Source organism: Acomys minous (genome assembly GCF_964271855.1).
Source record: "Acomys minous genome assembly, chromosome: 11".
Lineage (NCBI taxonomy): Eukaryota > Metazoa > Chordata > Mammalia > Rodentia > Muridae > Acomys > Acomys minous.
This window is the reverse complement of record NC_140492.1, coordinates 86,656,001-86,800,179: the sequence shown is the minus strand read 5'-3', so window position 1 is coordinate 86,800,179 and position 144,179 is coordinate 86,656,001. Positions and strand designations below refer to the sequence as shown.

General features: G+C 37.4%; 2 protein-coding genes and 1 long non-coding RNA gene across 5 annotated transcripts; 1 reads left to right on the top strand and 2 right to left on the bottom strand.

Annotated features, from left to right (window-relative positions):
• The first annotated feature begins 27,434 nt into the window (after window positions 1-27,434).
• RASA1 (RAS p21 protein activator 1) lies at window positions 27,435-101,829 on the top strand. Of its 3 annotated transcripts, none has more exons than XM_084802673.1 (25): window positions 27,435-28,122; window positions 55,357-55,509; window positions 56,538-56,673; window positions 57,566-57,636; window positions 60,127-60,244; window positions 62,778-62,809; window positions 66,732-66,784; window positions 69,440-69,590; window positions 70,843-70,921; window positions 77,685-77,805; window positions 78,467-78,623; window positions 82,987-83,074; window positions 83,806-83,883; window positions 85,520-85,677; window positions 86,066-86,142; window positions 87,227-87,399; window positions 87,722-87,881; window positions 89,028-89,170; window positions 90,533-90,648; window positions 91,583-91,669; window positions 93,734-93,801; window positions 95,716-95,804; window positions 96,741-96,818; window positions 98,174-98,308; window positions 99,317-101,829. In XM_084802673.1, the coding sequence occupies exons 1-25, from the start codon at window positions 27,569-27,571 to the stop codon at window positions 99,356-99,358; spliced, it is 3,117 nt and encodes a 1,038-aa protein (XP_084658799.1). In that variant the 5' UTR covers window positions 27,435-27,568; the 3' UTR covers window positions 99,359-101,829. The 3 variants fall into 3 exon arrangements, with proteins under 3 accessions (XP_084658799.1, XP_084658797.1, XP_084658798.1); XM_084802671.1 differs by having other exon boundaries at window positions 99,151-101,829; XM_084802672.1 differs by having other exon boundaries at window positions 56,538-56,677; window positions 57,570-57,636; window positions 99,151-101,829.
• On the bottom strand, window positions 31,979-51,756 carry LOC311609513. Its single transcript, XR_014783415.1, has 2 exons — window positions 51,044-51,756; window positions 31,979-33,933 (listed from the first exon to the last, which is right to left on the bottom strand). It is a non-coding gene; the product is annotated as an uncharacterized lncRNA (long non-coding RNA).
• Window positions 101,830-102,389: 560 nt separating the features above from the next.
• CCNH (cyclin H) lies at window positions 102,390-122,310 on the bottom strand. The gene is made up of 9 exons (XM_084802674.1): window positions 122,069-122,310; window positions 120,804-120,926; window positions 118,219-118,292; window positions 116,954-117,164; window positions 111,263-111,426; window positions 108,863-108,933; window positions 106,064-106,175; window positions 103,589-103,649; window positions 102,390-102,558 (listed from the first exon to the last, which is right to left on the bottom strand). Exons 1-9 carry the CDS (start codon window positions 122,183-122,185, stop codon window positions 102,520-102,522), a joined length of 972 nt encoding a protein of 323 aa, XP_084658800.1. The 5' UTR covers window positions 122,186-122,310; the 3' UTR covers window positions 102,390-102,519.
• Window positions 122,311-144,179: the final 21,869 nt, after the last annotated feature.

Here is a 144,179-nt window from a genome sequence, read left to right as displayed (position 1 = left end):
GGTGATCAAGTGGTGGAGGAAGGATAAAGAGAGAGAGAGAGAGAGAGAGTACTGGGAAAGGCAACTGGAATAGGGGCGGGTTCTGGGACAAGCTAGAAACCTAGGACAGTGAAAACTCCCAGGAATCTTTGAGGGTGACCCTAGGTCCTAGCAATGGGAGAATATGGAATCCTGTGGGAAGAGGGGAAGAAGGATTGAAGGAGCCAGAGAGGTTAAGGACACCACAAGAAAGCCTGCAGAATCAAGTAACCTGGCCCCTAGAGGCCCACGGAAACTGAAATGTCACCCAGGGAGCATGCACAGTACTGACCTAGGTAGGCCCTTTGCACATATGTGAAAGCTGGGTCTTCATGTAGGATTCCTAACAGCAGGAGCAGGGGCTGTCTCTGACTCGGTTGACTGCCTTTAGGACCCGTTTCCCCTATGGGGCTGCCTTGTCTAGCCTCAGTAGAAGAGGAAGTCCTTAGTCTTTCTACAGTTTGATATGCCTAGGCTGGTTGATACCATGGGAGGCCTCCCCTCAGGAGGAATGGATGGGATGGGGTAGGTGAGGGGAGAGAGGGGAGAGGAGGGAAAGGAAGCTGCAATCTGGAGATAAAGTAAACGAACAACAAAGTTTATTTTTGAAAATTTTTTTAAATAAAAAAAGTGAAGAGTTCCTCATTTTAGGCCTTCCTCAGCTCAGGCACTGAGAGCCCAATCCACCCAGATTCATTTGTATTTACGATTCCTAAAACTTCAGCTTTTAATTCGTATTTCATACAGTCTAACAGAACACTCAACAATGTGAGCAGGCTTGGGAGGAACATAAGAAGAAAACCTGTGGCAAATCAGAATCAAGAAAGTTTTTTTAGAATATGTCTTCTGGATAATACAGTGGCCAAGGAATGCTAACATGGTTGCATATTTCTCAAATTCTTTTTTTTTTATTTTTTATTTTATGTGCATTGGTGTTTTGTTTGCATGTACATCTGTGCGAGGATGTTAGAACCTCTGGAATTGGAATTACAGACAGGTGTGAGCTGCCATGTGGGTGCTGGGAATTGAAATCCTGTCCTCTAGAAAAACAGTCAATGCTCTTAGCTGCTGAGCCATCTCTCTAGCCTTCATTTCTCAAATTCTTTTGGAGGCCGGAAAGGCCTAACCCAGAAGCACAATCAATAGGACATAGACTATTTTGGTATTTTTGCCTAAAATTATTTTTGGTACAGAGTGAGATTCTGTCTGTGAAGTGCTGTTAAGAAGTTAGGCCTTCCTTAACATCAACAATTAATAAATGGGACCTCATGAGGCTGAGAAGCTTCTGTAAGGCTGGTGACACTGTCAAGAGAACAAAGCGACAGCCTACAGACTGGGAAAAGATCATCACCGACTCTTCATCTGACAAAGGTCTAATATCCAAAATATATAAAGAACTTAAGAAATTAAACACCACCAAACCAAATAACCCAATAGAGAAATGGGGCGCAGAGCTAAACAGAGAATTCTCAACAGAGGAATATCAAATGGCTGAGAAACACTTAAAGAAATGCTCGACCTCCTTAGTCATCAGAGAAATGCAAATCAAAACGACACTGAGATTCCATCTTACACCCATCAGAATGGCTAAGATCAATAACTCAACTGACACCTCATGCTGGTGAGGGTGTGGAGAAAGAGGAACACTCCTGCATTGCTGGTGGGAATGCAAACTAGTACAACCACTTTGGAAAGCTATCTGGTGCTTTCTCAGAAAAATGGGAATAGGGCTTCCTCAAGACCCAGCTATTCCACTACTTGGAATATACCCAGAGGATGTACTACCACACAACAGGGACATATGCTCAACCATGTTCATAGCTGCCTTATTCATAATAGCCAGAACTTGGAAACAACCTACGTGTCCCTCAACAGAAGAATGGATAAAGAAACTGTGGTACATTTACACTATGGAATACTACTCAGCTATTAAAAACAAGGAATTTCCAAAATTTGTGGACAAATGGATTGAACTAGAAATTGTCATAATGAGTGAGTTCACACAGAAGCAAAAAGAGCTAAATGGTATATACTCACTTATATCGAGACACTAGCCCAAGGTGTACGTCCCCATGAAAAACTGTACCTACCAGAATAATGGGTAAGAGGGGAGGACATCCTATTGAAACTTTAGGTGTGAGAAGCCTGGGAGAAAGAGGAAATGGAAGGATCCAGTGGGTCCTGGAAAACTACAGGCGAGTCTGGGCCCTGGGGTCCTCCGCAAACTGTGGCAACAGCCAAGGAAAAAATAGGCAGTAAAAACCTTGAACCCCTACCCGGACTAGCCGATGGACATTCTCCACTGTTGAGTGGAGAAGAAGATCTAACTCTCACACAAACTCTGGTGCCCCATATTTGATCATGTCCCTTGGATGGAGATGCCTGGTGGCACTCAGAGGAAAGATAATAGGTCACCAAGGAGAGACTTGATACCGTATGAGCATATTCAGGGGGAGGAGATCCCCCTCAGACACAGACATAGGGGAGGGGAGTAGGGGGGGGAAGTGGGAGGAAGGGAGGGATGGGAGGATACATGGGATGGGCTAACAACTGAGATGTAATATGTATAAATTAATAAAAATGTATTAAAAAAAAAAAAAAAAAAAAAAAAAAAAAAAAAAGAAGTTAGGCCTTCCAGCAAATTCTTCCTACATGGAACAGTGGTGCTTGGATACTGTCCACACTTGCCTTTTATTTACACTGTCAGCTGAACATGTACTTTCAGGCTTGCAGGGGAAGACACAATTGTTGTCTCCTTTAGAAATCTCTGTGTTCATTTCTCAGGTACTTCTGAGTATCCTGTTACCAAGTAAAAGAGTCTTCTTGAGCTTACAATTAAAGTGGCCCTGAATTTTAAAGATGCCAAGCTTTATATAAATAACATTATGATTAAAGCTTTAGAAACAAATAACCATTGTTAATTAAATACATTTTGGGGGTTTTTGTTTGTTTGTTTGTTTGTTTGTTTAGTTTTATGCTTGCCCTTGGTCTGATGTAAGTGATCAGACTCTGGCAAGGGAGGAAGTCAGAGGAGGCTCCTGAGAGCTGAGGCTTCTATTGAAGACACGTTTCTACATAGTGTTCCAAGCTTATAGTGAATAGTTAGTAATGGGTGGCTCCCACACCAGCTTGACATCTGAAACTAGGGCTGTCTGTGTCTGGGGCCTTCTCTGCTCTCTGGTGTGCTCACACTACGTAGTGCCTCTCCCCAGCTAGATGGTTTCAGAGCATGGCCCTGGGTGTGGCCTGCAGCCCTGGGAGCTCCAGGAAAATACCACTGTGTCATAGCTGAAACTTGACTCTGTCAGATATCTCTTTATGCATTTCCTTTTGAAGACACTCATTACAACTAAAAACTGATAATGGTCCTGCTTAAAGCCTAGTAAACAATTTAAGGAATTTTGCAATTTATAGAATATTAACCATGTTCCTGAAATTTCTTGTAATCCACAGGGTCAAGGTGTAGCGGAACAACACCACCGAGTACTTAAACACCAAACTTTAACAGTAAAAAGAAAGTACATACACCCACTTAAATCCCTATCAGGGTTTCAGAGTCCTTGTGCCAGTTTCCAGCAGAAGATTTTGACTGGAGGGTTTAAAGCAGGCAGACACATGTCTGAGAAGTCCCACGTGACTGGGAAGGGGTCCCTATGCCTATCTACAGTGTCCATGCAGGGTCTGAGGAGTGCTGGGCTACTTAAACAGGCTGTATCTAGCTGTCCCACAGAGAGCAGGAGTTATATAAAGCTGCTATCTATGTGGACCACATTGAGGAACTGAGATGAGGTGTCAGACTGGACACTGTGTCAGGGAGATGGGCTCCCTCCTTCTCACACGAGAATGGCCAGCTTCTAATTCACATGAAGGTAAGGCAACAGAAGCTATGAGATTTCAGTGCAACGTGATAATTAAAATATAGCATTCTGGACAAAATTTGAAACACATAAAACTAAGGAAGTCTGAACTTCACTTGATAATGGCATATTGATGTTGTTCCGTTAGTAACACGTGCTAAATGAACTATAACGATGATCAAGATGCTGATGTCAGGGGGATAGGAGTAGGAAATAAGAGAACATTCTGAACTTATCTTTGCAATTTTCTAGAGATCTGAAGCCCTTCTAAAAAAGAAAGCTAATTTTTAAGACAACATGCAAATTTGAAGGACGTATTTCACGCAAGATCAAAGGAAGTAACAACTTATTTAGTGACAATTAGATCTAGCAGATGAATGAATGAGTCACAGATTACAGCAACGTTTTAGGCCTGAATGATCAGGAGACGGAAGAAGAAAGAAAAATGGAAGGAAGCTCACTGGGGAGTCAGAAAATGATGATTTTGGTATACTTAATTTAGGGCATTTTGAAATAGATGGGTGAAGAGTAAATATAAGTAGCAGCTGGAGACAAAGAATGTGATGTTTTTTGAAAGGTCACCATTAGAAATGTGGAAGTGAATTTAGTCAGCCAATATAGACAGGTGAAAGTATTATTTATAGGGCCCTCTATGGAGAAAGATAAGGGAATGCCTCCTAAAATGTGAATGAAGGCATTCTCTGTATAAAGACAGCATAAAACAGAGAATAAACATAACCAAGACATAGAAGGGAGTTTGTAAGGAAAAAAGCAGCACTATGAACCCTTTTGTGTATGATAAAACCACCAAGGAAAAGATGGATTGCTCTTCAAAAATCCATACCATGGATGAATGACCCATATAGCTATATCTGGAGAAGGATCTTCTGAGGAAGCGATTAGGGTCAGATGAGGTCCCAAGTATAGGGTGGTGGTCCAACGGTATTTCTGTTCTTATTAAAGACAGACATGACAGGCAGGCAGACAGACAGACAGACAGACAGAGAATGGATGCCAGTGAGTTTGTTCTTTTCCTCCAACCTCCATGTTTATATGATATATTGTATATCAGGACTAGAAAGTAAAGGAGAAGCTTTTCTGGGTCCAGAATTCATCATCAGTAGCTTAAGAATGAAGCTTCTAGACTGAAAAAAAAATTTTTGTTGTTCAGTCGCCCAGCCAATGATATTTTGTTATGGTAACGTTAGTTGAATACGATAGTTGGTTATCAGAGGTATAGGAAGAAATGTGAAGTCAGAATAACAGCAGACAGTAAATTAAAAAAAAATAAATATTATCACCAAGTATGCTTTAAAAGATTTTGTTTTTAAATATTCATTAAGGCAGATGTACTAAATCCTGAGCGTAAGATAATAAACAGAAAACAACTAAGTTCTCCCTCAATAGAGCTTATATTCTATAACGTGTCATAAAAAGAAATAGATGAACAGGCCAGATGGAAATCGTAACATCACTACAAAGGGAGACATAATAAAAAGGAAGCATGCCCAGGGCAGTTATGTCTTGAGCATTTTTAAGAACCCTTAGCAAAGACTGGGTTCAAACTGTTAGCTGAGAGATGAAACTGAGCTAGCTAAGCAAAATGATGAGCCAAGCGGTTTGCACATGAAGAGAACAGGAAATACAGATGGCACGGCGTCAGAAAACACTTGAGGACATGAGCAACAGCGGAGAGGCACATTCGATGTGACATAAAGTAAACAGAGAAGGTGGCTGAGAGGGCATGGTCAAAGAATGGGGAGCAGCATCATACTCTGTGTAGCAGCAATGGAAGTACAGGTTTTTTTTTTAATTTTTATGTATTTAGTTATTTATTTTTGTCTAAGGAAATAACAAGTCACTAAATTAATCTTAGCAACAATTGCTGTGCCAGACTTATGTTTTCAAATGGTGTTTACCAATTCCATTTGAAAAAAAAAAAACTTTTTTGAAAGAGGATATGAGACGAAGGAAATAAGCTATTTCTACTTCCAGATGAATTAAATACTACCTCCGTGCAACCCGGTGAAAGACAAGTGTCAGGATAAACACAGGCAAGAGTCAGGTCACACCCCTGATTCCTGTAAGAGAAATAAATGAAGAGAAAGGCATAACCGTCGTGAGACCTTAGCCTTCAGCCGGTCAGTGCGCAGCCACACTGTTGTGGTCAGTGGTGGTAGCTAGCTTCCAGGGACGTGCTCCCAGCTCCTGATTGTGGGTACCATGAGAACAGTGAGCTTCCGAAACTGGGCTGTAGAGACAACGTTTGGGGTCAGATATGCCATGGGCAGGGAAACAACGAGAGTAGAACAAACTATGGCCACAGTGGCGGAGAGTAGAACGGAAGCCTAGAGCTGAGACGCCATGGACATCCTGGAAACAGCAACATCATCACCACTGCCTTGGTGAGCAGCAATGTAGAAACACACTGGGTACGTGAGGTCTGTCTCCTGACTTGAGAAAACCAAAGATGCTTCTCAGAGGCACAGGTAGACAGGCAGTGACCCTTGTACACCCCTTCAGAGGCTCGGCCACAGAACGGCCCCTCAAATTTAAAGAAAAAAAAAAAAAAAGAATAGATCCTCCAAACACCATGGACAAAATTCTAATTGGCATATGAGGTCTTGGGCCATGAATTTCAAACAAAAAGGAAAGTACCACAGAGAAAGCCCTCCGAGCTAGAAGGACACGCTGACATAAATTGTTTGGATTATTGAGATTATCAGCTTTTCCCACATCTACTGAGGCTCCAACAAAAGACAACCAAGGTAGGAGTAAAGCCTTATTGTCTCAATTAGGAATAAATACTGACCAAGATTCTAACATATATTTCTAATTGAATGTATTTAACATATTTCGCTTTTACTTGATTTGAACAAGTGTATTCTATTCATTCGCTGGTTTTATTTTAGCCAGTGTCTCACTTGAGATGACTTTCAACCACAGGACCAATGTAGAGTTGTTGTGCCCATCACTCTAGTTGGCTTTACCACTAAGTAGAGCTAAGGAGAGAAAAAGTCAAGAAAAACACATTAGCTATACTCACATAAAATAAACAAAAAGAGGGAGGAAAAAGGAAAAATAAAAATGGAAGGATTCTATCACAAGAGATGTACAAAACACAACAAGCGCACATAAAATAAGACTGCGAGCTACCACGGCACCTCCATAAGCTCACAGATTCCTTAGTGCCAGAAAGTAAGGATAATGATATAACAAAACTATAAAGAAAGACTCCAGAGACATACTATTTAAAAGATCCAATGGTGTATAAATGACTTAAAACAATGAATGAAGCAAAGCAAATCAATTCAGAAGTAAGAAAGTTAGCAAAATGCATGAAATGGTCGGAAATTTGAGGAGGAAAAAAAAACTGGATAAGAAGTTCAGTAAGTAAATAGATATTAAAAAAAAAAAAAGAATCACATAGAAATGGTAAAAACAGGACAATTAGTCAAATAAGAATAGAGTCATCATCAACATCATCAACAGATTAGACCAAACAGAAAAACAGACTTCGAGGGTAGGATATAGTCAAGAGACCAAACCTCAGTATCCACAGGGCAGAACAAGGGCTGAACTAAACTCTATATGTATATGTAACTTACTCAATGAAATTATATAGGAAAATTTTCTACATGTAATGAATGAAAATAAACACCCAAAGATTGTTATTTAGGACCCCAAATAGTTATTACAACAAGAGGTCAAAAATACAAATCATAGAAACAATACTAAAATCTATAAAGGAAAAAGGCTGGTTCACATACAAAGGCGCAAACACCAGAAGAAAATTCCCCCAAACCTTATAAGCCAGGAAAACATCATGTGATATACTTCAAGTCCAGAAAATTAAAAAAATTCTATACCCAAAAAAGTTGTCTCCTAAAACTGACGGAGAATTATCATTTTCACAATGAGCATAAACTAAGATAACCCATCAGAACCAGGCCAAGACTGCTGAAAGTGAAAAGAACTACTAAACAGAAACAAAACAAAACACAAAAACAGAAAAATGAAAGTCTCATTCACAAGCACACAGTAAAGACTATATTTTATGAGCAGAATAAATGAACAAAGGAGACCTTGGAAGGAATCTATATGTCAAACATAATAGGCCAGAAAACCTCTACTACAAACTGGGGAGAAGAAAAGGAATTAGCAATAATCCAAAGAACCAGAACAACTGCCAGCAAAGCCTAGGACACAGCAAACCCGACTCGGTAGTAACTTTAAGTGCAAATCACCTCAACTTGTGATTTAAAACAAGCAGGGTAAGTAATGGACTAAAAAACAAAATCTGTGGTCTCCAAGAAACACACCTCACACATGGCAGTCTTTTGTTTTGATCCCAAGAGTGGGATGTGAAACAAACTTGCATGAGGATGTACAGTGTTTTTCCACTGGAAACAGACTTGTGAGAGAACAGGTGATGTTTGTCCATTAGAAGAGGAAGCACCTCTTGCAGGGGCATGGTCTTTGCCAACTGATAAACATAGCAATATAGACTTGGAGAGAATGTGTGTGTGTGTGTGTGTGTGTGTGTGAGAGAGAGAGAGAGAGAGAGAGAGAGAGAGAGAGAGAGAGAGAGAGAGAGAGAGAGAGAGAGAGAGAGAGAACAGCAAAACAAAATGTTTGGCTGCTCATCCCTCCACTTTGACACACTCCTAGAGAGAACTGCTCGAGAAAACGCTCCGGGTTCTAGCTGCTGCAGTTACAGTCACCTTTGCTGAATTGCTTGTTTGCTGTTTAACAGGTCTGATGGAATCCTGCTGACTAAACCAACGGAATCGTGCCAAGGAACTGAGTTCTGAAAAGCTCAGTTTCTCCTATTTCCATTAACCTCTTTTCTCGCCTATGTAGGGCAGGTAATTTGAAAGGAGATATAAGCATTAAAGAACCCCAAATAAAGTCGATTTGAGAAAGTTCAAAGCCTATAGGAGTCACAGGATGGAAATCAACATGCTAACAATAGAAGCTGTAAATCAGCTGATAAAGCTATTGTCACAGGTGATGAAAATAATCTCAAAGCCAAAGCTACTAGGAAGAGCTGAAGAAGGGACTTAAATGTTAATATAGGAAATAACTTATCAACAAAGATATGGCAGTTGTAAATATCTATACATCAAACATCAGGGATCTCAAGTTCACAATAAAATAGGAGGTATGAACTAAAAGGCATCAAAGTTTAGATAGGACGTTATAGGATAATAATGAGTAATTCCATTACCTCATCCTTGTTGTTAAGTAGGTTTCCCAAACTAAAAGCTAACAAAGAAACATTAACAAACATCTACAGAATATTTTGTCTAGTGAATCCAGAATATACATTTTTTTTCTCAGCAGCCCACACAGTCTTCTCTAAAATTGAGCACATTGTAGGACACAGATGAAGGCTTAAAAATAAGAAGGGATCTGAAATAATTCCGTGTATCATATCAGATCATAGTGGTATAAAACTAAATTTCAGCAGTAAGAGAAGTCATGCAAAGCACACAAATTGTTCAATAGTATACAACATATCATTTAGGATTAAAGATTTATTTATTTTTATTTTAGGTGTATGAGAATTTTGTCTATGTATGTCTGTGCACTTTGTGAATACATAGTGCCCACAGAGGCCAGAACAGGGTGTCAGATCCCCTGGAACTGGAGTTACAGATGATTGTGAACCAGCATGTGTGTGCTGGAAATTGAACCTGGATCCTCTGGAAGAGCAGTCATTGTTTTTAACTGCTGAGCAATCTCTCCAGCCCTACAAGACACATTTGGATAAGCAGAGTCACTGAAGTAGTCCAGAGGGAAATTTTTAAGTCTTAGAACTAAGTAAAAGAAATACAACAACCTACCAAAACTTCTGGGATATACCTAAGGCAGTTTTAAGAGGAAATTTCATAGTGTAAATGATTAAAATTTAAAAATCAGCACTCTCTGTGCTGGGGGGGGGGGTTGCTCGATGGACAAATCGCTTGCTTCACAAGCTTGAGGTTATGGGTTTGGATGTACATAACCCATGTAAAATTAGACCTGGTGGTGTATCTCTGTAATCCCAACACTCACTCCTGGAGCAAAATTGGAGGTGGAGATAGGAGAATCCCAGCATGCACCAGCTAGCCTGAAGTACAACATGAGAACCAAACCAAACCAAACCAACTAACCAAGCAACCAAAACAAACCCAAAACCCTGAGACCCCCATCTCATATGAAGTAGAAGGCAAAGACTGACACCCAAGGTTATTTTCTGACTTCCACATTCGTGATTACACAAATGAACACATATGCAAACACCCACAAATATTGTTCTATGCTGGGGTCATCAGTTTCATAACAGTACATGCATAAATAAATAAATTAATTAATGTTTAAAAAGAGAAATTTCAAGTAAATAGCCTAAGGCTGCACCTCAAGGTTCAAAAGCAAATAAAAAATGACCCAAGTCAAATATGGGAGATGTCAGGAAGTAATAAAAATTAAGCCAAAACTAATTAAATGTAGCCTAAAGGAACAATACATAGACTTAATCAAGTATTTGTTCCTTTGAAAAGATAAGAAAATGACAAACTGAGCCAAATGAAAAGAGAGGAGACCCAAATTAATAAAATTAGTAATGATAAAGAAAGTCTTCACTTACCAGGAAAGTGGGTCAGAGGGGAGGGCATCCTATTGGGACTTTAGGTGAGAGAAGCATGGGAGAATGGGGAAATAGAAGGATCCAGAGGGTCCTAGAAACTTACAAGAAGAACATTATGATGGGTGGTTCTGGGCCCAAGGATCCTGTTCAAACTATGGCACCAGCCAAGGACAATACATACAGTAAACTTTGAACCCCTACCCAGATCTAGCCAATGGACAGGACATTCTCCACTGTTGAGGGGAGAGTGGGGACTGATTTTCACATGAACTCTGGTGCTCCATATTTGACCAAGTCCCTTGAATGGGGAGGCCTGGTGGCACTCAGAGGAAGGATAGATAGCAGGCTACCAAGAAGAGACTTGATACCCTATGAGCATATACAGGGGGAGGAGGTCCCCCTCAGTCACAGTAATAGGGGAGGGGAGTAGGGGGAAAGCAGGAGGGAGGGAGGAATGGGAGGATACAAGGGATGGGATAACAATTGAGATGTAATATGAATAAATTAATAAAATATATTAAAAAAAGAAATGTAATAAACTGTGATGAAATCCACAGAATTATAAGAAATACTTTAAAAGATATTCCAAGAGGCTGAAGATTTTCGAAGAATCAGATATCTATGAACACACAGGATGTACCAAAATGAACTAAAGAAGTTATCAACAACAGACACTTAACAAGCAAAGAGATTGAAGCAGTAATTAAAAGTCTCCCCAAGAGGGAAATCACAAGACTGGATTCTCTAACAGATGCTGCCGAATGTTTAAGGAACAGTAACCCCATCACTTCTCACATATGTTCTACAGCACGGGACAGAACACAGTATCAGAGTCATTCTGAAAAGGCAGTATTACTATGATACCAGCAACACGGCAAAGAAACAGCAAATAAAAGGAAATTATGTGTTAATTTCTCCCAAATAATATTCAATGTTTTTCAACAAATTATTTGCAACCACACCCCAAACATATTAAGAATAAGGCTCTCTATATCTCTCAGTTCCAGAAACAGTGCATCTCACTAGTACCAGTCTTGTCCCTAAGACATGATGGTGAAGGTTGCAGTGAATGGCCCTTTCATTGACATCAACTACATAGCCTACATGTACCAGTACGACTCCACCCATGGCAAATTCAATGGTAAAGTCAAGGCTGGGAAACTTGTCACCAATGGGAACGTCATCCCTATCTTCCAGGAGTGAGATATTCCAAACATCAAATGGGGTGATGCTGGTGCAAAGTATGCTGTGGAGTCTATGGGTGTCTTCACCACCATGAAAAAGGCCAGAGCACACTTGAAGGGTAGAGCCAAGAGGGTCACTGCTGCCCCTTCTGCTGATGCTCCCATGTTTGTGATGGGTGTGAACCATAAGAAGTAATGACAAGTGAAGATTTTCAGCAATGCTTCCGGGCACCACCAACTGCTTAGCCCCACTGGCCAAATCATCCATGACCACTCCGGTATTGTGGAAGGACGCACGCCATCACTATCACCCACAGGACTGTGGATGGCCCCTCTAGGAAGTTGTGGAGCTTCCCAGAAACATTATCCCTACATTCACTGGTGTAGCCATGGCTGTGTGTTGCAAATAACTTATCAGCAAGGCCTAGGGGACAAATAACCGACACAGTGAGACTGTAGTGTATTTTAAAGCTGCAAGCTCTACGCTGGACAGAATCTAAATTACTATTAATCTGGTAAACTAAGCTAAATGGTTCTAATCCTATGGCCCTGGGAATTGGTCATCTAGAAATTGCAGAGAGCATCTGCATTAGGTTAATTACAATGGTGGTGGCCAGGGTAGGACAGGAGTTTTCTGAGGAAGTACCTGCAGTTAACAGCCAGCAGCTACATAGTTATGTCCCCTAGCAGGAAAACAATTAAAGTGTAAATTAACCCAGACTCACTATAGAAAAGTTAGATATTTTACAAAGCAAAAGCAAAAGTTACTATTTGACAATTTTAAGAATTCTCTTCCAAAGTTTGTTTCAATTTTATTGCTAGCATAATGGATATTCTACTTTTCCAGAAATTGTTTACTTAGGTACAAACATAATATCTTTGGAAATTTAAAAATATTTATAAAATACAACTCCACATAAAATTCAACTCTTACATCTCAAACTTTTCCCTATGTGAAACCTCCATTCTTCCTAGAAACCCACACTCGCATATGCATGTACAAAATGTTGTGTAAGTAGAGACATAGCATATGGATTTTGTGTTTAATTTTTATGTAAGTGAGATTACAGATTGAATATTATTCTGAGATTTTAAATATTCATTCAATTATATTTTGGACATGTTTCCATTTAGAATATGTAGATGTATGCTGGCTGATTTCAATAGTTTTCAAGAGTTGATGGCTGCTAAGAGAGGGAGAGCCAGTTTTTGTTAACTTCTTATTGATGCTTTTTAATCAACTAGACCGTCTACACTTTACAGCAAAATGCCTACATTGTTTAACTTTAGGTCTATGTTTGACTGTATTGAGTAGTCACTAGATGTGGTTACCATGATTTCCCCATTCTTAAGTGTTGCTGTAATTGTGGTTTTGTAGAACTTGCTTTTTTTTTTAAGACTTGTTTATTTTTATGTACATTGGTGTTTTGTCTGCATGTATGACCATGTGAATGTGCCAGGTCCCCTGTAACTAGAGTTAGAAATAGCTGTGAGCTGACATGTGGGTGTCGGGAAACAAACTTGGATCCTCTGGAAGAGCAGCCGGTACTCTTAACCGCTCTAGCCCCTTGACTGGTTTTTGTTTGTTTGTTTGTTTTTAATTTGACTAAATCCCTTGAGCAAGTAGTTTACACACAAGCAGACCATGGTTGTTCTATCCCATAGGATCTTACATGTTACTTAAATACAGCTCTCTAGAGCTTGCCCTTTAAGTTCGACTGTATTTGGTACAGCATTTTCAGATTTTAGTTTCTTTTTTCTAGATATCAATTCATCCTGAAGCCCAAAGCAAAAACAGCTCCCAACTGAGATCTTGAAAAAGGTTGAAGGAACTTTTTATGCTCAAGGTTTTCTTCCTTCTCATTATCACTTCATTCCTCTTCAAATTGTTGACAGAGGAACATGACTTGGTAACACTTCTGACAATGTTGTCATTGTCAATTTATCTTCTTTCCCAAATAAATTTAGATTATGATTCACAAGTCAGAGGCTGTAGCCAGAATTCGGAAACAACCTAGATGTCCCTCAGCTGAAGAATGGATAAAGAAACTGTGGTACATTTACACTATGGAATACTACTCAGCTATTAAAAACAAGGAAATCTTGACATTTGCAGGCAAATGGATGGAACTAGAAAAGATCATCCTGAGTGAGGTAACCCAGACTCAGAAAGACATGCATAGTACATACTCACTTATAAGTAAGTGGATATTAGCCACATAATACAGGATAACTGCACTACAATACACAATCCTAAAGAAGGAGGGCCTACAGAGAATGTTTTATTCTCATTCTCATTCAGAAGGGAAAATAGAGAGAAGGAACAGCATATCAAAGAAGTCCTCTGAAAGACTCCACCCAGTGGGGGATGAAACAGATGCTGAACAGCCAAACATTGGGGTGGAGCACAGGGAGTCATATGGAAGAGTTGGGGGACAGAAGGACCTGGAGAGGAGAAGACCTAAACAAGGAAGCCAATGGAGCCTTCAATCCAAATGGGGAGGAGGGTGTGCTTCAGAGACTGATGCACCAAACAAGGCCCATGTATGGTGAGGACCTAGCCCCACTGCTCAGATATAGTCTATAGGCAACACAGTCTCCCTGTAGGTACCATAATATAGGGAGTAAGGACTCTGGTGCCCACAAGTTGATCACTTTCCCCTGACGGGGAGGCCTTGCCAGGCCATAGAGGAAGAAGATGCAAGCATTCCAGATGAGACTTCATAGGCTGGGGTCAGATGACAAGAAAGAAGGGCTCCCCTTTTTTGAGGACTTGAGGAGGGATGAAGGAGGAATAAAGGAGGGAGGGAGGGAGGGTGGGACCAGAAGTAGACAAGGCAAGAGGCTACAATGGGATGTACATTGAACAAATTCATTTAAAAAAAAAAAAAAAAGAACACCATTTAAAGGTTGGCTTGTTGAAATTAGAGTGGATTCCAGAAAACAAATAATAAATAAATAAATAAATAAATAAATTGGAACAAGTTGCCTGCAGCAGATAAAGAAATTCTTTAGTTAGCTCAACAATGGCTGTAATATAACTAACTTTGTATAACAATGGCTATAATATAACTTCTTATAATCCTTATTCTTTTTTTTTTTTTTTTAAAGTTACTTAGCAAATAAAGCCCCATTATTCTCACATATAGGTGGGAAGCTGTTATCAAAGCTAAAAGGATTCTGGGTCTATTCTTTAGTTGTCACTACCCTTCCTGTTCAATATTCTACACCTGGATCTCATTAGATTTGCTATGTATGAGCAAACGTATGTATAGGTAAGGCATCTCTTACCCTTTTTGGAGTACAGCTAGTAGGATAAAATGCTTAGCTTACCCCTTTCTACCAAGAATCTTGATGACTCCTAATTTCTTTTGTTACTCACCTAAGTATGTTTCCAGGGTTCACCTCCAACTCTGTTTTATCTGGAAAAACAAAAGTCTACAGGACGGACTATATGTAGCCAGCGAGGTTCAAAGTCCTGGTGAGTCAAATTCAGAGGGTGGCCACTGGGGAAATGATAATACCCTGAGATTTCTAGTGGCCTCAGGTTATAAGGTGGTTTTATCTCCACTGAATCTTGATTCCTTCTTATCTAGGATTGTAGCAGCAGACATCAATGCAAACAGAATTGACCAGTGTCTTAGCATTAAAGCACTGGAAGCATTAAGATTAGTGATAGTGTGGGCTACTGTTGCTGAGCTACCATGACATGGAGATGTATTATTTTCTTCAGAAGTGATATGGGAACCTCCAGGCTGAGGCAATGGTGAGGGCTCGCAGATTAAAGGTCTGAGCTACAGAGAAAGAGATCTGTAACTGTTCTCATCCACAAAGAGGGAAGAAAATAATAACTGTTGTCTTTGTCAGGGTTCTCCAGAGAGACAGAACTGATGGAATGAACACACACACACACACACACACACACACACACACACACACACACACACACACACGGATTTATTAGAATGCCTTGCAGTCTGTGGTTCAGCTCTCTACCAATGGGAGATCCAAGAATACGGTGGTGTTTCAGTCCCGTGAGGCTGGATGTCCCGGTTGGTCTTCAGGATACACTGGAATCCCAGAGAAGTGGGCACGGGTTTGCCAACAAGACCGAGAGCAAGTAGGCAAAGAAAGAAAGTCTTCTTCCATGGCTTTTATAGAGGCTGCCAGTGAGAGTGCGGTCAGATTCAAGGTGGATCTACTCACCTCAAAAGATCTGAATTACAACTGGGTCTTCCCACTTCAAATGATTTAATATAGGAAAAAAAAAATTCTTACAGGTGTGCCCAACCATTTGGGCTTACTTAATTCCAGATATCGTTAAGTTGACAAGAATAGCCACCAGAGGCATGTTCTTTGGGAAGAGATCTTTGCAGGACACTAACTTTATTAAGGTAGCCTAAGCCACTATTATAATTTCACCCAAAGTACATGGAAATTTCTCTCATACATCAACAGGTTGATGTAGCTGAAAGCATCCATGCCCACCAGAAACAGCCTGGATGTGAACATCCACCAAGTGAAGGGGAAGGACCACACAGATTCATATACACCTGGTCTAACAGCAGCCAACACTACTCTGATTTTTTCATTGCCTAGATTCAGATCTATGGGTATACCTTAACTGTAAGGGATCCTAGTTACCGTTTAGAAGTTTGTTCAGAAAAATTTGTTTTAAAAATCCAAGAAAGAAACGTTAGGCTGAGTCAAAGAGTTCCATATATACGTCTCTCTATATACATATATATATGCATTTTCAGACTCTTTATTCACTAGAAAAAGATATGAATGCTATATGGTATCAGTATTGAAATATCAGATACATTCTATTCACTCCCACTTACGCTCCCAGGTAGATGACTGGTGGATGACTTCCTCAGAGCCTCTCCACTTTATTTTGGGGTTTTGTTTTTGAGACAATGTTTCTTACTGACGCTAGAACTCCTCACCTGTCTATGCTGCAGTCAGCTACATTGGTTGTACAGGGACTTCAGTGCCTCCACCTGTGTCTCCCTCTTCAGTGTCAGGGTTATACGCATGTACTACTACTGCACTTACCTTTCTACAGTTTACTGACTGAGCCATCTCCCCCGACCCCATATAGAATGCTCTTATTTTGTGACAGAGAAAGAGGGCAGACTCACACAGAACAACTGTTTGTTGTTGTTGTTGTTGTTTTATCACAGCTGTTCTCTTTGAAAAGTAAAGCAGAGCAGACCACAGTGCTTCCCACAGAGCAGACCCAGGCTTGCTTCCTTTTAATTGCCTGTCCAACTCCTCCCTCCTATCTTTCCCCAATGGCCTTACTTTTATGCTATAGGAAGGCGTCTGTAGCATCGTGTCCATCTTTTTAAAGCACCTCACGTTCGTTATTCCATGGCTGTACCTTTTGGTTTCTTTCACTTGGTACAAGAGAGACAAACCTAGGGAATTTTTTATAAAACGTCTCAAATCTATCAGAATATTCCAAAATATACTAGTGAATGGATGGGTGTGTTTGCGATTTAAAACTAATGCTGACACCAAAGCAAAAGCAACTTCTGCAGGCTGCATATATACTAAGATAATGAAGGGAAACAAATTCAGTTCTTTAAGTCAGCCGATACTGACTTCTAATCTTCAGTGATAGTGTGTTGGGTTAAAAAAAAAAAAAAAGGATGAGTCAGTACTGGAGGCATCTCCACCATTTAGTAGTAACTATATGAATTCCAGCAATCTAATTTCTCTGTGGTACGCATTTATTCATCTATAGACTGAGGATAACAAGACATGTTGTGTCCTACTTGGGTATAGTGAGATGGAAGTAAGAAGACATTTTCAACTCGCATCTTTATAAATCTCCATACAGACCATGTTTCACACAAACACTAATGATCTTAGGGTCAGAGGGACAAAGATCCAGCCCAGGGTGTTTTCTCATTTCTGACATTACCTCATGCTCTTGGCCATGGCTGCTGACCTCCAGGGCACTGTGCCAGAGATACCTTTTGTGTTTTTATTCCGTTTCTGGTTTCCTGTTAGAATTTTTTTTTTTTTTTTTGCCTCTGTTCATGCAAAATTCCATTCTTGACCAAATATACTTCAGTTAATCATGCTTTTTATATATATATAGGCAGAGCCCTGTTGTTTATACACTTATTGTATTACATTTAAAAACAATTCACAACAAAATGATTAAATGCTATTAAGATCAACAAACGTCAAGCAGTATGACAGAGACTCAACAATACATTGGGAGAAAAAAAGAAATCTGTTACGATATCTCAATTATGGAAAGTTATATTTTAGGCAAAAGTTTGCTTTTGTGAAAAAGGAACATTGTAATAAAGGAAACAACAATAATTTATAATATAATCTACAAAAAATCCATATGTAGACCTGGTGGTTTATTGTAACATAATGAGACGTTAACAGAAAACCATGCCAAGTTTCCATGCTCCTGGTGGCCCTGTTCAGCTCACTGCTGCAGTTATGGGTTTACGCAGACTTTCCCCCAGAACAGCACCATCTGCCTGATTAGTCCGTTTCCTTGGTACTCTGCCCATTCTTGCTATTTATGTTTTTGCTCTATTTCAAGGAAGGCGCTCGTTAGAGATGGCCACATCTGTTATCCCTTGAGAAGTCTATATATTAAAAATAAATAGACTAGCACCTTGGTATTTTACTAAGTACCAACAGGAAAAACCTCTCTTCAACGTCCTTTCCCTTAATTAATAACAAACCATGGCGTAATCTTTAATTTTCCTCCCTGCTACCATTCCTGAAATTCTGTGAATCTAAAATAAGATATAAACGCTCAGTGCAGGCATTTTTGCGACAGACGCATTATAAACACAAACAAAAGAAAATGCTATACCATCTGCTAAAAAAATAAAGTTAATTGAATGCTAACACAAAATAGCAAATGTAAATCAGGTGTGGTCTATTCTAATGACTCCATCTCAAAACCTGAAACAGGATGCTTGAAAAAAAAATGGAATACATGATTTTTCCCTTCAACTTTCTAGAAAGTATGCTCCATATAAGCAAGAACTTCTTTCTTTCTTTCTTTCTTTCTTTCTTTCTTTCTTTCTTTCTTTCTTTCTTTCTTTCTCTTGTGTGCTGAGACACAGCAAAATCCAGGTTTTTAATTCAGAATTATAAAATGGTTTTTCAAGATTCCAAACCCCTTATGTATTCACACCTCCTTCCACTTGCACAAATGCTAACTCATAAATTGATGGAATGGAATTCTATAGATGTAATTAATGTCTGAAATAGTTGACCTTAGAATAAGGCAATCATCAAGACAGGTCTGACATCATCACAGAAACCTTTAAAACAGAGTTTTCTCTGATAAATGTAAAAGTGACTATAAAAAGTTACTGACTACCTAAAAGGGAGGGAGAGCTGCAGTGTAAGTATGGCCCCATGCAGCAGAGAGCAGTGGATGAAAGCTGAGAGCAGCCTCCCATGCCCAGCCAACAAGGCATCAGGAATCACAGTCCTACAACTGCAGCGAGTGGATTCTGCCAACACCTAACAAGCTTGGGTGAGAGCTGGAGCCTTGGGGAGTAGAGCCAGTAGAGTCCAGCCCGCAATGACTCAGAGCCGACAATTACGTACAAACTTCTGTGAGTGTGTAAATGTATGTTCTTCACAGTGCTGTCTTACTAATGGTTTGTGATACAGCAATAAGGATGCTATATTACATCAGACATGTATTAATAGTTGTGGAATAAAGGGATGCATGAATGATACTTTAGTGTAATGTATAGTAGAGTTGAAGGGTTTTTTGTTTTGTTTTTTAAAGATTTATATATTTATTATGTATACAGGGCTCTGCCTGCATCTGCAGGCCAGAAGAGGGCATCATATCACATTAAAGATGGTTGTGAGCCACCACGTGGTTGCTGGGAATTGAACTCAGGACCTTTGGAAGAGCAGACAATGCTCTTAACCTCTGAGCCATCTCTCCAGCCCGGTTGAAGTATTTTTATAACAATAACAGATCAAGAAATTATGTAGATTAGTGGCTGAAACTACCTTCACACTATAGCAGTGTCAGCACCCTGAGGAGACTGCTCCTTCTCTGGGTTTTCTTTGTCCTTTCAGCTGACCATGTTTCACCAGCTGTTAACTCAGCCAAGTACTATCTAGGCCAGATCTTGAGGATATTATATGCGGCTGTATCCACACAGGTGATGGTTACCATACACAACATTCTTGTGGTTTTACACCTAAGCTTTAATCATTGCACATGTTGTATTCTTCACTGATACTAACTTGACATTAGTATGTTTTTAAATAGAAATATTGTTGCAATACAAAGGGAATGATATGTATAAAGATATTTCTATAGTAGTCTCTCAAAATTTGTAAATATATACCTCAAGATACAGATAATAAAATTCATGGATGACATAAAATAATGTAATATTTACATATAACCTATGCAATACTCCCCACATACTTTAAATAATCTCTAGAATACATACAATACTTAAGCATGATTATTTTAGGTAAACACTTACACTGAAATGTGCAGGGAATAAAAATTCTTTATGTTCAACACAGATGGAATTTTGAAAGAATATTTTCAACTTACAGTTGGTTAAATAAATATGGAAGCCTGACTGTATATCTCCACTTACATTATCCATTTCAAGAAAGTAAGTTTAGGGTATATTAGTCTACAACATCACCTCAAAGCTATTTTGAACATAGGTATACATATAATATATACACTTACTATAATTAAAGAGACAGTTTATTTCATTTAGAATAACTATACTGTTAAGTGTATGGTTGGATTGCAATTAATACTGGATTTCTTTCCCTACCTTCTTTTAACATGGTATATAGAATTTGGAAAAGATTTAAACATGTAAATATTTATGTGCAGTAAGTGCTCTCAGGAAATCAGTCTTATAAAGCTTCAGAAAAGCTTGATTATAACAGCCCAGAATTAAACCAGTCCTGTGTGCCCCCCTGCCACATAGGAGGTGAGGTTGGAGGTTTCTGAGAGAATGTCAAAAGTTGATGTGTAGTACCTGTTAAGCGCTTAGACATTTGAGCTGTACAGGAAGATGGCTTTGGTGTTTCTTTTTGTTACTGAGACAAGATCTTCCTACACAGCCTAGCTTAACCTGGAATTTTCAATCATTCTCTTTGTTTCCCAAGAGGATTACAGGAATTTTATGCCTGGCTGACTTCTGGTCATAGCAGTATTTCTTTATATGTCATTGCTTTTCCAGAACAGGTTGAGTGACAAGTCTTTCACAAAGAAAGCAACCAACAGTTGTATTCAACAGTGACACCTGTGAACTACAATGACCAGCCTGGCAAGATATCCCTAAGGGTAAAATGGTGGCAATCATATCTCGGAGGGAACAACAGCTAGTGGTTTTATTGGTCTAATTGGATCTATGGCCTCTCAACAGGAGGTAAAGCATGTGTGGTACTGGTAACATTGCCAACTTCCTAAGCTAGTGAAGTCACAGATCTTAGAAGAGAACCTATTACTTCCTGTACTAAACCATAACTCCTAATTGCGTGCTCATGCTCATCCTTATATGCACAGGGAGATGCAGCTCTCACACATCGTCAAGGAAGCTTTGCTTTGCAACAGATGGGGACTGTTAAAGGAAAACTCAATTGGTCAAAATGCAGAGAACACATGATAATGTGGTTCCCGGTCCCGATGGATACACTTAAACACAACGGCTACACTTAAGGATCATGGAACATTACAGAAAGGGATGGGGGAATACAGAAAAATTGTAAGAGGCAGAGGACCAGGAAACCTGCTGTGAGACTGTGTCTCCTAGAAACTTCTGAGAAGATTTACTCATAACATCTCAATGATATGACTGCCTAAAGAAAAACTGGAAAGAAAAAAAAGAAAGAAAGAAAAGAAAACACCTGGAGCCAAGCGAAGCTACAGGCTGTTGCATACCAAATTGCCTAGTGAGCTATTTAAGAAGGCAGTGGCTGCAGGCACTCCAGGTCAGCTCTGAAGGGCCTTAGAGATTGATAGAGGCTCCAAGGTGAGTTGCCGTGGCAGGGGCTACATCTGCAGAGCTTGAAGGGCCTCCGGAACAGCAGCAGCAAAAATGTAGGTCTTTTGGGAATATTCTTTTAAAAGGTAGTCTCATGAATTGGAAAACAAGATGGTGGAGCACTGCCCCATGCCTGGGTACACATGTGCATGCACACACACACACACACACACACACAAACACACTCAGTAAATGAGAAGCAAAACTAGAGACCCAGTGAAGACAGGTAAGAGAGCAGTATGGAACACTACAGCCATGTGTGAGATGCAAGAGAGACTTGGTGGAAAGAGGCAGGGTTTGAGACTACGCAGCTGTGTCTTCCATGTTACTACAACAATGAAATTTAAAGTCTTTAGAAGAACAAGTGAATTTAGAAATATTTAGAGGGATGTGCTAGAGGGCTCTTAATTTCTTTGAAGTTTGCTTATTGCATCTGAGGTCAACCTATTCTTTGATTTTTTCCAAGATATTTATGTTTCAAACCCTTTTTTATCCAGTAAATTACATATGATAATCTCTGAGAATGACCCCCATAGGCTCATAATTGAATATTTAGTTTCAAGTTGGTGGCACTGTATGAGAAGCATTAGAGGTGTGGCTGTAGCATTTTGGATACTTTGTGGGTTCCTTTTTCTCTTTTCTACCTCTCTCCACCATTATTATCCCCCTAATACTAGATAGGAGAGAAAAATAGGATAGAAGGTGAAGGGGGAGAAATTATTGTTAGACTACTTCTTGATGACTGGGGTGTTGAGTTCCGTGGAGCAAGTTTGGCCTTCATTGTCAAAATATCTAATTTCTTCTTGTTGTTTCTTTGTGCATAACCACTTAACAAACAGCAAACGACAGCATCCAGCACCAACTAGTCAACAACAGCAACAGCAATTAGCAACAAACCAGCCTCTCAGGGCCCTAGCAATGATGTCCTCTGAAAAGTTCTCAGAATTCCAAACATTATACACTAGCAGAAGCTATCTGCAGCTGGCCAAAGCACGGCCCTGTTGGAGCACTAGGCAAATCATAGTCACCTGCTGTGAAGCAGCCTCTTATTCCCCACAGCTGGGATTAAAGAAACTAAAATTACAAAATCCTCACTGTCTGAGGCCTTCTTAGAGGAGGTGCGTCACTAGGGGAAAGCTCTGAGCTGTCCAAAGACTGGCTCCATTTCCAGGATGTCTTCTCTTCATCTCCTACTTGCAGCTTCCAGCTCCGCATGCTGCCATACCTTTGCTCAGCCATTATGGACTCTAACCCTCTAAAGGTGTTGGTCCAATTAAATGCTTTCTTTCATAAGTTGTCTTGGTCAGGGTGTTTTGTCACAGATACAGAAAAAGCACTAAGACAAAAGTTAGTACCAGCAAGTGGGCTATTGCTCCGACAGATCTGACCATGTGGTGTGGTCCTTTGGAGAAGTGTGGGAGAGTTTGGGACTGTGGGCATGGAAGGCATTAGTGGGTCATCCTAGTCAGATCTTGTGAGACAATAGGTGCTGACAGGATATGGTCTGTGGAGGACCAGATTGAGGTTTTCAAGGGGAACAATATTGCCACTGGGCTGGAGACGAGTGCCAAGAATGTGGTTGCCTTTGGCCCTAATCCTAAGGATTTGAGGCTCAATTGAAAAGCACTGGGCTTATTCCTCTGTAGAGGTGTATCAAGACCCACCAGCAAACAGTGCTGAGGACTGAAGTTGAATTTGAGATTCACCAGAACCAGGAGCTCTAGGTGGGCTCACGAGCCCTTCACTGGGCTTCTCTGAAAACTCTTATTCCAAGATAGTTCAAGGTTCAAAGTAGGGACAGGGACACACTGCTAAAATACAGGATAATTCTCATTACTCTCACCAGATGTGCTCAGGGGGCAGAAAGTCTCACTATGCCTCGAGGAAACAGCTTAGCCAGTTTTGCTACCATACCTCTGTTTCACCGTCACGGATTCTTAATTCATCAAAACAAAGCTCAATTAAATGCGTTCTTTTATAAATTTCCTTGGTCATATTGTTTTCTCACAGCAAGGGAAAAGTAACTAAGACTTTCCCAGAACCTGTATCTCTTCAATGTTTTTTGTTTGTTTGTTTTTGTGTGTGTGTTTTTTGTTTTGTTTTGTTTCAAGCTATCTTCCTAATTAGGGAATGTGCTCTGAGGAATAGTGCTTTAGGACAACAAATGCGGCAGGTGGTGGTGGATGTGCTAGGGTTAGAAGTAAGTGCTTCTTCTTCAACTTAGTTGAGCTAATGAAGTCTTTTGACATTCGACAAGCATAGGAACCAACTGGCATAACCGAGATTGTGCTGAGACACAAACATAATTCGCAATTGTTAAACACAGTTTTAAGTACCTTATTTTGCCCTTCACTTAGTTGGCTCATCAACTCTTCAAATATTTGCTTAAGTGAATTCAAGTTCTCCGCTATGCTCAGTGACCGAGTTGGAATTGCCATTTTATCAACTTGATACACAGAAGTTGCAAAAATAGTTTGGAGTGAATTATATTAATATCTGAGTTGGCAATGATGAGAATACATAATTTTATGTTGTTGCAAATTTTCAGTATCTCCTCATGAATGCCTTTTCTTAGGTTTTTATTATTTGTTTATCATAGATAAATTTACTAATACTAAATGACCCAAGTAATTTTTTTTTTGTAAAATCACAGCTATAATGGATAATTTTACTGAGTGTAAAAGCTATTCTGCCTTCCAACACCTCTCTGCTTACAATGATCTGTGAATTTAATTAAGATTGTTTACTTCCCTTTGTCAACTGACAGACCATAAAATCACACCTAACATCAGTTCCTGCCGAATCCTTGTCATTTCCCTCTCCAAACAAATACTTCAGCTTTAAAATAAAAAATTATTGTTCGGTTTTTGACTCATGCAGCTTCAAGAAGCTAAGAAAAAGATGACCTAGAAGCACAACACGAAACAGAAATTAGCAGAGAAAAAAATTAGAGAAGTAGAAAAGGAAAAGAGGCCAAAGAGAAAACTAACGGAAGTAGGAACATTAAATATTTTTTGGATAAACTTAAAGGGCACAAAACATAGAAGACAATAGAGATTAAGAACATGTGGAGGAGCTAAGTTCGTGATTAGAGTAGCGAGCCTGACCTGGATTTTCAGGAAGATGGCATTGAACATATATAAAGGAAGACTGATGAACAGAGGTGGGGACAGATAGCCCGACAGGCAGTTCAAAGACCTGAATTCTGACGCTGATGGTTGTGACGAGGCTTGGGGTTGCAGGAGTAGGATTTAAGTACTACGAGCTTTTAACCTTTGGCTGTGAATGTTCACTGTGATGTTGCACTTGTGGTTCTCGCATTCAGAAGTAGGCGCAGATGAGATTTTAGTATATATTTAAAAGAAAATCTGTTTTAAGGAGGCCACTGTGAGAAGCAATATTTCATTATTATTTAGCAAACGGTGGGTCTGCTTCATTTTGTTCATATTTGCTAACTAGTTTAGACTAGTACAGACCTTATAAAACCAATACCTACATCTTACCCATCCACCTAACATGGCATCTGTTCTTTTTTTCAGCTTTTCAAGTTTCTGTATATTTCCTCCTTAATTAGCATATCACAGTGTAACATAGTTCTCAAATTTAAGTGTGTCAACAATCACTGGAAGGATTCATTTAAGCACAAACGGTTGTGCAGTTTCTGATTCATAATGTCTAGGATGAAATCTTTTTAGGAGTTACTGGACAGAGGTTTACTCTGAGTTCCAGCTCCCTTAACTAATTCACTTTCACTTTCTGAGCTGACACACTGCATATGTGGCAAGCACTACTATTTAATTAGGTTTGATTGTCGTTCTAGACAGGGTATACAGGAACACGCAGACGGATGGTGGCAATGTCCTGCCTGCACTTTGTCATTTCCTTTAATGATAACAGACCCCACCCTACCCCCCTTTCCCTGGTCTTCTACCTCAGCCTCTTGCCATCCTTTAAAAGTTAGTTTGGTTAAACTTAACAGGGAAAATATATTGATATTCCGTGGCATTCAATTTGATGCTCTCTCCAGAGAGAATTGAAAAGCCAGTACAACACGTGAATCCTGAATGGGCAAAACTCCTAACAGGGACAATCTCAAACAATCAGAATGAATTCTCTGAATGAATGCCTATATACTATTCGCTGTCTGTATTGGCAAACTATATATTCATGGGTGGCATACACCTCTATAAAAATATTTGGAAAATTGTACCCGTACAGAATGTGTAGACTTTTGCTATTATTCCACACTAACTATATAAATGACATTTAGTTTATATTAAGTATTATAAATTACCTAGAGATGATTTATTGCGTATGTGAAAATGTGCACAAATCACATAAGATAATTTTGTAATTCAACAGGGCCCTGCATCTTGTCCCCAGGGGATACCAAAAGACAGTGTGTGTTGGGGGGATGGGGGGGTGAATTTATACACACACATAAGGCAGACAAAACCTTTTCTTTGCATCAAGGGTGACATCGATCTGGGTTTAGTAATTTTGGAAAGTTCAGACATATGGTGCGTCTTTGGTACGCCCTGCAGATTTTTACATGTCAACTAGGACAAAACTATATTGATTTATGATTCTGAGACACTTTTCCGCTTCACACTTCATTACTATGTGGCAGGCAAACGTGTGTGAGAGCCATTGGGTGAAGAGAACTTAGTATATAGTAGTAGAAATCTTCCTTTTCCCGTTTCTACCTTCACTTTCATCAGTTGTGGTTTTTTTTTTTTTTTTTTTGAGTCCCAGGATTTGGGCTTAAATTAATTTTTACCGTGCGACCGCTGTACAGTGACTAGTATAATGCAGCGAAAAAGAATAAACTATGAATAGCGCTCTGGCTTTTGTTGTCAAACGCACCTGTTTGGCTAAGGCCATTTTTCTACAAGGTAGGGAATGGCTTTCCTGGCATCATTCTTTCCTTCCAGTGCCTGGGAAGTGGAGGTGACGATGTACCCTCCCTCTTGCTCTGTTAACAAACAAAGCCGGGAGAGCTAGGCCTGCACCTGACTCCTCGTCGTGGAGGGACCTGGAGCCACGCGTCCCGCACAGTTCCAGGGGAGACTGTGCCACGCCTCCGCGCGCGCCCGCCGCTTCCTGCCGGGGCTGCTTTTCCTTCTCCTCCTCCTCCTCCTCCTCCGGACGCGCTCCCGGAAAGCGCCTGCGCAGAAGCCGCCCTCTCCTCCTCCTCCTCCTCCTCCTCCTCCCCTCCCTTCCTCCCCGGGCCCGCCCTCCTTTCTCTCTCAGTCGGGTTTCGCTCCCGAGAGCTGCAGGTAGCCAGGCGCCGAGTTGGGTTCCGCGCGCCCGCCCCCTTCCTCCGCCCCTCCCACCGCTCGGGTCTCCGGCCGGCGGAGATGAGGCTGCGGCGGCCGCGGCTCCGGCAGCCCCGGCAGTGGCTGCGGTGGGGGCGGCCGGAACCCGGGCGCTGAGGCGCGGCGGCGGCGGCCGAGGGAGCGCTGCCCCAGCCGCTGCAGCGAGCTTCCCTTCCGCTTTAGCGCGGCCGGGAAGTTTGGCGCCCCGTGTGCATGTGCGCGCGTGAGTGTGGGTGTGCGCGGACAGGAGGCTCGGGGAGCGTTTCTGCAGGCGCTGGGTTTTTTTGCCCGCGTCGCTTCCCGTAAGCCAGCCGTGCCGCGGTGCTTGGGCTGTGGCCCGGGGAGGGGGCGCGGCGGCGGCGGCGGTGGCGGCAGCGGCGGGCGCTCTCCTTTTGTTGTTGTTTCCTCTGCCTGGAGAGCTGAAGGGGGACGCGCCTGGGTGGGGCGGCTCGCAGCCCGGGCCTGCTGGCCCCCGGGGCTCCCGGGCGGGCAGGGTAGCTAGAGGAGAGCGGGCTTCAACATGATGGCGGCCGAGGCCGGCAGTGAGGAAGGCGGCCCGGCGAGCTCGGGGGCCGGAGGCGGCGCGGCCGCGGGCTCCAGCGCCTACCCGGCGGCGGCGGCGGCGTGCCGGGTAAAGTTACCCACGGCCCTGCCTGTGGCAGCCGCCCCTTGTCCCGGGCTGCCGGACACCGACCTGGCTGTGGCCCTGGGTGGAGGAGCCGCGGTGGGGTCCGGGTTCCTGGGGACCGGGCCGGTGGTGGGTATCCTGGGGGGAGCCTCGCTGAGCGGCGGGGCTGCTGCTGCTGCTGCTGCTGCTGCTGCTGCTGCTGGCGGCGTGGCCGGTGCTGGTGCCGCCGGCGGACCTGCCGGAGATGTTGCCTTCACCAAAGGAACTCTGTCGTTGCCTTCTGAGACTCTTGGGCCGGGCGGCGGATTCCCTCCTCTGCCGCCTCCGCCTCAGCTGCCCCCTTTGGGCTCAGGCCTGGGGACAGTGGATGAAGGTGACTCCCTGGATGGACCAGAATACGAGGAGGAAGAGGTGGCCATACCACTGACCGCGCCTCCAACTAACCAGTAAGTCAAAACTGCTGTTGAAGGGTTGTGGACGCTGGCTCCATGAAAGAAGTGGGAAAGAAAGGGACAAAACATACCTTGCTCCTGCGGCTGTAATTTATTTGGAAAGTTTTGAAGTTTCAGGTTCCTTATGTAGGGATTTAATTTGATCGGTCATTTTTCCCATGGGCATTTACCCTGGCTTCTTCATATATTTATTGCTCTTCTGGGAAGATGATAGGTTTTTAAGTTTGGAAGCATGGGAAACTGTATCCAGTGAGAACCGGATATGGTTCTGCCCCTTCCTAATTGAGATAGTGTCCGGGATTCAGCTGAACTTGGCACTATAAAGGCATCCACTGTCTGTGTAAATTCCCGTGCTCCCTGCTGAAGCTAGGTATTTGTTTAGTGAGAGGCTTTGAGTACAGATATTTAAATGAGCATTGTGTTAACGTAAAGTCATTGGTCAGAATGTTTTGTTTTTGCTGGAGATGCAAAACTGGAAGCCTTGTGTTTCGGAAGAGACCGGATCTCTGTAGAGAAAGAAGCAGGAGAGAAAGGAAAGTTCTGTGAATTACAGGTGTGATTAAGACCCCCACGGAACACTAGTGTACTTATTAGATGCGTGTGATATCTCTATACCGAGACACTATAAATACACTATGAAGTAAAACAGATTAATTCTGCTCCTTGCATTTTCGTAGTGGCTGATACCGTTTTGTTCGGAAATTAATTTTTGAGGTTTATTGTGACATAAACAGGACAAATGGCTCCCCCCATTAAGTTAGAGTTGTCTCCTTAACATGTTCTTTTCATAAGTTAAATGGGTATGTATTTATAAATAAATGTAAGTTGATCTCTATAAGGGAGAAATGTTGAGATCAGAATTAATGGAAAAACATGTTTTATCTATCTTTCACATAGTCATAATTGACCCTTAGGATCTCAACAGTTGGTGAATAGTAGGAAAAAAAGATTTGGCATTTTCTGAACTCTTTGGAAGTTTTCTTTGGGAGGGTAAGTTTTCTTTAAGAGGGTTAAGAAATGACTTAATCAGAAACATTTTGATTTACTAATTCACTTTTGATTTTAGCTACATTTACTACTATTAAATGCCTATTGTAATTTGAAAGTGTATTTTTCAGAATGATTTGTTGTTGCCTTTGCAGATTCCAGCTTCTGTTTTGATACTTGATGGCTATGCTGTGTTTTAACACAAAGTGTAACTTCTTGTTCTAATTTTTCTCTAATTTATGTCAGTATTGCAGTCTGTCTTGGCAATGTTCTGGAAGGGTTAAAAAATTGCAGCACATGGAATATCTTTTTGCAAAAATCAGTTGTTTTTATTATAATAAAATTCAGTTTTTAATACTGAAAATGTAGTATTGAGCCACTTTTTGGTAATTTATTTAGGCATATTTTAATCTCATTTTTTAAAGGCATTTGAAGATTTAGTTATTTTTATTTTATGTGTGTATGAGTGTTTGCCTGCATGTATGTATGTGTACTGTGCCGGTGTCCAATGACAGAGGCCAAAAGAGGGCATCAGCTTCCCTGGAACTGGAGTTACAGGTGGTTGTGAGGTGCCCTGTGGGTGATGGGAACCAAACACTGCTTTTCTGCAGGAACAGCAGCGCTCATAACTTCTGAGCCATCTCCTTACTCCCAGGATATTGTTCTTAAGTGTGTGCCTTGCCTGCCGTGCTCAAGGGCTGCTTTAGAACAAGGTTTCTGAAACATAGAAAATATTGAGTCTTTTGCTCAATTTTTGTAAAGATGTTAAACATAAAATAAGAATACTGATCAAACAGTCACTGATAATAAGTCAAAGGGAAATGCATTTTCAATACTTATTTGATGTATATATAATTTATTAAAGACAAGCATATTGCACAATAGATAAAATTAAAGAGACCTATCTTAAAGAATTAAATCTTGACTGAATATATAGAGCATCTTCATGCTTGATGAGAATTTTGGTTTTATGGCTGTCAGTGCTGAGAATGTTTCTAATGGAAGAGTTAGGTTGGTAGAGATAGAAAAGGTAAACACAATTGCTTCCATAAGCATAACGTGATTAATTGCTTTCAGCTATGCATTCCAGAACATATATATTGTCTTAATAGTTTTTAAGAACATACTGCATATCAGTGTGTTTGAAAATCATGGTGCGTTGTTTGAATGTATAGATATGTGTGTGTTAGGTGTAGAACCTTGAAATCACATGTAGTGTGTTATGTTTTGGAGTAAGTTAAAGAGTTATAAGATAACAGCTTAATTATCACCTATTTGTATGTATTAACATAATTCAACAGGATGAGGCATTTTAGTGATTGTATATTTTAACGAGTTGAAAATGAGTATCACAGGCAAAAAGGAAATATAAATTGTAGTTGGCAGGTGAGGGATTGTTCAGAGAAATAAGGTAAAAATTAGTCTACAGAGATTTGTAGGTAACTTTTTCAGATTCAGAGTATAGTTGTTGAAGAGTTAAGATAATGAAAGTAAATGGAAGAATAACATTGAAATTTCTTACCATATTTTTCTTTAGTAGAAAGTTTGTAGTATTGATGGCTGATACTGTATTCATGATACAGTAGGCATTTTAATGATGGCAGGAACTCTTTCCTCAGGTGTAGAAACAGACTGAGTAACATTCACATTACAAGGTAATGGTAGATCTGAGATGGGATCCTCTTTTCATAAATTTGTAGATATGTTTAGATTAGAAAATATAACTGTTGGCTTTGCTTTGTTTTGAGGGTTAGCAAGGCAAAGGCTTAGTACCCCAAATTTCCTGTCATTTGCTAGATACTGGTACACACAGAAAGACACACACACGTTCGTCACCTCCTCCTTTCTTGCCGTGTAGCTCAGCTTCGCTGGCTTTGAACTCTTATTTCGCTTCCTTCACCTGCTGAGTGCCGAGATGACAGGTGCGTACCATCATGCCTGGCTTACAGATTTTTTTACCTAATTTTTTTTTTTTTACAATTGTATGGTGAGAATTGCTGCTATACTAGCATGTAATCTTGGGAGAGCTTGAGCAATGGAACTGAGTGATGGAGAAAGCACAGATTATTTCTTATTCTAAATACTTGGGGCAAATATTTCAAATTTCAGTTTGTCAAACTTTGGAATATGTGTATGGATTTTACAACTGAACATCGTGAATTTGAATCTCTTTAAAATTTTGGTGTTTAGATTATGGGTATTCAAGTGTAGATAATAAATACAACTTTTTGGGTTCTTTTTCTCTTCTCCACCCTTTACCACCCTTACTAACCCCCTAACACTAGATAGGAGAGAAAAAATGATAGAGAGGAAAGGGGGCAAAGTTACTGTGCGACTGCTTCTTGCTGATTAGGGGCTTCGAGTTCCTTGCGTAAGTTTGACCTATGTTGTCAAGATATCTAGTCTTTTTTTTTCTTGTTTGTTTCCTCTTTATTTTTCTTTTTGTGCACAACTACTTGACAAACAGCAACCAATAGCATCCAATGACTAATGAGCAAACAATAGCAACCCTGTGTCTCTAGGTTCTACCAATTATATGTCTTTTGAAAAGTTCCCAGAATTCCAAATGTTACACACAGAAACTGTCTGCAGCTGGTAAAACCACGCCCCTGCTAGAATTAGAGGCAAATTACAGCCAGCTGCTGCAAAGCAACCTCTTATCCACACACCTGGGATTAAAAGAAAACGTCCTCCAATAACATTTTTGTGTTTTTTTTAAAGAAATCAGCATTACGAAATTTTCACTACTCAACTTGTATTATGCTTATTTTTCTTTGTTTTATCCCCATTTATGATAGAGAACACACTCATATTCATATTCTCTCTCTCTCTCTCTCTCTCTCTCTCTCTCTCTCTCTCTCTCTCTCTCTCTCTCTCTCAAAAATGAATAATACCTCAAGGCCAGCTACCTATCATTGGTTTTCTGGACTGAATTATGTCCCTGCCAGTGTTCATCTTGAGGCCCTAATCCTGTGTGACTATATTTGTAGATAGTGCCTTTAAAGTCGTAATCATATTAAATGAGGTCATAAATATAATGGCTCACAAATCCAGCAGGGCTGCTGTCTTTTAGGAAGAGATCCTGGCAGTGTCCACATACAGATGATAGTTCATGTTAGGATTCTGTAGCCAAGGAGAGAGGGCACTTTGCTAGGACCTTGGTCTTTTAATTTCTAGCATCCAGAACAGTGAAACACTAATTATAGTTGTTCAAGCCACTTAAACTGTGGTGTTTTGCTTTTTATTTTGTTTTGTTTTGTTTCTTAATTTCTTTTTTTTTTTTTTAACCTGAATTAAACCATGGTTAATTCTACATGTTAAAAATTAATTTGGGTGATTTTTGGAGCCAATTAAATAAACATTACTTGAGAAAAGAGTTATCTTTTTATTCCTTTCTTTCACTGTAGTGGGGAAAAACCTTTGTCTTATTTTACTCTTTTTCTCTGTGAGGCAGTGACATTTCTCTTTTGGCTCTCTATGTGTTGACAAGGTAAGGCACATTCAGGGTGGTATGGCAGTAGACTATATCTGTGTTAAAAGATGGAAATATACTTACATTCATGTCTGTTAATGTATGAAAAGATCTTTCACATGATTATAATAGCTATGGGAAATTCTGTGGATCGGATATTATTACAGCAAAATGTCTGTATTATGTTTTAATATTCAGTTAAATTTTTTATTACAATATTTTTCATTTTCAAGAATTCCATTTATGCATACAGTGCACTTTGAGGCCTTCCACTCTTTCCTTTAACTACTTCTAGACCTACCTCCACTCTGTCAGGTTTATGCCTCCCCTCAACCAATTGATTTTGATTTGTGATGCCCATATACGTATAGGTCTGAGGCCATCCACTAGAGTGTGATTGACCTACCAGGGGCCACATCCTTAAAGAGAACTGACCCCTTTCTTCACCAGAAGCTGTCAACTGTCAAATTAATAGAGGTGGGTGCCTCTGTACTAGAATGTTGACTTGCTTGATCTTGTGCACACATGGACAGCTGCTGTGAATTCATGCATACAGTCGTCCTGTCCTATCCAGAAGATAACAGTTTTACCCAGGTCTCCCTCTGACCTCTGCCTCTTTCTGCCCCTGTTCTGATATGTTCCCCAAGCCTTGGGGAGGTTTACAATATAGATGTCTGGTTTATGGCTGAGCACTTCATTGACACATATTCTCTATACTTTGATCAGTTGTTATTTTCTGCATTAACTGCTATTCACTGCACAAAGACATTTCTCAAATGATGTCTGAGTGTGACTTAAACTGCATGAAGATATATTACCATGCTCAATTTTACTTTTAACAATTTCATTCTTTAGTTCATCTGTTTAAACCCAAGGAAAAGGACTTAGAATCCTCTTAACTCTAATTTTTTTTGTAGGTGTAACTCATTAGACTGGGCTCAGTATAAATAACCTTGTATAACAGAACCATATCCTTTCTCATGTACTATAAAAATACTGGCCGGGCATGGTGGCTCACACCTTTAATCTCAGCACTCTGGAGGCAGAGACAGTCAGATCTCTGTAAGTTCGAGGCCAGCCTGTTCTACAAAGAAAGTTCCACGACAGTTAGGGCTATTACACAGACAAATCTTGCCTCAAAAACCAAAAAAACCTTATCTTTGACTCTTTAAGTTTATCTTGAGGTAACTGTACATTAACATGACACTAAGAAAGAATTGCAGAGCCAGGTATGATGCTATATTCCTTTAATCCCAGCACTGACGAAGCAGCAGGTGATTTTTGAGGCCAGTCTGGTCTTATAACAGTGAGTTCTAGGATAGCCTAGGACTTTACATAGTGAGATCCTGTCTCAAAAACAGACAGACAACAACAAAAACAAACAACAACAAAACATACCCATTACCACCACCAAAAGAGCAATTACCCGTTTTTTCCCCAATATTATTTTTTTCTTTTGGTTCCATACTTTTTGAAAATTAATGTTTTTTTATTATGATAAAATTATATCACTTTAACTCCCCTTTTCTCCCTCCAGACCCTCCTATACCTCCTTGCACTCTTTCAAATTCAGAGCCTCTTTTCTGATTAATTGTTGTTATATAAATACACACACACACACGCACGCACGCACATATACATTTCTAAATACATAAATGTGAACTATTGAATTTGTGTAATGTTAGTCCTGTGTGTGCTTGCAGGACGGGTCAGTTGGTACAGGATGAACCCTTGATGTGCTCGTCCCTTGAGGAAGGCTTATTTTCTCCCTTTCACCATTCTTTAGCTGCCTGTGTTCTTTGTGTAGGGTGGAGGCCTCTTGCGCTTTCCCCTGTCCGCATTGGCGTGTCTGTTCTTGTTCAGCTCAGGTTTAGGCAGTCATGCTGGTGAGATTTTATGGGCATAGTTTCTGACATTCCTAGAAGATACAGTTTCACAGAAAGCTCCCTGATCGCTGCCTCTTAAGAGTTTTTGCCCCCATCTTTAGCAATGTTCCCTGAGAGGTCTTATAGACGTAGACATTGGGGCTAGGCTCCACAACTGTTTGGATTGGTTATGTTTTTTGGTAATGGTCTCTGTTGGAAAGAGAGGTTTCCTTGATGAGGGGTGAGAACTACGCTTATCTGTGAGTGTAAGAAAAATATTTAGAATCTTGTTGGGGATCATGTTGCAACGTGGTGACTGTAGGTTCTCTAAGATGCGTGGCTTCAGTAGCCCTGGGGAGTTGGGTGGGTTTCAAGTACAGGCACGATTTCTCTCTTGTTGAGGAGTCTTTAAATTCAGTTAGAGCTGTCACCCCCAAGGTATGCATGCTCCTACTGTGTCTTTAGGGTTACTGTGCTATACTGGCCGCTGAAGTAGTTCATAGGTGTCATAACTAGGTACAGCTGCAGCTGCTTCCCTCCTTTGGAAGCTGCATGGTGTCTTTTGGAGTCATGAAAGCTAGTGCTCAGGAGGTGTTTGAGGTCAGTTCCAGCTCAGGTGGCTCAGTGCACTTTATCTGAAGTGCAACCTGTCTTCAGCAATAGAACTCTAACCTTCCATCACTTAGGGGCAAACACATGCAAAAGCAATAGACTGTAATGTTTTGAGAGTTTGGAACAGCTGTGACCAACAACTCAGAAGAGGCTTTCTCATGTCTGCTGCTGGGGTTTTTGTTAGATGATTGTTCGTCCTTGGAGGGAACACTGTCAACCCAGATGAGACTATGTGCATTATAGGCTTTTTCTTTTTCAGATAGGTAGTTAATATTAATAGTATGATTCCTTATAATTTTTTAGATATGCCTGTTATTTTACCCTCATCTCTCCTTCTGAGTTTACCTCCCTATCCTCTATATAATCCTCCTTTTTTCCCTGCAGTTCCTCAGTCTGATCTCTTATACTTAGCTGTTCTCTCTCTTGCTCCACTGTCTCCCCACCTTCACAGTGGTCCTTTTTACTTGTTTTTTACAGTTGCTCCCAGGTACATACTCATCTCCAAAGCCTCCAGTGAGAGAGAGCTTATGACGCTGGCATTTCTGGATCTGGGTTACCTCACTCACTGTAATCTGTTCTAGTTCTATCCATTTACCTGCAAACTTCATAACTTAGCTTTTCTGTATAGCTACATAGTATTCTGTATCATATGTACCATCATATTTTCATTATCCCTGTTGGTTGTAGGACATACATGTTGTTTTCTCTAGAACAGCAATGCACATGGCTGAGTAAAGTATCTCTGAAGTGTGATGACTAGTCTTTTCAGCACAGTCCAAGGAGTTAGTTGGGTCACATGGTAGACTTGTAGATTTCTAGAGTCTAGACAGTTTTGCAATCCCACCAACAATGATCGAGGGCTCCCTTTCCCTCACATCCTTCCAGCTTTTGTTGTCAGTTGTTTTGCTGATCTTTGCCATTCCGACTGAGATAAGATGAACTTTCAAAGTTGTTTTGTTTATTTTATTTCCCTAATTGCTAGCAATGATGACCATTTTAAAACATGCTTCTTTCCCATTATTTTTTCTTCATTTGAAAATTCTATGTTAGATTCTAGGCTCAGTTTTTGAATGGATCATTTGTTTTGATTTTTTGTTTCTTGAGTTCTTTATATGTTTTTGATATTAACTCACCGTCAGATGTATAGCTGGCAAAGATACTCTCACATTGTGTGAGCTTCCTCTTCACCCAGTTGATTGTTACCTGAGCTGTGCATAAGTTTTTTTAGTTTCTCTATGGCCCACTTGTTAATTGTTGACTTCAATTCTTAGACAAACAGAGTCTTGTTCAGGAAGGCCTTTCCTATACTTATGCATGGTACTGCTTATGTTTTCTTGTAGCAGTTTCAGGTTTTTTCAGGTTTAGGTTTTTTGATGTATTTGGAGTTAGTGTTTGCAGATACAGCTTGTATTGGGTTGTTTTATGTCAACTTGACACCAGTTACAGTCATCCAAGAGGAGGGAACCTAAATTAAGAAAATGCCTCTATAAGATTAGGCTGTAGGCAAGCACGGAAGGCAATTTCTTAATTAGGGATTGGTGGGGGGAGGCCCAGGTCACTGTGGGTGGTGCTATCCCTGGGCTGGTGGTCCTGACTTTTTTTTTTTTTTTTAATAAGCAGGCTGGGTAAGCCCATGAGTAGCAAGCCAGTAAGCTGCATTCCTCCATGGCCACTACATTAGCTTCTGCTAATTTGTTGAAGATGCTTTCTCTTTTTCCAGTGTTGTGCTTTGGTGTCTTTGTCCATTGTTGGGTCTTTTATTTTGTTCCATTGGTCTACATGTCTGCTTCTGTGCCATACATATATTTGTATTACTGTGGCTTTGTAATATCTTACTATCTGGAATTGTAATTGCTCTAGCACTGTTCTTTTTGCTCAGGATTGTTCTGGCCATTTGGGGTCTTTTGTAGTTCATATAGATTTTAGGAATTTTCTCCTCTATTTATGTAAAGAATAAGATGAGGATTTTAATTGGGGTTGCATCAAATCTGTAAATACCTTTTGATATGATGGTCATAGTCACAATGTTAGTTCCACTAATCCATCCATGAACATGGGTTGTCTTTCCATTTTCTAGTGTCTTTATCTTTGAATCTTCTTCAGAGATTCAGTTTCTGTATTCAGAATTTCCTTCAGAGATTCAGTAGAGGTCCTTCACTTCCTTGGTTAGGTTTATTTCTAGATATTTTATTTTCTTTAATGTTAGAATGAATGGCAGTGCTTCCATGGCCTCCTTCTGTGTGTTGTTGTTGTATTGAAAATGTATTGATTTGTGCAAGTTGATTCTGTATCCTGCCACATTATAAATTTATTTTTAGTTTCTAGATGTTTTCTGGTAGAATTTATGGAATCTCTTTAATGTGTAGTATCATATTATCTATAAGTAGGAGTACTTTGTCTTCTTTCCCTATATTTGTATCCCTTTAATTTCCATTTGTTGCTTTATTGCTCCAGCTAGTTTTTCAGTTACAATATTGACAAGGAGTGGAGATGGTAGACATCTTAGTCTTAGTCTTAACTTCAGTGGGATTGTTTCAAGCTTTTCTCTGTTTAGGATTATATTGGCCGTGGGTTTCCCATGTGTAGCTCTTTATTATATTGAGGTATATTCTCTCTAGTTCTACATTCTTTAGACCTTTTATCTTGGACTTTGTCAAAGGCCTTTTTAAATTTTTATTTATTTTTATTTTTTTGGCATTATTTTGATCATGTGATTTTTTTTTTTGTCTTTAAATCTATGTGGCATATTTTATTTTTGGCTTGTGTATATGTTGAGCCACCTCTGTATTATAGGGATAAAAGCCAACTTGGTCATGCTGTGTATGGCTGCATTCTGTTTGCAAGTATTTTATTGAACATTTTTTAGCCTTAGGGATATTGGCCTGCAGATTTTTTTCCTTTTTGTTTTGTTGCGTCTTTACATGACTTTGGTATTAGAGTGACAGTGGTTTCATAGGAGGAGTTTGGAAGTGTACCTGCTTCTTTTTCCTTACTTTTTTGAATAGCTGAAGAAGAAAGGAGGATTGGTTGTAGATATTCTTGAAAGTGTGGTGAATGACGACGACTACAACTATGACCAGGGTTTTGCTTTTGTTTTGTTTTTAATTACTATTTTCATCTCATTGTTAAGAGTCTCTTTAGGTTGTTGACCTCTTGGTTTAATTTGGTGGTTTCATTGAATGTGGAATTCTTACTGAATTTCCAGCTTAATGAAATACAAGTACAGGGTTTTAAAGTATCCCTTTAAATATTCTGAATTTCTTAGGTGTCTTGTGTAATGCTTCCCTGTTAACTTAAAATTTTTAAAATTTGGGGCCAAAGGGTTGTCCATATTGTTTATCTTTTCAGCAGACCATGCTTTAGATTCATTTATTCTTTGTACTTTTGTTGTTCTTTCTTTGTTCTTCTTTGAGTTTTTGAGACAGGATTTCTCTTTGTAGCCTTGGCTGTCCTGGACTCACTTTGTAGGCCAGACTGGCCTTGAACTCACAGTGATCCGCCTGCCTCTGCCTTCCGAGTCCTGCGATTAAAGATGTGCGCCATCATGTCTGGCCCTGTTGCTATTTCTATTTCATTAACTTCTGCTCTAAAGTTTTATTATTTCTTGCCATGTACTGGGTTTTTATTTGGTTGGTTTTTGTTTTTCCAAATTTTTGAGTTGCACCATTAATTTATTTGTGCTTAGTCTAATTTTTTTTTAATGTAGGCACTTTTTCTTCAAAAGAGTGCTTTCAGTGTGTCCCAGAGAATTTATTGTATTTTGTTGTGTTTTCATTTTCATTTAGTGCTAGAATTAAAAAAATTTTTTTCTTGAGTCTCCTTTGACCTCTTCATCATTCATTAGTGAACTGTTTAATCTCCCATGAGTTTGTGCATTTACTAGAGATTTTGTCGTTAATTTATATTGCTTTGTCCTGAGAGAAGATACATGGAATTATTTCAATCTTTTTGCATTTTTAAGGATTTGCCTTGTCTTCCAGGATATTGTCTGTTATAGAGAAGCCTCTGTGTGCTGCTGAGTAGAATATATATTCTTAGGTGTTTGAATAGAATATTTTGTAGGCAGTTAACACTTGATATGATGTCAGGTCTGCCTAAATGTCTTCTTTTTGTTGTTGTTGTTGTTGTTGTTGTTGAGATGACCTATTTATTGGGGAAAGTAGGCTATTTAAATCCCACACTATTAGTGGATTGATGTTAATCTATGTCTTTAATCCTAGTGTGTGTGTGTGTGTGTGTGTGTGTGTGTGTGTGGTGTGAAATTGGATGCTCCAGAGTTTATGTACATACATTTAGAATAGTAATGTCTTCTTATTCAACTGTTATTTTGATTAGGATACAATGTTTCCCTTTTATTTCTTCTGATTAGTTTTAGTATGAAGTCTATTTTGACAGATACTAGGATAGAGATATACACAGGTTTGCAGGTCTCCTTTGATTGGAGTACTTTTGCCCATTCTGTAAGTTGGTGCCTATCTTTAAAGCTAAGTTGTATATCTTGTAGACAACAGATAGATGGATTTTGTTTCTTGTTCCCTTCAATCAGTCTGTGTGTTTTTCTTGGAGAATTAAGGCATTGATAGTTATAGTTATTGAAATGTGTGTGTTAATTGTGGTAATCCTGTTGTTGGCTTTTGGTGGTAGTTTGATTTCAGTGGTACATTGTGTTTTTATAATTATAGCATTGTACTTTGCACAATCTCTTGGCTGTGTTCATTCCTCCCTTCAGCATGAAGTATTGCTGTGTATATTTCCTTTAGGTTTGATTTGTTTGATAAAAATCTTTTGACTTGACTGTATTGTGGAAAGTCTCTTCAGCTATTCTGGATACTTTTGCAGGGTATATTAGTCAAGCCTGGCCATCATAGTCTTTCAGGACTTAGAATGCATTGCTCCAGGCTCTTCTGTCTTTTGTAGTTTCCATTGAGAAATCAGCTGATGTTTTCTTTTATATGTGTTTTTCGTTTTTTCTCTTGCAGTCTTCAGTGCACTTTCTTTGTTCTGCATACTTAATGTTTTATGTATGAGATGCAATGAGGATTTTCTTTTCTGATCTTGTCTGGTGTTCTTTTTGACTCTTGTATCTATATGTGTATGTTTTTTTTAACCTTATTTGGGGTGGTTTTCTTTTAAGATCTTGTTGAAGTTATGATCTATGCCATTAACCTGGGATTATTCTCATTCATCTATGCCTGTGATTTGAAAGTTTGCTCATTTCATGGTGTCTTATATTTCCTTTATTTAAAAAAACCTTCTATTTCCTGTTTCTTTGGTCTAGATCCTTTACCTATCTTTCTGGCCTGATATTTTGTCTGTCTGATCTATTCTACTTGTAGATAATTTCCTTTGAGTTTTGTTTTTTCTATTTTTTTCAGTTAAGGTTTATTTCAACCAAGAATACAAAATAAGTGTGATGTAATTTATTATTGTTGGAACTCTGAGAAGGATGCATCTTATCCTGTATTCCCAGAGTGGGCTACTGAGGGCACTGGCCTCAGAGCACACATAGCATAGTGGGCCAAGGAGGGCCATCAAGATTATCTGTGAGCATATGGGAGGGAGAGAGAGAGAGAGAGAGAGAGAGAGAGAGAGAGAGAGAGAGAGAGAGAGAGAGAGAGAGAGAGAGAGAGAGACAGAGAGAGACAGAGAGAGACAGAGACACAGAGACAGAGACAGAGAGCGAGAGCGCAGAAAATGAGTAAAAAAGAGACAAGTACACTTCACAAGTAGGAATTACTAGAAATATAAACTAGTTTAGAAAGGATGTACAGTATAACACAAAGAGTACTTATTTTAAAAAGAATGCCTCAGTCCAGACTTTGTGTAATGCTTTTGGTGTCTACCTAGACAAAATAGTATTTATATAATAGTAAACACTCACTATTAGGTGATAATAGTGCATTAAATATTTCTTTTACAATAAATACATCACTCACTTGTAGTGACAGTTTAGAAGAGTTAAGTATGGCCTTGGGCAAAACACATTTGGGGTGGTTTTCTTTTAAGATCTTGTTGAAGTTATGATCTATGCCACTAACCTGGGATTATTCTCATTCATCTATGCCTGTGACTTGAAAGTTTGCTCATTTCATGGTGTCTTATATTTCCTTTTGAAACATTTTGAAAGTCCTCAAAACTGACCTTCACTTTACGATATTTGTACCTATTCTTGATTATGAGTATCTAAACTGCTACATGTTATATAAAATGTTACTTGACTCCTTCAAGCCTCCTTGAGTTTTCTAGTTGGATTTGGGTTTTTTAGTTTCATCTTCATATCAGCTTGAGCCCTTTCCACTTATTATGTCTCTGTTGAATTCCCTGGCGACTACTCACTCACCTCCTTTTCATTTTTTTTTTTTCCAGGTATTTATATAAATGGAACTCTGGTATGCTACTGCTACCTTTTGACACTGGCATTTGTCACTTAGGACAGTGCTGTCCAGCTTCAGCTATGCTGTTGTATGTCCCAGTCCTTGTTCTTTTTCATTGCCCAGAAGGAATGATATGTGGTATTCACATATGTCCCCATGTATATGATTCAGTCATGGGTGAACATTTGAATCCCTTTAGTTTAGGCTTCCATGGAAATAAAAAGCTGCTGTAGACATTTATGTGAACATAAATTCCTTGTTATATACATACCATGAATCCAATTGGTGACTTACACAGTAACTGTACACCTGCCTTGTAAGAAGCTGCCCTCTATTTTCTAGCATGTCTATACCCTTTCTGCGTGTGTTCTACTCTATCCCTCACGTCCCTGAGTTAGGCTGTCGACCAGGAAGCCCCAGTGGTCCTTCTCTCTTTGCCCATCACACAACACTGGGGTTATAGATGCTCACAGCCATGCCTGATTATTTACATGGCTTATGGGATCTGAACCTAAGTCCTATTGCTGCCTACTGAGCCATGTCTTTAGTCTCTGCCTTATCTTTTTATAACTCCAGCAGCAACATACAAATGATCCTGTATCTGTATCTCCACCAGCCTTTGGTATCACTCTTTGTTATTGTTAGCCTTTTTGATAAATGTTCATGATAACTCATTAGAAATTGAATTAACTTTCTTTTTCATGAGCTTTTTTGCTACCTATATAGCCTTTCTGTCCTATTTCTAATGGTTTATTATTACTATTGTCATTATTTAAAACAAAAGCTCAATTTTAAAATTACATTCCTACTTACTTCAGTATGTACTCTCAGGTCCCACGGTGCACATGAAAGGTCACAAAAGAAGCATGGGAGTTGGTTCTCTTTCTTTACAGTGTGGGACCTAGGGATGAAACTCAGACTGTTAGGTTTGGTGGTGGGTGCCTTTACCCGATGGCCTTACAACAAAGTCTTTTAGGTTTAGAACTTGTTGATCTTGTTTCAGTAGTTCTATACATATTCCAAATTTTAGTTATTTGTTTTCCTCTGATTACAAAGATTTTTCTCCTCAGCCAGTAGCTTGTATTTGTGCCCTCTTAATGGGGTCCTTTGTAGAGCAAGAGTTTCCTTTGCTAGAGGCAGACACATCAGGAGTTTTATAGACTGTGCTTTTAATGTTAATTCTGAGTTTGTGCCTAGATGAAGTCACAGAGATTTGTGTAAATTTTGGAGATATTGACAGCATTTGTGGCATTTAGTATCCCAACAATCCTGACCTCATAATATAGAGAGGAAGCTTTCTCTTTCCCAGTTTTGGAAATTTATGAAATATTTGTATTAGTTAATTTTAGATATTTGGAAGAACTCATCAGTGATACTATCTGAATTTTTAAAAAAGTTTTATATTAAGAATTTAATATAAATGGTTGTAAGACTGCTTACCATTTTATTTTGGTTGCATGTGATTTCGATGTATTTATATTCTAGTTTGTTTAGGTTTGAGTATAAATTTGCTTGTACTATTCAAATTTCCCCCTTCCTCTCTCTTCTCCCCCTGTGTGTGTGTGTGTGTGTGTGTGTGTGTGTGTGTATGTGTGTGTGTGTGAATGCATGTATATAGGTTTGTGTGTGCATGTGTGTATGTGCAGTGTGGAAGCAAGAGAACAATCTTGGATGTACACATCAGGTACAGTTCATCTTGTTTTTTGAGACAGTGTCTCTTTCTGGTTTGGAATTCTACAAGTAGCTTAGACTGGCTGGCTAAGGAGCCTGCTGAGTCTGCCTGTTTCTGGCCTCTGCAAGTACTAGCTGGTAATATAAGTATGTGCCAATGTGCCCAGCTTTAAAAAAATTATTATTTAATGCGCATAGAACTTGTACTGGTCCTAGTACTGGAATGGCAAGCATTTTATTTATTTATGCTAATTATTTTCAGAAAATTTGGATATGCAGTGATAGTCCTTTTTATTACTACTGTTAGTAACTTGTATCTTTCCCTTTCATAATCTTGCTAAGTGTCAGTTTTATTGATATGCCAGAATTTAATTGTTTCCTTTTGTTCTGTGTCATTGTTTTGAGAGAGGTCTCATTATTGAACAGCAGTCTATAGAAATTATTTCACTCAAATGCTTTTGTTTCTTTTGTGTATAAATTAACAGACCAGTATATGCAGAACTTTTTCTCTTAACCTTTGACAGTTATGTTTTAGAGTGACAAGAAAAGCTTGCATTTAGAATTATACAGAAGCTTAAATTGCTATGGAGAAACATCAGCCTTTGGATCAGTTAGTACTAAGTTTGTGGATATGTTGTTATGTACCTTGTGTACCTGTGAGAGAATCAGTAGAGGAAAAATGTGGTAATATACATACTTACTGAGTTTTGAAGGCCACAGACAGGTTTACATTCTATGATGAGGGCATACAACCCTTTTTAAGTTTTCAAGACCATTTCTTGAAAAATTGTTTTATATGTTGTTGTTCTTTTAGATTTGTATCTGTCTTTTCTCCTCTATTCCAGTACCAATATTGTCAGTTACTAAGAATGCCTTATTCTAATTGCTTTAGAATTTGATACTTACTTTTTTTCTCTTTTTATAATTAAAACCTCATGTTTTTCTTTCTTCCTTTTGGGATAGTATGTTAATTTTCTCCTTGATCCTATCTTTTCCTTAACCAACTAAGAAGTCTTTGATGAATGTTTTTACTCCAGCCTACGTGAAAATTAAGGAAATTAGACATTCTAAAGTAGTACATGATATCACTCTAAAAGCAAATACTAAAGTTTAATGAAAAATGCCTTTTAAAGTTATTACTTGTGATGTTTTCTATTCTCATTTGAATTTTGTTCTATTCTACTTAAAACAAGTAGTAGTAGAAATCAGTTAAATTAAAAAGCTTTGTATCATTTCAGAATGATCTTGTACAGATAAGGGTTAGACTTATTCTTGAAACCTTTTTGTGACTATCTTAAATTCTTAAGGCTTAAAATCTTAAGTACTTCATTATGTACTTTTGTAGGAATAAGAAAACATATGTAGTTAAACATAATCAAATGAAAATTAGCACAGTATTGATCTATTTTAATTGTTTCTAAAATGCTATTTTAAAACTTTTAATGTCAGCACTGGTGGCACTTGTCATTAATCCCAGCATTCTGAGTTTGAGACCAGCATGGTCTACTAAGAAGGACAGCCGGGGGCTACATAGAGAAAAACCTTGTATTGAAGATCAAGTAAAAAAAAATTAATGCCACTTTTAACTGCCACATTCCTTTAATTTCCTTTAGCCTAAAATAGTTTCCTTGCCTTTTTATTTGTTTATGACATGATTTTTAAAGTTGTCTTGTGTTGTCATCTTACTTTGTAATTGAATTTAGGTTGTTTATTCCTTACAAATACTCCAAGATTAAGAGTTCTCAGTGGGTCACTTGCAGGCCACCTTCTGGCTGTTATATTGATGGGTTGCATAAACTTGTTTGCATTGGGTAGCACTAGATGTTGCCATGACCTCTGGTGGGTAACTGATATTTGTATTGACTTTATGTTTTTATCTTTTCAATAATATAATACTGAGGAGATCTTAGTCTGGAATTTTTGGATGCGCTTACTTAATGGGAATTTAGTGAACGGATAGTACATTTGTTTTTAACATTAGTGACTAGTTTTTATTATCTGGATGTGCCATAGTTTAATTAATTATTGAGCTACTGAAAGAAATCTTAGTTGCTTCCAAGTATCAGTTAGAATAAACCAGCTAGAGTTAATGCACATTTTATTGTTGCTGTATAGAGTCAAGTTTTCTTTCATTTAACTCAGGAAAACACTATGAAGCTCAGTTGCTGCATTGTATAGTGTTTTAATAGGTTTTCTGTTGCTGTCACAAAATATTTGGAGATGGTTACTTTTTAAAGAGAAGAGATTTGTTTAGGTGGTGGCTTTAGAGAGTGAAAGTTCAAGATTGAGCTGTTCCATCTGGATGCTGCTATTGGAAATCCCCACAGCTGTATCACAAAATGAAAGACAAGTGAAAGGGAAATGATTTTATGTAGATTGGGTCAAAGAGAAAGGTTAGCCACACTTTTATAACAGTGTACTTAGGAGATAGAGTACTCTCAGACAACACCACTCATTAATCTCACCCAGGGGAAGTATCTGCAATGAACACAGAACCCAATTATCTCCCCTAGGCTCCATTTCTTAAAGGGCCTGCCACTTTGCCCCCTTTCAGTGCTGGGTAATGAACCCAGGGCCTTGTCTATACTAGTCAGGTACTGAGCTTTACCTTTGGCCCCATACTGCCTCTTAGAATCACTATATAAACATGGGACCTTCAGAACTTTTAAGGAAGTCTCATCCAAATCACAGTTGTACAATACATGCTTAATCTTGTTGTACAAGTAGATTTTATAGTGATGGCAGTGTATTTGTGCATAGTATTCTTACACTAATGTTCCTGGTGTTAACTAAAAGATAAGTATGTAAAACAATGGTATTATTATTATTATTTTTTACAAATGTTTTGTATGTCTATCTTCTTCATTTCTCCCTTTAATATGAACAGGCTGTAGTCTATAAAGATACTACACAATCATTATTAAAAAGAATGCTACACAAGTTATTCCAAAGAAATGTTCTTAGGCTGAAATCTTCCTTTTTAGTAATGGAAGAGTTTACAATAATGATCACTGTCCAGTATGGGAGCTTATTTTGTTGACAGTGTACTTTAAACAGTGTGATTAGCAAAGAGACTTGCCTTCCACACATGCAAAAATCTATGGTCAATACTGAAAATGTTTACTAATGATAGTTCATGTATTTTCAGATCTCTTAAGTTCTATCTTTTTACCTTTAGAGTATATAACTGAAACCAGACATTAGATACAGTATTTGATAGTTAGCAATACATAAATTATTAATGTCTGTATAAATAATATATTTTCCATAAATGTCAGCTAACATTTCCCAGTGAGCAACATCTGGGCCAGGTATATTCAGTTTTGAAATATTAATTATTTATTTAACTTTCTTAAATAGTTCTACACACTCGGATTTTCTTTTTCTCATGTGAGTATAGGAAGATTATATATGTCAACAAATGAGTGTCCTTTAATTTCTCTTTAATTTTTACTTTAGCTAAAGGCTTATCAATTTCTTGGATGGTAAAAAGAACTAATTAAACAGTATTTCTTTTTGTGCTTTGCCTATATGTATCTCTGTTCACCACATATGTACAGTGCCCTCAAAGGTCAGAAGTGGGTGTCAGATTCCCTGGAACTGGAGTTACAGATGGCTGTAAACTTCTACGTGGATGCTAGGAATGGGGACCAGAGCAGCAAGTACTCATACCTGCTGAGTCATCTCCCAGCCCTTGTTTTGATGTTCAGTGGTTTTTAAATGTTTTCTTAGAATTTTTATGTCCCCGCTTACTTATCTATATATTTGAAAGTTTTCTACCTCTTTTGTTAGACTGCTCAGTATGTTAGTCAAAGTTGTTTTTTTTTTAAATTCCAGCTTTAGATTTCAGAAACCATGCTATATCTGGTTTTGATACTTGGACTGTCTTTTCAAATGGTATGCAAATAGTGAATGTACTGTATTAGGTGGAAGGACTGTTATAAATAGGCCATAGGAGTGCAATGGCAGAAGAAAGCAGTCCATGTCCTGTGAGTGGGCCTGACTCTTGGTGATCTTATGGTTTCACCAGGGTTTTTTCAGTTATCTACTGCCATCCCTGCCCTTAATTGGGCAGAATAGCTAGCAGGAGTTGGATACATTACTTCTCTTCCTCTATGGAGAAGGTTAAAGGCAGTTGAAATTGTGTCTTTCATCTACCTAGGTTTTGATAAATTACATTTCTTTGAAGGCAGACTTTCTTATGAGAGCAGAATGCTTTGGCTTTATTTTCCTCCTTTTCCTCACCACATCTATTAAGGAGATCTTTCTCCAATATTTATTGTAGTCATAATGGATTTCCTAATTGTTTCCACTTACAGTCCCTTTCACCCACCAAAGTTTTATGTGATTCTAGATATATAAGCACATAAAATAGAGAATAACATATTTACTTTACTTTAAAACATTTCTCTGGTGTGAATGTGCACACACATGAACATATATATGCCTATACATACATATGTATATCATTTTGCCATTTATTAAAGACAAAGGAAATGTATATGCCAACGAGGACGATGTGCTTATCTTTACATAGTTAAAACTTGGCCATATATTTGATACTGAAGCATATAATTCAAGAGCATCTTCAGTGTTTTTCAGAGTGATTATTTTGATCTTATAATCATTAGTGCTGAGAACTCAGTTCACATAAATATTCAGTACAAAATGGTAGTATGCATGGGCCACTTTAGAATTTTTTGGAAACTTCCTTAATCTTGAAGCAAAATTCACCCAACATTTAAACAAAAAAAGTTGAATTCAGCAAGTCAAACAAGATTTCTCCCTCCCTCCCTCCCTCCCTCCCTCCCTCCCTCCCCTTTCTTTCCTTCCTTCCTTCCTTTCTTCCTTCCTTTCTTTCTTTCTTTCTTTCTTTCTTTCTCTTTCTTTCTTTCTTTCTCGTCTTACTTTGTAGCTCTGGCTGTCCTGGGACCCACTTTGACAAGTATGGCCTTGACTTTATGGAGATCTGTCTGCCTGTGACTACTGAGTGATGAGATTAAAGGTGGATACTACCATACCCAACTCAAACAGGAATTTGCAAAATTTTTCTTCAGTATTAGGATTGAACCTGGAGCCAGACAATAGTAGGCAAATGTTCTACCATTGGAGACCTCCAGCATCAAATAGTAATTTCAAAAATTAAACATTCTAATAAATAGTGCAATCCAAAGATTTGCTATTTTTTTATACAGAATATGATTTCTCCCTTTTAAAATGCTATTTATTCTTTGAGCATTTCATAGAACACAAAGCTGTGCTGATTTAAGCATGATGAGGATGTTAGGAAAAAGGCAACAGTTTGTTGCTTTTTGTAATTCAGCATAGTTAAGTTTCTGTAAGAACAGAAATTTTTATATGTATAGTAAAAATGCTCCAGTTGTCTTGTTTAATTTATGTTAATTTTGTATGCATGTATATATGTATACCAAGTGCGTGACTGCTGTTCATGGAGGTCAGAAAAGGGTTCGCATCTCCTGAAACTGCAGTAGAAACCAGTGTGAGTCATGTGGGTCTTGGAGATTGAACCCAGAGTTTTTTGTTGTGTTGGTTTTTTTTTTTGTTTTTTTTTGTTTTGTTTTTGTTTTTTAAAAGAGCAGTGTTTAAGAGCTGAGCCATCTCTCCAGCCCTCAAACACTGAAATTATTAACAGAAAGTCTTAAGTCCGTGGTGTCACAGGCAACGTTCATTGGTATTGAATCCCAAGATGGCAAGGTGGCCTCAGCGCTGCAGTAGGGTTATGTAGTATGGGGACACTGCCACAAACACTGAGATTTGTTATGTGTAAGACCTTTAAATAACTTTTGGTGTATGTTCAGAAACTCTTACCCGGAGCTGCATAAACCACATTCATAAAGGGCCACTACCCACAGTTGAGTAGATTTAACTTAGTATTTGAACTCTCAGATCTGTCCACATGGAGTCTCAACAGATTCATCAGTAACAGTTAGCATTTCTCTACGCAAGCATTGGCTTCCAGGATAGGTTTTGCTTTTGAGCATCTGCTCAGCTGAATTCTGATTTTCTGTATTTGCCAGGGTCTCAAGTTTTAAGGCTATTGGAGACTTATAGATTTTTTTTCACCTTAGTCAGTTCATTATTCATCAAAAGATGCATTCTTCTTCTTGGATTTTCTTCTCCACAGGATACTGGAAGTGTTTTGGAGAAGTTTTAAGTTTTTTTTTTCTTTTAAGGCAGTGTCTTGCTGTGTTTCCTGGATGGGCTGGTATCATTATGTAAAGCAAGTAGCCTAGAAGTCATGTAGATTCTGCTTCAGTGACTGGGTGGTGGGAAGGTTACATGCATGTGCCACTTGCCTGCTTACTTTTTAGTAGAGATTGGTTTATGGAAATTTGATCAGTTTATAAGAGTATGAATAAAGAACAATGATTTATATGTACAAATGTAATAATAAAAGTTTTGTTCAAAATAGCAAAGATGAAATTTGGTTGGTAACTTTTATTCTAAGTAAAAAACATTTAACATCTTTTTCAACTGTTTAATTGATTTTTTTTTTATTTTTGCTTCTGTACATTTGACAGTGAACAATGTTTTATTATCAGTATTGATGTGTTTAGTTAAAACTTAGATGTTTTGAACTGATACAGGAAATTGTAACAAGTCAGCATTTCATCTGCTTTATAAGTATGCAGTAACATTTAACCACTGAGCTGTGATATTTAGTGGAAGGAATTGGTAATTTTTGACCTTTTAGACAATTATATAATTTAGGATCTTCTGCATTTCTGGTATGTGCTATTGGGAATCCAGCGTGGATATTAGTATAGAAATGCTCTTACGTGTTAAATTTACTAAACTGCTTTCTTGCCTTGATTCTGCTTTCCCTAAATTTTCATGGTTAGTGATTCTTTGTACAGTACAGTTTCAGGAACATAGGAATAGCAGCACTATTACTTTTCTAAGCATTTGGTGCTTGTAAATACAGGGGAAGAAAATGCTTTGGAAAATGTGTTTGTGGTTTTAGTGCTCTTAATGAATAACTGTATAGAAAGAGTATTTCTAAGTTCTTTTGATTCAGTATTTCTTTTTGAAAAAATTGTAAGCTGTTTTGGTTTATAGTGATGTTGATGCTTTATAATGAACAAAACTTTTGACATGATGTAATTAATACTAGGTAAGTTTTATATACAGGTCTTTTCTATGTTTTTGACACAATATTTTTAGCTACATAGTCATTTACTACAGTTATAAAAATTAATATTCTCAGCATTTCACAGGTAACTGTAGACATCTGGAAGAAATATGGAGAGTGCTTTTCTCAAGCAGGATTGATGCTACTCTTTGTACCATTCCAGTTTTTAGTTTCTGTATTACCAAAGTGAGCACTATGTATGAATGTGTTCCTGTGGAAGAAGGGAAGAATCTGCTACTGGGAAATTCTAGTGATACTGGTGTGAACTGTCTCAGAAATGGAGAACAGTATAAATGTTGAAAGAACAGATGAATCTCAACTATGCTTGTGAACAGCATGTTACAGTTATGTAGGAACAGTGATACACATAAATTGCTGTTGTGTTTGCCCCCTTTTGGACACAGGAACTGTGATTAATAGGACAGTTCTAGAGACTTTAGTTTTGGAGAAATAAACTGCCATTTTGGTGAATACCCTTAATTTTAATAGATTAGCTTTCCCTTTTATGTTTGATGTGTGTTTGGGGGAGTCATGTTTAAGAAATTCCTGTGTATACTAATGTATACATATAATTTCCTACATTGACTTATTGTTCATTAAAAGCTCTATCTTCTACTTTTTGATTTGTTATACATATGGAATTATTTTTGTGTGTGCAATAAGGAAATGATTAAGATAAATTTAAAACATAGATCTTCTGTTGATTTATCCCCATCAAGTAAGAAGCATATCTTTTTCAGCGTTTTGTCATACGTCAGTGTAGAATACATATCATGTTTACCTATAAGTATTTGCTGTTGGCATAGTTGTCTCTCAGTTCACAATTGTTGGTACATCCAAGCCCACCTGAATGCTCTTTGAGGACCTGTAAGAGAACCCCATTCTCATTAATGAAATCAGTCATTTTGACTGTTGTTCATTAGTTTAGCCTACAGTTGTTCTGCTACAACCCACCAGGTTATTTTTTTTTTCTGGTATTATATTATACCTTTGATTCTAATTTCATCAGTTGTTTTCTATAGTATTTCTTTTTCAAGATTTATTTATTACATATAGCCACCACAAGAAGGCACCAGCTCTCATTATAGATGTTTGTGAGCCACCATGTGGTTGCTGGGAATTGAACTCAGGACCTCTGGAAGAGCAGCCTGTGCTCTTAACCTCTGAGCCATCTCCCCAGCCCAGTATTTCTTTTCTACCTTTTTAGGTTTAACTTTTTCTGATTTCTTGAGATAGGAAATAGAAATGTGATTGTTTTCAGCCTTCGTTTTTAATAAGAATTCAATGCTACAGATTTCCCTCTGAATATAGTATCTATAAGTCACAATTGGTAGACAATCTAGTACATTTTGATTTGAATCTTTGCATTAGCAAGTCACTAGCAAGTACAAAAATGCTTACTTTATAACTAAATAGGGACCTTTACAGTTTTAGGGGAATAGTAGTTTCTTTAAAATTTTTACATTTGTTTTGGCTTAACTAGTACCAGGTGTGTCTTTGACAGTCTCTTCTCTCTAAACCTATGATCTTAAAGTAGTAAAGAAACTTCTGACACCTCTGCTGAGAAATGTCTTGTGTGTGTGTGTGGGGGGGCGGGGGAGAGAGGGGGAGAGAGAGAGACAGAGAGAGGGGTGGTGGGAGGGGGCAGAGAGAAGGGCAGAGGGAGAGCAGCACTTGTGTGGAAGGTGGAGGAGGATGACTACTTGCAGGCCTTGGCTGTCTCCCTCTGCCAGTTTGTAGCAATTTGGTACAAACTAGGAGCAGTTTGGCAGGCTTATCAACAAGAGCCTTTGTTGTCTGAGCCATTTCACCAGCGTGGAAATAATACTTTTCTGGTTAATTACATTTAGACTAGGTAACGTACTCTGATCATTTCTGGTTATTTTTAATGGGGTTTGGTTGATTAGGCATATTGTCAATTTTAGGTAACTGTCTATACTCAATGGGATATAGTTAAATGTTTGTTGTATTTTGTAATATTGTCATGGTTTTGTATCCTAATTTTTTTGTCTACTTCTGATAGCAATTAGATAATTTCCCATTCCATTGTGGTAGTATAGTTGTCTTTTATGGGTTTTATTGTCTTATTCAGTATGATAATTCTGATTTTTTTACTGCCTATCCTTGAGATTGCAGTATGTATCACTGGTTTATTACAGTCTTATTGAAAAAATAGTTAGGGCACCTAAACTTGCTTTTATTCAGGTTTTTATATTATCTTGCATTGTCAGTGTACACATGCTTTAATACTAACTGAATATCATTATTGCTCATACTGTCAGTGTTGATTTAGATTTATCCATACATTTATCCTTTGAGAAACTGCATTTTACAGTGCCTTCTCACCTTTCCTTCTATGTTCAGCATGGAACATTTTTTAGCTTTTTTTGTTTTGTTTTAAAACATCTGCTGTCTAAAAATTATTTTCCTTTTGTCCGAAACAATGCTTGTTCTTGTTTCTGAAGGATATTTTCTTTGTATGTAAGATTTTGGGTTCTCCTACAAAAATTTGAAGCATTCCATTGGGCTGCTACTATTAATATTGGAAAGTCAGCAAAGATTTTTACCTTTTTTTTGTTTTTTTGTTTTGTTTTAAGATAATGCCTTTTGTGCTCCACTTTTATGATTTCATCTTGATTTGAATTTTAGCAACTTTGTTCTGATACATCTTGATGTGAGCCAGTCTGCTTTTGTATTTGCCCGCCCCCCCTTTTTTTTTCTTATTTGCCATATATGGAAAATCTCTCTCTCTCTCTCTCTCTCTCCCTCCCCCCCCCCCCCCCCCATCTCTCTGTTACTGTCTTTCTTGGCTTTGGGAATTTTTTGCATTTTCTCTAGTTTTTTTCTTTTCTACTGTTCTCTTTCCTGCTTTCTTTTAGGGATTCCTCATGTTAGTTTCTTTTACCATGACCATGGCAATTTATAGAAGACTTTATTTGAGCTGTGGCCCAAGAGGTTAGAGTCTGTGATAGTGGTGCAAAGACATGATGATGGCACAAGCAGGAAGCAGAGGTCTCATATCTCAGACATCAAGTAGTGAGTGCAAACTGGCTGTGGCTGGGTTATTAAACTCTCAAAATCAGTAACGTACCTTTTCCAACAAGGCCATATTCCCTAAACCTCTCCAAAAAATGATACCAACTGGGAACTGTGTTTCCAAATGTCTAAGACTCTAGGTGTCCAAGACACTCTTAATTTTGTGAATTTGATTACTCATTTTTAAATGTTTTGATTTTTTTTGCTTATATTTTTCTTTTCTGTTTTCTTGATTTATTTTTATATTTAATGAATTCATTTTCTGAATTTATCTTGTGCTGGGAGTTGAGCCCATGGCCTTAGACATATGAGTAACTATTCTACCACTGAACTGTATAGCTCAAGTAACTGTTACTTACAAATCTTTCTCTAGGGTACAGACAGGGAATTGGTGTTGAGGTGGATTGCTGCTAATGACAAATAATGATAAGAAGCAGAGAAGAAAAGGATCTAGAAAGGTTAGGCTAGCCCTATAGACCCTGCTATTCTGGGGTCTAAGTTCTGGGGATTACAAGTTCATACCTTACCTGGACTGCAGACTGAATTCCAGACCAACCCAAACAGTCTAGTCATGTCCTGTGGAGGGATGCAAGTGAGGCATGAGGTGATTTTCATTACTGTTTTTTTTTTAACTTGCCTGGTTTGAATTGCTGGTTCAGATTGAAAGATTCAATAGGTGGTTTGCTTTAATATTGATAGAAGACTTCAGAATGATAAAGCTTATTAGGTGCTCTTTATCATAACACTGGACAAATATGGCATATACTAACCAAAGGCAGATGAGTTCTACCTCTACTTTTCACATTCATTTTGGAAAGTCTATGTAAACCCCTGCTCTTTTTAGTTGCCTCTTTTGAGATGAAGGAACTCATTATCTATGCTGACCTTGACTTTTTGTAGCCAAGGAGGATCTTGAACTCCCAATCCTCCTGCCTTCCCCTCCCCCTCCCCCATGTGCTGAGGGTACAGGCACCATGTCTACATAACTTTCTTTGTGAGAGAAAGCTTTCCCTTTGATTTTTTTAATGAGATAAAGGTAGGTTAATATCTATATGTAGTACAGTTAAAAGAAGAACATAATGTATTCAGTTGTAGATGTATAAATGGCTTTATAGAAATCTACTTGACAGAATCTCAAAGCAGACTGGTGTTTTGATAGGCAGAAGCAGGATGAGGAGTTCTTAGGTGAAAGAATGTGTGTTGAAACAGTATTTGTAATGCTAACAAACATTGTTTTGGCTAAGAAGATTCACAGTGGCCTTTGAATTGTTTGTACTTTGTTTTAGGGGATTTGTCGGTTTAGCAAATTAAGCAATTTTAGGAGACAGGTGTGTGTAAGACAATCTAACTAGCATTATAATGTTATAGAAAAGTTGTGAAGTAGCATGAGGACAGGCACACAACCATGTGGCTCAGGACACAGGAGTTCCCTGGCCACTGAGTTTCTACACAGAAACACTTGTATTCTCTCTGTAAGAACAATAGAGCTTAAATACATGGTCATGGAGTAGGCTGTCTTAAAGTCCAGGGCATCAATGATAAGAAGCATCTTGCTGAAACATAGCATTTGAATAGTGGTTTTTAAAATAGTGACTTTGTTTTCCTGTCAGGGTAGTAAGACTAAAATAAAATTAAATGTTATTTTCTACAAGGTTCCAAGTACTTTGTTGTGTCTGATGGATTCCTTACTATATAGAGTTGTAAATTATTTCTAAAATTTCATCTTACTCTTATGTTCCAGCCAATGTTTTGATGTAATAAATGTAACAAATTTTGAGCATCTATGGGTGAACCCAGAACGACGGGTTTGAGGAAGATACTCATCAGTAAGATAAGATACAAGGTCTGGTCTTGTACAATAAATTTAAAAGCTTTGTGAATTAGTGTTTTTAGGGAATTTGAGAGGAGGTGAAAAATAGAGCTAAAATTAAATTGTTCAGACTAAACAAATATTTAAATTGCATGTGTGTGTTTAAAACTTGGAGTATTGTGTCTTTCAGTCTGCATAGAAGTTTTGTGGTGGTATTTTAATTTTAATTATTTGTGTTTTTCTCCTAGGTGGTATCATGGAAAACTTGATAGAACTATAGCAGAAGAACGCCTCAGACAGGCAGGAAAATCTGGAAGCTACCTTATAAGAGAGAGTGATCGGAGGCCTGGGTCCTTTGTACTTTCATTTCTTAGCCAAACAAATGTTGTCAATCATTTTAGGTAAGTGTTTGTTCCTAGTTTAAGGTATTTAGTATGACCTTTTAGTATTTAATCTGATACACATTTATGAATATACTCACTTTTACAGAAGTGAATGATTTTGGTATAATAAATTTATTTCAAATACATTATTTAATCAGTGATTTAGAGTAAATATTCTTGAAATGTTTAAAAATTTCATTTAAAGACAGTAATATTGGTCTGTACGATGCCAGTTTTCAAATATAATTAAAGAACATATTATTACCGATAACACTTTGAAAAAGGTAAAAGCTAAAATGAAAGAAATGTAGACTGAGACTGTAGCGTAGCAGGAAATACAGAAAACACTATGTAGAAGTTGAGCTTGTCCTTCATTCTTTTTAGCTTCACTAAGTTGAACTTCTATACATGCTCACTTCTGTGAGATAAACAAGTATGTACATTTTCAAGTTCAGTATCATCTCTATATACAAAATATATTTGCAGATATTACTATATTCTATTTAATTTTTATGAGGAGTAATAACATCTATAGCCAATATAAACTGATAAACTGTTCTTGTACCGTAGACTTTTAAATTTTAGAATAAGTTTTAAGGATACTGTGTTTTTTATTACATGTATAGCCTTTTCATAATGTGTAATAAATTAACATAATTTCATAACAGTATTTTTATCATAATTTTCATGTAACATTTTTACTATAGTTCACATCAATTTTAAGAGATTGTGAGTACTTCTAGCCAGAGAAGTCTCTATAAAATTGTTCAGTCTTAAAAATAGAAAGTGAGGGGAGATATCTTGAGGGTAAGTACTCAAATACTTGGTTCAGTTACATAATTGAGGTTTGTAAATATGTCCTATCACATTCATAAATATTTTAAAATAACAATTACCAATAATATGAATACTTTTTTCTTGAAATATAGCAATATATGTTAATGGCAGAGTTTGAAATTCGAAAAAGAGAATAAAAAACATTGGCTTTTAAGATCCTTTCCAAATTATGGTTTGTTTTTATTTTTTATCTTTTGCTTTTACAATAGGATTATTGCTATGTGTGGCGATTACTACATTGGTGGAAGGCGTTTTTCTTCACTCTCAGACCTAATAGGTTATTACAGTCATGTTTCTTGTTTACTTAAAGGAGAAAAATTACTCTACCCAGTTGCACCACCAGAGGCAAGTAAAACTTGAGTGAAACATCCTAACTTTTATTTTACAAAACTCGGATGGATTTTGGTCTTATTAAATTTAAGTCTATTATAATTTGATAAGTATTTAATTCTAGTTATAATGCTAGAACAAGAATGATAGCTTCCTTAGAAAACTAATTTTTGCATTTAAGTAACTAGATTTTTAAGATAATTTTGTGTGTTTATATCTTACCATAATTGCCAGAGAGCTTAAAATATCTTGTATCATAAAAGGAAGATTAAGTTATGTGTTCTACATAGCTTATTTAAGGATTATTCAGATTAGCTGAATAAAATCTGTGATACTTGTATAATAATTTCTGTAAAAGTATAAACAAAAGAAGTAACCATTTCTAGGTTCTGTATAGGGGCTTAGTAAAGATTTTATTTCAGTGAGCCTATGGAGTCTTTAATACAAAGTTGCAGTGGCTTTAAGCTTTGTGTGGATCTACCTTTTTTGACTTGGGTACAGAGACAATGTTCTTGTGTATGTATTATGCATGTGACTATATGTATACAGACTTGAATATGTGTAGGGGCATGTGTGTCAGAATGCATGTATGTACTCATGACTGATGGCTAAAAGTGATATCAGATGTCACCCTTGATTGCTCTCTACTTGATTAATTGTAATAAAGTCTCTGGATTAAGCCAGAGCTTTTTAATTTGGGTAGTTTGGTTTGATAGTTTGCCTCAGGTATCCCCAGTTCCTGCCTCCTAAATGCTGGCATTACAAGCAGCTGCCACACCTGTCAAATTTTTGATGTGGGTTCTGTTGATCCCATTTGGGTTATCAGGCTTGTGGACGGGAGCTTTAGATACAGAGACACGAATCATTTCCTCAGCTCTTAATTATCATTATTTTTAATGGTTTTCAGCCAGTAGAAGATAGAAGGCGTGTACGAGCCATTCTGCCCTACACAAAAGTACCAGACACTGATGAAATAAGGTATTATATATTATTTCTTATGTATAAACATTTGAAAGAGCTAGACAATGAAGATTTATTGCTTTAACTAGGACAGGTTTTGAATTTGAGAAAATACGATGGCTATATAAAGTTGCCTTTAATACTGGGCCTGTTGTGTTTCCATGGGATGGCTTAATTATTCCCAAGATTTGAATCAGGGTAGCCATAGTGAAAATAACAGGATAAATACAGCCTTTAAAAAGATATCTCTGAGAAAGTGGAGAGCTCTATCATAATTTGTGGCTTATTCATTTATTTATTTCTCGCTTTTGTTACCCATAACATTGATGCCTCAGCTATAAATGATCCTGAAATAATTGTTTTAAATTTGCATAATTGGTGAATATTTTTAAATTTCAAGAATATTGTGTAACCATAAAGCATAATAGTTTTTATATGTAATTTGACTATAAATTATTTATAAAACTTGATAATCAAATTATCCTTTCATTTTAAAAAGCTATTTAATTATCATTTGGACCCTTGTTACTTAGCTATAAAATGTTTGGCTGAATATTTGCTGACTATATATTTTCCCTTTGAAATAATAGCAAATTAAAATACAAAAAACATTTTTGTGGGCTAAACTTTTTGTAAATTAGTGTTAGAAAACAAAGTCTTAGACTGAATCTCAGAATAAAGGCTCCATTTTTATATAGTTATCATCAAGCTAATGACTTCTCATTTAATTCTTATTGACACTTATTTGTGAATTAATGTGGGAAAATGGAAAAAGGCAACAAAAAGGAAGAAAGTCATTTAATAGAAGTAAGTAGTATTGAAATAGAAGATTTAGAAAAATTTTAAGTTTCATGTTTGAACATTTAAAGGGAGCTGTTTTCAAAGTATATTTCAACTAAGTGTTGATTTGAGACTCCTTTAGAGAGTCCATATATTATCTGGGCATCTGCAGAGAAAATGTACTTCAAGAATTGGGGGCAGATTCAGGAGACCTATTGCTGTAGTTTTAAGTCCAGAGGCCTGAGGAAACCATGGAATTCAGTGTAAGACCCTGTCTGAGAACAAAAGATAAAGAAATGGGTTAGAGGAACCAGTGAGGTGATGGGGGGGGGGGCATGGGGAGAGGCGGTAACAAGAGGCAGCCTTTGTGTTACTTTTATTTCTGTCTGGCCATGCAGTAGACTGTTTTCCTTCATTCAGGAAACTAAGTTACTATAGCATAGTGTACTAATTCAAATGTTGACTACTCAGAAATAATGTTTCATATAGTACTTTGCCACTGAATTAGCTTGAACCATAAAATTAACCACCGAAGTCCATGAGGCTTCATAACTTCATATTTTTTCATTGTGACTTCACAGTGGTAGTGCAAAAGTCTTGGCTATTCAAATTGCTGGTGCTTCAAAGTCCAGAGCAGTAGCACTAAGTGTACAGTATTCCGGCTAAACAAAAGTAGCTTCATTTGATGTCTGGATGAGGAAACAAAGTACGTACTTTGTTGTGTCCTGGGCTTTGACTGCACAACTTTCTAGTATTTCTTGTAGTAAATGTGAAGATAAAATCCTTCCATATAGGTGTAATGATAGGTAACTATTATCCCAGCAGCTGGGAAAATGGTTCTAGAAAGATTTAATTCATTTGGTTATCTTAGAAAATCTGCTGTCATTTACCTGGTAAAATATTGGATATCATTAAAGGGGACTTTAGAATCCAGATTATATTAATTTGTGGCTCTTCAAATAGCATTTTATGCAAGTTCTGCTTTGTATAACCTTTGTTTTCTGAATTTGAGAAACAATAAAGGTTGGGGTCATTTAGACAAAAGAAAGCTTTCACGAGTATGAGATAAGGATTATTTAGTGGAACTAAGGTTTATAAGTATTGAGACCAAATGAGAAAATTATTGAGAAATACATGCAGATACCTTATAGACATATGCTTAGTGGCAGGCAGCATGCAACCAGATGAATGTTTAGAGACCTCTTTTTTTATTTTTAAGCCTGGGAGGACAACTGCAAGGGATTCCTGATGGTTTTATATTGATGACATACACCAGTGTACAACTGATGCCCCTTTCATGGTAAAAACATGTAGGTAGTAAAGGGGGAACTAAGTTGTATACATCCTTCGACTCTGAAATACACAGTAGGACCAAAAGCACAGATGGCCTCTAACACATATCTGGGTGCCATTTTTAGACAAAGAATACTGTACTCATTGCACAATAGACGTTTGAATGAAATAAATAAGATGTAAAATAAATAAGAATGCTAATTAATATTAGTGTCTACATGATAAATCAAGTGTGATTATCTTAACTTTCTGAATTCACTTTCTCATACATATTATACGTTAACTATATATTGCTTTTCATTACATTTGTCATACATATGAAAGAATAATGGAACTAAAGCTAAAGTGTTTTTGCATTTTTCAATATCATGGTATCCAGTGTGGTGTTTTAGAACTCACCCATTTGTAAAATGTTAATGTAATTTGCTATTTTAGTTTCTTAAAAGGAGATATGTTTATCGTTCATAATGAATTAGAAGATGGATGGATGTGGGTTACAAATCTAAGAACAGATGAACAAGGCCTTATTGTAGAAGACCTAGTAGAAGAGGTGGTAAGTTTCATTTGTTCTTCTAAATTTCAGATCCTAAGTCCTTTATGCAAGTTTAGAAGTTGTCCATTTTCTGGGTCATTATACAGAAACAAATTTCTGTATTTCTGTTGTGAAAGCCTTTAAATTCATAAGCACAAGGAAATTTTAAGATTTTTTTTTTTTGGGTGTTAGTAAATTCTTTATTTACGAAGAAATAAACTGTATACTAGTATGTCCTAATATATAGATAGCTGCCTTTGCAGAAGTCACTTATATACATCTGAACTAAACTATCACTTGTTCTTATTTTGATAATATTTTTCTTCATATGGATGTTGACTAAAAATTTTAAGTAGTTGTATGTTTGGTATAGTTTTTCAAATATACATATGCTTTTTAATATTTGTGGAAATTTTTAATTATATTATATATATAGTCCCAAAGTTCTACAGTTTGAATATTTCCCTAGTTTTCTTTTTATCATATTATGTGTTATTATTCATCTAGTACATAATATAAATTACCATGTATATTTTTAATGCAGATGAGCACCTAAGCAGTGTTCATGCTTTACAGACAATACTCAATACCACCAACATATATTAAATGTTATAATTTTGAAATTTACATTTCCCTTTCAGATTTGTGTGGTAAGATATTATCACTTCTGTGAACTCTGTGGCCCCCAGTTCTGTGCTGCAGTGTGTATGGAAGATGGCAGAGTGCTTTGTTTTGCTTAGGACTCTTTTGTCTGCTTATTCTGGTAGATCTTGATTCACAAGCAAAGAACATACTGAGAAAAGATGAAAAGAGTTAGGGAAGTTATATGTAACATCCTGTATTCATAGTCACATACAGATCTACAGTTCTAACTTAAAGTTCTTTAAATAATGTTCAGAGTTCTATACTGGAAGAGGTACTTACTCCACACTAACAGGAACATTCAGACCAAAGTATCTTACTGTCTATGTTAATTTTCATATACATATTTAGAATTTATTTGTTAGGCTTCCCTTTGCCTATTATGCTACTCTTCCCTATTCTGATAATGAAAGATGACAAAAATATAGTTGTAATTTTCCTGAAATACTGTTTCGCTGGAATAAAATTAATAAAATAAATTTTAGTAAGAACATATGAAAGTTAGCCAGTATCTGCCGAATAATAATAGTAATTGTCCATTATAATAAGGGGACATTACCTAACATGAGCTTAGAAAGTGAAGCAAAAAAGGTTCTAATTTATTATAAAAGAACAATGTGGTTTGGCAGTTAAAAAGGAATATAGTCATAATGTAAATTAATTATTCTAAGAAGTATATATAAGTGGATTTTACTATAATCAGTATAATTTTACATAGTGGGCTATTATATTTATAGTTTCTATAGTAAGCATTCATTGAATATTAGATTTTAGTCTGACTAAATACTTAGTGAGGACCTAATTAAGAGGAGTCTTTGTATAGCTAATATTTTTTATTTTTTTCCTTCATTACCTATTTATTGAAGACTCAGAGTAAACTCTCTAGAACTACAGTTCAGTAGATTATGAACTTAACTTGTGTTTGGGGTGGTGGTGATGTTAATAAAAATGGTGTAGAATTTAAGATAGTCACTGTTATGGAATAAACAATATTAACGTTAGAATAACTTTAAAATTTGGAATACAACCAGGTATGTGTGGTGGTGTACACCTTTAATCCCAACACTTGGAAGGGAGGCAGAGGCAGCCAGATGTCTGAGAGTTTGAGGCCAGCCTGTTCTACAGAGTGAGTTTCAGAATAGACTGGATTACATAGGGAGACACTGTCTCAAACCCAAAAGCCAACCAAACAAACAAAAAACCTTCTGGACTACAGACTAAGTAAGGTTAAATTTAAAATGTGGTAAAAAGAGAGAGAATGCATTTGTGTTCCACAGAAAAGAAAGTCCTCACATAATAATGTCAAAGTGTTTCACTGTTGAATTTGAGGTAGTTTTTACCATAACACTTTAAAAACTGTTAGGTAGCAATGAATTGAAATAACATTCCTAATAGCAACAATCACAACAGAACGCAAACTGCAATAGGAAGTTGAAATATGTTAGCAAATGGATCTAGAAAATGTCTAGGATGAGGTAGCAAATGCACCCTTGAGCACTTGAGGCCTATGGTTAAGTGTGTTGGTTGTAAAAAAGGAATTTGTAAGCAGGAGAGAGGATAGTAAAGGTTTGGCTTTAATTTTGTGTCCATTTGGTTGGTTTATTATTAAATGCACATCTCCATTTGAAACTAATGAATTCAGAGAGGTTGGAGTAGGGTACAGCAACAATTAGACTGTAGTTGGGCTACTTTAATAAGAGAAGAAAAGAGTCGGGTTTAAGCCAGTGATCATAGAGAGGAGAGACAAGAGGATTAGAGAGTGCAATTCTTGAATAGAAACATCTTTTCTCAAATACACATAACTATGAAAAACATTGTAGAAATAGGTTTGAAGATAGGATTCTTAGCAATTTAATTGAAATTAGATTAGGATTTAATTTTATAAAATGCTGTTGTATTTTCTTCCCTTTAGGGCCGGGAAGAAGATCCACATGAAGGCAAAATGTGAGTTTTTATTAATTATTAAAAGGAGAAAAATAATGTAAACCTGTAAATTAGAAAAATAGACAAAATACGTAATGACTTAAATTGACATTTTTTAAAAAATTTGATTGAGAGAACTGATATAAATATTTTTTAAGGGTCTAGTACTGTTTTTTTTTTTATTAAGAATTTTAGGAAAGTAGTGGCCTATATACAAATCTTATATCGCCAAACTAAAGAGCTTCTGGTAAACGTTATGTTTGCATCATAATGAGGAACACAGGGCCTTGTGTTTCTCTTCATGTTCTTACTGATTGTTAGTATTAGTTTTTGTGGCCACATCATTAATGAACCTTTAAATTTAACTTTTAACATGCATTTATGAGAGAACTTCTCACAACGTTGGTATAATCCAGCAGATATTTAAATAAACCTTTAGACTGCTTTTGTGTATATGAAACGGCTTTTAAAATCTTAGCCTTTAATCCTATTCTATTCATATTATTTCCATAGAGTATCCATCTATTATCTTTTTGGTGCGTTTCCCCACTAATTAGCTTGTCAGCATTTATAGATGGAATTTAAAGCTTGCCTAATTTTTTTATTTTCTTACTATCTAGCCATTAGAAAATAAATACACTAATTTGAATATTCTACATGTACTTCTCTTATTTAGTTTCCTGGCTTTTCTTAATAGAATATATGTTCTATCTTATGAGTGCATTTTTATATTACTCCATGCAGGTATAAGTGACTCCATTACTGCAGCTATTCCTAGTTTATTGTATTTTAAGTCTCAGTCAGCAACTTCAAATTCTAGTTAATACTTGAGGAGATCAGATTCATAACAAAGGCAGATTGTGTGTATATGTATATATGTGTGTGTGCATGGGTACATAAGTGCAAAGAACCACTTCTTTCTCTCTTGTCAGAAGACAGCAGCCTAAGTGGTAGCAAATGGCAGTTGACACTCATTGGTTAATATTATAGATTTTGAGAAGTAGAAAACTAGCGATTCTTTTGCATGTCTTAAGGTAACTACTCTACTTAATGTGTGTAAGCATGTGAATTCATGGGGCAGGTGAGATGGCTTAGCAGTAATGGAGGTAAATACATTTACTGCAGACCTGATGACCTAAATTCAATCCCCAGGATTCAACAAGTTATCCTGACCACCACATGCATATCACTGTGACACACACACACACACACACACACACACACACACACACACACACACAAACACACACTAAATGAATCTGAATTCAGTATTATGGAATCCTTTAGGTTTCCAAGAGAAAATGTATATTCCTTTGTATCTGTTTTAATAGTACAGATTTAAGATGACAGTAAAAATTCAAAACTGCATTTATTTTTCAACATCAAATATAAGACTTCACTGGGAAGTCATACTAATCTGTGTTGTATATTAATGTGCTAGTCTTTATTTTTCTGATATTTATATTTATGTGGTATTTAGCATAAGTTAAATTTGTGTTGATTTATTTTACGTTGTGTCCACTTTTTAATATGTAGAGACTGACAGTGAAGTATTGTAAATTCTCTAAAGTATCCCTTGCCACAGTGAAACCCTTTTGAGATTAAATAGCTGGTTTGACTAACTCAGTTTTTTGGAGCTCCATTTCTGTGTAGGCAGTACTAAGTTCTAATACTTTTGTTTTTTTCTTCTAAATGTGTGCCTTTCTTCTGAATGTGTGCTTTTTCAACTTAAATGACTTTACTATAGCTATTCTTACTAGTGCCTGATCCAGCAGCCACTTTCTTCTGGGCTCTCCAAAATGTTAGTCTCCTCACATTCTCTGTTCCAACACTTAGACTGGTTTGCCTAAAATACATCCCAGATAGTACCACTTTCTCAACTAAAATCCTGAACTGATTCTCTACCAACTTTACTTCAGCAGAGCTTCAAAAGACCCATGCTGTACATGTTTCTTCTAAAATTGTATTAGTCTTATCTTTCCACTTTTCCCTTAGTAAGTCTTTCAAATGAATGACTTAAAAAAATGCTTTTATTAAGCTGTTTTCTAGGCCCGAATTACCTTTCAATTGTTTATAAATTCAAGTTCAGTGAACCTTCTTGTAGTTATGCTGAAGACTTGGTACCGTCATTGTTCCCCACATCCCGTAGCCCATACCCATCACTGTACTTACTGTAGTTTTACGTGAATTTTAATTCATCTCCACACCCCCTGCACTCCCCTAATCAGAGTCTGGACTCTTAAGAGCAAGGACTTACCTTTTATCTTCAGTACAGAGCATGTGATTGAATTATGTAAATTTTACAAGGCTGGGCATGGTGTTGCATGCCTTTAATCCCAGCACTCAGGAGGCAGAGGCAGGTGGATCAGTGTGCTTTCGAGGCCAGCCTAGACTACAAAGTGAGTCCACAGAGAATCCTGTCTCGGAACAAAACAAACAAACAAAAATTATTTTACAAGAATAACTCTAAGAAATAATATTGCCTTTTCCCCTCCGCCTCAATGCTATTTTCTTAATACTCAAAATACTATTTATCTTTAAAAATTAATTGTTCTTTTAGACTCTTTTTGGGTTTTTATTTTTACAAGCTAGAAAACTGTAAGGCTGGTCTTGGATACTATCTAGCTAACTCTCCTAGAATATAGAAATGCACGCTGGCATGTATAGTAAATGGTAATCTATCCTTTACTTGAATGCAGTATGTAGCCTCATGTATTTTAAAGTATTCTGGACTGTATTGTTTATTTCTTCTTCATTATTCATGTCTGTTCCAAGAATTATCAGGAAATCTGAATTAGTAAGGTAATGGTTGGAATCAGTTACTAAAGCTTACTTTTTTAATTTACTTGTAAATGAAGTTGTATTTTAACTTTCCCTAGTAATAGAATGGTTAATCTGAAGGAGAGTGCGTGACCTCTAAGCCTGTAGCATTGCATCTTTGGGCACCTATGCTTTTTGTTTCGTATTTTATGTACATTACAGCTGGCACTTAACACATTACTATAAATCATTCTAGATCTTAATAAGATGCAGTAGAATGGTAGAGAAGTGATCTGAGATTACCTGCAAGAGAAAATGAAATTTAATATAAGTTGAAAAATCTTAAGACTTTTGGCTTTTAAATAATAATTGATTTGTTTTAGTTTTTGAGACAAGATCTCACTATATGGTCCTGACTGGCTTGCATCTCCTATGTAGACCAGGCTGGCCTCAATGCACAGTGATCTGCCTGCCTCCAGCCCCCAGATTCTGGGATTAAAGGCGTGCACCACCACTCCTGATCCTTAAGCAGTATTTTTTTAACATGTCATATTATGAAAAGGTAAATATTAGGTACCTTTTTCTGCCATATTTTCAGCTATTAGAGTTTATAATAATTTCTAAATGATTAATTCCAGAACACAGATTATAAAATACTAGAGCAGAATAAAAAAGTCTTAGTTCTTTCTAGTGGTATGTACTTGCTCTTGTGTTAACATTTTAATATTATGGGGAGAGACCTTATGTTAAAAGAAAATTGATTTTGAAGGAAACATGGAAAAAGAATTACTTTGTAGAGTTGTGCCTTGTATCATGTCCCTGTCCCTCTCACGACATTCAAGGGAAAAGTGGAGTTATAGTGTAAGCGTGTCACAGATACTACTAGCACTAAAACCAATGCTTCTGAAAGTACTGTGCCTACCATGAAAATTGTAGTTGTAGTGTGTACTGCACAGTTCCTACCTGAGCTTTTTTTTGTTTTTGTTTTTTGTCTTTGTACTTTGTTGAAATAAAACACAGTAAGTTTTCAAAATACAATAGAAATGTAACAAATGAGGATTTGATCGTTTCCATTACATTTGTTTCGTGTCAGGTTAAATTACAAAATGTTGGTTCCCTTTAAGTAATGAAAGCAGCAACATGTGGACTTTGATTTAAATATCTAATTTGTTCTCCTTTTAAGATGGTTCCACGGGAAGATTTCCAAACAAGAAGCTTATAATTTATTAATGACAGGTACCTTTGTATTCTTTAATGTCTTTATAAAGTATAAAATTGAAATAACCATTCTCGTGTATTATACTGTCCTTTAGTAGTTGATTAAATATATGCATATTATAATCCCTTTCCAATGCTGGGGAGTTGGTATTTTTCTGGTTTTGTTTTAGTTGAAATATCTCTTGTGCAGTATATTTGTCTTCTTTTCTAGCCTCTGTTCCTGTTTCCCTCCCCTCGTGTTACACCTTATGACCTTGTGATATATATATGGTTTGTGTATGTCAGGTCTGTCCTACATATAATAATCTCTGAAAACATAACATACTTTTGTTTGTTTCTGAGATAGGGTTTCTCTGTGTAGCCCTGGCTGGCCTGGACTCGCTTTCTAGACCTTGAACTCAAAAGAGATCCTCCTGCCTCTGCCTCCCCAAGTGCAGGGATTCCAGGCATGTGCCACCTTACCAGGCTACAAAACATAATGCTAAGAAATATATTAGGAAACCATTCCATATTTACAAATGCAATTCTTTGGTCATTTTTTTTGATCATATGATTTCTAGTTTACAAATACCATATAGCATTCATGTATCAATAGAAATACTATATTGTTTCCCAGTGTCCCCCCCCCCCTTTTTTTTTTTCAAGACAGGGTTTCTCAATTTCTTTGTGTAACAGCCCTGGAACTTGGACTGTAGATCAGGTTTGTCTTGAACTTGCAGAAATCTACCTACCTGTGCCTCAGTAACTTGAGAACTCAATATAAAAACAGTTGTGGATTAAAGACATGCACTAATAAACATCCTTGTGCGCGTGATGGAATTATATAACTGAGTCTCATTTAAAATGCAGTTCCTTAGTACTGTGATTGTTACAGGGAAATACAAATTAAGTTTACTCATATTTATGTGTATTACTTGAAACAGTGGTTCTAGACCTGTGGGTTGTGACCCCTTCAGCAAATCTCTGTCTCCCAAAACATTCACATTACAATTCAATAACAGTGGCAAATGACAGTCATGAAGTAGCAACGAAAACAAGTTTATGGTTGGAGGTCACCACAACGTAAAGAACTATATTAAAGGGTCACACCCTTAGGAAGTTTGAGAACTGCTGATTTTAAGTAACAGCTTTGTTACTTTGTTCTTTATTAACTGTTCATTGCTACATTAATTTATTGTGTTCTTTATTATTAACTGTTCATGGCCAGGTTAATTTATTAGTAAACTATGTCTGACAAAGCTTTGAGACAAAAATCAATCTATTATACGTATTTTAGATGTTACGGTTCTTTAAAAATAGGTGGTTTCTCTATTTTATAGGGTACCTGGAGATAGGTAATTAAAGTAAATAAACCGCTAACTGTTAAATATTTGAACTCAGTTGTTTTAAAATATAAGACATTACGTTTAAATCAGTGATTTGGTCTCATATAGGATTTGGGGAAGTTTTTGAAGTACTTAATGTATTTTTTAACCGGCACTAAGATTCAGAAAATGATTTAAAATGTGCCAGTGCTATATAGTGGAGATAGAGATCAAAGTTGAACCAGAGTGATAAGCCATCAGCTTTCAAGGTGGAACCAGAAAGAAATATTCACTTTAGTTAACTGTTGGCGTAGCATTATATTTAGATACCGAATCAAGTACTTGAAGATCCCACTTTTCTTTTGAGGTGTGTAAACATGAAAAGAGCCTCATGTAATTTCTCACATTAGTTTTTATTTTTGTTCATTTATTTACTCTTTTAGAAAGAGTGGGAACTTTTCCCCCCAGAATTATGCAAACACATTAATGTACAAATTTGCATGTGATTGCTATCTTATATTGCAGAAGAAACAGTTTCAGCATTGTTACCAAGCATTTTATTTTTATCCTGTATGAAATCACAGTTTGTGAAGTTTTAATTTACTTGCATATTAAGTTGAACCTTGAAAACTCAATATAAAACTATATTTAAACTTTTTCTTTATATTGAATACTAAGTTACTTGATAGTAAGAACGTAAACTAGATTACATGTAGATTACTGTGTTAATTATGCCTTCTTACAAGAATCAATTAATTCCTCATCTTTCTGATACTAGTACTTACTGCAAGGGAAAGATTATAGTGTCAGCAATCATTGCCAACTGAAGGGAGTCCTCCACTCTGTGGGCCTTTTCAGGATGATACTAGTGATGTGTGCACTGACAGGATAATGTACTCTGATACTTAAGCTATTTTGAACTACCCTTTGCAAGCTCTTACACAGTTTTATTACAGTGCTGCTTTTTAATCATTAATTGGAAATCCAGAGAAAGTATAGACTATTAGGCAAATTAGTTTGACTTTTGAAGATCTTCTTTAGGAGATTAACATATGATATAACAGTTTTAGTTACTGTCACTGTCAGATTGCTCTTTCTAAGAAGAAAGGGTATAGATACACTTCAGAAGTTACTGCTAACAGAATTTCTGTTCGATATGCTTATGAAACAAAATTAGTTAAGATAGAACAGGAATGACACATGGGTAGTAGTAAACATGAAATGAAAATAAGAAACACTGTGTTAAAATTTTATGATAAAAATTTACATGTGGTTACAACTTTGCATGTACTTCTTATTTAAATTACTTAACCTATTTTCTCTTTGATTTGATAAGTAGAATATAAAACTAACAGCTTCATTCTTACAGTTGGCCAAGTCTGCAGCTTTCTTGTGAGGCCCTCAGATAATACGCCTGGTGATTATTCCCTTTATTTTCGGACCAATGAAAATATTCAGCGATTTAAGATTTGTCCAACACCAAACAACCAGTTTATGATGGGAGGGCGATATTATAACAGGTAAATAATGAAACATCTTAAATTATGTTTTAGTTGTGGGACAAATAGTTGGAATTAAAGTATATAAAAATTTTCAATTCGTAATATAATTACAGTAGTCTTTTCTGAGAATGCTTTAAACAGTGTCAAACATGAATAGTAATAATCTCTCTATTCCCAAATATATCATATTGTCTTAAAAATCTTATCTTGTCGGTTTTCACTCCACCTTTCTACTGTGTGTTAATTATGTGTATAACAATACACATTTAATATCTTTATATTTTACTTTTTAATATTATAAATAAATTAATTTTGTAGCATATAAGAGACACTTGGAACTGTATAGCTACACAGAAAAGTACTGCAGTTATTCTGTCACTCTGAAAAAACTATGGAAGGAATAAATCAAGAGGCAGTGTAACAAAATCTTTTTAGACGCATGTTTCCTGGGTATCTTAAAAATACTCATCCATTTAGTATATAAAATAAAAGTATACAATTCTAGAAATTAAATATCCAGACAGTAATTTGATCGATTATAGGAATAAATATTTGATAGCATCATAAATTTTGTGTTAAATTATATCATTTTACTTTATTTCATTAGTAGTATTTTCCAAATATATGTAAAAGTTGATGGTACTTTTTAGTCAAAACCTTCCCTGCCATAGTGACAACTGCACAGGGGAAATTAGTTATTAGTTATGAGTTTTTCTTTTTATTCTTTACTTGTATTTTCACTTAACTATTCATGTGCCATTTATGACATAATGACATTCTATATCAAAGCAAATGTATATGGTGATTTGATATAAAAAATTCTTAGTTTATCATTTGCTAAATAAACAAATACTGTTCATTTCTGTTCTTCATTCTCAGTGTCTAAGGGGTTTTTTGTTTGTTTGTTTGTTTGGGGTGTTTTTTTGTTTTTGTTTTGTTTTTTGAGACATGGTTTCTCTGCTTAGCCTTAGCCACAGCTTGTACTCACTTTCTCACTGATTGCCACTTTCTAAGTATGGAGTATAGTGTCATTGACTTGGCTGCATGTTTGATATACATAATGGGAAACCAGAATCTTTAATTTAATGTATTACAACCTATAATGCTATATTTGTAATATTTCTGTTCTTATAAAATAATGTGACTATTGTATTGATTTTTTTCTATGAATATATTCATATATTATCAAAATCTACTTTTGAATAGATAATGCTTGGTAACAAGGTTTAATTGTATTCTAAGATATTTATACAGTTAATTATTTTAACAGTATCGGGGACATCATAGACCACTATCGGAAAGAACAGATTGTTGAAGGTTATTATCTTAAGGAACCTGTACCAATGCAGGTCAGTGCTACATTTCTCTTGCTTGCAATAATCAGCATCTTGTTTTAAAAGTAATGTTTTGTGATGCTTGTATAAGTATTCATTCTTCTAAAACTAGATAAAATTTAAAACTACTGATTACTTAGATTCCTTTAGGATTTCTTTCTTTTCAATTTTATTCACTCTAGATAATTAGTAAGTCAATAGATTATTAGTAAGTCCATGGTAGTTTCTTTTTTTGCCTTTGGTTTTTACATTTTTACTAAACTTGTTCTTTAACGGTTTTTATATACGTATGCGTGTCTACTGACCACTCTTTTTCCTCACTTTTTGTGCACCCCACCTCTTCCCCACAAATAACTGTTCTCAGCATATCAGTTAATCTTGTTTTGTGACCTACAGAGTTTAAGTAGGGCTGTCTGTGTAACCATGGGTTGTATTTGTCCGTTGGAGCCCTGCTGTGCTCAGGAGTGTATCACAACTAAAGACAGTGATTCTCACTTCCTCCTGAACCTGTCAACAGATCAGAGCTATAGAGTAGTGCCTCAGGAGTCCCTCTCCATCCTTTGATTATAAATGGGCCAGTCTTGTGTGGACCCAATGTAGACAGTTATGAGTTAATAATTGTTGTGGTAGCTGGGCGTGGTGGCGCACGCCTGGAATCCTAGTACTTAGGGAGGCAGAGGCAGGCAGATCTCTTGAGTTTGAGGCCAACCTGGTCTGCAAAGCAAGTCCAGGACAGCCAAGGCTACACAGAGGAACCTTGTCTCGAAACCCACCCCCACCCCCACAAAATAATTACTACGGTTTTATTGAGTCTAGAGAATGTTATTTTTCATGAAGCTCTCCAGCCTAGATTCCAGCTCTCACATGCGTTCTGTTAGAGTGGGTAGTGTAAGTTGCATGCCTGCCCCCCCACACACACTCGCCCCCCCCACACCCACACCCGCAGCCCCCACCCCAGGTCCACAGACCTGTGCTATTTTCCAGGCTTATTAGTACTTGATTACTTATTGATACCTGTTTGAAAATGCCAGCAATGGTGAAGACACAAGTATAACATTTTTGAGGGAAAAATGAAGATACAGTGGTTATCGTAGGCTGTGCCTACTGACCACTCTTAACTCATAAGTAGGTTAAAAAAAAAAGCTGGAAGAGTATTAAGGCCAAGAAAAGTTTAAATTTTTTATCACTTCATCTGCCTATAGTTTTACCATGGGAGACCATGTTTGTATACTCATGTAAAGAGTAAAAGGACGGTGAGAGTGATTGGTTGGGGGTAAGGAGTGGTTGTACTTGTACAAGGTCTTGGCAAGGAGGGAATGATTGAAGATGAGACCCTATTAATATTGGTGAACATGCATGGTGAATAGCCTGGTTGTTACTATATTTGTCCTTTCTGAAGTGGGTATGGAGAGGATGTAGCAGAGATCAGAAAGAGGGCCTTCTAATCTAAGCCTGTTGTTGTTGTTGTTGTTGTTGTTTGAGCTGTATGAGGTGTGCACACCTGTAATCTCACACTGCTGAGGCAGAGGTAGGATTGGTGCTAGTGGCAACCACCCTGCACTACATTATAAGTTCCAGGCCAGGAAGACCATGTCTCAAAACAACAGCAAAAGAAAAACAAGAAACAACTTGTTTTGTTTTTAAGTAGAATAGGTTAAGTAGAGTACAAGGAAGCATTGTGAAGAGTTTGGTCTTCCTTTGTAAGTTTATCTGTTTGGAATGTCTTGAGTCTATATTTTCCATGCTAACAAGTTAGATCATTTCAAATGCTTGTATATAAGAATTGGGAAATAATTACTCTGATGTTGTATATAGATTAGGAGGTTATAATATTTTTGTGACACTTTCATGTTAATATTTTTCTTCATCATTTTTCCTTTTGGCTTTATCCTTAGTTCTACAATGGCTAGTTGAGTTAGTAATGATTCTGACTTGTCTTGTAAGTTTTATGTAGAAATTCAGTAATAAACTATTCCATCCTGTATTTGTACTTTTAATTTTCTAATTTAATTTTTTATAGTTAGAAAATAAGCATTTAACATCAATTAGTATATGAGTGTTTAAAATTTCTGTGTCTCTTATAATAACCAAAGAAACTTTAAGTTACTACCCTTTCTATAAAATGCTTACAAAGAGTTGAATGCCTTAACAAATCTATTTCTGCACAGGCAACTAATGTTAGTAATAATATTCTGTGTTAGTCCTGGAACGAATGTAGGTTTCAGCAGAAGTTTGGAGAGTCAAAACATACACCTTCCCTTTACTTCACAGTATGTTAGAAAATATTTCCTTTTTCTAATGAACAACCTTACCAGCTTGCAAAATGGGCTTACCCTTCCCCTGAGTTCCCCTGTCCCCTATATACCAAGACATTAGCTAAAGTAGGAACAAGCCACTCCTACAGCCAGTACTTCCTGGGAAAAGCACTGGACGGAAAGCAGATGGCAACCAAGCCCTGGTCCTGGAGCCTGCCTACCTAAGTTCAGGCCCACGCACCCACTTGATGGAAGGGAACAGATTATCCTTGATCTCTACATGTGCACTGCCACAAGAGTAGCCTCTTGCTCCTAAAAAAACAAAATAAATGGAAACATTAAAAAAAATACAAAACTGTAAAAACACTTCCAAGTATATTTTAGGTATTTTTTTAAATGTATACTGATTGCAACAGTTTGGTCAAGTTGACACTGTAGTCATGCCTATAACAGAACTTAAACTAGAAAGGCAAAGAATACTTCTCAAGTCACTCATTCATCCTTTGGTTTTCTTTTTTCCCCCCTATTTACTATGTGTAATCTGTTGGGGTCATCCTTCTTGCTCTGACTTCAAAATATGTTAGGAATCTGAATACCATGGAAAATACTGATTTATTTCATTGTGTGCCTTTGTCCCTTTGTACCATATAACAGAGGTATCCTTTTAAAATGTGGCTTGGATCCATTCTTCTGTTTAATACTTGACAAAGTTCAGTATTTGAGAATAAAAGATAAAATCCTGTTGGCGGCATACTGGAAAACTTTATAGCGACATTTCAATCTTAAACCACTTACCTAATTTTATTGTCCTTGAGTTTTCTGTTTGTTTTTTTAGTTTGTTGAGACAGGGTTTCTCTGTGTAACAGCCTTGGCCATCCTGGAACTTGCTCTGTATGTAGACCTGGCTGGTCTGGAACTCACAGAGATCCTGTTGCCTCTGCTTCCCCAGGGATGACATTAATGGCGTGCACCCTGCCCCTGGCCCTGTTGGACATTTTAAAATATTCTTGGCTTACCTCCTTTGGATGTTTGAGCTAGCTTTCCCCTTAGAAATCTATTTAACTTTTCTTCAGTTATTTTCAAGTTTACTAAAATTATCCTCACAATGATATTTATTTAGAGACTAACACCACAGCTGCTTCTACTCTGCAAAGCACTCTACATATTCTAATGTACAGTTTACTTAATACATTCACTGACTCTCTCTAACAGAGTATACACTAGTGATCTGCAATTAATTTAGTGTGTTGAGTTGAATTGTTAAATGGTGTTTTCCTAGCCATGTAGCAACAAAGTCAGAATTGAAGTTTGCCTTCTGTAGCCTGTGTATTCTCAGTTTATCCACTACTCTCAGGGAGTAAGATGAGATCTCCGTGTTCAGAACTATGTAGAAAGAGGCCCAAGATAAGGAGCACATGCCTTGCTATCATTTAGTGATTTATTACAACCTGCAACTGAAACTGCATTGTTACTCATATCTTACAAGATACTAGAATTCTTTACGATATAAACATGAGAATAATTTGATGTCCCAGAATCCACTGGGTTCAGTGGTGTATAATCCCAGCACTGAGAGAATATGGAGAGAGAATTATTGTTGGAACGCTCTGGTCAACCAGTCTTGCTGAAGGGGCAAGCTCTAATTAGTTGAGAGAAAGACCTTGTCCGCAGGCCTTCCCATCCACATGCACCTACATACACAGAAACACAAAATGCTTAACAATTACCGTGAAGTCTGTATTTAAAGCTAAGTATGAATGTGGTAGGTATTAAATAATAAGTACACCTCATTCTACAGCTAAATACCAAGATTATCACCATGGAAACAAAAATTGACGAGTACAAATTTGTATTAATGAGGAAATTAGTCATCCCTAATTATCATCTAGGTCTATTTTAATGTTTATTTATGCACTTAATTTTCCACATGATGTGTAAAAGAAACAGATAATCACCAAATAACTTTTAAAGAAAATGTTAAATGTAGCAAGCTCTTGCTCTGTGTTTCCCGTGTGTAGTCATAGCTTTTTTAAACGAGCAAGTCTTCAGAGTGCAGCTAACTGCTCTTCAGCTTTTTTTTTTTAATGTGCACACAGAACAACCTGTCATTGTATTTTAGTTATTCTGGTTCTTATCCATGCAATACTGATAGCAAACTTTAAATATTATAAATGAGGGCTTAGCTTATCAAAATAGATACTTCAGAAACCACTGAAGGCCATTTTTAAAAAAGTACAGTGTTTATTGCTCTCTAATTGAAAATTTTTATATTTAGAAATACCAACTTAGGACACCCCAGCGATTTTTTATTTTTATAATATATGTTTTATTTTAATAACCTTTTATACAACTTATTTTCAGTATTAGCTCACAACTCTCATGAAATAAGTATGAAAAAAATTAAGTAACATTAATACTTTTTATCTAGCAAAGTAGTATAATCTTGTTCTTGTCATAAGAGTGCATGATGATGACCTCCCTGTTAAATGACTAACCAGATAAGGTTGCTCGCTCTAGTGTGTCCCCCCCCCCCCACGTGTGTGTGTGTGTGTTTGTGTGTGTGTGTGTGTTTGAATATAAACACGCGAATACATACATGTGCATATGGTAGTTGGCTAGGGCTGTTCTTTGTTGTTGTAGATTGACTTGTGGTTCAAATTTCCCAACTTAGATTTTTAAGAAAAATACTCATTGGTTCTTAGATTTCAGAAAATTCATTGTTTGTCATGTAAGAGATTTAGTTATCAGTATCAGTTTCTTCACAATAAAATCCAGAATATAGCCATTTTTTTAAATTCAGTCTTTCCTTGTTTTGGTAAATGTAAAGTATTTTCCTCTAATTCCCCCCACCTGACATTCATAGCATAAAATTAAATGTCTAACATTTTAATTAGCTGTGTTTAATGAATGCTAACAAAAGGCAAGAAAATGTCCGCTTACCCTTTTAAAAAATGCTGTAATACCTGGCAATACATTAAAAACCAAAGGTGATATAACAAAGAGGACTTAATTTCACTATTGCATCTTTGTCCTTTACCAGGAATTAGCAAAACTTTCTATAAAGGGCAAGGTAGCAAATACATTGTGTCATATCCAATGTATATTTCAAATAACTAACTGTACGTTGGAAATTGAAAACAATTATACGCAAGATATAAAGTAGTAAACATGTCTGTGGTCTAGTAAAATTTTTGGTACAAAAATAGAGGAATAGGTTTGAGAGTGGTACACTTAGTGACATTAATGAGTAATAATGTGCGGAACATCAGAGTTTCAAGCCACAGTACCACAAAACATCACCAAAGTAAGAGAGACAATGGGCTGATTTAGCGTGCACACTATAGTTTGCCACTTTTATCTTAATGCTTCTGTTTTCTTAGCATTTTAGTTCCTGGGCATAATTTCTGAATAAGGAAATGAATCAACAGAATGTCCCAAAATAGAACAAAAAATCCCTTAATGTAGCTGGGCGTGGTGGTGGCGCATGCTTTTAATCCCAGGACTTGGGAAGCAGACACAGCTTGAGGCCAGCCTGGTCTACAAAGTGAGTCCAGGACAGCCAAGATAACACAGAGAAACCCTGTCTTGGGGTGGGGGCAGGGGGTTAAGAAAATCCTTTAATGTTCTATATTTATAGGAAGTTGAATAGACATAAAAAAGCCTCCTCAAATGGATAAATATCATAAAGCAGTAATCTTTCAGAAATAAAAGAACTACTGTAAATAAATAGGAGTACGAAAATTGAGTGCAGCATACCCTGATACAATTGAAAATTAATTTATTTGGGAAGATCATGATTAATTTGTATTTTTATAACATAATTCTTTATGCAATTTAGCAATTACTGTCAAATGTAATATATACACTAAAGCCTGATATGTAAAGCCAAGTAATAAAAACCTAGAGCTTGGAGTTCAAAGTATAATATTTCATCATTGATACAAAATAGAATATAGGAACTGAAAAAAAAATGTAGTCTTGTTTTAAATGTCCCCAATGAAAAAAGAAAACATGTAAGTGTTATAATAAATATGATGCTTTAGTGTGAAAAAAGAAGTGAGGCTTTCTTGTGGAAGTGGCCATAAAAGTATTAAAGCAAAAGAAAGCTGTGAAGTTGTGGGAAGAACAGCTTATAAACAAACACCTTGTGTGGCTGTAAAGATGTGCTGCATCACCTGTGTGGTAAGCTGAGTGTTAAGGTGGGGAAGTGCCTTCACTCAGCTCCATAGTTTCTCAGAAGAAAGGAAAGAACATTTATAAATATGGTTGCTCTAATTCACATTGCCTCCTGACTTACTATTAATTCTGGGATACTGTATCATTTACTGTAAAATACAATAAGCTGAATGAGGATTTGAAATAGCATTTGTCTATGAGACATTGTTCTTAAGAAATCAAACCTTTTTGAGAATTCCTTTGGAAATTTTACGTTTAGATTTTAGTATTAGAAATATTTTTTACCAGATATTTAGTTAGCGATTTGATATATTTTCCTAAGTAATTATAATGTTTTTACAATTTAGGATCAAGAACAAGTTCTCAATGATACTGTAGATGGGAAGGAAATCTATAACACAATTCGTCGTAAAACAAAGGATGCCTTTTATAAAAATATTGTTAAAAAAGGTTACCTTCTGAAGAAGGGTAAGTAAACTTTTAGGAATAAGGACTACTAATGTAGGATTTCACGGCTCACCGTGATAGTCATAAATATTATATACAAAACATATTATAAGATATCTGTCAGTTTTGTCAAGGATCACTAGTAATGGATACTTGTTTAGAGCTCACAGATGGCATGTTTGAACATTTGGTTTAGTTCAGTTATTAAGTCCACATTTCTAGTCAGAGTTTCAGAACCAGCCTGTATTTTTCCATGCTTGTCATTAAATTTTAACTTAGTTTCAGACTCTCTTGTGATTTCTTAGAGAAATTCTTTGTGGCACTTGGACATCTGGGTACTAAAATTTTACTCTATAGAACTACTTCACTTTTACATTAAGTTATTGAGGGGTGGATTGTGGTAGTGAACCATTCATTACTCTAAAATAAAAATTTTGAAGATTTTACCACAATGAAATTTCTGAAGATAGAGTTAAAACTATTCTAATGAACTCTACCATTCATTAATTCATTAAACAAGCATTAATAACAAAAAGCATTTTTCTATGCAGGTTATAGGCATTTTATAATTTTATATTGATTGATCTAGTCTTTAAACTTAGAATGAAAATAGAAGTATATTTAATTGTTTGTATTTTGAAAATATTATAGTTCCTAAAGAAAGACAACTATTTCTTAACAGGCAAAGGAAAACGTTGGAAAAATTTGTATTTTATCTTAGAGGGCAGTGACGCCCAACTTATTTATTTTGAAAGTGAAAAACGAGCTACAAAACCAAAAGGGCTAATAGATCTCAGTGTGTGTTCTGTCTACGTTGTTCACGATAGTCTCTTTGGCAGGTAAGACACTAGTTTCCTTAAGAACCGTTTTAATAATAATAATGGATGTTTTCAGACCATTTTGAAGCATAACCTATTTTAAGATCATAGAGTCATCTAAAGTTTATTTAAGGGTAATTTTTTTGCTTAGCTGTTGACTATGCTCTGTGTACAATTTGACTTTTAGACACCTTTGGAATGGCATTTCAGTAGTAGGACTAGCTATTGAAGTTTTTCATAAATTCACTTGACCCTGGTATTCCTACTTCTGTCATAGAAGGAATTGTTTAAAACAAAAGAAGGTTGATGATAAGGATGAGAATTCTACCCCCAACACACTCAACAATATGAAAGACTAGGTTGGAGCAACGTGGCAGAGTTACGGCCTTTATCATCTCTGCATATTAATTGGAACAACTATTCATATACAAAAGTATCTTCACTAGAGCTAAGAAACTAGTTAGAAAAGGGCATAAGGTTTGATTTTAAAAACACAAGATAGAATTCACTGAAGGAGACGGGATGGAAATACGTCCCTTCTTTCCCAGCTTGAGTAGTACAGTGTGGGGAGAAGTGTCTCCTGTGGCAACAGAGGATTAGATGTAGGCCTTAGATTTTACCCCAGTTGAGGGCCACCAAATTAAACCATACATTTCTTCTTGGAAATAAGCAATATGGGCATGATTTTATCTGTACACTTGAATTCATATTTAACAATTTTATTTAAAAAGAATGAAGGCTGTAACAAAATCCAGGTGCTTCAGCCTTGATGTGTTATTTTGCTTTTGTAGGAAGAACAGAGATTAGACTCTGACTGTTGAATACCAAAGAACATTAGCTGGCTAAGAAAAAAGGGCTTTGTTAAAAATGCTTATTCTGTAGCAGATACCCTCATTGTGGGAATAACTTGAATTCACCTATTTATTGAATGAAGAGTGAACTTTTAAAAAGAGAATTATAGAACAAAGACGTGCTCTGACAGTTGGAAAGCAATAAATACACATTTAGCATCACTGCACCATCATTTCTTATTTCTACTGCATAGTTACCTGTAGAAATTGGCTGTATGATACTTTAAATGTACCTTAGTTAGAATATTTAATGATACCTAGTCCAAAACCTGATATGAAAAGTTACGTCTATAAAACAAAGCTTAAATCTTGATCTGTGTTCCTGAAATAGGTCAGTTTAGTATTAACTTTTTGTTGTATGCACCTTTACTGAGAAGCGACCAGGAAAATAGGTCAGCAAAATATATTTCCTTTCATGAGAGTAAAGATACCCCTATCACATAACAAGACAAATGGAATGAAGTTGATACGAGTTATGTTATAAAGTACAACTACCGGAGCACAAAAGGGCAAGTTTGTTTAGCAAGCATTGCTCCCTGCTTTGTGTGAGTGCATGGAGCCTAACATACAGACTTGCGGCATTCAAGTAAGTCTAATGTAGAAGAAAGCAGTTGTTTTCTCTGACTGCGACTCAACTAATGTGCATGCTCTGTCTTCTGATGAGAAGACATGTTGGACTAACAATGCTTGCTTGTGTAGATGTTTGCTTGTGTGGTTATGCAGTTTTCCCAAAGCCTTTTCACTTTCTGTTTGTCCCGTCTTATTAAAGTTAAGATTTTTAATAATGGTATATGTTATATGTTATATAGGAAACATTTTAGGAGCTTAAGTTGAAAGTTGTTTCATTGAGAATTATTCTAATGCCTACTCATGGCAGAGTTGTCACACTTCTATTTTTCCATAGAGTGAGTCATTCTTGCATTATATTTGTTTTCTAAATTTAATTTAAAAGGAAAACATTGTGTTTCATGTTAAATTTTTGTTTGGCAGTTGCTTTCTATAAACATAAAAAAGATTTTGAACCCAGAATCTAATTCATGCTGCCCCTATGAACTTGAGTGTTAGCTCATCCCCTTGGGCATAGACAACCTTCCAGTGGCTACACTCCTAAAGAAAAGTGTCTCTCCCTTCCCCAAAAGCCATCAGCTGCCAGTAGCTCCTCAGCTAGGAATGGGGCTTGTGAAGGAAGCCCTCTGCACTCCATACGGACTCTTTAACTGGCTTGTTTTTGTACAGGACTTAAGTAGGTAAGCCCTGTAGCTGCAGGTTACTTGCCAACAGCCAGGCCATGTCAAGTGGGAAGCATTTCACACACCTCCTCCTCATCCTCTGTCTCTCATACTCTTTCTACCTGCTCTTCATGACAGACTCTGAGCCTTGTGGAAGGAACTGATACAGATGCCCTATCTAAGTCTGAGCAAGCACTCGGTTGCTTACTCCCAGCTTCAAACAGTAATGTGTCTGCATTAGCCATGCCATGCTGCATTTAGACGCTTCTCTGTTGGAGTTCTTGAACCATGTTGATCATAGTTGTTGTCCTCCATCATTTCTGCTGACACTTCATTTTTTCTTTTAGATATATCTGTCTAGTTACCACAGTAATGAATGTCATCCTTTTCTGGACGCATTGAAGGTTCTTCCTTCAGCAAAACCAAAGTGTGCCTACTGTTAAAGTTTTTTTTTTCTAATGATTATTTTTTCTTTTTTTTTTTTTTTTTTTTGATTATTTTTTCTTAAGTGAGAGACTTGCTGCCTTTTGTCAGATTTAGGGAAATCTTTGTTAGCATGTTTCTGTAGCACTTCCTTCTGCAACATTCCTCATCTTCTAGGGTCCACATTACACATGCTGGACTATGTCCCGTGTATCTAAATACACAGGTCTGTTTCTGTGCTTTATATCTTCTCTTGCCTCTACATATTACCTTTTGACAGCTCACTCCACTAATCTTTCGATCTTCCATTAAGTTCACTTACTAATTTTATTCAGCACATTTTTCAGTTTAGAAATATTATTTTTTATATACCAAGTTCTCCATCTGTACTTTTTTTTTTTTTAACATTTAGGTTGTATTTACTTAAAAGCTGTATTGCATTGTTTGTCCTCTGCTGTCCTTCCTTTGGTTATGGCTCTTATATCTGCTCATGTTGGGATGAATGATGTGAAAATTTCTTGAGCGACATCACTGCTTCCAGAAAATATTGTTTTTAAACTCTTTTGGGATCTAGCGAAGATCGAGTTCCAAGGCTGAGGAAGTCTGCCTAACTTTGGATTACCCTTCTTAGTGAATATAGTCAGTGTCAGCTGTCCAGCATGAAAGCCTGCTCTTTGAAGGACATGAGGTCTATTTTCCTATCCAATCACTGTAAAAACTTCTAGATTTTTTGGCTAGCCTTTCACTTGCTGCTCTCTGCTTAGCACATCGGCTTCATATCTTTCGGTCTTTACCACACATCTTTTGGAAGACTTGAAAAGAAACAGAATGAGAACGAGAATGTCCGGCCTCCCTCAAAATGAGCTTGTCCTTGGGGTTTGTCAGTGGGGGTTGTTCTGTATATCTTCATTTGTTATTCCTGTACATTTTCCTAGTCTGGATGGTTAGTTATAATCAGATTATATTTAAATCAGAAATTCTCACCTCACTTTTTCCATTATTTTATGATCTTCCCAAAGCACGAACAAAATTGTCTTAAACATGTGCATGATACTGAGATCTGAAAAATTACAGGCTCTTCGTTATTAAACATTTTATTATCAAGTTTAGTTGGAAAGTCAACACCTCTCTAAAACAAATATCTGACAAATGGTTTATAGTGATTCATACTGGAGGAAGACACGAACACACACTATATGTCATTAAACTTCAGAACAAAGGATGTAGGAGAGATGGTGGTATGGATTTAATAGATTTTTAAAAAATCAAATTTGGCTAGGTACGGTGGTGCACATCTCTAATCCTGGCACCCAGGGAGGCAGAGGCAGGCGAATCTCTGTGAGTTCTAGGCCAACCTGGTCTACAAAGTGAGTCCAAGAGAGTCAGGGCTACACCCTGGCTTGAAAAACAAAAAACAACAACAAAAAAACCAACTTTGTAAAAAAATTGAAAATATAGAAATTTGTAGTAAAGAACATTCATATCACTCTGCTTAGAAATAAGCATTTCCAGTACATGTCACAGTTTCTGTGAATCAGTTTTGTGTAATTCTAAAAATTTCTACTTCAAAATTTTTATCACTTTCCTCTTTGTTGTCTGTTTTAGTATTAATTTGTATTGCTATTTAGTTTAAACCTTGAGAGAGACAATTTCAATTCTGTAAAATGTATGCACATGATATTTTAATCTGTCAGAATGAAATACCTACTTCTCTAAACTAACAGTTATGACAGTCTTAAATTATACTACCTTGTGGTTGTAAAAGTTGCTATGAATATTTTAATTTTTAAAAAGTTTCTTAATAACTCTTTTCTTTTCCTTCTCTCCTTTCCTTCCTTCTTTTTTAAAATTTTTCTTGTGTGTGTGTGTGTGTGTTCCAAGGCCAAACTGTTTTCAGATAGTAGTTCAGCACTTCAGTGAAGAACATTACATCTTTTACTTCGCAGGAGAAACACCAGAACAAGCAGAGGTGAGACCACTGTTTCCTAACGTGAGATCTTACTGCTTGCCTAACTTCTCTTTCCCTTGATAATTAGAGTAGAAAACTGCAGTGGAGTGTTACGGAGGCATGTCTGAAATCTGAGTATTTCAACAAATGAGGAACTCCATGTCAAAGTTCTTGTTGTTAATGTTTAGTCTTTTTTTTTAAACACATAGTTGAAGGCTTATTAGGAATGAAAAGCATGATTTTAAATTGACCATTAAATACTCTATGGATTCAGTTGATAGTAATCATTTAAAATCATTTTCCATAAGTTACAGGTGTTCTTAGTATAACCCCAAAGTCAGACAGCCAGTTGAAATATTTTAGAGTATTTAACTGTATTTTGTTCAAATATGGCTGTTTTCTGAGGAGGCTTTATAAGAAATAAATTTGATTAAAAGTGAACGAAAGTGCCTTTGTTGGCAATAGACTATCATCTGCCCGGCCTAGATATGAACCAGATGACTGTAATATTGTGGAACCTAAATAGGCCCCTTGACTTAGAAAGTAATAAAAATATTAGAGTGAGAGAACTATTATTTTGTTTCTTGTTTGATTTTGCTGGGACAGAAAGAAATACAGTATAGTATATTCTGAGACTAGGAATGGCAGTCTAGAGACAGAAATAGTAATTAAATGTAGAGAAAGTAAATTGATAACTGAATAAACTTATGTCTGTGTTTTTGTAATACTATGTCATTTTTTGTTATTTATAGGATTGGATGAAAGGTCTGCAAGCATTTTGCAGCTTACGGAAAAGTAGTCCAGGGAGTTCTAATAAACGTCTTCGTCAGGTGAAACTTCATTGTATCTGATTTATAACAATTTGATCTTCACATCACTTGGCTTTTTTTTTTTCCTAACCCCCAAATCGGGGTTTCTCTGTGTAGCCTTGGCTGTCCTGGACTCGCTTTGTAGACCAGGCTGGCCTTGATCTCACATAGATTCGCCAGCCCCTGCCTCCCAGAGTGCTGGGATTACAGGCCACAGCACCTGTCTGCTTTTTTTTTCTATACATGCTATTTTTTGCTAACATTTCTTAGGAGTAGAAAGGTTAGAGTTTTAGGCATTTTACAGCTTTGTTGTCACTTGCCTGACTTAGTAGCAGACTCTTTTGTCATGGAGAGTTCTTTACACAAGTACTGCCAATCCCAGTTTTACTGTGCCAGGTTTTAAATAAATACAGAGGATTATTTTTTCCACTTAACAAAACAATTCAAAAGCAGAAAGATACTTCTGAAAAGGTACCCATAGCAGTATCCTTTAAAACTTCTGGTTTTCATAGTATAGTTTTTTTGAGACTGACTATATGATTTGTAGGAAATAGCCAATGTTACTAAAACAAAGTTTGTTTAAACTTTTATTTATAGGAAGTTGAGCTAAGCTCCTTTGTCTAGATGTGTACTATGTTATACCATCTTAAATGTTTTTATTGTTAGAGTTAGGGTTTCTGTTCGTAGCCCAGGCTAGGTTCAAGCTTACAGTAATGCACTGGCACCAGTCTCTTGAATGCTAGGATTGCAGTGGGAGCCACATGTCTGACTTAGCTTATGTAGATAATTGGAAGTAAACAAATTTTGATATGGTTAGAATTTTGAAGATATACTGATGAAGCAAAGTGACCTCTATTAATATTTCCAGTAAGTTTTTGAATTTAACATTACTGTGTTATTGGAAGTATATAGTTATTTGCATAATTAAATACTTTTTGCAACATAAAGCATGGCCTTTATCCCATGGACATTTAATTTTTATATAAATATATGTATATATTAAATATATATAAATATAATATAAATAAATATAAATTTAAGTGTTTAATGTATAGAAATTGTTACATATGTTTACCTTGAGCCTTTTTGATGTGTCAGTTAATCTGCTGTGTGTTGATGGATTGTTGTCAGTCCTTAACATGGCATGTAATGTTTTACATTTTATATATGAAAAAGGTGAGGCTCAGAGACTGACTTGTTCGAGGTGACAGAACTGGCACTCAACACCCAATAAATTAGTTTCTCAGAATGAGTGTCTTTTCTGTAGCATCAGAAGGTAGAAACAGTGGCTTAGAAAAACTTGAGGCACTGGGTGGTGGTGGTGGTGCATACCTTTATTCCAGGACTCTGGAGGCAGAAGCAGGTGGATCTCTGAGGCTAGCCTGGTCAACAAAGCGAGTCCAGGACAGCCAAGGTTACACAGAGAAACTCTATCTTGAAAAACCAAAAAGAAAGACAGAAAGACAGACCTCAGCCGTAGGACTCTTGCAGTAGTGAAATTTTCTGGTAAGCATACTGTGATATTTGGAGTTTGGATAGTGATAGTTGATTAGGAAAGCTTTATATATATATATATATAAACAAGCCAATATTTTTTATTTTTGAAGTCTCATATACAGGTTTTGAAATGTTGTATTTGGATTTGTGTTCTCTTTAGGTCAGCAGCCTTGTTTTGCATATTGAAGAAGCCCATAAACTACCAGTAAAACACTTTACTAATCCATATTGTAACATCTACTTGAATAGTGTCCAAGTAGCAAAAACTCACGCAAGGGAGGGGCAAAACCCAGTATGGTCAGAGGAGTTTGTTTTTGAGTAAGTAATATTTTATCATATTCAATCAGTTTTTATAAACATAATTACATTTTCCTTCTGCTCTGTGGTGTGTGTGTGTGTATAAAAGCTGTTTCTGGTCTTTTTAGGTGTCTTAATGATATCTTTGGTTAGATTTGTTCATATTAGCAAAATGCCTTATAGATCACTGTAAAGCAATGACCAAATCTTTTCTGTATTTTCTAGATTTTTCTTTAAATGGTTATATTGGTCTTGGAAGTTTAAGATTACTGGAAAATATATAATTTTCAGTATTTTTATATAACAAATAACATAATCTAGTTTTAAATCTAAGACACTGAATTTTAAAACAGAAATGAGGTAGTTTGATACTAGAACATTTTAAAATTTTTTCTCTTTGCTTCTTTAGTGATCTTCCTCCCGACATCAATAGATTTGAAATCACGCTTAGTAATAAAACAAAGAAAAGCAAAGATCCAGATATCTGTAAGTTGATTATAAAGCTTTCTAAAGAAATAAAAGCATGCTGTGTATATTTTTAGAATATATAATGAACTGTTTGAAAATGGAGGTGAAACACAAGCTGTATAACAGTTCAATTCTAAACATATTGATTGTTAGAGGAAATATGAAGGAGCAAAATGGCTAGAGTGTATGTACTATAAATCCTTACAATGTAAATAACAGATATCTACTTTCCCAAAGGATAGGACAAGGCAATGGTAGTGGTGTTCACTTTTTATCCTATTTACTTTTTTAACTTCCCTAATTTCCTACACGTCACTCAATGGTAGCATACTGGTCTGACACACAGAGGCCTGGGGATTCATCCCTAGCCCTTCAAAGAAAAAACATACACAGGAAACTTATGTGTGTTATTTATTTGTTGTAATATCAACTGCTCTCTTCCTATTCTGTGCAGTACATTTCTTCCCGTCCTATTGGTAGGACAGATGGCAGTGGGATTTACTGATTTCACATCAGGGTGAATTAGGTTAATATGTCTTCTTACAACGCAGGCTTTTAGTATAAACAGTTATCTATACTGACAGATTAAAACCTGTAGCTCTCTGAATGTGTTTCTTGTGTAAATGCTTACATTTTTAAGTATTTCTCCATTACTTACATGATAAAATCCCAGGAATGGCAGAGAAAGCCAGACTGTCTATGTGGATGTAGTCTGTATTGCTCTACCTTTTTTAACCTCCCAAGCTAAGTTTGCTCATTGGAATGGATTTTTAACTCCCCTAGGCTGATTTATGTATCCTTGTGTCAAAAAGTATTATCTACTGTTACAGTACTGAAACTGCACCTTTTTGGTAGCTTAATACATTTCCATGCATGTCAGACACTAGGTCTTAATCATTTCTTAATCCCACATCCCCAACCTGCAACAGAATGTCACCTAGCAGGCCTTCAGTAAATGAAAAAACCAGTTAAGTGTTAGCTTTGCAATATTATTGAAAATTTACTTCATGAATAGCATTTAAAACTAGAGAAAACTGTTAACAAGAAAATATATGACTGTGGTGTTTTTAAAATACAGTTATCATTTATCTTTCCTTCATAGTATTTATGCGTTGCCAGTTGAGCAGGTTACAGAAAGGACATGCCACAGATGAATGGTTTCTGCTAAGCTCCCATATACCACTAAAGGGTATTGAGCCAGGATCCCTGCGTGTCCGAGCACGATATTCTATGGAAAAAATCATGCCAGAAGAAGAGTACAGTGAATTTAAAGAGGTATTATTTACTATTTTTATTATTTTCTATGATTTTTAATAATACTAAACAGAAACATTTACTATTTACTGTTTAACTTAATGGATTTTTACTAATGTCCTATGTTAATAGCACACTATTGACAGAGGTAAAAACCATGCATTATGATTTTGGTCTTATGAGGCTAGAAATATGCATGCTACAAACTCTTATTTTTAACAATTGTATTTAGTAGATATATTTCTTTATAAGATTAATTGAAAGAACATTTCCCATTAGTCTCCCTAAGGATCTATAATGCTATGTATTTTTAGCAGTCTTTTTTTATGTCACTTTTTTTTAGCTTATACTGCAAAAGGAACTTCATGTAGTCTATGCTTTATCACATGTGTGTGGACAAGACAGAACACTACTGGCCAGCATCCTACTGAAGATTTTTCTTCATGAAAAGCTTGAATCATTGTTGTTATGCACACTAAATGACAGAGAGATAAGTATGGAAGGTAATATATGGGTGTGTAATATTTTTAAAAACTAGATTTTATTTATCAAACATGTATTTTTAATATATAAGTATTAGAAGCTATAAGAAAATAATTTCTTTGTTCTGATCACTGACTCAGTATGTGATCAACAGTGGTGTGATATTTACTGTATTACCTCAATTTTCACTTAGCAACTCATGGGTGGAAGTCAGGTGTCAGCCGTGTTTTGCTTCTAGATTCTATAGCAGTTCCAAGGCCACCATACCTATTACTGTGCTTTTCAGAGATTCCTAATATATCTGTTTTCTGTCAGCGCTTTTGATTTGGTGACAATCCTTATCTTCTTTAATCATAAAAATTGCAAAAATACAGATTTGTTAAGGAGTAGATAAAATGATATATTTATTTTTATATGTCATTTTATTTTCCCTTAAAACTTCTCTTAGAACTCAACATTCATATTTTGGCTACTAAATTAATTTACACTGGGATTTTTATGTTATTTAATTTGGAAGTTTCATAGCCACTATTCTGTTGTGGTGAAGAGACACCATGACCAAGGTAACTTTACAAAAGGAACCTCTTAACTGAGGCCTTGCTTAATTTCAGAGATCTGTCTCCATTATTCTGGCGGTAAACATGGAGGCAAACACTTGAGTAGTAGCTGAGAGCTACATCCTCATCTGGAGGTACAGAGAGACCCTGGGCTTAATATATGAGCTTTTGAAACCTTAAGCCCTCACCTGGGGACAACTCTTCCTCCACCAAGGCCAAATTTTCCTAATCCTTCTAATCCTTTCACATGTCGCTGCTGCTACATAAGCATTTGAATATATGAGCCTATGGTTGCCATTCTGACTCATACATTTGTTTTTGGTCCTGAAACCAGGAGAGAGTAAAGTAAGATACGGTTCCTGTTTATCACTAACTGCTCTTCAACACACTATTTTGGGCCTTAACTTTTCCAAATAAACATGACAGTATTCATTTCTTATTTATGATAGTCATGATTTAATTCACTCTGAGGTAAGGGGACAGAATGTTTGTTAACCTCATTAACATTTACGTAAAAAAAATACATTACTGAAGAAAAATAATTTAATTTCTAGCTTAGTTATATTAGTACAGCTCTGTAAATACAACCTAATATCCATTTTTGTGCAGATGAAGCCACTACCTTATTTCGAGCTACAACACTTGCAAGTACCTTGATGGAGCAGTATATGAAAGCCACTGCCACACAATTTGTTCATCATGCTTTGAAAGACTCTATTTTAAAGATAATGGAAAGTAAGCAATCCTGTGAGGTAAGAATTTAGTTTTAATTTTTGCAGCAAATACCACATTCTAATAAACTTTTAACAAATTATTACTTTAGGAAAGTATATTAAATTTGTCAATGCAGTTATGCTCTCTATAATAGATTTATAATACCTTTCCTCTTGCACACACAGAGCTCTTTTGGCATTTCTCCTACTATTATATTAATAATCAAGTGTACCTTACTTTAAGAAAATGTGTATAACATACATTGAATATTTGTCTAGGGAGTTTTGTTGTCCATAATGTTATGATTCTGCATTAGTCCGCCTACCTGGGATGTCACTGCTTACCTGCCACAGGGGTGTGGCCCTGGCCAGGGCTATATAAAATAGATGTTCCTCATGGTCTCTCTCTCTCCACTCGCTCTCTTCTTCTTACTATTCCTGTCTCTGTCTCTCTCTCTGGGGTACCCCTTCCTCTTTTCCTTCCCCACCCCCATGCTCACTTAATAAACCCCATATAACATAATATCTGGTACCTTGTACCTTATTATCTTACTGCCTTATATATTAATTATAAAACATGTTGAGTATCTGCTATTCCAAAAATATCTATTTGCAAATTTACTTTTTTATGTATACAATAAGGTATCTTGAGGATGGAACCCAAATCACAAGTTCTGTGAGGCTTGCATTATAAATTTGCCCATAATGTGAAGTCAGATGTGCCATTTCCCCACCCAAGTCAAACCTCAAGGGCAGTAAAATGAAGTAACTTTTAAAGATGATTAAGGTTTCGGTGTGAGTTTATAAGCAACAGTATCATCATAATAGAATCCCGTTTACATGACTATGTCCCTCCTGGATGCTGTAGAGTAATTATAAGGGAAGATAGTATAAATCTTTAGGTTTGCTTGATACAGTATCGGTAAAATAAGAATGCTTTTTAACCCTTGGAACTGTCAAAATGTTAATTCTGCCATAAGAAAGAGTGATTTATTGATAGAAGTTGAGGAGGTTAATCCCATAATTAGCCTAACAATGAAAGTTGACAATAGTCTTTCAAATTTGTAGATGTATCTGGCAGACCAGAACACTTAGATGGGGAATAGGAAGGGTATACTTAAAAAAAGTTCCCAGAAGGGTTCATGATTATACTTAATATATTTTGGTTATTTTCCTTAGCCATTAAGTAAGTTGAACCTTCCTAAAAGAGCTTTTTTCTCAGATAAATAGAACTGAGTAGCTTAATATTCAGTTGAATAACTGGGAATGAATGTTTAGCAAACCTACTGAATTCACATACATGGAACAGTTGGCAGCTTTAAAAAAATACCTGCTCATTTACCACAATTTATCTGAAATTCAATCTTTACCAAAATACATTTGTGTTGATTTGTTCCTTAGTTAAGTCCATCCAAGTTAGAAAAGAATGAAGATGTGAACACTAATTTAGCACACCTACTGAACATCCTTTCAGAGCTTGTGGAAAAAATATTTATGGCCTCAGAAATACTTCCACCGTAAGTCGACAGATTTTTGTTGTCAAAAAATTAAATAACCTATGCTTTCAAAGTTGTCTTTTAATGAATGCTTTCTATTATCTTGGCATCATTATACTCAGATTTTCAATCCTCATAAAATGGATTATTCAGCCCAGTATGGTGGCCCAAGACTTTAAACCCAGCACTCGGGAAGGCAGAGAGGCAGGCAGATCGCAGTGAGTTTGAGGCCAGCCAAGTCTAAAAAGGGAGTCTAGGACAGCACACGGAGAAGCCCTGTCTGGGGGCGGCGGGGGGGTTATTTTAAAGAAAAATAGTGAAATAACTGTTAAGCCAGAGTAAATCGTAGGCATTGTGGCACATGCCTGTAATCCCAGCATTGGGGTGGCTGAGGCAGGAAGAACATATGTTTAGCCCAGTCTAAGCTACAGAGCAAGATTCTGTCCAGAAAAGAAAACAGAAACATACACTTTACAAATTAAATTGTATTTTCATATGGACCAAGTCTGGCATACACTGTAGTTTAGGCAAAGAATGATGTGGCTCAGATCTGAGGACAGTATCTGTAAATTTCGTCTCTAGTTCTTGCCTAGCATTAGATTTCCAGCAAACAAAGTAGTTGAAAATGTTCACAAGATACAGTATTAGTGTGTGCTTACAAGTTAGTGAGTTAACTCCACTTGTGTAGATGGAAGACTCTAAATAATAGAAGATGTGCTATATTACTTGCTTTTTATTTTCATTAAAGTTGATTGAGCTAAACTTACTGGAGTGTTTCTACACCCATTACTGAATGTGCTTCTCACTGATTTTGACAAATACCTTTTTTAGATGAGAAGGCCAAATGCATTAAAATACGGTATACAATTTGGGTAAATTAAAACCTTAGTTGCTACTAGATTACGATTATGATTTATTTACTTTCTGTATTGAGACTTTTATGTTATTTTGGCAGGACCCTGAGATATATTTATGGGTGTTTACAGAAATCGGTTCAGCGTAAGTGGCCTACAAATAACACCATGAGAACAAGAGTGGTCAGGTAAGTCACTCCGTCATTTGTCATAGCCACTGTGTGCAGCGCAAACTGAATTCTATATGTAGACAGAAATAGAGAAACTGGGTGCTTGGAGAAGTATGGTAATTGAACCATACAGATTTTAATTTGTTTATAACATCTAGGATTCCAGGGTAATCTCCAACCATACCTTATCATTCTGAAGCCCTGACTCTGTCTGGTCATAGTACATTACGAATCACTGTGGCAGCTAATGAAATGTGAGCGCTTATGGACTTCATTATCTGTTGTTTGCTTAAGTTACAAACTGTTAATTCCTAAAACCACCCAATACCTTAATATTGTTTGCAGACTTTGTTAAGTATAGCTCAGCTAGTACAAAGTGACAAGAAATTTACTAGGAATGTGTCAAATACAGAAAACACACAGTACATAAAAATATAAAATACAAATTTTAAAGATACATTTCTGATGTAAATTTTGTTAAGAGGCTTCTACTTCTCTTTCAGTCAGAATTTCTAATACTGGCTTAAGGGCATACATTAGCTCAGTTGATAGAGCACTGAGGGGAGAGCGGGGTCTGACTCTGACACGAACTCTGGTGCCCCATATTTGACCACTTCCTCTTGGTGGGGAGGCCTGGTGGCCCTCAGAGAAAGAATAAGCAGGCTACCAAGATGAGACTTGATAGCCTGTGACCATATAATGGGGGAAGAGGTCTGCCTCAGTCACTTACCAAGGGGAGGGGAATAGGGTGAAAGTGGGAAGAACGGAGGAATGGGAGGATACATGGGATGGGATAACAATTGAGATGTAATCTGAATAAATTAATTAAATAAGAAAACAAAACAACAACAACAAAAAAACCACTAAGGTCCTGGATTTGATTCCTACCACTGAATAGAACAGGTAGACCACAGCTCTTCTCAGTTAGCTAGGCGGGGCATACTTAAGAGCTGTGGGGACGGAGGGAAGGACAAGCACACCGTGTCAGCAGCTGTGTGGGACGGACACTAGACTGTTACACTAATACAGTAGGGAATCCTCTAGCTGGATTAATATGACAGGGTGCTTTAGGGGTTTTTCCTGCCTAAGGTGATTTATCTTCCTAATAAGCTTGTAAATTGTATAGTACCCATGTATTATTCAATTTTTAAAATCGCCATAATTTAAAAATGTTATTGCCGGGCGTGGTGGCGCACGCCTTTAATCCCAGCACTCGGGAGGCAGAGGCAAGCAGATCGCTGTGAGTTGGAGGCCAGCCTGGTCTACAAAGTGAGTCCAGGATGGCCAAGGCTCCACAGAGAAACCCTGTCTCGAAAAACCAAAAAAATAAATAAATAAATAAATAAATAAATAAAAATGTTATTAATAGTTCCAACATTGTCAATTCAGATTTCTAGTTCCCAGATCCCATTAAAGTATCAAAATGTTTTCGGTAAACCTTATGCAAGAGCCTACGCTAAGAAAAAGAAATGTCAAAATTTAAAGTGGCTTTAAAAAAAAAGAAGTAAAAAAATTGATCTTACATGACAACATACAGGGTATCTGTATAAGCTAACATTAACTGTAGTTCTCACAGTAAAACTGTCAGTCATGTCAGCTGTTGTCATGACATGTTAAATTCTGTTCTGAAAATTAACAGCTTTTAAGTAAACTTTAGAATTTGTAGTATCATTGGAAAACTTTTACTGATGTATGTATTTTCATTTGTCAAGCCATCTCCGATAAGGACAATGGTTTCCAAGGTTTATATAAGTTGACAGTAATATTGATACAACCAAACTTAAATTATTCTCCCGGACCTTTCTGTTTAAATAAACTTTGGAACCTTACACAACTAACTACATATCTATTTGAATCTTTATAATCTTTCAGCAAATCTCAGTGTTTTTAATACAAATTACTAATCTATAAACAACTAAAAGACTAAGTGAAAACTTCTTCTAGTTTTCCTAATGACTCTATTTGGCTTCCTTATGTTGAGAGTAAAAGTTATGGTTCTAAGTTTAAATTTTTTATATTTATACTTTAAACATAAATTTGCTTTTTTTTTCTAAAAAAAAAAATGTTTTCCCTTCCAATTAGTGGTTTTGTTTTTCTCCGGCTTATCTGCCCTGCCATCCTGAATCCACGGATGTTTAATATCATCTCAGGTAATTACTTTTTAATACATTTTGAAATGAGAAAAAAATCAGTAGTGTCATAATATTTGATAAAAATACTTGTCTTTCAAATCAAAATTTTTAAAAATTCAAAATACAACTAAAGCACTATACCTTGCCTTCTCTTGTAGTATCGCTAAGATGTTAGATTTTTTTTTTTCTGTTCCTGTGACTTTTTTGAATTTGCATTGTATTTGTTTAAGCACATATGTAGGGAGTCAGTGGAAAACTTTTGGGAGTTGATTGCTCTTTTCACAGTGTGAATGCCCAGGATTGAAATCAGCACGTCAGGCTGGATGGGAAACACTTCTGCCCACTGCTAGGTCTGGCTGGCCTGCGGCCCCGGACACAGTGTCTATAGGCGATCTGGGAGCTTCTTGTGTCCTTAGTCTACATCACGTTGCTGTAAGCGGAACTTTCCTGCAAGATCAAATAAAAAACCTATGTGCAGCTCCATTAGCAGACTTGGAACATTTACAAAGATGCCCCAGGTTCTACCAGTTATTCTAACTTTCGCTTTTTACTCATTACAGAAAAGTCTCTAGATTTGTAAGCTTAAAGTAAAAGTGTTGATGATTATAGCTTTAATGTTATTAACAGAAGGAAATAATCATCTCTATATTAATAATTTGAAGCTCACAGCTGTATTAAGAATTGACCTAGTAATGCATTGTGTAATGACAGACCTTAGGAGGTGACGGCACAAAGAAGGCTCAAGGCCAGGCAGGGCTGTGTTACCAGACCATGTCACTAGACACAGTGGTGCGTAAAAAGCTGAGTCTGAAAGAGTCTACTTGATGTTAAAAGCAATTGGAAGACCTTTTTTTTCTTCTCAGTATTTTAATACTGTATTTCATACTCCTCACTTTTCTGTAATTACTTTTCATTACTTCTAAAGTGACCAAATACATAAATTTATTAAGAGACTGGGGCTGGTAGCTGGGTTCAGTGATTAAGACCAAACACTGCTCTTACAGAGGACCTGAATTCAGTACCCAACACCAATGTCAAGTGGCTCACAACCATCTATAACTCCAGCTCCAAGGGATCAGACATTGTGTTGCTTCTGTGGGTAGCAGCTTTCATTTGCACATACTCACACAGAAATACACATAGTTCTTTAAAAATTAAAAACCGTCTTGAGTTTGTTTTGAGAGCTCTATCCAAATATTGGCCTTAAACTGTCACTTCAACAGTTATTTAATCTTGAATTAGATTTTACAATAGTTAAAACAAGCCGAATTACAATCTTGGTTGGCAGAATGCTGGGAGAGCATTTTGTTGTACTCAACAAAACTCAGGAAAGGGAATAACCCTGAGATCAGAAATTCGAGGCTGTCCTTAGATTGACTTTGAGACTAGCGTGAGACACTAGAGAAATGGAGTGGAGCCTTAACTGTCAGTTTCTGTTTGGTAGCTACAAATACTTTTCATTTACATTCCATTTTCTATGTTCTACAGGCAAGATTTTCATGAACTCAAAAACTGATCTTTAAAGTGAACTATTTGCAACTAGTGGCCTGCAAATAATGTTGGGAGCAGGGAATTGCAAAGATTGCAAAATGCTCTCCTAAGTGGGTTGAAAATAGCTTTGTGAATTGTCCTGAAAGGTTTGTAGAGTGACAGTCTTTTTAGCGATAAAGCAGCTTTTTGAGGTATTCTGAAATATTATCAGCCAGTTGGGAATTAAAGTTTTCTAGTTTCCTTTTCGCAAAACAAGAAGTACTGATAAGTGTGTTCAAATTTCTCCATTTAGCTCAGTTCTTTTGAATTAGCTCACATATTTTCAAGGATTATTCTGAATATATTTTGAATAAAGGTTTGTCAGTATCTAAGAGTAAAGAAACATTAAAAGTGTGAAATGCTTAGAGTTGGTGTCATTGGCTATACTGAATTCTCTCGTAGATTCTCCATCTCCTATTGCTGCAAGAACACTGACATTAGTGGCTAAGTCTGTGCAGAATTTAGCAAATCTAGTGGAATTTGGAGCTAAGGTAAAATATTTTGATACTCAAAATTCATTGGCCACATTTTAAATGATCTTCAAAACAGTGTGCTATGTAAATACAAGTGATATTGACATTGTGGTTGAAATATTATAGTTACCTGCTTTTGTGACTTAGTATGTGACACATTTCTTCCCAAACTCACAAGTATGCACTGCTCTACTATCAACCCCTAGACAGTATGCAGTCTGCTAACATGTTCAGATGCAACACTGCTTTCCTACACTTCCTTTCAGACTTGTTGTAAACTTTGGGCTGTGATTAGTAGTTAAATATTCTTGCCAGACCCAGTACCTTTAAAAAAAAAAAAAGATTTATTTGCTTTTATGTGTATGATGGTTTTGCCTGCTTGCGTATTATGTGCACTGCTATGTACTTGGTGCCCACATACGCCAGAAGAGGGCCCCAGATTCCCTGGACCCATCACATGGGTGCTGGGATCCAAGCCTGGTTGTCCTCTGCAAGAACATCAAGTGCTCTTGATGCTAAGACATGGCTCTAGTCCCATAGATCATTATCTACTAGGTGTGGTACTTTTTAAAGAAACTTGGGGGTTGTCAATTGAACTTTATCCCATTTAAGGTTTACTGTTGAACACTATGCTAACTATAAATTATAGTAGGTTAGTATTTTAATTTAAGTAGCTTACATTTATAGGTTATCTTTTGAATTTACCTGGAACCTCAAGTATAGATTGTTCCATTGCAACTATAGGGAAATTTTGCTTTCACTGTATCTTAATTCCCTATAATATGTTGGATCAATAAATAATTCTAAATGTATAAATACCTCCATTCCTCCATATATCTGTTTATATTAGAATGAAAATTTCACATGAATAAATACTAATTCTTGCTATGCTGACAGTTTTTGCTGTAAAACAGTTATTTGAAGGCATATGAGACGGAGTTTTTAATTTTTTAGGAGCCTTATATGGAAGGTGTCAATCCATTCATCAAAAGCAATAAACACCGCATGATCATGTTTTTAGATGAACTTGGGGTATGTATATAATTTTCAAGTTCTTTGAGAATGAATTTACCCATGTAAGTAATACCCTTTAGATTTTAAATTTAGGACTTCAAAATAAAATATTTTTCTATGCAAAATGTTTTTTCACTTATTCTTGCTTATGTCAAGCATACACAACCATTTTTTTTAGACTTTTCATTCATTATCCCTTAACCTATTCTTGGATTTAGCCCTTTAAGTTGTAGCTAAAGTAAGATTTGAAGCCGTTTATATGAGAACTAAAGTTAGAATTCGATGAAATAGTGTAATTACTATGCCTCATTTGAGCTTTTATACATAAAATTGTGACACGTTATTTCTGTGACCTTTGAACACTGAATTTTAAAGTAAATATATTGATTATGTGGTGTGTTTACACAGAGAAAAAGCCTAAATTAGCATGTATATGTGAGATGAGCCAGGTTTTATGTCATCAGAAGTGCTGGGGTTGTGGTTATATTAAGTATAGTCCAACCAAGTAGATTCATAACAGAACGCATGTCAACCACCACCACCCCATGTTGACAAACGGGTCACAAGGAAGCCCAACATCATAAGCTTCACATTTATAAGAAAATTATGTGTGAACTTCTGCAAAGCCTCTATTATAAGTATTTCTAATAAAACAAATAGAGTTGATCAGTTTTCCCTGTACTTTGTCCTGCAAACTCTGAAGAGAAAGAAGCATTGTGATGTTTTTCATCTCATAATCTTTTGTTCACCAAATTACTTAATAAGTGGTTCAATTAAAATAAATGTATTCAACTTCTTTCTTTACTTTAATAAAACAAAACCTGCTCTTCAGTTTTTAGGAGTGTATAACAAGCACTATGGAACACATCTAAGATTGTTAATTCAACTACATGTTATCAAGGCCTGAAATAATATTGGCATTTAGTGTAATATAGTAATATAAATTTATTATTATATGGCTAAGTTACTTCATGAACCTTAAACAGTGTAATTCCCAGTGATCACACATTTCAGAAATATCTTGAGCACAGTTTATAGAAATTGCAAACAAACTAAGTTTTAGTTTACATCTTAGTGATATTCAGCCTAGGAATTTTAAGTTGTATTAATTCAAATCAGCTATTGATACTGCTCACTTTGCATGTGCTCTAAATTCAAAAAGAAAACAACTTGTCATGATACTGTATGCTTATCAGAGAAGGAGTGTGGAACCTAGCTTCTTTGTGGATAGAGATTCTCTAAAACCTTTGTTTAATAGAAATACTTGAATAAAAATTCTTAGAAAAACTAATGTTTTATACCTAGTTAGGATAACTTTAGAAGAGATTACAAGGATTTTTATTTCTAAATGCAGTTTTATGATTCCCTTAAAGAATGTGCCTGAACTTCCGGACACTACAGAACATTCTAGAACTGACCTGTCTCGTGACTTAGCAGCCTTGCATGAGATTTGTGTAGCTCACTCAGATGAACTAAGAACACTCAGTAATGAGCGTGGTGCACAGCAGGTAGGTTTTTATAAAATGGCAATGTTTGTACTTTCTTAATGGTACTGTAAAAACGGCAAGTGAGATACTGTCAGGAGTGAGGCATGTATTCCTTCAGTTACTCTCATACGAAATGCAGGAGTAAAGTTAGACATTTGAGAAATCTGAAAAATGTCTACAGGTGATACCTTATTATAGTGATTCAAGTTTATGTAGACCATAGCTCATACCTTAAAAAACAAAAAACAGTCCATATTAGAGTCTTGCTGTCTAAACCAACAGATGCATAGGATATATTCCAAAAGGGACTAGAAATGAAAAGGGTTTTTAATTGACCTAGTGCTAGTCCCCCTGGAAGTCATCTTTCCTGAGCTAAGGAAGTTAAATGGGGACAGAAGGAAATCACGTAAGAAAATATAAGTCAAGATACCCACAGCCTAAGTCTGATTAATTTCTCCCACGGTTTTGAAAGCAATAAATGCTACCACTGCATTGCCTTCTTTTCTGGTAGTGATTTTGCAAGTGAAATGAAAACAGTGGTTATGAATTCTCATTAATCTGAGAGTCTACAATCCTCACTTTACTAAATAACTACAATTTAAGTTGGAAAACATACTAGTTTAATGTAGATTTACCAAGGTTTATAATGACAAATTTACTGTGGTAAGATCTTCTCTATCTTGGTTACAACTAAAAACTCTCAGATTAAATAATCAAAACTCAGCTTTATGTCTTGAGTAGACTTCTAGTAACTTAAGAACACCATTGCTTTGATGTAGCTGTTATCAAATCAGATCCTAAAATAGAAATTTAGTCTATTTGCTTAGTCATATTTTCCCCCCTACTGTTTCTCCTGTGTCTAGCATGTACTGAAAAAGCTTCTGGCTATAACAGAACTTCTTCAACAAAAACAAAACCAGTATACAAAAACCAATGATGTCAGGTAGCAGCCTGGTGTTCTGCATGGATTCAGCATGTCCAATGTGGTAATTCACATCACTATGTCTCCTTTGCTCTTGCCAAAAAAAGAAAAATGGAAAAAAAGAGAAAAAGAAAAAGAGAGAAAAGTAGCACACCTTTCCACATTCCAGTGATGTGTGAGCTATGCAAGCAAAAACCCAAGATTCTGCTGGAGAGTGGCAGCCAGCACCATTGCAAGCTATCTGTGCAGAATACACGCACTTTTCCCACATGGAATCGCTACCAAACTCTGAGCCTTGGTGTACAGATCACCCTTAAGAAAAATGCTATGACTGTGTCTTGAACTTTGAAAATATATTTTCAGTATATCCAATTGCCAAAGTTTTGCTGTCACTTGGAAAGGAACTATGAAATCAACTGACAAGGAAACCCATCTTATTGACAACTGAATTTAACTGGATTGCAGACTGTTCTTACTGTAATTTCTTCCTTACAAATATGACCATTTGACTGTTCACTGAATTTATTTGTATTTACAGTTTCCAGAGTTTGACATTATAATAGGAACAATCTTGCTGTATACTTTTAAAAAGATACTGTGCTATTCTTTCTGGAACTGTTGAAAGACAATATATAGAATGAATGAATCTATTGTTCATCAGCTTTATTTTTTAAACATACCACTTATTTTGTTGGAACTGTCATGTCAAAGACTGTATTTAGATCTCATGCTTTTGTTAAAATGTTTACAACAGTAAATAGTTTGAGTTCAATAAATATTATCAGTCATTGTACCAATCAATGCATGTTAGCAATTTGACCATTTTATAGATTACTGATGTTTTTTATGTTTAAACAAACTGCTAGAATACTTTTTGTCAATTCTAAGATGACTTTTTGTTATCACTTTGATTATGCAGACAACCTCATTAGCCACTTAACAACTTATACATTTTTGAACTAGTACTTGTTTTTTTCTTCTGGATATTTAGTTTGTATAGTTTCATCTACTCCTGTGTATGTATTTTTGTTAAGTATTCACAAGGGTTAAGTTAAAATAAACTTGAGGGATAGCTTGCATATCACATTAGCTTACTACTTAATTTTATTATAATTTTCTTCCACTTTGAGGGATAGGTCAAGCTAAATACCGGAGCAAGCCCAGAGTGACTTTTATTTTTTTCACAAAAGATTCCATTTATTCACTCAATGTACAAGTTGTTAAGTAGCTTGTCTTCCTTCCTGTCTTGTGCTGAAGGTAAGATTTAAAAACAATATGTGGCAGAGTATTCTTAGTAATCAAAAGCTTTCTTTTTAAAGAGCCACCAAGGAAAGTATTAATAATGTTTCCTAATAAGAATGTTTTTCTGAAGGCCTAGATCCAAAAAACATTTTAGTGCATCCCTCAGAGATACTGTATTCAGAGAAAGATTTTAAGTAATCAAGGGTTTATTTCCATTTGCTGAGAATCAAACTGAAAGGCCTCAATGTATTATTTAGAAAGGTGTTTGTTTGGTATTGCCATTGATGTTTTTTTCCCACCTTAAACATGGTGCTACATGGCAGCCATAAAGGTAACTTACTGTCCTCACATGGCTTCTGTCAGGTTGACTGTGCTAAGAAAAACTAAAAACAAAAACCAGAAACTCTGCTTCTTGGCTTTGTTGTCAATGCAGTCCCCTTCTGTAACCCACTGCAGTTCCTGTTCTTGATGGCCACACTATGACAGTAACTGGTCTTTTGTCCTTTGTTTGGAAGGTGGAAGGGCTAAAGACGAGAACAGGCAAAGGTCCAAGCCTTACGTCAAGGCATTCTACTTTGTCCGTCAGTGTTCAGCCATAATGGCCTCTGTAACGTGGTTCTCCTTTTTTTACTACAAATTTTAAAAGAAATCTAACTTACCCTAATTTTTCTAGTTTAGTGGCATGCTTGTCTCTTAAATTGGAGTGGGAAACCTGTTACTTACCTTTGTGGGCCTTGTAGTGACTAGGTGATCACTGATGAAATGTAAAATTTACTCTTTTTTAAAGGGGCTGGGTAGGAAATTTTCAGAAGATAAATGTGAGCCTTGCTCTGCTACCCAATTAGTGATCTGAAAGAGAAATAGGAGACACACTGCGAGCATTTACAATTCTGTCTACAGTTTAGCATATTGCTTAACTTAAACTTTACTTGGGCATAAAAGCTTTGGTTTTCAGTCTACTTGTATAAAGCTCTATTTTATCAATTTTATTCTGGAAAAAATTCAAGACATAAAAATTTATCAAAGGCAAACATGCATATACAGACATAATTAAAATGCTACCTACCCTCCTGGGAAGTATATTCTGGAATATGTAAGTTTTGTAGATTAAAATTCGAGACAGTTGTGTTTCTCAGAATTTCTTCAAGCCCATTTTGCAGGGGAAAAAAAAAAGCAAAACAAAACACTGGCCTAGGATACACACATCTATCTGCAATCTGGTTCTAACTTAAAACATTAAAACCGTATTAATAAACAACAAAAACATATTGGCATGTCAAGTACTGTTGTGAATAATCCTACCAGGAGTAGGAATTCCCATCTCCCTGTGCTACCCGGCAAACTAGCACACTGAGGTCAATAAAGTCCTAGAAAACTAGATGCTTACCTGGGTTTTTCTATTAACTCAATTTTAAAGTGTGATTCATCTTCAGATTTCTAGTAATTATAACTATAATGCATATTTCATATGTATTCACTTAGAGATGATCATTTAATGATAAAACTATAATTTGCTATCACTTACTGTAGTAACGAAAGAATCTAGACTCAAAAATTATATTTTATTTAAATCCACATGTCAATAACCACTTAGAATAAGACTTAGCACCTAAGTATTAAATAACTGCCCAGTACATTCTACATTTAGTGGTACCTCATAAATAGCTCAGGCTAGTGGAGAAATATTTGAAAAGCATTTGTAAGGATGAAACCTACTTCCTTAGCCCTTCTAAAGTTTCTTTTAAATGGAAAGGTATGCTTATTACATTTTGTTCAAAATAATATAAGGACATGTACTCCTGTTTGACTTTGACCACCATAGAAAGACATGATTTGCTAATAATCTTAGTGTACTATTAACACCCAAACTAGAAGACATTTGGCCTCTTCTAAAGTTGTGTTTCATATAAAGCAATCACAAAAGAAAAAAAAAAAATATATATATAAATGAGAAAAAAGTTTAATATATTTTGATGTTTTTACATTGCACTATTTAAAAGAAAGTTAAATGTCAGGTATGCTTCCTACTTCTGTTGGTTAATTAGATTGCCGAAGTCATTTCAAATGTTTAGAGAGAATCTACCAGGTCATCATCAGTCCATTCCTCCTAAAGGGAAAAAAATGTGGTAAGGGTTAACATCAAGTTAAGACAAGCTGACTGACAACAGTCTACTACTGTAGATTTGTTTTTTGAGATGGTCTCTTACTATGGCTACAGCCAGCAGCACAGGTTGTGCTACTAAGTCCTGCACTTGATTATGATAAAGACGCAGACTCAGCCTATGGAGGCTTTCCTTTTGACTCTGCTTATTTATCTTTGACTTCTTAGACAATTTTAAAAATCAGGGTAAAGCAATGGAAGGATCCTTTCAGAATAAAGTAAAATTTAGCACCACTGCTGTCTGTTACATGAAGGATTCTTCAATCAAGTAACTTACACTACTTTAGAATTGGCACGTAACAGTAGTGTTTAAAAAAAGTCTCTAAAAATAGGCTGTGTGTTCTGCTTCCTGATCAGCACCATGTAGCAAGCACCCGCCCCACATGCTCCTGCTGCCTTGTACTAAGCCCTCTGCCATCCCTTCTCCTGCCATGGACTGTAATCCCCTGGAATGGTTACCCCAAATAAGTCTTTAAAAAAATTCAGAATAGGGTGAAAGTGGGAGGGAGGGAGGATACAGTGATGGGATAACAATTGAGATGTAATCTGAATAAGTTAATAAAAAAATTCAGACTGTGCCTAAAGAGGTGAGTAAAAAATATAATTTTAAACTTCAGAGGTACTTTAGTCCCAGTATTTGGAGGGCTGAGGTAAGATGACTGGGAGTTCAAGATCAACTTGGGCTATAAAGCAAGACACTGTTTCTAACATTCTCACCCCACCTGTCTTTAATGCTTCTAATACTCTATAGCAGAACACCTTAATGCTAGAAAACGATTTTTGGTTTTTTTGTGTTTGGTTTTTTGAGACAGGGTTTCTCTGTGTTAGCCGTGGCTGTCCTGGACTCTCCTTGTGGACCAAGCTGTCCTTGAACTCACGGCAGTCTGCCTGCCTCTGCCTCCCAAGTGCAGGGACATGCTAGAAAATGTAAAGTAAGTGATACCAAGTTCACATTTAGGTATTTACCCTAACATACCTCTTCTTGTTTGGGTTTCTTTGATACATAATCATCATCTTCATAGCCTTTCCTCTTCTTCCTATAATTAGGCAATTATGGATTAGCAAAGCTGACAGTGGTAGCAAAACCTATAAAAAGGGAACTAGCAAAGCTATGTGAAATACAACCCGATGTCGCAGCGCACAGGTACAATGCCAGCACTCAGACTGAGTCAACAGTATTGCCTTCAGTTCAGGCTAGCATGCGTTAACACTGTGAGAACCTATCTATAAAAAACAACAACAACAACAAAAAAACAACAAAAACGATGTATCTGCTGAAGAAAAGGAAATAAATAACTGAAAAGGGATCATTTGTGGCTACGAAGGAAATACTTAATCCAGTGTAGCAAGAACCTGCAAAGAGGCTGAGCATACCTATGGATCCCAGTAGTTGTGACTAAAGGAACTTAGGATAACCCTTAGTTACATAGTGATACCTTGCCTCAAGTAAACAGAGCAAAGAGAATCTAGAGGAAAGAAATACTGGAAGATCTTGTCTTGGTTATCGTACAAGCATACGAAAGTGGAGCCCAGTGGTGTTACACGCCGCGCTGCCAATACTCAGGTGGATAAGGCAAGAGGATTAGCAGTTTGAGGCCTACTAGGTCTCATAAGACCCTGTTTAAGAACAAATAAAAGGGCACACTATAAAAGCTATGGTTATTACGAGTGTGTGGTGTCATATACATCGGTGGTCAAAGCACACAGGGAAAATTGGCTCCACACATCCGTGACAGGCTTAGCGTGTTTCAACACCAAGAGCCATATGGAAAGAATAGAATTTACTCTTGCAGGTTATCCTCTGCCCTCCACGCAGGCACTTGCTTACATACATACTCAAATAAGATTAAACGTGATTTAAAATCTGCCCACACCTTTGAACTTAGCTGCAATAAAGAAATCGTCAACTAAGAAAACCATAAAATAATATTCAAAAGCAGATTAGAAAAAATTACTATTGGTAAAGCCAAACATACCTTACCGTTCACAAGCATTTCTTTATTAAAAAAAAAATCACTATGTATGTAGAAACTATATAGCAATTTGACAGTCTAACTTCTGTCATTTGTATTAATAAAATTTGAACGTACATTTTTGTCTGCTTCATTTTGTTGAAACTTTGTATTTTATAAAAGTGTATGTCTGTATTAATTTTTAAAAGTTCTTCTTATACAAAGAAACAGACACTCTGACAGGAACATAGAATTTTCTTGGCAGAGGGCAAAGCGAAATGTAATCTCTGTCTCAGGAATTTTGGATTATGGCCCATTCCATTACTAGCTAGAACAGAATTAGTTGTCAACTGATCTAATTAGAAGGACAAATTAGTAAGTACTTTAGGGTTTAGAGGCCACGCAGTCTCTGCCACTTAACTTTTCTACCACAGAATGAAAACATGTAGAATAATTATGTAAACTAATAATGGCCATCTTATGTTCCAATAACTGTACTTCTAGAAAATAATGGTGGAGCCTAGATGTGGCTGCGGGGCCACAGTTTGTGCATTTCAGAGTCAATGTAGGAACACAGATAAGTGCTACAGCACTTTTACTTCCCAGTAGGTCAATACTTCTTCTCTACAGCCTTCTAGTGTTCACTGTAAACCTACCGATTTCAAGATTTATGCAAAGCCATGATTTGAAGCCGTAGCTATAAGACAATAGTTCTATATTTTGCACTTTGGATTTCTCATGTAATCCCCTACTACAACTAAGTTAAGGAATTAAGTCATGCTATTTTGTGCTTGAAGGCCTTAGCATGCTCTTCAGCTTTTCATACATATTTGTTACATTTCTCCACTAATCGTAGAGACCAGAATACTATCTATATATGCCACAGCTAATTCCCATTACATGTTAATAAATAGTAACAGAATTTTAGAGTCAGTCCACATAAAACAAATTACTTGTATTAGCATATGCTTAATAAGTTTCAGTGGATCTTTTATGCAGAGCATAACAGATTTTACAGTGAATTCCACATTAACCTATAAATGAAGAGACATAGTATGCTCCTATACTTACACAAAGCAACCTAGTGTCACAGTTTACTGGTTCTCTAATACAATGTTTCCTCAAATGGAAGTGAAGCACATTTCCTCACTAGTTTATAAAAAAATAAGTCTAAAACCAAGTATGAGGTTGGTAGAGATAAAGTTTAACAATCTCATAGGAAGACTGACTCCCAGCAATTCCACAAGGAAGTTATACACTGATGACCCCATCAGAACGCGAGGATGAAAGCCCAACACTTCTTCCTTGTGTTTATTCACTAGAAACATGCACACAGGCCAGGCTGGGGAGCTCAACTTCCAACACAGGCAGAACCAGTGCACCAACAGTGCTTTACAAATCTGATTTAGGTCCTAAGATTAACAAACTGCACCAGTGAAATGACTTAAACAACAGTTGAACCTGATGACTCCGTGAACGCTGGCGTCATGCCTACTTACGTAACCACATTGAGTGCAAGGTCAGCAGAGTGACACCGCTCCAGCTTCTGTTTCAGAACAGCAACTTCTTCAGACCTGGGTGGCTCATACTTTTTTACTAGATTCCTCATGCCTACATGGAGATACAAAAGTACTTAAGAAAAAGCCTGCTTTTAGCTGGATGTGGTGGCACATGCCTCCACCTCTGCTCTCAGGAGGTACAGGCAGGCAAATCTGAGTTTGAGGCCAGCCTCGTCTAGAAAAAGCCAGGGCTACACAGAGAAATCCTTCTCGAAAAGCCAAAAACCAACTAACTAAAATAAAGAAGGCAAAATAATCTAATGCGCTGCAGGAAACAAAAGACGTTGGTGATAGTATAAGGATTTGTATTCTATATTAAAATCAAACACCTATCTGCCAGGTGTGGGTGGGGCACGCCTGTAATCCCAGCACTCAGGGAGACAGAAGCAGGTGGATCTCTGAGTTTTAGGCAAGCCTGATCTACAAAGAAAGTCCAGGACAGCCAAGGCTAAACACAAAATACTTGCCGAAAAGCCAAAAAAGAAAAGAACACACAAACACCAGCCTTTTAAGTTCAAGTAATGACTGCTGTTTATCTCATTATATTTGGTATAATTATAAGCACGCTATATAATGTAAGTAGTGGTTGTTTGTTTTGTTTTGTTTTGTTTTTTTTGCATGTGCTTCCACATTTAAATTTTGCTCAATGTACGGCCTTTGAGGTAATCCCTATCTGATGTAGTGAATAATCTTTATTCCTTACCACCAACCACATTTATGAACAGTCTATCCTACAGGTGGTGGCCCAAGAATAGAACTCATGTTTGTAAAGACATCCTTTTAGAAACATTAAAAACAAACTCATGAGATTAAAAAATACCCTCTAGCTTACCTTGTTATTACACATAATAAGCCATATAAAAATCTCAAGATTTCATAGGAACATGACGATAAATTCAGGGACTTGCTGTGTGGCCATGTGCTCTCAGACTGCTAGCTAAGCTAGAAATTGATCCTTGTGATTCAACATCTTCCAACAAAATAAGTACCTTCATATTATTAAAGATGAGTATTTTTCAAGCACTGTTCATGTGTCTTATGTATTAAAATAAGTGGAACAAAAAGAAATAATGAGAAATCAGTAATTAATGTGCAAGCTTCAAATGAGAGGTGTGTTATCTTTATGGTCCCTTCTACTACCAAATTGTTAAAACTATTACCAAGCCACAGTTAGCTTTAGAAGTGAACCCCCTAGTGGTAAACATGAAGACCTACAGTTTATGGGGGGTGGGGAACAAAAACAAAAACCAAAAAAACTCTCTACTCCACTATGCTCAGAGGAAATCCAGTATCACTTCAAGCAAAGCATCACTTGAATCACAGCTTTTAAAATAAACATTAAATGCATATACATTGACTATCACCTAAAGGACCTCAAACTTGTATTTATTAGTTTATTTGCTTTTACCTCTAAAGCACATCTCAGTAGCTATGAACATAATTGCCAAGATAATGAAGAACTGTGTGGTGGCATCCCCCTACCATCTTAGCACTTAGGAACCTCAGGCAAGGTATTTCAAGCTGAAGTCCACTCTGGGCTACATAGCCAGACTCTGTGATATATTTAACACACGCACACATATAAATGTGCACATATAATTAATACATACATATGTATTAAGCAGAAATTCTAATCAGAATTTCTAAAGATTTCTCAACACCACTAAGTTTTTGTTAAGTCTGTTATTAAAGTCGATATTGATTTCCCAAGGTTACTATTAAAATTATCATTAAGTTGGTGTTTTAAAGCAACCATCTAATATTCTCTCACACTTCACCAGGAATCTGAAATCTGTGTCCTTGTGCTGAAAATCACAGTATAGGCAGAGAGCCAAATTCTGTCTGGAGGCTCTAATGAAAATCCATTATGCTTATTCATTTCTGGTAGCTACTAGCATTTATTGTTTGTTTGTTTGTTTAGTCACATCACTCCAATTTTTAAGGCCAAGATCTGCACATCTCTTTTGTTGTGTTAACATTGTTTTTTTTTTTATATATTTTTCTCTACCTTTTGTTGATGACCCCATGTGCACATCTCAGGTCACCACCAGCGCTGGTTGATGGACTAACCTGCCCAGCCCCTGGCAGACTAAGGTAACAGGTACAGGTCCCACAGACAGACCTCCTTTAAGGAGGCATTTTTTAGAAGCATTTTTCATGTTTTTGTTTTGTTTTAGTTTGGTTCTTTTGGTGTTAAGGTTTGAACAAAAAAACTGGAATGTGCTAGAGAAGGGCTCTACCACCAAGTCCCAAACCAGGCCCAGCTAACAAGCTGCATTTTTATCAAATTCTAAGCTGTAATAGTCAATATGTCTTCTGAAAGACGTATGATATGACAGCTCACTCCTATCAATCCTACTTGAAAATTATTGGCCTTGTAACAAAAGGACGAGCAAATGACAAATATTAACTAGACCTTCCTATTTAAAGACCTTCCAAATGTAAATTCCAAATGTAAACGTTGAAGTTAGTTCTCTTGATTCTCAGTGTCTATCACATATTTGTGGATTCCTTTAAAAGAATCTAGTTTTGACTTAGCCCTTTCTAAATCTGATATCCGTATTCTCTTTTACATATAAATAGTATTTCCTTCCACAGACCTTGTTTATTCTCGCCAATGTATCGTCACTGCACTGTAACATAGTAATTCAATAAAAATAAATTTAAACAATAATCTACCACTGTACATTAAATACCAAAAATATAAATACAGAAGACAGCTTTGTTAATAGCACTTACTTTTCATTATATCTAGTAACTGTGACAGGCAAGTTCTGTTTTCTCTCAGCATTAGACTCTCTGATAAATAGCTGTTGGAGAAAAAAAACATCTTAACTTGTTGAAAGCACATAGCACGTTAAAAAGACAAGACATAAATTATTCACCTCCATGTTTATTTCATCAAGAAGCATTTTAAATTATTTATTCTAAAATATTACATTCTACTAGAAAACTCCACAATATTACTTACTACCATTTCTACCAGCTTAAGAGATGTGTACTGTTCAAAGCTTTTATACATAACCTTTCAGAGATAAAATAACAGTACGAAGAGCCAGTGTTTATCATTTTTCTATTACATCTTTGGTATATAGATATAGATATTCTACAAGCCTAAATGTAGGTGACTTATAAAGAGTCTGAGCTATAGAGGTGGATCTAACTAAGCTCAAAGGTAGACGGTAAGGAATATGGCACTGGTCAGTTTTCTACCCTTAGTAACAACGTTCTTTTACCTATATATAATGTATTGAGCATTAACAACCAATCCAACAAGATGTCATCTCATGCTTTGTAAATCTATTATGTGTTATCTTTACCAAGTCCAGAGAAAATGTGTTCATAATTTCCTATGAGTGCTTTATAAACCCTAATTATCTGTTTTTACTAAGAATCATTGAAAGTATGAAAACACACCTTGTTTACATTTTAGTTACTCCGAAATTTTATATATTAAGACTTGGTGCATAGGTGCTACATGCCAAATGAACAGAACGTCAAATCCTGGTTCTTCCAAAAATATATTTAAAAATCCAAAACACTTTCTCCCAGGTAAATTAGTTCTAAAAACGAGGAGTTTAAAAGAACTACCTAGAGTAAACTATATGGCAAAACTTGGATAACTACACTGCACATTAACTAGTTTCTTTATTCTCCTCTTGTTACACCTTTGCCATCTTAAGTTTCTTTTCATTCTCTCTTCTCTCCATCTTCCCCCATGCCCCCTCCCTCTCTCCACGTGTCTCTGTCTCTCTCTCCTGCTCAGACTTTAGATTTGCTTTCCCTTACAAAGGCTCCACACCCAAACTCCAGAAAAGTCCGTTATTCACATGGATGTTTCTCCTATTTAGCGCAGGATTTCTTTCTTTCTTGTGTAAGTGTAGTATAGCAGAAGCTCACAAATGTTTGCTTAGTAAAGAAATGAGATATAAATCACAATACAAGTAAATCTCCATGGTGAGCTGTGTTTGTACAAAGAAGGTACACTGGGGCCAATGGCTAACGGCACATACTGCTCTTGCAGAAGACCCAAGTTTGGTTCCCAGCATCCATAGCTGACAGCTTCTAACCACCTAACTCTAGCTCCAGGGTATCTGAAACCTTTTTGCTCGTTTACATAGGCAACTATACACATGGCATATACTTACATATACACACAGATTAAAAATAAGTATTAAAAAAGAGGTATACATACCATAAGCTAGAAAAAGCTAAGGCCACAGTCTTTCATCCTGGATGTAAATATGTTTCAAAATTTATAACTGTTCACAATGTATAAAGCTAGCTTGCTATATATTCTGCCTTGTGTGAAATATACTATCTGTGGGTCAGTAATGCTGGTTCTTCTGCAGTCATAATAAGTATTCCAAGGAGGGAGGACAAAACTAAATCACACCTGTTCAGGTCTGATGCCATCTTACCACTGTATTTTGAAACTTGAAGTATATAAATTAGTTTAAATTTAGAAGATTTTACCTTCCTTAGCTATTATAAAGATAAAAACAAAAGAATCTCATAAGATTAATTAAATAGAAACAATAAAAAGTAGTTTAAATTGGAAAACAACTGAGTATAACAATTATTTCTAATTTACCATTCCTTGGGCTCCCTAAAAATATACCTATCGTACTGTTATAAGTGTAAGAGATAATATGTACATAAGATATTAAAGATTCAGGAAGATTTAATTTATATAAAGTAATCATTGTTACGTCTGCATCTCTGTGTGTTTAGGTACTGGCTATTATTATTTATGGCTCAACTATAATTTTCATATGGATATGCCCCAAAGCATTACTTCTACAAATCCTTACTGAATGTGTACTACAGGCCCTCCAGCATCAATGACACAACAAAGCAGATTTGCTGCATTAATATTGCCTACAAGTTCACCAATGTGTACATCAGTCATATTCTGGTAGCTATAGTTGTCTTCCAAAACTACCTGTTCCACTTCTACTCTTATCAGACATGCATTCTCTTAGGTCAGTAACACTTGACTAATTTCTTTAAAGGAGATCTTTCTTCCATCACTTAACATGCCAGACATAAGCATTACATATACAAAGATAACTGTCTAATGAACTGTACTTAAAACTCAAGACTCTACTAACAAGTAAAGGTAAAACAAAGTAATACCTTTCCATAGTAATTCCAGCCCTAGAAGCACTTGATAAAATGGCAGTCAGGGCGATTTGTGAAGGTGTGTATAAAAGATAAGCATCTGTCAGCGCAATTCTACTAAGAAAATCATCAGCTGTTTTCCTCAAAATCTCTGGATTCTCCAACATGGGGTATCTAGTCTAGAAAGAAAGTTTACAGGTGATACAATTTCTGAGTTTATTGGAGAACAATACCATTGAAAAAACACAGTAACGAATAGGTGCTTAATAAAAAGTGGTTTTAAAAAAGTAACTCTTTTCACATGTTCCAAAAACTAATCTTTCAATGTTATTGTTTGGTATGTACTAATAGAACAAAGCTAAACTGCAGTCATAAAATTCTGAACATTTTCTTTTTTTGTTGTTTTGTTTTCTGTTTTTTGAGTCAGGGTTTCTCTGTGTAGCCCTGGCTGTCCTGGAACTCGCTCTGTAGACCTGGCTGGCCTCGAACTCACAGAGATTCACCTGCCTATGCTTCCCAAGTGCAACAAACACCACCTTGAGAAATTCTAAACATTTTCATTGATATGATTTTCAAACTTTTTTGGAACACAACGATTAGAAATATGCTTATAAGAAAACAAACAAAAAACGGAGAAGTATATGCTTTAAGACAGTAATACTTAATATTATTCTCAACTTAGTCCTTTTAGAAGTTAGAAATGTCTGGGCATGGTGGCGCACACCTTTAATTCCAGCACTCTGCAGGCAGAGGCAGGAGGATCACTTTGAGGTTGAGGCCAGCCTGGTCTGCAAAACCAAGTTCAGGATAGCCAGGGACTGTTACATAGAGAAACCCTGTCTCCAAAAACCTAAAAAAGAAGAAGAAGAAGAAGAAGAAGAAGAAGAAGAAGAAGAAGAAGAAGAAGAAGAAGAAGAAGAAGAAAGAAGAAGGAGGGGACGAGGAGGAAAGTTAGTTAGAAATGGAGGCTCCTAGAGGTTCAACTGGATTCAGGAAGAACAAGATGTGTTAGACATAGACTCTCAGGTCAAGTCTTCCCAGGCAATCCAGGACACTGCAATGCCATATTAGGAATTATAATACCACATCATTGTCATAGGGAATTTGCTCTAATGTGTATTTATTGTGTTGGGGGGGGTGGAGAAGTGTAACTGGAAATGAATACTGGACCAATTAGCCTTCCTAAATATCTACAGAAATACTCTTAGACTATGCCCAAGAAGTCTGAAGACCTTATAACAGCCCAAGAAATCTGAAGACCTTATAGTATCTGTCAATTCCTTACATCTCGATCCCCTAGACTGACTTCAGGTACTCACAGTCAAGTCCTGAAGCAGTGAGACAATCTGTAAATACTCTGAAACGAAGCATCAAGCTGTAGAATCACACATGGGCCTAGTCTTTGTCCCCAAATGTCTGACCTCTGAGTGATTAATGTAGTCAATCCCCCTTTCTCTGGACTTCGCTTAGTTTCACCATGATATTCTTGTAAATCTCAGACCATTTGGCTATGACTCCATCTATGTGATCTGGCTTCCCAGAGTTTTCCATCACTTCTTTACTGTATTTTTTTAGATTTTTTTAGTGTATATGTCTGTGTTGGTGTGAGTATGTAATATGGGAGCAGTACCCACAGAGACAGAGAGTGGGTAGGATCGTCTGAAGCTGGAGCTCCAGGCAGTTTTGAACCACCACCACACGTGTGTGCTGGGAACTGAACTCAGGTCCTCTGGAAGAGCAACTGATGAGCAATCTCCTCAGCCCCAATTTCAACAGGATCTGAATCTAATTTCTATACTTTTCATTTCTGGGCACTGCCAGAAAAATCTACAAAAGAGGTTTTGCGATACTACTATAAATTCAAATTCCCTGACCTTGGTGTGTCTTAGCACTACCTACCCATGATGGTTTCCTAGAAAACGTGCTCTTCCGTTGGACAGTAACTATGGTCACTACTTTCTACATTTCTCAGTGCCTCTGGGAAGCTTCCAAAAGATCCCATCACTCTACAGAAAAGTATCTCTGCCCTTAACAAATGTAAGTACTATTTCTACCAAATCCCCAGATACAACAGCATCTTTACCCAGACTTTCTCCTTTTCTTGTTTCAATGCAAGAGCTTGTACTTACTCTAAGGCCAATGTACCCTGTTTCAATCCCCATGCTACCTTCCTTAAATTGTTCATAGAGAACGCCACAGCTCTGCTATACTGTCTGTTTCCATTTAATCATTTTCTTATTACTAGCTCAAAAGATCAGTACTTAAGGCTGTCAGTATCTTCTGCATCACTAACCTTTGCACATCCAGCATTTCCTCTATCTTATTTCTTCCCACTTCAAAGAAAACTGTTAAATCCAAGTTATGTATACCAGTCTTCTATTAATAATGACTAACAGGCATGAGTTCCACATGGTTCTTATGCAGCCGAACATTTCCTAGCATTCAGTTATTTCACAAAAATCACGAGTACCACATCTGCAGTGATGCTTGTTTAAACAAGCCCACAGTTCAGCATAAGACACAAGTATGTAAATTACATAATTTTGGAACGTGATACATAACTATGTTTTTGCTGCACTATATATTTAAAATTTTTATTTTAGGGTGTATTTCTTCTACTTACTAACAAAAAGTTACAAAAACAACTCAGGCAGGTGCATAAGAGTAACAGAAGCCATGGTTATGGGAGTATATGGCAGCTCCATGCATGGTAACACCTAGCTACAGACAATATATAAAGGGAGAAGACTATGACATAGTTCACACGATGACAAGTGTTTCAGAATCTATCCAGTCTCTGAGGAAAAATTGTAAGAAACACTTGGTCCTCTCTCTCCTTCCCTCCTCCTGGACGGGACAGAGTTCTGAGTTCTAGGGCTCTCCTTTTCTTTGTGCTTTAAAATGTTAAATTCTATTTGCTTTTATGCATATGATGTGTATGGGTGTTTTGTCTGCATGTATGTCTGTGCATTACATGCATGCCTTATATTCAAGAGGGACAGAAGAGGGCCTGAATCCCTTGGAACTATACTGACAGGCACCCATGAGCTGCCATGTGGGTACTGGGCCCTGTTCACCTAAACTGGTAGGCCATCTGTACAGACTGTCTCTTTCGATTTCTTTCCCCAAACCCACCAATCTGCTTTCTTCCCTTCTGTCCTTCAAAGACAAATTTCAACAAAATCACAAATGGCCTTTCTCATACTAAATGCAGCAAACATTATTGTTGGCATCAAAATCACAAATGGCCTTTCTCGTACTAAATTCATCAAACATTATTGTTGGCATCATGTTCTTGTGGACTGTGTACAGTTTACCTTCATTCATTCAAATGCTGATTTCTCTACTGCATTATGAGGTTTCATCTAGACATTGCATTGTGATGTTTATTCTAAGTATCTCCTGTTTCAAGTCTGTGTAAACATGTCACCATTTGTTCTCTGTATTGTCAATAAAAACCAACTAGCCAATGATAAACAATGACAGAGAATAGGGGGGGACATCATGGTGGAGTGAAGACAGGAGAAAGAACATGAAGTAGAGGAGGGATCCATGTGGGGAGGACTGGGAAATATCAGGAGAAATGAACCAGACCTAGGATATAAGTAAAAAGCAAGTATACTGTGGGAAATCTGAATGGGAGGAAACTATACTAGCTTGGAGGTTTAGGATGGTGTAATTATTGCACAACATTGTGCTGGGTTAATTAAATAGATTGTAGACTCTCTGTGTAGTTATTTGAGTATAAAGCTGGTTAAGGAGTAACTGCTGATTATACTAAAATTATAACTCAATATTAAATATTAATAATTATTTAACATATTATTAACATACTTCTTTGCTTGACCTGAGCAGAATTAAAAAGATATGCTTATATACAAGAGCACATGGCTTTATTTCTCCAACAATCCTACAACTCTGGATAAATTTTAGTTCTCTTTCGAGCTTCTACATTGTTAACTACCCTGTAAACGTTTCATGTCCAGTCCTCCTTTTGACCATTCTGATCCATTCTCTTCATTATGCAGGCTACATAAAGATGGCTACTCTTATCTGATGGTATAATGGCCATTTTGGTTGTCAACTTGACAATATCTGGAATTAACTAAAACCCAAAAAATGTCTGGGCACACCTGTGAGGAATTTTTGCTTAATTAAAATCAATTAATTCAAATTTCTGAGGTAGGAAGACCTATCTTTAATTGAGACTGCTTGAGGTCATAAGACCCAGCTCCTGCTGGAAACCTATATAAAGGACATGAAAGAAGAAAGCACCTCTCTTTGCCTGTTTGCTTTTGCCTTGCTAGCAAGTCCAATTCTTCACTGACATTAGAGCCTACTTCTTTGGGATGTCAGTGTGTACTGAGGACCAGCTGAGACATCCAGCCTCATGGACTTAACTACTTAATTCTTGAACCTTCCATTCACAGGCAGCCACTGCTGGATTAGCTAGACCACAGCCTGTAAGCCATTTCATAAATCCCCTTTCTCTATACATAGAGAACCTGTTACTCTAGAGAACGCTGACTAATACAGACACGAACTAAGCTGCGAGGCTGCCAACATGCCATTTTCCTCACAGTGCAAGCCCGACCTCACCCATCCTCTAAGCATGCCCTGCACTGTCTCCCCTCCATCTCCAGGCTCTTCATATCGTAAGTGAGCTCTTGACAAGGAAGGTCTCTGGGTGGGATGTTCTTTCCTCACCTAATTCATACTCTTGATTAGAATTTCACTTCAAGTGATGCTTTCTCAACGATGTCTTCCTTGCTTTTCAATTCGCCATCTTCTCATAGAATATTTTTATTTCCCGATATAAAATTTAGCACACAAATAAAAAGTTATCTAAAATATTACAGTGTAAGGTCCATGAAAGTTGTCATGTTCCTGTCTTGTTTCTAGGCTGCACCCCCAAACATAATGTTTAACATACAGGGAATATCCATAGCTGTTTAACTAAGAATAATAACTAGTTCTTGACTTCTCTTTGACTTTATATAGACTATCCAACAACTTAAGTTGACTATGTCAGTATTTACATATGTATCAATATGTGGTACATATAAATGTGTACATAACTTCCACACATAAAATATACACATGCACATATTTGTGTTACATGTCATATGATGCAGCTGCACTATACTGCCAGGACCGTTTCAAACTCCTAATTTCAAGTGGTCCCCCCATCTAACCTTCCTGAGAACCTAAAACTACAGGTGTCAGCTACTTATAATTTTGGTGCTTATATTTGTGACCTCAGTTCATAAAACATTAGAAGTAAGATCCATTTACCTTTTAGTCCAATATTAAGAATGTTTTGAGGTGCTGTAAGTCACTCATCCAAGGTCTATGACAATATACTTCGACTACAAGAGTCACCAAAACTCTTGAGAGCATTACAGAAACTCACAATTCACTACAGCAGATAACTAGACCAGGGACCTGGGATTCTTGCCAACAATCTAAGAGACAGACTCTTGAGGTGGACTCTAATGCACAGTCAAGTTTGAAAACTATTACCCTAGAAGAGCCAGCAAAGACTCCCAGGTTGCACCTATATTATGCCATTTAGGATATTACTGGTTATAAAGTTTTCAGTTCTTTTTAGCAAACAGTAAGTAAAGAGTACATCCATTATCTAATTTTGTAGCAACAGTAAGTAAAGAGTACATCCATTATATAATTTTGTAGCAGTAAGTTTACCTTTATATCAATGAGGAAGCCTTCGAATGGTCTGTAAGGGTTGTGGACAATAAGGTGAAAATTAAGTTGCTGTATGAGCAGTAGTTCATATTCCAAAATCTGCTCCAGTGCCTTCTCCTGTCCAAGGGGACTCTCTCGAAGATTCCCAACAAACTGAGGACTAGACACATTGAATTCATCTACTTTGCAGGCCAAAAATGCACAAGTGAGCCTACATGACAAAATAAAGGAAGGCAAAATACCTAAATACTCCTTAAAGCACTTTGTAAATTGCTTAACATTTATATGCGACTATGTTAGACGCTGCGGGAAATAAAGTGAAACAGAAGTTGAAAAGTGCCTCCTCAGGCGTTTATCCATTAGGAGACTTAGCAGAACTATAAAGTTAGGTTGAGCCAACATCTAATACTGCTACAGCATTCGGCTACCACTGACTGACGGTTCCATATAGAACAACCAGAAACTTGGAAAATATAACTAAGGATTAAAAGTGGTATGTACCAAAAATGGAAGAGTTAACCTAGAAACCAAATGGAACCATGTCTATAGCATGACCAAGGAAGACAGGTAAAGGTAAGTACTACCGTAGATGGGGTCATCAGTAGAAGTCTCAAGTCGTTTGAGTATGGGATTACCAGCTTATAGGCAATGGGGAAATTCACTTGAGTACTAAATTAAGTTAAGAGAGAAGAACTAGTACGAAAGCTACCTGAAGTCAAAAATAAAGGCCTGAGCTTCACTGGTGAGAATGGGATGGGGAAAATAAAAAAATAAATAAGTAAATAAATAATTAGAAACACGAAGACAGCAGACTGATGAGTCCTACAGTCATTCTGTTCTCATCTTTAATGATAAGCATAATGCTTAGCCAAGAGAAGAAACAAACTACATCTTTCTTTAATCAAAATGAATATTAAGCTACAAGACCTGTAAACTAAAATGGAAGTGGAGACGAAGAAATTACTACAAATGATTCTTAGCCTGAGCAGTTGGGAGAATAAAAGTGCCACAGACAGTGCTACCAATAAAATAGCTCGTTTTAAGAAAAACTATGTGAATGGTAGGCAAGCTGCAGTTTAGATGTCATTAGCAATATAGAAGATAATGACAAGTAAGGAGACCTTAAATATAGAAAGAAAAAAAAAAAGAATTCAAGTCTGTATTGCTCATAATTAAGTCAATTATCTCTCATGTATATCCCACAAACAAGTGTTCACATATTATAAACATCTTCAATGAAAAAAGAAAAACAAATTTATACTCACATTATTATCCGGGGGTGATATTCCATTACTGAATTATTAAGATAAAAACGCTTGAAATACATACAAGCTGTACCCTAAAATTCAAAGAAAAAATATAGACATCTATAAAATCAGAATCTACTTGCATGCTAAATGTTAAATTTGGACAATAACGTATTCACACATAGGTTTCCTTGAAAATTTTCTCCCTACCAATACTTCTCAGTTTTCCTTTAATCAAAATAAACTGTGATAAAGTACAACAAAAGCACCATAATCAAAACAGCCACTCATTTTTTTTTAAAGCTATGTCCCCAGCCTATGTGGAGTAATCCTTTCTGCAGTCACTGACTTTAAAAAGCTGTATGTATGAGTATATCGGAATTCGCAACATGAATACTTATAATCAGAAAAATTTAAGGATTAAAGTACCAATAATCATAGGCTACTCAGTCCTGAAAAAAAAAATGCTAATGTAATAACATGACTGGAGCGAGCAGCCTTTTCTCTGTCAACTCCAGATCTGCGATGAACCATGATGATCCTGCCACGCTGCAGCACTCACATTTATCTGAATATATCCCACTCATAAGTAAGTTGCATTGTACGAAGCGCGAGAGTATCAATCTCTTCGAACCCTTGTAATACAGCAGTAAAATACTACTCTCTCCACAAGAAAAGAGAGTCATGACTTACCTGATTTATTCAGACACTTCTCAAGGGTCAGAATATGTATTCAACTAAGAACTCTCTGTATCTTCAATTATTATATCACGTGACAAAACAGTAAAATAACTACTTATTTATTTGATAACAAGAAAAATCATTCATTTAAATGCCGAAAAAAGTTGCTGTTAATTTATATTAAACAACAATAACAAAACTACTGTATCCATTGTATAGATGAATTTCATAAAGTTCATTCAAGGTCTACCCAAAGAGATAATTTAATCCTACCAACTCATTCTACAGTTCCCATAATGAAAAAGACAAAACCCAAGTTTCATCACATACACTAATCAACTGTATTTGATAAAATTTAAGACTGTTCCTCTCTCAGGTAAGTCAGTTTCAATATTCTTCCTTTTTTTTTTTCTGTTATGAAAATAGAGCAGTTTAGATAGTTCTTCTCTATTGGGTCATAAATCATTCTCTCTTTGAAGCTTTACAAACAGCCTTTCATACTCAACATTTACAACTAACAAGCCATGAAAGCAGGAAGCAAGGTAAGTGTTTGCGACACCCATAACGCCATCTTTTTTCTTTGTTATTTAGCTTTTAAACACAAGCTACCTATTCCTTCTCACCACTGCCTAACTCAGTAGAAAACAAACAATAAGAACCATATAAACTAATCCTGCTATAGAGATCAGTTGTTGGCCAGGCGCGCATGCAGCCTGGGTTTGATCCAGAGTTTTAAACAGAACCAGATCTGTAGTGCCTACAATCCCAGCATGTGTGAGGCTGAAGCGCTAGGCTCAGAAGTTCAAGGTTATGCTCTGGAATAATGAATTCAAGGCCAATATGACCTGGAGAAGACCATCTGAAGAAAACAAAACCACCACCCACCACCACCACCACCAATAATAACAACAACACCATCACCACCACCACCATCATCACCACCACCAACAGCATCACCATCACCACCAACAACAACAAAACCACCAAGAAAACACTAACAGAGTCAAAGGTAACCCTCTAACTTCTTCTAGTAAAAGTTCAAAAACTTATGGTGAGAGTAGCAGCTGGAACATAGATTAGTGCATTATTTCAAATAGAACTGAGTTTAGCATAGCTGAAAAAGCACTAGGTTATACTCTATTCTCAATTGTACTGTTCTCTAGTAAATATGAGAAGAAAAATGATTTTTCTTTTTTCTGAAAAACGAGGATGTCACAAACTGTAAAGTGGACTATGAAATGACACTGGAGATCCCTTTACTCATAAAGTACAGCAACTCATGACTTAAGGCCTTTATTTAAAAATCTCACAAAACTGGCTTTTCTGACATTAGTTACAGTGATACATCTGTGAATATACCAGTATTTAAAAATAGAGCTGAGTCATATAAACTTTCACTTAAACTTCTTACAGTGGCTAATATCAATTAAAACTCAGGCACTGATTCAAGGGACATAAGTATCTAGGCAGAAGCCACACTTCTTAGTATTACTTTTGTCTGCTTTGGTTAAACAGAATTAACGGAATGACCGTCACTTTTCAGCCCAAGGTTTGAACAGCAGCTAAGCCGTCTTCAGAGTCCCCTCCTGTGACCTCCAGAGGCAGAGGATCACTAGGTTAGGCGCTACTTGAGTCACAGGAGGCAGGAGCATGAGACTCCGGTCATGACAAAAGAGTGCCACTTTCTGATGAGATAGCCCTGTACTGGGCCTATTTAGTTCTACAGGTAGGACTACTCTAGCATAAAGGATAACTCTAACGTAAATAAAATTTTGCTACCTGGAAAAAAAAAAGTGACAAAAATAAACAAGCCCAATTATGTCAAGTCTTCGAGAGTGAAGAGAGAATATAACTAGAAATTTAGAAGAGTTCAATTCTCACAAGCCAGCTAAAAGGCATTATACTTTACTCCTATTACTTACCACAACAGATCGTGGCATTGCTGGTTTAAACACTGAACAGAATTCCAATAACCTTTTCTCATAATATTTGCAAAGCGTCATTTCTTCATAAGGCTCAAGAAACACTGGATCATTTGGAAGAACCTTTAGACAGAGCAAACATTTCAATGTAAGTTCAGTGAATTAATTGTAAAAATGTCCTCTCTGTCATGCTGAAATTTGATTTATATCTTCAACAAAGGACATATCTCACCTCACTTTCTCTCTGTAAGCTTGCTAAGCATTACACAAAATATCTAAGAAAATAATAAGCAAAACAAATAAAACTGAATCTAAACCATCATTTCACAATTTCCCCGAACTGTCAGTTGGACATTTTAAAACAATCAGGACAGAGCATGTGCCAATATGTACCCAGGTTTGATACCATTATTTGTAAATTAAAAAGGAGATACATATTTTCACTGGTTGGACATTTCCCTAAGTCCCTTTTTCATCGAATCCCTGTGTCACTCAAATTAAACAGCAAGAAATAACTCAGTGCATCTGCTACCTCGTTGTTTGGGGAATACACATATCATTTACTTGAAATCTGTAGGCGCTACTGTAAAGATGCCTCACGCCAGTGCAACAGAAACGAGTGGTAGAGCTGTGAGAAGTCCTGGATAGAGAGCCACAGACCAAGCCATACTCAACTGCCTACATCCTTTCCGTGTGCAACCTTCTGCGTGAAGGTTGTTTCTGGAAAGCTGATACAACAAGCCGTCATTTCCCCATTTCAAGTATTTGAAAAGTTCCCTTCGGTTTTAGCATGAATTTTAACCTCCTTACACTTACGATGACAAGTCCCTTGCCTTTCTTCCTCAACCCCTGCTGCAGAGGTACAGCCTCACCCACAAATGACCACGAGCACCCCCCCACACGCACCTGCCTGCAATTCTGACTTCCCACTTGGCACCAGCAGCTGTGCCTGCCTGGACCATCCTTGGCTCCTCCTGCCAACTACTGAGGAAGGTTTGCCCTGACATCCTGCAGGACAAGCGACCAGTCTGAGTCGCGCACTAACTCCGCATCCTACCAAGGCTCTGGGGCCATTTCCCAGGATGTTACCCATCCCTCTGGCAGGGACAGCCCCGGACTTGGGTCGCGCGTCCCTGTCTGCACTGACCCAGCCAGGTGCGCACTTCCCGCCCGTCCGCAGCTAAGTGGGGACGGCAGGTGGGCCCGCGTGTCCCCGCAGCCACTCGGGGGTGGGGAGCCCGTTTGCGGGGGGGGGGGAACCTCACCTTCCCGTTAGCCACCGCTTTGCACTTGAATTTGCGGTTGGCGTCGGCCCGCAGGCGCGCCAGCTGCTCCTCGCCGGCGAAGGTCCAGTGCCGCTTCTGGCTGCTGCTGTGGTACATGGCGGAGCCGTCGCGGGCCGCAAGGCCGAGACAGCAACAGCGACACGCAGGGAAGGCAGCGGCCACGCGCGACCGCGACCACGGGAAGCCCCAGACCGGAGACGCGCGCGTGACGTCACGGTCACGTGCCGACGTCTGCGGCGGCGTTTCCGTAGCCCGTGGGCGGTGTTCCGCGAGGCGGGAGGGCGGAGCCTCGGGGCTCCGGGCAGTGCGAGCCGGAGTCTGAGGGGAAGAACCCGCCAGGGACCTGGTTGGAAGCGGAAAGCGCAGTTGTGTATATTCCAGCGACACCTAACGCAACCTTTTTCTGGAAGGTTTTTAGCTCCTCCCCTTCCCTGTATTCCCATCTCTGAAGTCAAAGAGGATGCTGGTTTTACAGTTCTTGGTATGCCCATCGACATTACTGCCTTATGCGAATTTTAAACTATCATAATGCTTAAGAGATATACCTTTAAAATGATAATAGTGGTGATGATGAGGATGATGTGACTTCTAAATTTGTGTTTGCGATACCAAATTTACATTAGTTCCAAAAGCCTTCCTTTTTTGGTTTTTCTCGTCTTCGTTTTTAGAGGGCACAAAGCAGTCCTCCACTGCCATAAATTGTGCACTAGAGTTTTCCTCCCTCTCTTCCTGCCCCCACCCCCACCCCCTTACCTGTCTTACTGTGGACTAGAAGTTGCTATTCAGTTGAGGATGGTTTCAAATTTATGTTCCTTCTGCCTATGCCTCTCAGTTTCTGGAAACACAGGCATGCATGACCACACACACATTATCTTCAGGGCATATTTCACTGCCTTTAAGGTTATCCAAACAAAACAGGGTCTGGTCTTCCTAGAAGAGGAACATGTAAATTCACAGCTTGTTAACAAAGATGCCACTAAGAAGTAAAATATTCATAGGAAAAAATTTCAGTGGCTTAAAAAAAGAAAAAAAAGAAGCACAACTGTCTTTGTGCAGCAGTTCTTCAATTGTGCTATGTATTATTTGTAAACAGATTCTAAATATTTTGAGTGCCAATATACCTGTAATTCAAGCATTGCAACAAAAGATCTCTGACTTTACAGAGCACTTATTGCCTGCTGGCCTCCAAAGAAAAAGTTACCTGCAAGGGCATGCACAGTATTGGGAATTTCTTTCTTGCTTTGAGGAAATCTTCCCACTTTTTAAAGCCTTATCCTAGAGATGCTAATGCTGTGAGAGAAAACAAAACAAAACAAAAACAAAAAAATCTGAGACCCTGTGTTTTTAACAAGAAAGGAAGAAAAGGGGACCCAGGAGAATAAGGGATCCATCTTATTTATGCAACTTGGGATAATATTTGCATGTCTTTGTGTGTATGGTGTATGTGTGCATGTTTATATGTGTGACTTGGAGTGAAAGCTGAGAGTTGATGCTACGTGTATTCTTCAGTCTCTCTCCCTTGTGTTTATCAAAGCAGAGCTTCCCAGTTCCTGCTAGGCTAGCTAGCCTGCCTACCCTGGAGACCCTCATCTCTGCTTTCAGAGTGGTGGGTGGGGGTCACAGGTGGCCACAAGCGTGCTAGGTTTTGATTTGAGTTCTGGGCGTCCTTACTCTAGTCCTTGCATTTGAGAGGCAAATACTTAACCCACTGAGCCATCCCCTCCCGCCCCCCCCAAGTAGAGTCTTTTAAAGTCAAATCTCGCATACATACATTTCCTTACCTTTATTTCACCAACACATAGTTTCCGATTTCAGAGTTTCTGATTTCAGGGACACACAACAAAGGAAGATGATAGCAAACAGAATGAAGCCAGGAGTGGTGGTGAGTGCCTGCAATCCCAGTAGTGAGGACTCTGTGGCAGGAGGATCAAGAATTAAAGGCCAGCTCTGTAGTTAGTTTCAGGGCAGCCTGGGCTACATGACACTCTTATCTAAGTTTTAGTTTCTTTTTTTCTTTCTCTCTTTTTTTTGTTTTTTGTTTTTTTGTTTTTTTTTTTTTGGTTTTTTTTTTTTTTGGTTTTTTCGAGACAGGGTCTCTCTGTGTAGCCTTGGCTGTCCTGGACTCACTTTGTAGACTAGGCTGGCCTCGAACTCACAGCGATCCACCCACCTCTGCCTCCCGGGTGCTGGAATTAAAGGCATGCGCCACCACGCCCGGCTTTTTAGTTTCTAAAAGAAAGAGTGAGTTACATTTAAGCTCACAGAAATAATATAGTTTGAAGTAGGACATGATGTTGTATTCCTTTAGCTACTGATATAGTTTTTTTAAAAAAACATTTTTAATATAGACTTACAAATTATATTGTAAACCCATTAAATCCATCACAATTTTCTTTCCCTGCCATTCAATCATCATTGGTTCTAAAAATCCTTTTCTAGTTTCACGCCCAGTCTTTAAAATTACCAATAAGAGAAAACAAGGAAGTATCTATAGTTAAATACTTACTTTGTCCAAACCTAAGAGGAAAGTAAGGAAAAGAGTAAAGAAAATATCTTTGATCTACTGGGGCCTAACTGGCACAGCCTGTGATGCCTGCTACTCAGAAAGCTGAGGCAGGAGGATAAACTTTTGAGCTCAGCCTGGGTAACCTTGTGAGATTCAATGTCAAGTAGAAGGAGAGCTGCCCAAGAGGTGAGGCATTTGCATAATGTGGAAAATCCGGCCTAGCACTACAATAAAATATGGTAGTTAATAAAAAATAAAAAATACCTTTCGTTTTGGTGAGATTGCCCAAAATGTATACCTTGTTTTGCTTTAGGACTATTTAAAATATAGATGTAAACTTTACAACCGCATCTTTGTTTGAGGAGGTCCTTGCGACTAACTTATTATGAGGCTCTGCTCCCAGGACCCCCCCATTTGGAAACGTCCTACCCCTGAGCTATAAAAGCCTTGTTTTCCTCACATCCAGTGCTGACTTCTGGAACCACCTTAAGGGCAGGCAGCCCATGTGTATGAAAAAGGTTTCTTTAATTAAAAACGTACGAAAATAGATGTAAAGAAGGCTTTACTACATTTTATATAGTAAATTGTACAAAAACATATTCAGTTCATCACATGCTTACAAAATCACCACTAAAAGAGTTAGGGGGTAGAGATAGAAACACAGACATGACTCGTGATAGGAACACAGACATGACTACTTTTCAGTTCCTGCTTCAAGGTTCCTAGAAAATGGTAACATCTTTAGGTCGTGCACAAATATAGTCCCTTTTCAGTGAGTAACCTTGAGCTTTGTGTGGCTAAAACCTTAATGGTTCTAATTTGTGTATTATTTTTTTTGTTTTTGAGATTATAATATAGTTACTACATTTATCTTTCCCATTTCCTTCCTCCAAACTTTCCCATATACTCCTCCCTGATTTCCTTCAACTTCATGGCCTCTTTTTTCACTAATTGTTATGGTATACTTATATTTATATGTATATATACATACATTCCTAAATAACCTGTTTGGTTCATATAATGTTAACCTGCATGGTTGATCGTTTGGCACTGGACAATGCTGTCTACACTATTTGTGCATGGTGGAGACCTTGTGGGCTTTTGTCTGCCTGCTTGCCTGCCATGACGTGTCCTTTGGCACCATCCTTGTTCAATCTTGTTTCTTGATTACTTTTGGCCAGGCATGTTGGTAAGACATTGTGGCTGTCGCTTCTGATGTTACTCGAAGCCACAATAGCCCAGCCAACTCCATGATTTGGTTCTTCTAATCTTTCCACACACTCTTCTACAATTTCCATGAGTCTTATATGTTCATTGTTTTGTGTATATATTCATTGGTACTGGGCTCTACTCCTCAGTATTTTGATTGGTTGCCGTTTTCACCATTGGTCTCCTACTGTTGCAAAGTGAAGTTTTCCTTGATTGGGGTAAAAAGCGCACTTATCTGTAGGTATAAAGCTAAGTGTGTATAGCTTGTTGTTAAATATTTCTCTGCTTTAATAGGTTAGTGGTTGTAGATCCTCCTCCAAAAGCCGTGATTTTACAAGCCCTGACTAGTTTGCTAGGTTTCCAGTGCCAGACAGGGCTTCCTTCTTGTTGGATGGGCTTTGTATCCTTTTGACTAGGGCCTCTGACTTTGTTACTTTATAATCCCGAGTGTGTATGTGTCATTGTAGAATCCAATATGAGCAAGAATCACAGTAATTCAATTTATTGACAACTCTATGTCCTTTATGAGTTGCCATTCTTTTTTTTTTTAATTATCAAGAAAATATATTCATTCTAGGTTTACTCCAAGCATAAGGCCCAGGTGTACACCATGATAAGAAAGACCATATGAACATAGAAACAAATAATCAATGGTTATCTATACAAGACAAGACAGACAACTGTTTCTTTTTTTAATTTTTAATTTTTTTACATATACATTTATATTGTTACACATATATACAATAAACTACCTTCTTATTTGGAAAGCTACTAACCTGCACTCCCAGCATATTCAGGTAATCAAGTTTATTCCTTCTCAAGTCTCTGATGGAGTTGAAGGCCAGGTAGTTTAGTTTTAGAATAAAGTTTAGTTGTTTAGCGCTTAAGATGTTCTTGGGTCTAGATAGATGTTTTAAGTTGATAATGACAAGATGTGATGGAGATTATTTACATTAAGAATTTTTGATGCACCAAGATAGGAAAGATGCTTTCTTCAAGGCTGTCAAATACAAATAGCCCAAACACTAAGAATGTAACATTTATATAACTCCTGATTGTGTGATGGTTCTTTTTGCTATGAGTTGCCATGCTTAATATACAAAGAGGTGCGAAGAACAAGATGTATCTAAAGATCAGCTTAGAAATAAGGTCAATTACCAAAAACATGATATAGTAAAGTAAGAAGTTTAACAAAGGCTTTGAGCAATTTGTTCACATGGATAGCATTTTCTTTTTGAGACAGGGATCTATGCAATTTAGGCCAGCCTCAGACTCACGGTGTAGTTGAGAATAGGGAACTCCTGATCTCAGAGCCTTCACCTCTAAGTGCTGGGATTATAGAAGGCCTGGGCCACAGTGTTGAGTTTAGACAAATGCTGATGGCTTAAGGCTTCTTCTACCCATTTGAGCTCTTGTTAAGCCACTGTAGAAGTTGCTGGATTTTGCCTCAGGTAAGTCTCTCCTAGAAGCATAATGAGCCAAAGCCATGACCTGTTTTGACTCACTGTTTTCAGATGGCACAGAGAAAGCTCTGCTTACTGGAGTAACAAAGAATCTATCCCAGGCATTTTGGATACACTTTTGTTTTGAGCATGCATGCATGTGGACACGAGCTGTGCATGATCAGAACTGTGCCTACCTCTCCATGTGTGAATGAGTATTTCTAATATGAATCTACATACATTTTTCTAATAAATGATTTTTAAGTTTTATTTTTTTGAAGAAGGTATTGCTTTAAGAATGATCAACAGTGTGCCATTGTGCTTTTTGGGGTGGATGTCTTCCTTTCTCTCATTCTCTCAATCTTTTTGTCTCTTATAATTTTGTTTTTGTTTTTGTTATGTTTTTGGTTTTGTTTTTGTTTTTTGAGACAGGGTTTCTCCTTTGTAGCTCTGGCTCTCCTGGAACTTGCTCCATAGACCAAGCTAAGCTTCAACTCAGAAATCTGCCTGCTTCAGTCTCTGCAGTGTTGGGATTAAAGATGTGTTCCACATCACATCTGGCTCTCTTTTTGTGTCTTTTTCAAAACAGGATTGCATTCTCTCTCTCTCTCTCTCTCTCTCTCTCTCTCTCTCTCTCTCTCTCTCTCTCTCCCCCCCCCTCCCTCTCCCTCTCCCTCTCCCTCTCCCTCTCTCACATTTCTCTGAGACAGGGTTTCTCTGTATAACTGCCTTGGCTGTTCTGTAACTCGCTTTGTAGACCAGGCTGGCTTCAAACCCCCAGAGATCTGCCTGCCTCTGCATCCAGAGTATGAGATTAAAGGTGTGCGCCACCACACCTGGCCCAGGCCTCAGGATGGCCTCAAACCTCCTACCTCATTCTACAAATACCAAGCTTACAGATATAAGCCACAATACCCCTCTTAAAGTTAACTTCCCTGGCTCTTATTTTCTTTCAAGACAAAGTCTCCTGTGGTAGCTGGTCAAGGATTACCTTGAACTTCTGATCTTCCTTCAGCCACCTCCCTGAGTGTTAGAATTACAGGCCTATACCTCTTCTCCAGATAGTTTGTGCGGGGCAGAGGAATGAACCCAGAGCTTCATGCGTGCCTGGCAAGTATTCTGCCACCTGAGTTCCATCCCCAACCCTGTAGTGTGTTCCTTCCTTCCTTCAAGTAATAAACCTAGCTTTACTTTTATTTTATGTGTATGAGTGTGTGCCTTGAGTGCATTAGGGTCCAAAAATCCAAAAACAAAAAACAAAAAACAAAAAACAAACAAACAAAAAAACCCGAAGCAGTCACAAGAGTCAAGCAAAGCAAGATCTTTATTTGAATTAGGCAGCAAAAACTGACTCGTCAGGGACAACAGCATAGAGTCAGGAGCTGACTGTGTCTTTGAGCATTCATCTTTGCAAGTATTTAAGCAGATGCCAAAAAATTTATTGTATTCAAGCTGCTACAGATTGATCAGGGCCACAGAACAGACTCAGGAGCTGAAATAAAATTCGCACTCCTCCCCACTAAGCCAGAATATTACAGAGCTTTTAAACTGGAAAACCACAAACATCTGTACCAAGGTTACAGTTAGCCTTTTCCATCAGTAAGAATCATTTTTCTTTCATGGTTAAAAACAATTATTATGTTTTGGGGAACAAAACATATAATTAGGACATTGCCTAGCCATCTGGAAAGCTCCCCTAGGGCCTGGGAACTTGAACGTAATTTCAGGTTTTGATCAAAATGGAGTCTGAAAACAGCATGGCATTACTTAGGATAAGTCTCATTTGTTTTATCCTAACACATATATGTAAATTCACTTCATACATGTCTTGTGCCCACAGAGGCCAGAACAGGTCATCAAATTCCCCAAAACCAGTGTTATAGGGTTGTAAGCCCCCTCGTGGATGCTGAGAACCAAACTCAGATCCTCTCCACAGCAAAAAGTACTCTTAACTGCTGAGCCCTCTCTTCATATCAATAATCCTGACTTTACTTTTATCACCTATTTGTACTTACTACCTTTGCACTTGGCCACTGGTGAATTCACTGTGTTTGATTTCAAAAATTGCAGACTCTATATTGAAGATCTGAAGAGCCTGGGCTTATAAATTCTTAGCAAAAATTCTAAGTTACACACTTTTCTTAATTCATGTGGTGTGTGTGTGTGTGTGTGTGTGTGTGTGTGTGTGTGTGTGCGCGCGCGCGCGCGCATGCATATACTTGTAAGGTTAGAGGTAGATGTCTTTGATTGCTCTGGATATATATATATATATATATATATATATATATATATATATATATATGTTTGTTTGTTAGACAGAGTCATTTGGTCATTGGGCTCACTGATTTAGCTAGTTGAGCTTGCTGGGAAGATTGCATCTCTTCTTCCTGACCACTGGGAATGCAGGCAGGTCATCACATCTGTCCGGCATTTATGTAGGTTCTAGGCATCCAACTTCTGATCCTCATGCTCCAGCAAGTACTGTATCTGGGCATCCATCTTCCCAACTACTGGACATTACCCGTTACCCATAGAATTAATTATTACAACCTATATGCAATTTAATAAACAATATGAAATTTTCAAATAAGCATAGAGGGATGTCACAATTCCACATAATATAATATAGCTTTACCAGATCCAAGTAAACATGTACTATGCTCTTCCCCAGAAAAAGAGACAAAGTCCTTGCATGAGGTTTGCTTTTCTTGCTCCTAGTACTGAAGTGCTACCAGGTAAGATTAAGATGACAAATATTATTTTAATATTAGTGAAAGTCAATACATTTTATGTTGCATAATAATGGAATAAATTAAGGAAGAAAATATATAGTGTTTATTTGTGTCCATATATTGATTCAAGTATACATACCAAAACCAAATGCTGGTAACAGAATAAAAAGGAACACTAATAGGAATTACAGCTTTCATTACTGCAATTGGTCACATGATTATTTTTGATATTTTTACTTACATTCTTACATGCTACATTCTTTGTTCCTTTTTTTGTGTAACCAACACTTCTGCCTATTACTTACCTGATGGAATGAACCAAACATTTATCTCAGGAAGCTCTAGAGCATTAGTAGTTCTTGCTGATTTGAGTTATTATCGTTTTCCATTAGTTATAGTTACTGAACTTATAATAACTGTAATACTTGTAATTGAGACACTGAAGTATCTCCTGTGTGCTAGACACACCCTTTCTTACCACCCTCAATGGAATTGTAGTCCAATTTCTCACCAGCAGTAGTGATCAGTCACCTCAGCATTGTTATTCCTTTGCCTGTGCATTCAGAGACTTGAGGACTATGAAGTAACTGAGCAGGAGTCTTAACTTCGAGATCAGTGGAATTTCTGTTGTGTATCTTCAAGGTAGCATTCCTGTCTTTGGACGTAAGGCTCCACGGCAGGAGAGCACAAGGCCATAGGGACAGAAAGCACACATTTTGCTAGGTGGTTGTTAAGAGTAATAGTGCTCGACACAGTTTCCATTTTCACTCTGATGCCTTGAGCCATGAATCATTGCTAAGGAAGAGACAGCTCCATGCCGACTCAGAGCCTGGAAGACTAGAGCCTGTCCTCCATCCCTGCAAAGTATTGTTATAAAGTTGGTGTTATAAATGAATCTTCAAAATGCTATTCTAAACTTTTATTAGATCTGCTGTTCTGGGGTGGTGAAAAATGTGGCAAGATCTACCTTAACATTACATGAGTTTGAGTCCATTTTGTTTTGTTTTGTTTTTGCACAGTCAAGTGGCTTGCATTGAAGTTGTGATAAGAGACGAGGCATTGTGCAGAATGCATCAAATGCAGAAAAAGCAACTCCATTATCTACTGCCCTTCAGCACTTGGGCTCCTACTGCAAAGTTGGTCCATGGTTACCTAATTTGTTCCTTCTACCATTATCCTGCACCTCTACCATCTGTTACCAAATATCGTTTTTTGTGTTTAGATCCATATGAAGTAGAAAACCCAAGAAAAATAGCCTGCCCTGCAGCTCTTGTTTTCACGGGTCATGCTTTGTACTTCACTTAGGGGATTCTGGTACTTGAGTCTAATCACAAGTCTGAAAGCAATGAAGAGAGAACTGGGATGGGGCCGGCCCTGAAAGGAATCCACAGAGGCAGCCGCTCCAGCTGTCCAGACAGTGTAGACCTGCTGCTCTCACATGATAACACTGAGGTTTATACTGTAGGGTAAGGGATGGCTCTTCTGTTAGCAAAACTGAAATTTGGGGCCTCAGTTTCACCAGTTTCTTCCTGATTTTCTCACACTTCCCCACCCCGTATGGTAGGATCTTGTTCTTTCCTAATCAGTGTCTTCAGTTTGACACATGCATCCCGGGAGGCAAGAAGTTGAGCTTCCGTTATAATCCGGTCAGACACAAGAAGAAATTCTGTAGGTTCAGTGATCTCAGGCTACAGGTCTTCTTCAGGACACATGTGGTTCTGGAGTTAAGAGGAACAAGGGGGGTCAGGGACACACCATGAGAACCCCGCCCACAGAATCAACTTACTGGGACTCGCGGGGGCTCACAGAGATCAGGGAGCCTGTAGGGGCTCTGACCGCGGTCCTCTGCATATATGTTATGGCTGAGTAGCTTGCTTTTCTTGTGGGTATCCTAGGGGTAGGAGCAGGGGCTCCCTGATTCTTCTGCCTGCTTATGGAACCCCTTTTCTCCTACTTGGTTGCCTTTGTCCAAATTGAGATGATGGTATGTGCCTGGCCTTATTGTAACTCGTTATGCAGTTTTGGTTGATGTCCCTGGGGGGTCTGCTCTTTTCTGAGGGGAGCTGCATTGGAGTGGATCTAGGAGAGCAAGGAGGTTGGGGGGGGGAGAGGCTGGGGGGATGGGAGAGATGGGAAACTAAGATTGGGATATGATATATGAGAGAAGAGTAAAAACATTTAGAAAAAGAGATTTACTATTTAAACTCATCCCCTTGTGTTGATCACTTTTCTTCAGTGGCAGTGGAACAACCAACACCTCCCATTTGTTTAGTGTTTGTCCTCATTTGCTTTCTATTGCTGTGATAAACACCATGAGTGAAATGAACTGAGGGAGGAAAGAGTTTTCTCCATCTTACATCATGAAGAAAAGTCAGGGCAGGAACTCCGAGCAGGTCTCTGGAGACAGGAACAGAAGCAAGGATTATGAAGTAATGATGCTTGCTGCTTGGGTTTTCCATTACTTCCTCAGTCTTCTTCTTTCTTCATGAATGCCCACCTGTGTAGGGGCTTAGGCTGCCATTAGAACTTCCCACAATAGACAAGGCACCCCAGAATCCAGAAAATGCCCCTTATACTTGGCCACAGGCCAATGTGATGGAGATATTTTCTTAATTGAAGTTCCCTTTTCTCAGATGACCCTAGTTTGCATCAAGTTGACAAAACCCAACCAGCCACAGTTTCCAAGAGAAGTTCTAGAGTGTACTCACAGCCCCTCAGCCCCCAGCTTCTTGTAATTGGCTGCCTGACAGTATCCAACGCAGGTGTTTTATGTATGTCTATTACTTCTTCACACCATGGACCACTATTGTGACTGTGCATGTGTCTATATAAAGAATTGATGAACACAGCTATGGAGGCTGAGAAATCCTATAACATGACCTCCTTTCTATGAGCTCAAGCCCAGGAGACAGTTGCAATGAGAACCTGAAGGGCTAGGAATCATGGGAAACAGTCAGGAGAACTGTAGTTTGAACACAAAAAGATGTAATCAGACAGAGAGAGTGACTTCTCATTTGGGTGTCCCTCCCACCCCTGTTTCCACACTCATTTACTTGGTGTACTCTAGCACTGCTTCCAGGCTGCAGCAGTGGATACAAAAACCATGACATCCATGACCTAAAATATTTACTCTCTGACCCATTATAGAGTACACTTTATTCAACGCTGTCCTGGGAGACTCCTTTTGAGAGGTTAATAGGCGTGCAAGTCACCTGGGGGATTCTGTTAAAATGCTGACTTTGATGCAGGAGGTCAGGACCCAGCTTCATTTTGGTCCTGCTCCTCGGGGAGGCCGTGCTGCTACATTGCAGACTACGTCCCATTTCCGAGTTTTCACGCTTATTGCAGATCCTGACTACAATGTCTCAAACTCATGTCCATATCTGTTCTTTAGGTCCGTTTAGCTTAAATCCTGTTTACTTCTGTGTACTCTCCAAATTGCCCTAGTGGTTGTAAAGATCATGTGTCTTCCAGTACAAAACTAGTGCTAAATAAAATCCAAATCTGTGGAAGGATGTATTAAGTCAGACTGTAGGGTTGAAATTTAAACTTGATGCAAGCCCTTAGATAACGGCTATACCTCAATTATGAACTAAAAATATGCTTACTGTGCAAATTGCTTGGTGACTGCAGAATTAAGAATATGATGTTAATTTCCCATCTTGATAATCTCATTTTCAAAATTTGCTTGAGGAGATATTGATAAATTGTAATAGGCAATCATGTATGAAAGTTTACGGACTATGAAAATGGTTTATTTTGCCATTAAGAATCATACACTCCAGCCTTTGAAAAGAAGAATTTGAGTAGTTAAGTAAGATGAAGAACTTATGCAGTCAAAAATTAGTCAATTTATTTTGCTTTTCTTCTAATCAACAGAAATTTCTACCTGAACTATTTCAATATATCCTGAGAACAAATGTAGTGTGATTATGGGCTACTTGAAGGCATCCTAGAGACATAAAAAGCAGTTTTAAGTGTTTGACATTTTAAAAATCCTCATAGCAACTCTGTATCTCTACCTAAAATTATATGCAATGATTTCACTACCTAATTCATTTAAACATAATAAATGTAAATACTTTTTGTAAATGTGCCCAAGGAACTATTATGAAAAAATTATACATAAAAACATATCTTAGTTTTAATAAAGTATTTGAGCTCTAAATATTTTAAAGAGTCACTACATTTTTACTTTAATCAACGTATTATTGTTAGCCTTTTAATTTGTTTCTATTAGTATTCAGCTATTAAAAGAACCAGGATCAGAAAGAAAAAAAAAAATCAACCAGCCACCTTGATACATCACAGTTTATCCACATGGTGGAGCCATGTGGCTAGATCCTGAGACTGGCTTTATTATACTCATCATTGTGAAACAAACTAATGGAAAATCCAACCAAATAAACTCCTACACACAGTATTCTCAGGCAATGTGAGCTTAGCTCCTTCTAGTCTTTCACTTGCCACAGTGCAGCCTTATCCCAGCCTTCTGTTTCCTATAGCCGTGGTTCTGTGACTTTGGCTTTGCACGAAAGTCACCAGGGCAGTTTTTTTTACCCCAAACACACAGAATCTTTCTATAGTGATACATAGGCAGTGACCAATTTAAGACTTCACAGGTGAAGCCTACATGATAAAACTGACATGCAAGCTTCACGACAATAAATAGTTCTTAAAAAATAAATCTAATTGTATCACATTTTTGGTATAGCCATTCATTGGATTCCTATTTATTCGAGGATAAAACCAACCTTTTTCACATAATGAACATGTCATCATTTCCTTTCTACCATTATCAACATCTCCTACTTCAATCTGTGCAGACTCGGCCTACAGAACTGCTTTCAGGTTTCTAATCTCATCAGGCTTTTCTACACTTCCAAACTTATGCTTATATGCTCAACCAACGAACACAGTAGATAATAATTAATATTTATCGAACGGCAAAATGAATAATGTAAACTGGCTTCCTCATACTTAGGACAGGAATATTTATTTCTGCCAAACACTTCATAAGTGTTTGCTTACCTTTCAGTGGATTGGAGTTCAGAACGTGGCACCCGATCAACCGACAAACCTTGCCTATATTTCAAAGAATCTGTGTTCTGTCAACTGAGTCAGTTTAGAGGGGACATTTGCAACTTCCCTGGGAGCAGCTGCTTCTCCTTTGCCTCTCTTCTCACTCTAAATTTCTCAACCCTAGCATTAGCGTTTAAAGCAACAGAATAGCTGCTTGCATGTGAATTATGCTCTGGGCATCTTTTCTGAATTTGTGGGGCCTCGAGCAGCCACTCGGAATTTCTGCTCTAAAATAGTTCTCATCCTAGAAATGCTATCATGTTATCAACTTTATCATTAAGGCTAAGCGTCCCTCCCCCACAACACACACATACAGAGGATGGGAAGTCAAACACAAGGCCACATGCTGGGCGCGTGCTCTAATTCCGAGCTTTACTTTCTACCCTGAAACATATAAATGTCCTGTAAATCAGAGACATAAACCAGTAGATTAAAGAAAAGTTTTAGCATAAAACAATAATATACCTTCTTGTCAACACAGGGATTGAAAGACAACAATTATTTTTTTTTCTTGAATAATCAGCTCATAAAGGTAAAAGCACCTAAGGTTCAGAAAAATAACGTGGCCCTCATTTTAGGGAAGCAAGGTATGTTGGTCAGGCTTTTCTAAAGGAACAGAACTGATGACATTGCACACACACACACACACACACACACACACACACACACACACACGATTTATTAGAGTGCCTTTTAGGCTGTAGCCCAGATAGTTTAACAATGGTTGTTTCCTGACTGGCAGGCCAAGGACCGAGAAGTTGTTCAGTCCACAAGATCCCAATTTGGTGCTGGTGTCCCAAGGAGGCCCTAGGACAGCCAGCATTGGAATCCCAAAGAAATACATTCTAACAACAATGAAGGAACAGATGGATTCAGAACGCGATAGACCAACTTGCCGGTGAGAGTGAAGACAAGCAGGCCAAAGGCAAAGCTTCCGGTTACCATGTTCTTTTATGTGGGCTGCCACCAGAAGGTGTGGTCCAGACTTAGAGTGAGTCTTCTGACCTCAAATAATATAACCAAGAACAATCCCTCATAGAGGTGCCCAGGTGCTTGAGTTTTGGTTAATTCCGGATGTAGTTAAGTTGACAGCAAAGACTAGCCATGACATAACAGTTTTGCCTTCCAGCCCTACAGTGGCTTGAGTGAGGATGGCCCCATAGGCTCACCTAGATGAATGGTTGGTCCCTAGTAGGTGGAACTCTTTTGTGAGAGATTAGAATGTGTGGCTATGTTGGGGAAAGTATGTCACTGGGGTTTCAGTGAGACTGAGGTTTCAGAAGCTCAGGCCAGGCCCAGTCTTCAGCTCTCTGCCTCCAACTTGCAGATGAGATTTAACCTGTCAGATGTTGCCCCAGGACCATACCTGCCTGCATGGTGCTGTGCTCCTGTGCCTGATACTGATGGACTCACATTCTGAAAGTGTAAGCAAGCCCCCAATTAAATGCTTTCTTCTGTAAGTTACTTCTGTAAGTTACCTGGATCATGGTATCTCTTTAGAGGAGTAAAACAGTGACTAAGACAAGGCCTAAAAATGGCTTTCTATGTCGTCACTACCAGAAGACATAAAATCTGTAGCACTTACTTATAGTATCTTGGTCTTTATTTATACTACTTATAGTATCAGGCCTTCAGTCAAAACCAGTTTCACTTCCTCTTCTTCCTCCTCCTCCTCCTTCTCCTCCTTCTCATCTCTTTTTGAATTTCAAAGAGAAGTTGAGTGAGTTGAAGAGACTCACAAAACACTGTAAAATGTAGTTCTGATCAACACTCCAAAGTGATGCTTTAGTATGGTGTATTTCATATATATACACACACACACACACACATACATACATATCCATCATTTGGCATGAAAGGCAGTCTTTTAATGCAGGAATGTCTTGATGTTGTTTGAATAAATAGATGTCAATAATAGAACAAAATAATAATGTTCTGTCATGAATACACATACATTCTCCAAAATCAGTCTTGTATAATGTCTTCTGGTGAGTGAGTTTGCTGAAGTTTTCAAATTCTTGAAAATCCATGTTTCTGAACATTTTAATCATTGTGAAGAGTCCACATTTGGATGAACATCTGTGATGCTGAAATCCATGATTAGAGTATGGACAACACTTATGTGCAATAACAATCAAGGGGTTTTGCTTTTCGAATGTAAATTCAAACCTGCTGCTGAATCAATTAACTAGTGTTTCTGTGACACTGGGTAGGCTTAACATGATTCCTTATTAAAAACAATGCATAGTAATGTATTTTATTTACCTATTCATTTTAATTTTTATTTTTTGAGATAGATTCTCATTAAGCTTAAGCTGATTTAAAACTTACTGTGTAGCTGATGAAGACCGTGAATGCCTGGTCCTTCTGCCTACAGCTCCCAGGTGCTGGGAACTTTATTATTTTTATTGACTGTGTTAGGATTTTCATACTTGGTATAAGAATATTTTATGGTTGAAGATCCTTGAAAATTGGGATGCATTCAGCATATATTTTGTCTATATAGAGCAATTATATATGTATTTAAACTTCAATGTTATGCTCATAAAAATTAGGGGGATTTTAGCTATGTGGGTTCTTGCTCCCTATTTGGCATACAAACTGCATATATGGGCAACAATTTACCTTCTTTCTTTATAATATATAATCTAAAGGTTCTTATATAGCTAATTCAGAACATTAAGTGAAAAGGGACTTACAATTGTTTGATTTATTACAGTTGATAGAGTTTGCTTTTCCTTTTTCTTTCCTGGTGCCTTTTCTCTCTTCTGAAGCTAACATTCTTCTTTTAGTAATAGTTACTGATCACACCACACCGTAATGTGGTATGCGTTATGTGTGTTTGGGGTGTCAACTGTACTTGCACTCTGTTGTTATTACTTGCAGAATGTTAGTGGATGGTAGGAGACCCTATGTCAGAGGTAAAGGACTTACTTTTTCACAGTAACCCAGACAACAAGGAGCACCAACATATTTACAGGATCCTCCTTGTCAAGTCTCTGAGAGACGACAGACAGATACCTGCACATGCAGTGGGCTACTGGGAAAAATCCAGAGACAAAGGGTTCAGTGACTAGTTACAGAAACTGCTTGACATCAGGATTTATATATGTTTTACGATCTGGCATACAGAGCTAGACCATACAGGAAATAGTAAGAGTGTCCAGGCATTGCCTCTTTCTGTTCAGATCTGAGAATCATCTCTTTGCATTCTTTTCTATCCAATGCATCATTTCTGCCTAATTTCTTATCTGCCACTGAAATATGAAGGCATTAGCCAGTGCTATGACTTATAGTACATGGCTTACTAGAATCTGCATGTGCTGACAGAGTAGCTCCAACCTCTTCAGTTTGCTTGTTTAATTCTAGTTATACACTGCCTTACAATTTTGCATCCTGCATAGTGCACCCAGGATTACTGGTATAGTGTTGCTGCTACACTTTTCTGCTAAACACACATCCAAGATTTACCTAGACGGGGAACACGAACAGCTAAGTTTCTACTCTTTTTTAAATCTACCATTTGGAATTTTAAGTTATAGACACAGGCCTGCATCCCTTCTAATCCTATTTTTTCCCTTTTCATTAGATTTAAGTGTGGTTGAGAATCTCACGTATGGCTATTGTACCTGCATCATTTCCACGTCTCTTTTTCCCTACTCCAGCTGCTACCATGGTTCTTATCCTGCATCCTGAGATGGGAAGATCCTCCTGTAATCCAGACCCTTCCATGAGAACTGACGTGTGGCTCAACTCAGTAGACAGTGTTCCAGGTTCCACTTCTGTTTAGAAAGCATGTATCTTTTGTGTTTTCTAATTTTGGGTGCATGATGCAAATAATCTACAGCTGCTATTTAAAACAGTGTTTATAGGGATTGAGGATTTAGCTCGGTGGTAGATAATGTGGCTAGAAAGTGCAAGGCCTTGGGTCCGGTCCTCAGCTTTGGGGAAAAAAGAAAAAAAAAAAAAAAGAGAAAACTGCAAAATAACAAAATAGTGTTTGTAGTTCATAAGAAAAGTTTCTTACCATTCTTAGTCTGTGAAACTATTAGGCCAATGTGCATTTTAATATAGTTTCCTGTAATAGAGTTGTTTTATTTTCTCTTCATAAAGAGCTTAGGAAAACTGAATACAGGCCATACAAATAGCTGCCATAGAAGTTGAGGAAACTAAAGGGAATGACTGAAGTTTGTTCCAGGTTATACACTTGGTGTCAAAGCCATGAACAGAACCAGGCTCAATGGATCCCTCATCTGATGATTTTATGCTTTTGGTAACTACCCCTTGCTTTCCCTAAGCACACCTGTCATGATAAAGACGATATTTATTCTGAGTCTCTTTCCACATTCACATGTCAGAAGAGATAACATGTCATTTTCCTTTTTTTTTCCTTGATGCCTCTACAGTTCCAAGGGAATATAACTTTAATATTGAATTGTGAATATTAAATACATCTATTAAACATGATATATGACAAGAAATCTATATCTTGCATTCAAATTTATACTGTTATTCAACATTCCTGATGTATGTGTCAGTGCAGCGAACACAATGGATCACCTTTTAACTACCTAAGCCTCACAGTTCTTAGGACTGCAGGCAGGAAGCTCTTAGGAATGTCATGCTCGATGCCCCCATGGCCCTTTCTTAATCTTGAGCAAAGAACAAAAGTACTCCTGCCCTTATATGGTTGGTAACTGATAAGCAGATGTCTGTTCCACAGTTTCAAAAGAACTGTTGCTGTCACAACCTGCCCCCGGGGTTCAGCAGGGATTCCTGACATTCTGCATGAGGCTCCATAAAGTGATAGGTTCATTATGATGTCTGAGGTGTGCAGGCGGACTTCACACGGCTATGGGAACAGTACAGAACAGTGAATTCTGGAGTCTGACAAAATTAAGCCATTTTTTACTTTGCCCGTCGCTAAGCGCATGGAGTTACCAAACCACTAGCTTATGTCTATTTGTATTCACACCTACTGTTGCTCTTCAGAAAAACTGCAAATTAACACTTGTTCACCTTTCTCTTGAAATAGCTTAAAATCTTTGTTTCTCTAGTATACATATTGTAAAAAAAAAAAAAAAAATCTCCAAGGCTTTAACAACAACAACATGAAATGTGACTATTTCCCTTCATCTCTAGAGGACTGTCGGAGAATCTAGAAACAGAAATTGAGGTTTCTACACTATTTGCTAATTATTCTCCTTTTTCATTTCCTGATTATAACAGAATAAGTTTACAAATGTTTTCACGGTATCTAATGTAGGATGAAGATAAAAGGAAGCCATTGGTAAACATTAGAAAAATGGAGGTACAACCTTGAGCTTGTGAGATGATTCGGTAGGTGAAAATGCTCACCAGTGCAAACTCAGTGACCTGAGTTCAATTCCTGGAACCATTATAAATGTGGAAAGGGAAAACATGCTCGCCATGGCAGACTCCTCCCCCGTGCATACACATTCACCACATACACCAAAACAAGAAAACTTAAATAGAAAGCAAACCCTCAAGCAAACTAAAAGGAAGGCCTTGTGCTTTTAAAAATTGCTATATATACATTTTAGACACTTTCAGGGAGATGGTGATACCTACAAAATCCCTTTGCATATGGTGTGTTTCATAAAGTGTTGCAGGACCAATATGTCCATAGCCCTTCCTTATTTACTGTGGCATCAAAACCATTAAAAAAATACAATTACAAAATTGTGTCAAAGAAGCTAAGAAAATTGAAAGAGATATAGAGTGAATTTCCAATGTGTACATCAGATGTGATTTTCCTATAGTGCTAAGGGAAATCATCCCTGTAGTTTCCACAGGACCTGAAAGACCTTTTGGGAAATGGTGAATTTCTCTTTTTTTTTTTTGAAACCATAATATATAATCAAAAGATTGGTTAAAAAAACAACAAATGTACAAAGAAAGCATTATGAGGCAAAAATATCTTCCCAGATCCCACTGAATTAACTTTCTTTTGACCATCCACCATTGGGTATGTGTCAGCCCTGAAGTGTAGTCTGTAGACTGAGTGAGACCCCATTGGAGACACCGTATTTTTCCTTTCCTAGCAGTTATCAATTGGAGATAGCTTCTGAGTTAGATGTGTGTGTGTGTATGCTGGGGGTTATGTTCATTTTCCCTGTCACCACTGAGACCAGATCTGGCTTATACCTGTGCATGCTGCCACAGTCCCTGTGAGTTCTGTTGTGACTAGAAGGCCTCAGGTCCTTGGTATTCTCCATACCCATAGGGTCTTACAATCTTTCTACTTTATCTTCTGGAAAGTTCTCTGAGCCCTGAGGTGAGCAATTTGATGGAGATATTCCATTTAAGACTGAGTGTTCCAAGATCTTTCATTCTCCTCACACTGTCCAGCTATGAGTCTTTATATTTGTTTCCATCAGCTTCAGGAGAAGGATTCTACAATGAAGAATGAACAAGATACTGATTTATGAATATAATAGAAAGTCATAAAGAGGTCATTTGATTTGTACATTTCTTTAGCAGAACACTAGTATTTGGTTTTTTCCTAATACTATGGCTTATCTTGTCTAAGATTCTTGGCTACCCAGCCAGAGTCAGGCATTGGTTCAATCTCATAAGGACATTAAATCCAATTGAGTCATGATGAGTTACTCCCACAACATTTGCGCCACTATTGTACCAGCATATTTTTCACACAGGACACTACTATAGATTCAAAGATTTGTACCAGGGTTGGTTTTTACCTTTCTCCTTTAGTAGTCTACAGAGTACCTTTCTGTATTATAAGTAGTAGTCAGTAGAGGTTAAGGCTATAAGTAGGTACCAGCTCAACTTCTCCACATTCATAGAGTTATGTAGGTGTTGTATTCAGCAATATGGTCTCACTATATCCTTAGCAGTAGCTTGTGTTGTTTGGAGTTTCTTTTCCCCTCTTCTATTAAAATTAGGTTTTCTTCTCATACAATATATCCTCACAGTTTTCCCTCCCTCTGCTTCTGCCAGTTCCTTCCCACATCCCCTCCTACCCAGATCCACTCCCTTTCTATTCATCATTAGAAAACAACAGGCTGCTAAGAGGTAACAGCAAAACATAACAAAATAAAATAAAACAAGATGAACAAAAACCTATCATGTAGAAGTTGGACAATGCAAATCAACAAAAGGAAAGAGCCACAAGAGCAGGCACAAGAATCAGAGACTCACTCAAATACTCAGGAGACCCATAAAAATACTCAACTAAGGTTGAAGTCTGGCATTTCTTGATAGCCTCTGAGTTCTGTATAAGACGACCCACACCACCTTTCTCAGCAGGGTTCCCTTCCTGCCTGATCTGGAGAACCCCAGAACATCACATAGCCCTCAGGGAGATTGCAAGATCAACACTTTCCTGATTAAAAAAAAAAAAACAAAACCCATTAGCAAGCACCTGGGGATTTCTGGAGAAACCCATGCATTCTAATGAGATGTCTTGGTGTCTTAGCTTTCAATGAAAGACCTTTAACCACACTTGGAGATTCTTTCCCCACTCATAGGATAATTAAGTTCTGCTTTACCCCTCTTATAATGGGGTTGATTTGTTGCATATAGATCAAGTATCCCTAGCATCTCTGGCCCCAGCAAATCAAACACATTCAGCCTCAAAACCCCTCCCATTGCCCAAGGTTTATAATTTCCTGTTTCACATGAAATAAAGGGGCCTAGCATCATCTATTTCACCATGACTGTCTGAGATTCATCATTTATTCCAGAGAGGGAAGGGCCTTCTTCCTGAAGGCGACTCTTTTGGACCCCCTCCCCCACCCTCCCCCTGCCCCAGCCCCGCAACTCAGCTGCCAAGGAGGCCGCCACCACCTGCTGTTCATTGGAGTATCAGTATGGATTGCTGCTACAATCTTTCTATCGGTGCTTTGCCCACCCGCTAGTGTCCGACTTGGGAGCAAAGGCCTAGCTGCCCAAAGCAGCCATTTTTGTCCATCTGGACAAAACAGGGTGTGCCCCTCTGCCTATCTCAGTTTTTGGAGCTCAGAGTGAGCCTCCACTACCAGCTGCTCACTACCAAGCAGCCACCAAACTGCCCAAGTCGGGCTGGGCCCTTGTTACCGCTTGGGTCAGGTTCCGGAGCTCTGAGCTTTTTTGACCCTGGTGCTTCACTCTTTTCTGCCAAGAGTGTACATTTCTGTTTCCTGTTTGGCCTCAGCAGGGGCATGCAGAACGACACTATAATATATGCATGGAAGACCTACTGCAGACTGTGTCAGCCCTGTGCTTGATGGATGCTTCAGTCTCTGTGGGTTCATATGAGCTCTGCTCAGTTAATTTCAAGGGCCTTCTTCTTCCGGTGTCCTCACTCCCTCTATAGGCATAAGGAGACTGTGAAACTCACACGCTGATGATTCTGTATCCCCGCTGATGATTCTGTATCCCCACCTCCAATATCTGGTTGCAATCCTTGTCCTGAGGTTCTCTTGTCTCAGTGTTGTGTAAACACTGCTCCCCAATTGTTCCCTGATATGCCAATAAAACAGCTTACAGCCAATCACTGATCAGAGGGAGAGAATAGGGCTGGACTTCCTGTCAGCCAGGGGAGGAAGAGTTAGAGGAGAAAAAGGGGAATTTCAGGCACGGGCAGGGCAGAGGTCCAGGTGACACCAGGAAAGGAGCTGGAACAGGAAGCCATAAAATGCAAGTACGGGACGTACACTGGGAGCACCGGGAGGAAACACGACTAGCTCAGAGGGTTAAAAGTAGAGTTAAAACTGCTCGGTTGTTTTGCCATGAAGCTTATTCAAAGAATATAATTGAGATACTATAATAAGATTTTAAAGCTAGCTGGGGTAAGAGAGAAGCTACAAAACAACCTCACAATTTTTAAAAGTGCCAGTAGCACCCCTCTGGCTCAGATACTCTTTCTGCAGCCTCTTTTGTTGGGTAAGATTTGATGAAGCTATCCCACTTAGAGATGTGTGTTCTTAGGCGCCTCTCTCTCTCTCTCTCTCTCTCTCTCTCTCTCTCTCTCTCTCTCTCTCTCTCTCCCTCTCTCTCTCTCTCTGCATAATATCTGACTCTGTATCTCTGTATTTGTTCTCATAAGGGAAAGTTCCCATAAGGAAGCTTCTCTGATGACGGCTGAATAAGGC

Excerpts from the sequence above, each read along its gene's own strand:
- RASA1 (XM_084802671.1), top strand. The coding sequence starts at position 27,569 with ATGATGGCGGCCGAGGCCGGCAGTGAGGAAGGCGGCCCGGCGAGCTCG. Across the intron at positions 60,245-62,777 it reads AAGACCTAGTAGAAGAGGTG|GGCCGGGAAGAAGATCCACA; the intron begins GTAAGTTTCATT and ends TCTTCCCTTTAG. Across the intron at positions 69,591-70,842 it reads GGAGGGCGATATTATAACAG|TATCGGGGACATCATAGACC; the intron begins GTAAATAATGAA and ends TTATTTTAACAG.
- CCNH (XM_084802674.1), bottom strand. The coding sequence starts at position 122,185 with ATGTACCACAGCAGCAGCCAGAAGCGGCACTGGACCTTCGCCGGCGAG. Across the intron at positions 120,927-122,068 it reads AAGCGGTGGCTAACGGGAAG|GTTCTTCCAAATGATCCAGT; the intron begins GTGAGGTTCCCC and ends CTCTGTCTAAAG. Across the intron at positions 106,176-108,862 it reads GTTACTAGATATAATGAAAA|GCATGAGGAATCTAGTAAAA; the intron begins GTAAGTGCTATT and ends ATCTCCATGTAG.